We start from the raw sequence: 144,179 nt of genomic DNA, 5'->3' as shown, positions 1-144,179 counted from the left end.
AACAGAAATGTAATAATCATTGCACAGACAGACATTAGGCATTTTCTTTTGAAAAGCGGTTACCAGTGGTTACAGGCAGCCATGTTGGAAGAGAGACAGCTACACAAACATTCATGGTTAGAAGACATTTGCATTCTGTTGAAATGTATTTTGAAAATCACAAATCATTGTTTTCGTCTCTATTTTAGGTTAAGGTGGGATGTGAGGTCTCTCCGGGGAGGTTAAGGTTATGGTTTAGCTAAGGGTTAGGTTTCTAGCTAGCCTAGCTCAGTCCATATCCGCTTCTATTAATGTGTGCTAAGCTAGGCTAACTTGCAGATGGATATCTTTCTACTGAACGCACAGAGAGGAAATTGGTATCCATCTTCTTGTCTGACTCTGAAAAATTAAGTAATCGCATTTGCCATAATGTTGGCGTGTTCCTTTAACTCATTCGGATTATATCTCGGGTTAACTCGCCGACACTTGAGTGCCAAACCCGAGAAAAGTCGGGTTTTCATCGTTATTTCTTTTATTCTATATTTCCATTCATTATCCATCCAGGGAGCCTAGTGTTATCATAGGGAATGAGTCTGAGATCGCAAGAGTCCAATACCGCCACCTGGTAGGATGCGGCCGGTATTGCACATCCTTTGAAACTCTGTGTCTTGGGCTGTGCGTCGATTATATTGGTCCGGGCGGACTTTTCCATGTCGGGCAAGGGGAGCAGTTGTCCCGATCGGCTTGAGGAGCGTCAAATGCTCCAATCTTGCGTTGATCAAAGCATGCCTTCATTGCGATCCTAGCATATGTGTGTAACGCTAGTTCATAAAGTATTCCGTTGGTGACGATCAAAGCATAAAAAAAATTACCCTTCCCCACCCTTTCATGCATTCATGATGGAAAATAATACCTATGATATAGATTTGATTTGGGAATAATAGCGTGTACAGGCAAGAAACGGCAACGTTTATAGTAGAATTGACGTATAAGGCTATTACTCAGCCTTTCGGGAATGACCCCAGACCACACTATAACTATACTTATATTCACCACGGTATAACACAGAAATATATGGATGAAGAAATTAATTCTTTTTCACATATTGAACAATAGATAGGTGATGTCAAATGGGCCATAGTATTGTATCCATAGCTATAATATAGAATATAGTTATAGCTCTACAAACAAGGTGATGCACTCCTATCTTTTAAAGCATGGCAGTGCTAGAACGGGGCCCATCTAATCCCCGGCGGTCAATGAGTTAAGGTTTAGAAAGAGTTGGGTTTAGAAACAACTTTTTAGGTGAAAACTCAACGTAAATGCAGATGCCTTTTAACCAATGACCCAAACATTGCCGCGCAACAAGGCCTTTATTGTGTGTAGAGGAACCAGCCTGGTTCAATGTGACTGATCAGGTGGAGCCACAGATGACATCATGACACTCAAGACACGGGCGAGGGTGGCACTGGTGATAATGCCAGTGTCTCCTTTTTGTTCAAGGTCACTGCCTTTTTTATTAGGCCTAGTTGTTGGCTACAACGTTGCCACAGTAGGCATTAATCACTTAATAGTTCAAATGTCTGTGTCCCATTCCCGTTTGCACACGCAGATACACACACACGCACAGTGGGCCAGTGACTTTGGTGGTATGTGCTATTGCACAGATGTGTGTCCCGTTCCCGTTTGCACACCCACGACAGTACAAATATACATTTATTTAAAAAATAAAAACTCTGTTATATTTTCACTGTGCTCCTAAATATTTTCGTGTGCTCCTAAATTTCTTTGTGTGCTCCTGAATTCTTTCATTTAGGAGCACATGTGCTCCTTGGGAAAAAGGTTAGCGTAGAGCCCTGGGTGGCAGGTACCTTGCTGAGTGTGACGAAGCTGCATCCTGATGTCTTCAGTCTGGGTTCTCATCCACTGGACCTTCTGCTCATACTCAGCTAGCTGGGCCTGGAGCTGGGAACCACGCTCCACCTGGAGACAGCAGGGAGCAGGCACCACACTTTCACTGCAGCCCCACACTGGTCTCGAGTACTGAACATTCACTATAGGCTGACGACACAGAGTACCGATCCGATCCATCTTTTTTTTTTTAACTGAAGGACATACTTTTTGACAGACCATTTAGGGTCATTGAACAAACATTATTGAGATGTAATACATTTTCTTAAATTAGAGAGAACTAACACGCTTCTATGTGTTAGAAATGCAGCAAATCGAATCACTTTGCTTTGCTTTCTGGCACATGATTCTTGGTATACTGACCATATCAGTGTATGCCTTGTAATTTGGCTAATTTACTTAAACGCAATTAAAAACAACACAATTCTCTGTTGTGGGTGTGAACAGCTCAAACCAACACATTGATGGGCCCCTGAAAACGTTCTCTTTCTCTCTACATAAACACAGAGTACATGCAAACAGAGAGACTTGCAATATAACATCTTCTATCATGATATGGGTCATATCATCTCTATAATGGTATATATCACAATATGGTACCTTTTCTGTAAATTCGATTAAGAAATTGTCCTTACAAAAGAACCACATGCCTCACGACTGCTTTTTGATAATCATGTGAACTAATACAAATGAAAGGCACTTTCTCCTTTTATTTGGAAGTGTTAGTTATTCAAGCCCACGTTTAGAGAACGTAAAGCAGGGTCTGAATGACGTGAAATACAGCTGTATAGTAGTTATTCAGCTTTTTTCCCGAGTGGCGATAAAAACAATAGAGGAAAATCTCTATCGATAGAAACATTTCCATCATCATATTGCACAGCCCTATCAGGGGGGCTACACACACACACACACACACACACACACACACACACACACACACACACACACACACACACACACACACACACACACACACACACACACACACACACACACACACACACACACACACACACACACACACACACACACACACACACACACACACACACACACACACACACACACACACACACACACACACACACACACACACACACACACACACACACACACACACACGGACCATACACATTAACAGTGTGGTGAAGAAGGCACGACAACGCCTCTACTTCCTCAGGCGCCTAAGGAAGTTCCAAGTCAGCCAGAAGATCCTTAAGAACTTCTACTCATGTACAATAGAGAGCATCTTGACCGGCAACATCACCTCCTGGTTTGGGAATAGCACTGCAAAAGACCAAAGCAGACTACAAAGAGTGACACGTTCAGCCGAACGCACAATCGGAGGGGGGCTCCCCACCCTCCAGAACATTTACTACAAGCGTTGCAAGGGGAAGGCTAAGAGAATTATTAAGGACTCGAGCCACCCGAACAACTGCCTCTTTGAACTGCTGCCGTCAGGCAAGCGATACAGGAGTCTCGGGGCGAGCACAGAAAGACTCAGAAGTAGCTTCTATCCCCAGGCCATCAGGCTGCTAAACGAACAATGAATGAACACTACACAACAACAACCACCAAACACACATAGCACACACATCCACACGCACACACTCACTTTAAACAAACACACTGTAGCACCCACTACACACACTTTATAGCACACACCCACTTTAAACAAACACACTGTAGCACCCACTCCCCACACTTTATATTTATGGATGAAGGATTGCACTACAACTCGTACACCTTACTGTAAATTGTACCTAAAATTGTACCTCATCCCATTTCTGCTTTGCACTAGATAGTACTGTACATTAGTACACTGCATAGTTGTGTATTGTATATTATATGGTAACTCAGAACATTGTACATATGTCTATACCGAACAACTGTGATCTCATTTTCTTCTTCTAAATTCATGCTATATTATGTTATTATGTTATTTGATACTATCTTGTCTAGCACAGTCTCTGGAGCGTAACAGTAAGAAGCATTTTGTATGAAAGTATTCTGTACTTCTGTATGACAACTATTAAAGAACTTGAACTTGAACTTGAACACACACACACACAATTATCAATCGAGGGGATTTTCATTCAGTAATAGGCAAATTTTTTACCAAAGACACAAATAAAGACTAAATGTTTTTGTTTTCATTAATAATGGTCATCATTATGGCGTTCAATAATCTACTACTGGTACGTCTATTACTGGCCTTCATGGGCCCCTCAAGTGCTTGGGGCCCAGAAAGATTTCCTGTACCCCCCCCCCCCCCCCCCCCCTTAACAACAGGCCTGGGCTGGGTGTATGAGACACTGAGACAGATACTGTCAGAGAGAGAGAGCGAGATAGAGAGAGAGAGAGAGAGAGAGAGAGAGAGAGAGAGAGAGAGAGAGAGAGAGAGAGAAAGGCGAGAGAGAGAGAGAGAGAGAGAGAGAGAGAGAGAGAGAGAGAGAGAGAGAGAGAGAGAGAAAGGCGAGAGAGAGAGAGAGAGAGAGAGGCGAGATAGACGAGAAGAGAGGAATGAAAAGAATAAAGAGAGAAGAGATAGAAGAGAGAAGAGAAGAAAAAGAGAGGGGGGGAGAGGATAGAAACGAGAGAGGAGAGAGAGAAGAGAAAGAGAGAGAGAGAGAGAGAGAGAACATTGTTTCCCACAGTCTGTGAGAAGGTCTCGGTGGTGTTATAGCACTGACCTCACACTGGAGCCGAGCCTGCAGCACCTGTCTCTGGCCGTCTGTCTCCTCCTCCTCCAGCCTCCGGGAGCTCTGCAGCCTGCGTAGCTCTGTCTGCACGGCCAGCTGCTCCTTAGACGGCTTTCCCAAATCTGAGTGGGATCGTGGATTATTATCAGAGTCAGGAGAGAAGAAGTGGTTTCACACACACATCCAATCTCTCTCTCTCTTTCCAGGGGAGCTGGACGAAAGCCAGAGGCATCGTAAAAAAAAAAAAAAAAAGGAAGGAAGGAATGTCATCATGCAATTTTGCTGCTCTTAAAAATAAATTGTTTTAATATTAACCCTAAGGTTTTTTGGAATGTTTCTTTGAATTCTAAGGACTCTACAGCTTCCAATGGCCAGTTGCCATGGTAGCATCATTAGAATGTTCCGTTCTCAAGTTCTAATCGTGCACATCGGACCATACAACTGAAAGGGTTCAATACACTGAAAACAATGTTTCAACCAAACATGGTCGTTATCTTGTACTAAATAGAACGTGGGTCGTTATCAGTGTCTAAATCGAATCTAAAAAGGATTTTGAGGCATTATTGTAGATTTGCAATTGTGACTATATCAGGGCAATAATTCAATGTTGTCATCATCGACTTCCAGTGGGGTCATCCTATCACAATGAAATTATGCTAACAGCTGACCAGAAGTGAGTCTTGATTTTCTTTTCTAATTCAGTTCAATCATTTCTTTTGACTTGAGATTTTCTTGAGGGGCAACCCTTATGTACAGTGTCGTCGAGTATCACATAGTCATCAATAATAATCATCAATCACAAAGTGTACAGGGAAGAGGAAAAAGTTAACTCACAGACACTAGTGCACCTCATTCACACACTCACCATGATTCAGGAGCACAGAAGTCAAAGCCAGATCTACCAAGTTCAGTATAAACTCTTGAGAACTTTAAGTGTAAGATGTTAAGTGTAAGTCATTTGTTCATGTACCAAAGGGTCCAGAGGTCCATTGCAATAATGAGGTATGTCATTTGGACAATCTCCAATTATGGCTTCATATAGAAACAAAATGTCAGTGCAAATCTCATCTTTTCGCCAAAGATGCTCACCCAACCTTATTGTACAGGACACAATGGTGAGTATTATAACCATCACCGGTGATAAATATGATGGCTGAATGATATACAGAGTTTAAGGGCTTAAGAGTGGAAGCTGCCGCATGTCTATAAATCACATCTCCATAATCCAAAACAGACAGAAAAACTGCTTTGACAACTATTTTTCTGCTAATCATTGGGAAGCTAGCCCTGTTTCTGTACAAAAATCAAATGTTCTGCCGCAATTCACTGACAAGAACGTTCACTTTAAATATACATCTCATCAAGCCAAATACCAAGGTACTTGTATTCTGTGACTCTTTCGATGTCCCATTCACAGTAGACATACAAAGGTCACTGTAAACTATATACATGGCTCTAGAGAACAACTTGTGTGTGTCTTGTAAAACATTAACCTCTTAGCCTGCAAAAGCCCGCCGGCGGGACGTTTTTCAGAATTTTTGCAACTGCCACTTTGGCGACCCCTAGTGGCTCGGGTGTGCATATATTGTAATACAATATATATATCGAATTGAAGGCTTATTCGTTGCCTGTCGAAAGCGACAAAATCCGTTCAGCGGTTCTTGAGTTACATGCCGGTATTTGAGGCTTGTGCAAAGTACACGGTATTGCGCAAAATACCACTCCCGACTCAGGCTGCAGTAGTTCCGTCAATTATAGATCCGATCTCGAAAATGATTGTGGATCGTTGTAGCCAATGGGTGTGGCTTCCAATGATACCCCATGTGGGGATGTGTGAATCAGGGATCTAGGTGAACAACTAAATTCTTTAACAGGAAGCCAAATTAATTGAAGTTTGAGTTTTGAGTTTTTCTTTGTACACAGTTTACCAAAATCACTCCTAATCACACACTTCTGAATGGATCTTTATGAAATGTGGATATGTACTACATAAGGCTTCAGGCTATGGCTCCGTCTGGATTTGTAAGCCATACCACCTTCTGGGGAAATCCTACCTCTGGACTACTAACTACTACAGAAAAACTTGAGTAACAAGTTTTTCTACAACTCAAGTTCAGACCTATGTTACTCTATTACGTTAGCACTAAAAGTGAATTCTTTTTCTGGAATCAGAAACTTCAGAATGTCATCTTTCAAAAAAGACCAGGCTCATGCATGTGCTATAAGTATAAAGTACGTTGTTTTGGTTTGCAAAAAAAGTATGCAGTCCTCAAGTTCTAGTTCAAAAATTGCCACTTTTCTGCCCGCTTGATAAACGGGTTTAAAAGAGAGATTAGGGTGAGAGAAATAGCGTGAACCTCCGCACACGTTACGTTCCCCCAGTGAAACTCCTCGCTGTCAGGTGAAAAGAAGCGGCTGTGTGTCTAATACGCCCGTCGCTTATCAATGACTTGCTTGCAGTCAACATGTACGAAACGGATTGTTTTTTCATCAGTACATTTCCGTTTTATACCGTTTTGAATAAGAGTATAGTTTTGAAGATTTCTAGTGATTCCAGAAAAATCCACGATAATAGCTCTTTAGTGGAATACACAAAACACGTTGTCATTTTTCGGCCTAATTATGAATAGTTTTCAAATAAATGCTAGATTATCGATAGTATATGTGTACTTATGCACGCTAGAGAAGCGGGCTGAAAAATCGATTATCCATGACCTGGTCAGCGCTAACGTCATATACACACATAGGGGACACGTTGTGAACGCTGTGGAAAAAAAACTCTGATTAACCCAATACTGGTCAAATAGATTCCTTACCTCAGATCAGATGTTCTGCAAAAAGATTATTCCAATTCCTGATTGCCATTCCAAATATCGATCGCGTTTATTGATCCAACGTTAGACCTCGAAACAGATCATCCACGCTGCTTTTGCTTGCCTCAATGAATGCAATAGTGTCAGGTTACATGGCTCAGAAGTAAAATGTGGAATCCGGAGTTTTTTTTTCTCATGCATTTCCATTGACTCCAATCCAATGGGTGCAATACCATCAGGGAGACGATAGGGGGCGGTATTTGCCCTTTTCGAGGTCAGAGCCAGTCCCAATGATAACGTGAGGCTGGATGGATGAAAAATGAATGGATATCGCTAATAAAAGAAATAACGATTAAATAACGAGATTTCTCGTCATTGGCACTCAGCGCATGGCGGCCAACAACGAGATTTCTCGTTGCTGGCACCCAATGTGTTCATATAAATGGTAAATAAGATGAGGATTGATCAGAATTTATCTTTTTTGGCCACTTGGATATGCTCCAGCAACATGAATGATATGCTCCAGCAACATGAATGATATGCTTTGATAGTACTTCTGTGAGCTGGATGCAATCCTACCTGGAGGGGAGAGAACAGATGGTGGAGGTGAACGGTACACTGCACCCCCCCCCCCTCCCAGTGAGCTGTGGTGTTCCACAAGGAAGCATACTAGGACCTTTACTGTTCCTAATTTATGCAAATGACATGTCATCAGCTTGTGACTGCAACTTGTTCCTGTTTGCGGACGACTCTGCCGTGCTGGTCTCTGACAGGGACAAGTTGCAGGTTGAAAAAGCCCTCAGCTCTGAACTAGGTAGAATCTGCACCTGGCTCACTGATAACAAACTATCATTACACCTGGGTAAAACGGAATCCATTCTCTTTTAATCAAATAACAAACTCAGCAAGGCCAACAGCTTCTCTGTTACAGTGGGTGACAATATTGTCACAAGGAAAGATGAAATTACCTACCTGGGTTCCATCCTAGAGGCAAATCTTTCCTGTGACAAAATGACAATCAATGTAATAAAAAAATGTCAACCAACGAACAAGATTTTTGTACAGGATCTCCTCTCTGGTAAATAAGAATTGTGTAAATAATTGTGTAAATAAGAATAAGAAGACTCTAACAGGAGCACTCATTCAAGGTTTCCACGACTATGCTTGCACCTCATGGTACCAAAGCACCGCAAAGGCCCTAAAAACAAGGCTCCAAACATCACAAAACAAACTGGTCAGACTACAGCTTGACCTGACTCCTAGAACCCACCTCACCCCTGCCCATTTTGACAATCTAGGATGGCTTAGAGTAGACGGAGTACAGCAACTTGCAATGGGCCTGGTCTACAAGATACACTACACCACAAAGATACCCACATGTACCCGTCGAAATACTTCCTAAAGGTCAGTGAAGGTCACGACCACAACACCAGAGGGAGTTCCACAAATCACGTTCAACCGAGATTTGGCTCAAACAAGGGACTAAACACGTTTAGCAATTATGCCACAATAATGTGGAACGCCCTACCCACAGGTGTAAAGGAATGTGAATCCCTACCCTCCTTCAAAACCGCTCTCAAAGAGCACCTACGAGTGGCTGCAATTAGAAACTGGCCCCTGTCAATGGAGAAATCCGCCCCCACTCCCCTCTAATGTACAGTTTCTTCCCCTTCAGATTTATATTTGTTTATGATGTTCTCTCTTTCTTACACAGTACCATATACTTGTATGTCTTGTATGTCATAAATGTCTTGATGAATTGAAAATGGAGGACCCTTATGTAAACAAGAGGGACGTCTTTTTCTGGTCTTCATCCTCTTAGCAGTTGTGTTTATTGAGCTGTACTGTATTGTACCCATTCTGCAATCTGTTAATAAAGTTTTCAATCAATCAATCAATGCTCCAGCAACATGAACTATATGCTCCAGCAAAATGAATGATATGCAACTTGAACGATATGCTCCAGCAACATGAACAATATGCTCCAGCAACATGAACGATATATGCAACATGAACAATATGCTCCAGCAACATGAATGATGTGATATGCTCCAGCAACATGAACAATATGCTGCAGCAACATGAATGATATGATATGCTCCAGCAACATGAACGATATGCTCTTGCAACATGAACGGTATACTCCAGCAACATGAACGATATGCTCCAGCAACATGAATGATATGCTCCAGCAACATGAATGATATGCTCCAGCAACATGAATGATATGCTCCAGCAACATGAATGATATGCAACATGAACGATATGCTCCAGCAACATGAACGATATGCTCCAGCAATATGAACGATATGCTCCATCAACATGAACGATATGCTCCAGCAACTTGAACGATATGCTCCAGCAACATGAACGATATGCTCCAGCAACATGAACGATATGCTCCAGCAACATGAACGATATGCTCCATCAACATGAACGATATGCTCCAGCAACTTGAACGATATGCTCCAGCAACATGAACGATATGCTCCAGCAACATGAACGATATGCTCCATCAACATGAACGATATGCTCCAGCAACATGAACGATATGCTCCAGCAACATGAACAATATGCTCCAGCAACATGAACGATATGCTCCAGCAACATGAACGATATGCTCCAGCAACATGAACGATATGCTCCAGCAACATGAACGATATGCTCCAGCAACATGAACGATATGCTCCAGCAACATGAACGATATGCTCCAGCAACATGAACGATATGCTCCAGCAACTTGAACGATATGCTCCAGCAACATGAACGATATGCTCCAGCAACATGAACGATATGCTCCAGCAACTTGAACGATATGCTCCAGCAACATGAATGGCTGCATTTCTATATGTACAGTACACAGGGTATCTGCAGGTTTAGCCCAGTCAGATTTAAGGCTTTTTAAGACTTTTTAATGCCACTCAGAATTAAATTTAATACCAATTTCACGATAACAAAATGGCAAAAATCATGGGTACACTCATTCAAGGGTACTACGACTATGCGTGCACCTCATGGTACCAAAGCACCTCAAAGGCACTAAAAACAAGATTACAAACATCACAAAACAAACTGGTCAGACTACTGCTTAACCTCACTCCTAAAACCCACTTTACCCCTGCCCACATTCAAAACCGCTCTTAAAGAGCACCTACGGGAGGCTGCAATTCGAAACTGGCCACCGTAAATGTCCAACCCCCCCCCCCCCCCCTCCTCCTAATGTACAGTCTCATCCCCATCATATATATATAATATTTTCTGTTATGATCTCTGGGTAACAGTACTGTATATTATTTGCATATCGTATATGTCACAAATGTAACAGTACTACAGTATATACCTGTATGTCATGTATGTCCCTATGCCATAAATGTCATGTATGTTTTTACTGTATTTATTTCTGTATATTTTATTTCATTTTTATTCTATTTTACTCTACCTTATCCTAGGCAACTTGATTGATTTGTGTTATTATTCTAATTCGTGACCTGTCCTGTCTAAATGTTTAAATGTTGAGCGATTTGCAGTGTCAAATTTCCCACGGGATAATAAAAGTATTTCTATTCTATCTATTCTATGTTGTGTATGTCAATTTGAATTGAAAATGGGGGACCCTGATGTAAACAAGACAAACGTCTTTCTCTGGTCTGCATCCCCTTATTATTGTGTGTATTGAGCTGTACTGTATTGTACACATTCTGCAATCTGTTAAATAAAGTTTTCATTCATCCAGTTGTTTTGTTTTTGTAGTTTGGTTGAATGAATACTTTATTTAACAGATTTCAGAATGGGTACAATACAGTACAGCTCAATACACACAATAATAAGGGGATGCAGACCAGAGAAAGACGTTTGTCTTGTTTACATCAGGGTCCCCCATTTTCAATTCATAGTGACATTTATGACATGCACAACATACATGACATTTATGGCATAGGGATATACATGACATACAGGTATATATTACCATTACATTTGTGACATACATGATATGCAAATATACAGTACTGTTACCCATAGATCCTAACAGAGTCAGGGAACATCGCTTGAAACACCGCTCCTAGTCCCTCATTTCCATTGTAGGACTGATGCTTTGCGACCGTATTTAGAACCCACAGTACCTCAGCTTCAAGGGTTGGCGTGGAGCCGAACGTTACCCGGACAGGTGCAGATGTAATTGGTGGTAGACCTACCTGTCCCTGAGCAGTTGATGTGTACGGTGTCGGCGTCGAAAATAAATTTGATATTGAAGTTGTCTGCAGGCGGGTTTTTGTAGAGGTAACATGCTTAGCGCTGTGCATGTGTGACTCGACTGCTTTTATTCCCATCGTTCCCAGTTTAAAATCCTTTTTGAAGAGTTTGCAGCGGGCCTCGTACATGTCTTTCACTGGGACCAACCACGGTGCAATGCAAACAGAGGGTTTTCGAGCCATTTCTCATTACATTTGCACTTTCCCATGTTAAATTAACGAGTGCAAATAAATACAAATCAATTAAACTAAACTAAACGTCAGCGTTATCGCTACGGCTTGAATAACGTGTTACCTATGCTCCGGTGTTCTGAAATAGCTCCCGACGGCGACACACATTAAGGACCATAAATTGGTTCCGCCCCACTGTGTACCGTTTGCGTGAAAGAAAAAAAAAAAGCCTGACTTAATATCTCCCGTTAATAGTTTCCCCCCAGATTTCACAATGAAACATAAGATGACATGGCATGTTTTTAAGACCTCCGAAAGTCGGATTTAAGACATTTTAAGACAAATTAAGGCCTTAATAGTTGATAGTTGAATTTAAGACTTTTTAAGACTTTTTAAGGTCCCGCGGACACCCTGAGTACAACTCAAACTGCTTTACAATGAAATAACTGCATACATTTTTCAATATGGCGGCTCCCAGTGGGAATCAAACCCCTAACCCTGGCAGTGTCAGTGCCATGCTAAGAGCGCCAAGCAGTCTACCCATTGAGCTACACATGTCTTTGGCTGTATGTATTTGTACGACATGGTACTCTCTGGTATAGTGTGTTGAGAGCAGATGGTGCAGTGTAGCTACAGCCGGCTTTCACACTAACCCGACAGATAAGATGTTGAATGAATAAAAACAAAAATGGTGTTGATTGGTGCTCTAGAAGGGAGATATTAACATAAATGACTGGCCATGTGTGCAGAAACAAAGCGAGGGGTGCACTTTCACTTGAATCGCTCCAATTGACATCACTCTCTTCCCAAAGCTGGATGCCGCAACAATGAAGCTTCTACAAGGAAGAGGCTTTTGTCCAGCCGCATAGACATGGCTTATTAGTACGGCCAAATCACGTTCTACCAGACAAGCCAAATGTTGTTGGGCGACGGCACTTCCCTTTAATAAAGCCTACTGTTAGTGAACAGGGACAGAGACGCCCACTGATCCCCCGGCCTCCAACAGGAGGAGTATTGTGTCGCTCAGAGAGAGTTGGAGCGTTGGTTCTCTGGCATGGGTGAAGAGAGTCCTCTGTCCCTCCATACTGTGCTCCCTTCTCCCCTCACCACCCCGTCCCCTCCATCACCCTCCATTTTCTCTTCAATGAGATGTCTGCAGAGCTACAAACACAGCAGTACAGAGGCCCTGCATTGACAGGCGGGACACATCCAAAATGGGGGCACAGAAGTACAGAGCCAGAAACAGTTGGACAGACTGAACAAGACCGAAGACTTCACAGTACGATGCATCTTCAGACACAAGAAGGACTTAGTTACTTCCCCACCCCTGCCTGGGAGGTATTGGGGGCGTCTCCGGTCATCACTCCTCACCTGCACGGAGTAGCCGGTTCTCCTCCTGGGCCTCCTCCACCTGTTTCTTGAGGAGGCGCAGCTGTCCCTGCTGCTCCACCTTCTCTCTCCTCAGGCTGGGGTAGTCGCTCATCGCCTCCAGCCTCTCCCTCAGTAGCTCCCCCTGCTGGCCCAGGAGAGACGCCTGCTGCTGGGAGGTGTCCAGTTCAATCTACAGACAGACAACCACAGAGGAGGAGGAGGAGGAGGAGGAGCAGACATGGTTGAAATGGAGCCTGATCAATACTGTAGAATCCCAATATAAGTCTGAAATGAATCATTTAATGAACTATAGTAGGACAGATGACACTGCAGGGTGTCTGCTGTATTCATTTAGCGGTGGGCCACCGCAGGAATAGCATTTCGATTAGATTTAGAGATTCGATTAAAATGTATTGTCAGTATACTCACTGTTAGTTCCTAATTTAGAAATAAACCAGTTTCCGTCAGGTAATCAGGTAAGGCAATACCTTCTGTCTGGTTTTTCTTTATCTCCATTTCATGACAGACCAATGTAGCAGCCGTGCGCCGACGACGTTATCAAACGTACTGACGCTGTGGGGTGTCTGTTAAGTACAGCAGAGGAGGGAACTTTACCTGCAGCTGTCTCAGATCAGAACAGGCTTTACTGTGTTCCTCTATCCGAGTGTCGATTACAGCCACCTCCTTCTGTATGCGAGCAGTTTCCACTGAGGAGGGAAACAGGATGTAGAGATGAAACGGATGAAACGTTAAAATTCTTTGCAATACGCTGGCCAGAGAGACCTATCGAGGATAGCCCTACAACAGTAGAAAGTAGTAGAAAGCTATCCGGCTGCAAGCTAGCCTAGCTTAGCGCTAGTTAATGGAAGCAGATACGCACCACTAGCCTAGCTTAAAACGCCAGGGCCCTCATTTATCAACGTTGCGTACGCACAGATATGTGCGTAACCCCTGCGTACGATAATTTCTAAACAAAGTGTGGGACTTATCAAATTGAACTTGTGCTCGACTTTGTGCGTATATATACACACAGCTCGGAGCATGCGTAGCTGGCGCCCGGTGGTAGAATATTATTATTGCAGTCTGCAACGCGGAAAATAAGCTTCCGTGCATTACTTCCAACACTGGCGTGTTCAACTTCTGTATGCCCCGTAATTCATTATAGTTCATTGTAAAATAGCGACAGTAGTGTAATTATAACGGGGTCACGCGCGAACAAGCGGTTGGCTTGCTTGTTTGGCACGGGGGGGGCAGACGCAGAACACCCACCTCCAAACGCGATTAAATATTGTTTCAAATAAAAAGCGACATACTATTATTTTGTGTCATGTTTCCAAATAAGATTGGCGACAACGAAATGCTTTCTACTTCAATTTGTTGGTTAGAATAGATTACCTCGCTCCGTTGAAACTTCACTGAGACTAACAGTAAAAGACAGTATTTTCTTTTGTGCACTCCGCGCACAGACGTGGTAATAATAATAATAATAACAATAATAATAATAGCTTCATTTTATATAGCGCCTTTCAAGAGACCCATGCAAGGTCGCTTTACATAGATAGGGGGGGGGGGAAATAACAAAGTAATAAACATAGTGGACAGACTATGTAAATATGATGATGGGATTCAAGTTCGCGTTTTTATTGATCACATAGGCAGGCTATACATAGGCTACATGGCACGGTCCATCGTGATATTGTAGATGGATCGAGCAATAGACTGTTATTACTGTACCACCCATGTAGCTGTCAAAGCTCCATCACAAATGCAGTTATGTGAATAGAAAGGGATTCCACTCAGTGATGCGCATTTGCCTGATTCATGTCGTTGCTGCCGGGAGGAAAGGCATGCTGCATGTTTTCAATTCATTAAATAAAACGGATACTTTTTGCAAGGGTTTACTGACTGTCATACAAATAATCAACCAACTACATACTGTAACTTTTCAGTGCACGTTCTTATTTACATTGTGACAACAGCCTTGTGAGCTCCCGCACACAGACATGATGGAATTCAAGTTCATGTTTGTATTGATCACATAGGCAGGCTACACATGGCGTACAGGCTACATCATACATGGCAGTGAGATTCATTGTTCTTGTATATGCTCTCGTATTATTGTTTATATAGGCTACCCAATACTGACATCAAAATAGATTGTATGCCTCTAGAAATCATATGCAGCAGGTAGAAAATTGACGGAAAATCCGTCGCGATTTGGAATAAAATTGAGGAGAACTTTAATCCCTGGGTATTAATCGAACAAAACGGAAAAAAGGCAGTCATATTCCAGCACGGTCTTTATTAGTTAATATGGTCTTTAAGTTAATAGATATCATATCCGACATCACCGTCCGTGTACATGTCTGTCAGCCTGTCACGTATTTCTCCATAACACGCTTCCCTCGGCTTAGTCCACTTTTCCACATTTCATGGGGGTGTTCCATTACCGTATATATGGTTAATTACGGGCAGTGCTATATGCAAATACTTAAAGGATAACTCCACTTTTTTTTAAATTCGCTTATTTAACATCTTCCCTGGAGTTAGACAAGAAGATGCATACCTTTTTTGTCTCTGTGCGTGCATTTTAGCTTTGGGAATAGACGCTCCGTTAGCATAGCTTAGCTTCATCACTGGAAGTGGGGGAGGACAGTAGCCTTACAGTGCCTTACAGTGTATTGCAAGGTCTGACATTGACCAAACTTGATATGCATGACCTTGGTGGGCTCTAGGTCAACTCCTGAAAAGGGGGTCAATGTCAGACCTTGCAATCAAAAGTTAGGGGCGCACTGAAATTATGGCAAGGGTTATTAGCCCCCTAACTTTTGATTGCAAAGTCTGACATTGACCCCCTTTTCAGGAGTTGACCTAGAGCCCACCAAGGTCATGCATATCAAGTTTGGTCAATGTCAGACCTTGCAATACACTGTAAGGCACTGTAAGGCTACTGTCCTCCCCCACTTCCAGTGATGAAGCTAAGCTATGCTAACGGAGCGTCTATTCCCAAAGCTAAAATGCACGCACAGAGACAAAAAAGGTGTGTATCTTCTTGTCTAACTCCAGGGAAGATGTTAAATAAGCTAATTTAAAAAAAAAGTGGAGTTATCCTTTAAAATCGTGCACGAGCTGCAGCGTAGGATCAAAGTGATATTTCTCAAGACAGGTGTGCGTACGACCTGTGTACGCACGTGTGATACATCCAGTTTTTTTTTGTGCATACACACATTCTAAATTATGTGCTTAAGAACAAAGATAGAACACTTTCTAAGAATGGTTGATAAATGAGGGCCCAGGAGAGGTGTTTTTGGCCAACAGCTAGGCTAGCTGGTCCCTATCCATTTCCATTAATTTGTGCTAAGCTAGGTTAGCTTTCAACTAGGGCTGGGCGATATAACGATAACGATAAATATCGCGATATATTTTAATAATCGATATCGAATATCGAAATAAAAAAAAATCGAAAAATCGTTTTTTTTTTTTTTTTTTACCTGCAACAGGGCAGTTTTAAAACCAGAGACAGTGGACAGACTTGTCTTTCTTGCCTGCAACTTAAAGTAATGGCTTTGCTTGTCCAAATGACAATACTGACCAAATTCAGATTTATTTTTCTCTTGTCCATTTATTTTGTTTGCTTTCTAATTTAAAATACAGTTTGAAACCGTCTGTACACAGTAGGCTATGTGTGCTAGCAGAACTAGACTCCAGTCACGAGTCACGGTGCACATGTGCGGTGGTTTGTCCACCAAAAAAGCGCCAAAAGATCGAAAATAAACTAGCAGAGCCAGAACTGTTCAACTCCTCTGGAGCCACAGCCAGCAGAGAAGCCGGTTTACTTTAGCTTTTAAACCAGCTGCAGCCTGAGAACTGGAGTGTGAGGGGATGTAACACTAAAGATGGCGGCAATGACAAAGAATTGCTGCAAAATAAACATACATCTGTTGTTAAAAAAAAAAAAAAAAAAATGTATACTTATAACAATTCGATAATTATCGATATCGAGAAATAAAATAAAATTATCATATCGTTATCGCGATATGATTTTTTCCATATCGCCCAGCCCTACTTTCAACTGAACGCACAGAGAGGAAATTGGTATCGATCTTCTCGTCCGACTCTTGAGAAGACGGTAAGCACATTTCTCATAATGTTAGCATGTTCCTTTAAGTAAATGGGGAGTATCTTAAGATGAACATACACAAACCTTTGTTTCTGTTCTCGTTTTCTGTTAGTTTTTCTGTCCTCTTGATGACCTCCTCCTTCAACTCAAGCTTGCATCTGATGATTTGAAAGAAAACAGAGACAGAATTGTATTGGCTGAACCATGAGATGGAATATGGCTGAAAGCAACATGAAACATGATGTAATGTACATTATGAGGCCCTGAAGCAGAGCTAGTCTCTGGCTGGACATTTCAACCTCAAGGTAACCTGATCTACATGCAGACAGCTTGGTGACCATGGTAACTATGATCTGACATACTGTCTGATGCTTCCAGACAGCTTGGTGACCATGGTAACTATGATCTGACATACTGATGCTTCCAGACAGCTTGGTGACCATGGTAACTATGACCTGACATACTGATGCTTCCAGACAGCTTGGTGACCATGGTAACTATGACCTGACATACTGTCTGATGCTTCCAGACAGCTTGGTGACCATGGTAACTATGATCTGACATACTGATGCTTCCAGACAGCTTGGTGACCATGGTAACTATGACCTGACATACTGATGCTTCCAGACAGCTTGGTGACCATGGTAACTATGACCTGACATACTGGTGCTTCCAGACAGCTTGGTGACCATGGTAACTATGACCCGACATACTGGTGCTTCCAGACATCTTGGTGACCATGGTAACTATAACATAATGATACTTCCAGACAGTCTCATAGTAGACAATACTAGACATAACACTGTATATATGACTGAATACTTTAGTTGAATGTTGATGGGAGATGAAGAGTTATGGGAAGTTATTTAAACATAGTAAGCTTCCTCTCTAAGGCCTAATCACTCCTTCAAAGCCAATCTACTCCCAAGCCCATTTATTTAATTGTACTCAAGGCAAGACAAATATCCGTCTGTAACACAGCTGCCAGTTCAGCGGGAGTGCACAAACTCCCACCATGGATTCAGAAGCCAATCACTAGCCCTCACCGAATTAAACAGCTGGTAGCCTGTTTAGATGTAACAAGCAGTCAGAAGATCAGGAATCGTCTACTTTAGCACTACACAACAGTGACACCTACAGGTCAAAATGAGAATAGCCCTAAGAAAACTTAGCTTATGTGAACTGAAATTATTGTGAAAAAAAAGTTAAATAATTTCACTTCACAGCATCGGTGCCAGGGTTTCCGTTAGAAAAAATTGTTGCCGGCCTCAGTGTCGGGTCAAATGAGAGAAATTCCGGTCAGTTTATTGAGCTTAAAAACAATTGATAGGCATGCTATATAAAGAATGACATCCTCAAGGCATGTAGATTTATAATATTTTAACCTAAAACTAGGCTACTTTTGCGTATACAGTCATTATATTCCAAATAAAATAAGTCCAGAGACTCCGTGCTGCTGCCGACTTTAAATCAAATAGGTGTCTGTGGGCAGTCGCCCGACATTAATAAACAGCAGTCTGTTATAATCACATTTTTATGAGCTAACGAATTCCGTTATATTGGACATTTGTATTAATTATATCAAGCGAAGAACTGAGAAATTTGGCAGAGAGAGACGGCAACATTATCGTGGGTTTGCGTGACGACTCTCTCCACCTCCCAACGACTTATTTGCGAGAGTATGACGCTGCAGAGCAGCAGATTCAGCTGTTTTCAGGCTCTATCTGCGGACCGCTCAGCAGCGCCCCCCACCCAACAGCTGAATTGCCAATGGCTGAATTTGAGTACTGCACTGTGGTGTGCAGCTCCGGATCTGCAGCTGCATGCAGTCGCAAATCTAGCAGCAAGCTCCCGCTGACACCATTATTATACCTGCTTGGTGAAGCAACGATGAAACAAATGTAATGATTATTTCGTTCATCGCATAGGCTATTTAATTTTAGCCTATTTGAATACAATTCAAATAATCAAATCGTGCTTAGAGGGAATTATTTTCACCGGACATTATGACCGGAGAGATTAAATATGTCGGACTTTAACAGATTTTGCCGGTCAAATACCGGTAATTACCGGCTAACGGAAACGCTGAATTCGGTGCAACCTATGTTTATACACTGTGTCCATGGAAACTACAATGAACGGAGGTGTCCTCACGAATAAACAATGGATGGTCTATTTATTTTTCTGATAACTACATCACTGCATGACTCACAAATATTCAGACAAGCTTCATATTTGGTTATTTGTATGCATGCTATGTATGCATGCAATTCAAAGTCATTACTGCATGTTCTTTTAAACTAATTTGGTCGCTCGGGTCAATTTATGTTAAAGTAATAGGGCAGTTGGGGCAGAGCCGTTTTGTAGGCTGTGTGATGTACAGGCGTAGAGGCAGCTCTGCCTAGTAGTGTGGGAAGAACTTGAGGGGAAGGGTGAGAACATGTTTTGATTACATAAATGTTCAATTTAGTTCAAACAAATGCCTTTTTACTTTGTATTCAGTTGAATTTCTTTTTGAAAAAAGTCACTTGCTTGATTCAGCAGCTTACTACATATAACGTAAGCTTATCCTATAACTCTAGTTATATGAATACTGGCTGAGCGTCTCGCTCTGCCTTCTGAGATATCATTATCTCCAGCACCTACTGTGCCACGGAAACCAAAACACATGCACCCACTTGTACGTGACCACGCCACTCCCCTGCCTGCCCATATAACATAACGGAGTCCCGTCCACCCGCCCGTCCTAACGAAGGGGGGGAGGCAGTCAACTACAACCAAAAAAAGGGGGGGGGAACCAGGCACCTCCGAACGCACAGCGCAAGCGGGACCACGTGTGACACAGCACTCCGCGGTCCACACCCACACACTCCTGCTAGCCCACCTGATGGCGGGATGCAGGAGAGGTCCCGGACCTAGGGACTGCCAGTCATGTCCATGAGGTAAAACCTAACGAAAGGACTCGGGGAGGACCAGGAGGCCGCAGCACAGATGTCCTCCACCGAGGCCCCCCCAACAGGGCAGCAGAGGCCGCCACACCACGAGTGGAGTGCGCCCTGACGCCCCTGGGGGGAACCTGTCCAGCCAACGTGTAGCAAAGGGCAATGCCCTCGCACAACCAATGTGACAGGCGCTGCTTGGACAGCGCCTTACCCGCGTGAGGGCCACCGTAACAAACAAACAGTTGATCGGAAGCCCTGAGATCCTGCGTGCGACTAAAGTAAACCCTCAGTGCACGGACAGGACACGACAGGTGAAGGCTCGCCTCCAACCCACTAGCGTGAGGAGGATGAAACGCCTGAATCACAATATCCCTGGAGTGAAAAGAGCTCCGGATAGGTCTTTGGCACGAAGGCCAGATCAGGCCACAGAGTCGGCTGCTACCGGCCTGAATAGACAGGTACTTAGACCGCACCGAGAGAGCACACGGCTCACCCACGCATTTAGCGGAGGTGATGGCCCAAAAAAGGAATGTGGTCGTAAGACAGACGATCCAATGGCGCCTGCTCAAGAGGCTCAAACGGGGCCCCCCAACAGCCTTTCCACAACAGTTGGAGGTCCCGACTCGGAGACAGAACGTTCCACAGGCTTGAGACGCTGTGCGCCAAGCAAGAAACGTCCCACGAGAGGGTGGCTGAACAGTGTTCTGCCCTCAAAGCCCACATGACAAGAAGATTTTGCTGCGGCATATACCTTCACTGTCGAGGCCGACCGCCCATCCAGGATAGACTGGAGAAGGACAGAACCGAGTCCAGGGGGCATGACACCGGGTCCAAGCCCCCAACCTCACACCACTCTTGAACCATACGCCACTTCCCTGCGTAAGCCACGGTAGTGGACGGAGCGTGCGCATTAAGACGCATCCCCACCAGATTCACCCTTTCAGCAGCCTTCAGCGTGCCTGAGAGAGGGCCCGCGGTGACCACAGAACAGACCACGGCGGGGCCAGCAAGAGCTGTATCAGGGCCGGGAACCACACAGCCGTGCCCCGGCCCGACCAGGATCAAAGTCCCGCACTCCTGACGTACCCGCCCCAACAGCTGAGCTATCGGGTGTATGGGGGGGGGGGACGCGTACAGAATCCCGGGCGGCCACGGACCGAATCGGCCGCCGCCCGGTGGAGACGGGAGGAGCGTACTCCTCCCTGTCTGATGACATACGACGCCGACGTCGTGCTGTCCGTCCTGATCAGAACTTGCTCGCCCATCACATGATGGCCGAGCCGACCGAGGACTAGAACAGAAGCACTGCCTTCAATCCCAACACATTGATATGTAGTGCAGACCGGGCAGCATGGTCCTTGCCAGCTGCTCCCTACTGCGTCGGTCCGACACGTCCCCCCCATCGCGTGATGGAGGCACCGGTGAAGACCGTGATGTATGACAGCCTGCTGCCCATGGGGACCCCGCTGGTGGCAGCTTGAGCAGATGCCATAATACCGCGCAGGCGTATCACGGTCAGCGGCGTAACCGCCCTGCAAGGACGGAACCTCCCGAGCGCGCCGAGAATATCCTCTCGCCGCCGCTCTGAGAGGGATGCCCATATAGACCTTGAGCTTAGAAATAAGCCCAAGTACTCCACCCGTTGACTGGGAAGAGGAGCACTCTTGTTCCAGTCTACAGCAAAACCCAGACTGGTGAGGAATTCCACCACCAGCCTGGTATGAGACCTGGCGACGTCCTCCGACCGGCTGAGGAGCAGAATGTCGTTGAGATAGAAAATAACTCGTATCCCCTGACGACGTAGAGGCTCCAGCGCAGTCTCTACGCACTTGGTGAATGTGCGAGGGGCCAGAGAATAGCCGAACGGCAGCCTCTGGTATTCGTACGCTACACCCTGAAAGAGGAAGCAAAGGAATTTCCTGTGAGGAGGGAAGATCGGGATGTGAAAGTACGCATCCTTGAGGTCTATGGAGGTGAACCAGTCCCCCACTCTGACGGAGCTTATCAGGTGTTTGACGGTCAACATCCTGAACCGCCTCGTCACAATCAGCCGATTGAACGCAGACAGATCCAGAATAGGTCTGACACCTCCCGATTTCTTGGGCACCAGAAAATACTGGGAGTAAACGCCACACATCGCGTCCTCCTTTGGGACCACAACGATGGCTTGCTTCGCTAACAGAGATTGGATCTCGTCGGCCAGAGCCGTCACTGCTGCTCTGTCTGTACCAAACCTGAAAACGGAGGGTGGGGTTGCGCAAACTGCAATACAAGCCCCCACCTCAGCGTTCTCTCCATCCACCTCGACATACGGCACTGCTGTAGCCATATGTGATGATAATCCCAAAGCGCACCCGCCGCCATTTGCCGCTGGTCCGCCAGGAACCGTAGATAGGCGGCCCGGTCCCGGTTTTTTACAAGAAGCATGTTGCTGCTTTCTGTAGTTGGGTCCCAACTGCAAAATTACTGTATTACCCTGTATTATACACTTTTACTATCATGTAGACTATTCTGCTTTGTGTTTACATGTGATGTATTGTATACATGCATATTTATTATGTTCTTGTGTGATGTATCGCACATTTTATTGCTGTGTGATGTATTGCAAATGTTATTGCTGTCATCTTGGCCAGGTCTACCTTGCAAAGGAGATCTTGTATCTCAATGGGACTTCCTGGTTAAATAAAAAAAAAAAAAAAAAAAAAAAAATTTATTGCAGGCTTGGCGATTTGATAATTGCATCATTCCAAATCGCGATTTCGATTAAAAAACGATTAATCGTGCAGCCCTAGTTCCTACACACCGTAGCCCTGCAGTGATATTACTACCACCCAAATCACGCGCGCCTGCCGCGTCTATATTTATCACAGCCAAAGAGTGCAAGATCGCTTCCGCATACATCGCCATACGCCAGTACGGTAATGCGCATTTCCTTTTCCTTCGCCCAGGTGCTCGCCGCGCATGCGCATGAGGTCGCCGCTTGGTTCGACGCGGTTCAGACCCCCATTAATCACAGATGCCAGAACGCGCCATATTAAAGCCAAAGCCTTTGGTTCATATTAACGCTGGTCAATCACATATTAACACGGCATATTAGCACACATTAGAAGATGAAAGTCTTTCTCTGGTCTGCATCCCCTTAACAATTGTGTGTATTGAGCCGTACTGTATTGTACCCATTCTGCAATCTGTTAATAACATTTTCATTCAATCAATTTCATTCAATCAATTTTATGAATGCCCGAATAACGTTATGGCGTTGCGAGTGAAGTCGCGTCGCGATAAAACATACATGTATTCCATAATATGTAAAGTACAGTTGACAGCTGCGTTGTGTTAACGTTACAATGTACAGGGAAATAACATTATGGCGTGTTATGGCGTTATGTGGTCCTCGTTTGGATAATATGTAAAGTACAGTTGACAGCTGCGTTGTGTTAACGTTGCAATGTACAGGGAAATGCTGCGTTGTGTTAACGTTGCAATGTACAGGGAAATGCTGCGTTGTGTTAACGTTACAATGTACAGGGAAATAACATTATGGCGTGTTATGGCGTTATGTGGTCCTCGTATGGCGTTATGTGGTCCTCGTTTGGATAATATGTAAAGTACAGTTGACAGCTGCGTTGTGTTAACGTTGCAATGTACAGGGAAATAACGTTATCGCGTCGCGATAATATACATGTATTCCATTTGGGCGTCTGAGCGGGGGAAAAGAAAATGGGCATTTGGAGGGCGTTACCGGGGCCAATCAGGGCAAAATGCGGAAGCTAGACGGCGACGTTTTTTAGGGCGTGCTCATCTAATATAGCCGATCCCTCGGCCGCCAAGGCTGTCGGCCTTGCAATCACCTGTTTTCTTTGTGTCCAGGGTACCTCAGGCGGGGGAAACATGGCCGCTGGTTGAGGGCCTCGCCACAGTCGTTGGCGAGGCCGCGCCCTCACCTCTGGCTGCGTGGTGCGAGGCGGTGTGGGGCCTAGGTCAAATACCGCCCGCGCTCCTGCGGAAAGACCAAAGAGTCCCTCTGCGGAGAGGGGAGCCCTGAGGAGAAGAAGTCTTTTCTCCTCCTCAAAGGAAGACTGCTCCAACCAAAGATGCCTGTGAATAAGAGTTGACAGCATCCTGGTCCTCCCTGCGGTTATAGCTTGCGACTGAGTTAAAAGCTCTATAACCCCAAAAACACATGCGATGTTTTCAACGTCGGCTGGCCCTAAGGCCCCACTACCTGACACCATTGTGGACAGAAAAGCAGTCAACTGAGCAATGACACTGGTCGCCGCTAAATTCCGTCCTGCGGCGGTATAAACTTCATCAGCCCATACAGCCACCTGCCGGGCCGACTCGCCCTCTGGCGTCGGCTTCCGGGTGGGACACCGTTCAACCATGCCAGGGCAAAGGACCGATGCTACCTGGCTCTCAAGCCACGGCACACCTGCCTTGCGCCCTGTTGTCAGCCCATCCACCCGTAAAAGGGGTAAATAAGCCTCAGCAAAACCCCCCACATTAGACACCGATTGACCTTCAGCAATGAACCGGTTAAGAGGAGGGAAGAGTGGTGACAGCCCACGGCGGGGAACAAAGGAACAGTGACCCAGCATCGTAGCATTAGCATTAGCCGCGCGCTCCAGGATAGCTGGGAAAACATCCAATTCAGAGTCATGACGACCATGTTTACCCAAATATCCTGCCCCTCGCGCCAATACACAACTCGGCTGTCTCACGAGACAACGAGCAGTATCACAAATGCTAGCATTAATGCCTGGCAGCGCAGACCCTACCTGTGCGCGACGTAGCTCGACTGCTAGCCGTCGCGCGACGTCCCTCGATCCGCTGTCACGAGATGAGGGAACCCCAGGACAGGTCCGATGCACTGTTAGGATGTGCCGAGAAGATTCCAGGGGCTGGTGAACCTCCGGCAAAAACCCAACATTGTGTAATTTCTCCATGCATTTCATAACAACTAGTTCACGGAGTGCACTGCAACGTTCATGTTGGAAACAAAAAAAGAGGAAGGTAGAGTGTGACCATGTCCGGCGTCTTATAGCAGGACGCGGGGGCGTGGCCTGGTCACGTGCATGTGAGTGCAAATTGTTTGTTCGTGAGCACAGTAGGTGCTAGGAGATAAGAGTTATCTCATAATGGCAAAGAGCAAGACGCGATGGCCAGTATGATAATATAACCTCAGATCCTCTGTGGAAATACTGCACCTGGAGAGGTCATTCTGCTACATAGAACCTCAGATCCTCTGTGGAAATACTGCACCTGGAGAGGTCATTCTGCTACATAGAACCTCAGATCCTCTGTGGAAATACTGCACCTGGAGAGGTCATTCTGCTACATAGAACCTCAGATCCTCTGTGGAAATACTGCACCTGGAGAGGTCATTCTGCTACATAGAACCTCAGATCCTCTGTGGAAATACTGCACCTGGAGAGGTCATTCTGCTACATAGAACCTCAGATCCTCTGTGGAAATACTGCACCTGGAGAGTTCATTCTGTAGCTTCTGGTCATATGTGTCCTCCATCGTCTTCACAGCCAGCTCTCTCCTCCTCAGCAGCTCCTCTATGGACTTCACCTTCTCCTCATGGATTTTACACGTCCTGTCGTCAAGAAATACAGAGTATCACCATCTGTCCATAGAGGATTATCTTGCACACAAGGATTTCCTTTCCTTGCAAATACGTTTTTGACCGATGTGTTGGTAATATATAGGTGCAGAGGAAATATGTGTGTGGGGGGAATAGTTCTAAAGTGGATACTTTGACATTTTCACATTTGATTTGGTTATTTTTCATGCACCAGACAACTATCATATTGTGGGGGAAAGGGTTTCTACATTTGTCCTTTGAATTTCCATGGAATGTCTTGCTAGCACAGTTTAGCCCCTTTTCCACCACAGGGACTTTGCACAGGAACTAGGGACCTCTTGAGAAACTGTGTTTCCACCATGGGGACCAGGGTCTAAGCAGAAGTTCCAGGGCAATATTTTACTTGATTTTACCCCCCAAAACTTCCCTGCTCTGGGGGGGGGAGGACTTCTGAAGTGCAGGAACTTTGGGGGTGGTGAACATTCTGAATGGTCGAGTACTCGCAGCATTTAAAAGGATCCGCAGCACAAACCATTTTTTTTGTTAATTGAGCTATGCATTAAAAACATTCCCCCCCAGCGAATATTTTAGTTACATCAATATTGTGCTGTTAGAACAGTCCTAAATTTGTAGCTTAAGTATTTAATGGGACATTTAACATCCATTTCGCCAATGTCATCTGCTTTCAACCAGGAAATGAAATACATATAATTAATGATAAATCTAGTGATCTATGCACAAAAGCGATCATCCTTTCCAGCAAATCTCTTAGTTACAACAAGATTGTATACGTTTTTTGTTTGTTTGTTTTAGGTTTATCTTTTTTTATTGGAAGAATTAGTACATTTATACATTTCAGTTATCCAAATTATACAACTTCCATTTCCTTCCCCATTCCTATCCCCTAATCCCACCCATCCCACCCAGTGAGGGCGACGACAAACATACATGAAAAAAAAAAAAAAAAAAAAAAAAAAAGTAGAAATAAAAAATATAGATAATTAAACAAAAGGTACAGATGTGGCAGACCAAGCTACGCAAAAAAAAAAAAAAAAAAAGGAAAAAAAGGAAAATTAAAAGAAAGCAAAGGGGGGAAAATATATATATATATATATATAATAATATATAATATAAATGATACTCTCCATTTTGGTAGCGTGATTTCCAGATGGTGAAACAAATAAAATGGAAAGTAGATTTAACACCCTCAGCAGACCACCACAATGCCATCTCCCCAGCCATGCGTGGGCTAGCAGTGTCATGAAGGTAGATAGGGGGAGGAGGGGGGTCATGGGGTCCCAAGTTTGGGTGGAGTCATTTGGGTTTTGAAATGAAATAGGAAGGGCTGCCATGTTTTGTGGAAGATATCTGTGTGGCCTTGTGTTGTAAATCTGATTTTCTCTATATGTATAAGAGACATGACATCCCTCATCCAGTGTAAGTGTGAAGGGGGAGTGGCTGCCTTCCAGTTGAATAGGATGAGGCGTCTGGCAATGAGTGAGGCAAAGGCCATGGCATTGGATTGCCCAATAGATATTGCAGCGTTTTCCGGTGTTAAACCAAATAGTGCAATAAGAGGGCATGGGTCAATATTCATAAAAAAATATATCCGAGTAAGATTTAAAAATGGAAGTCCAGAAAGGGGCCAGTACTGGACAATGCCAAAACATATGAATAAGTGAGCCAGGGGCTTGGTGGCACCGGTCGCATGTGGGATCCATGCCTGGATTTATCTTCGCCAGTCTAGTCTTTGACCAATATAGACGGTGGAGGAGCTTGAACTGTATCAGTGAATGGCGGGCAGCCGGGCACAATGAGCGTTTTCCCATTCTTTGTCTGTAAATTGATGATTTAGATCGGACTCCCAGTTTTGTCTTATAGCCAATACCGAGGAGGGTAGGGATAGGGATATGATGTTATATAGTTTAGATATTGAGCCTTTGATTACAGCCTTCACCTCCAAGATGCGATCGATCAAAGTTTTTGGAGGTGTATGGGGGAACTGGTCAAATTTGCTCTTAACAAAATGCACGTATCTGTAGATATCTGAAAAAATTTGTTTTTGGTAAGTTAAACTTTAGGGACAGTTGTGTGAAAGACATAAATGAACCGTCTTGATACAAATCATAAATGTTCAGAATGCCATTCTTAGACCAGTTGCTGAAGGTTTCATCCACCATAGAGGGAGGGAAAAGGACGTTTGTGTGGACAGGTGACGACGGTGACATGGCGTGGAGACCAAAGTGTTTTCTGAACCGGGACCAGATCCGGAGGGAGTGTTGTACTAAGAGGTTGTTGGTGTACTGGGGCGGTTGTGACTGGGAGCGGAGAGCAAACTAAGGATTGTAAGGATGTTCTAGAACAAGATGCCCTTTCCATGTCCACCCATGCCGGTACCCGCCGACAGAGTCCGTAATGGGAATGACTCCAATAGAGAATGCTGTGAATATTTGCAGCTCAATAGTAGACCAAGAAATTGGGTAGTTGCGAAGCCTCCCTGCCGTTTTAGGCTTCTGGATTGTATAAGTTAAATAGGTGAAATGTTTGCAGGTTAAGTATTTAAAGATCACTATTGTCTATAACTAGGCCACTGTGGCACCGAGAAGATCAACAATCTACCATAAGCCCTGTTTGGAAACACTGGTCGTCTGGACTCCTGGGAGCTGCCTGTTGCACATTCCTGTTCAATGCCAGGACCAATATATGGCAACAATTTTATTCATTTAAACTGCATTTAAATGAATCTCTAATATATATATTTTTGTATCTACTTTTTCTCCCTTCCCCAATTTCGTATCGTCCAATTCTACCCTCCCCTGTCTCGAACGCTGTTAGGCCACGCCTCCCACAGGTCGGCTGCAATGTGGACGAAGCCAGCCTTGCATCACGTGTCCCCTCCGGTACTCGAGGAGGCAGCCGTCGCATCTTTTCACCTGCACAGCGCGATCTCTCAGCGGCGAGGGTCTGCGTGGGAGGGACACGCCGCCCCCCGTCGCTTCCTGATTCTACTGCGCAGGCGCACCAACCGACCTGTAGGAGTCGCTGTCCACAACGTCCGATCCCCACCCGCCAGCTTCCCACCCCCTAATACCGCCAATTGTATTAGTATGAACGACCAGCCAAGCTGGTAGCAACGCCGAGAGCTGGGCTCGAACCCAGCATCTCCTGCGTTGGTGGTGAGCGCCTTTCCCACTGCGCCACCTAGCCGCTCTAATCTCTGTAATATTCCATGTTTATTCTAGTGGATGGTATGAAATACTCTTACTTTTCAAAAGTCTCCAACCTGAACTTCAGTTCATTGTCTCTGTTGCGCACCGTTTCAATTTCCTTCAACAATGATTGTCTCTGCATAAAGACACCTTTTTCTTCAATCTGAAAGAGAGAGAATTACATTTAAATAAACTACTTTTTGGATACAACATTATACCAGTCAGGAACAATATCATCAACATTGGGATTCTGCCAATATGTGAATTTTATAATTGTATATCGTTTTATTTTTATTTACACAAGTTTTACTATACAAAAGTATTTTTTACCAAGACCATGAGTTATTGGTATATAATGTAAAAAAGTTAAGAAACTCTTTGCTCAGATAATGGTTTCATAAGCAAGAAACTCGCTTTGCATGAACATATTAAAACTGCATTCATCTCAAGTGTCTGGAAGTTGTTTCGTCAAATGGGGAAAAGGAAAAATTTAACTATACCTCTTGCTGTTTTTGTAAACGTTCAATGGCGTGTTTCTCCCTGCTGCTCAGCGCCTCCGCCTTCAGCTCATACGTCCTCTCCGTGTCCCGTCTCAGCCGCTCAAATTCTTTATGGGATTCAGTTTTTTCCTCCATCTTTACCCTGGCTATTTCCATATCTTTAAAATGCTGCATCTGTAAGAAACACATAGATACAACAACGGAGCATGAAAGCCTAAGCACAGATAATAACATGTTATATAATATATCCTATCTATGTCCTAGAATGGTGGTTCACAACAGGGGCGACCGTCCGTGTTCCCAAAAGGGGCCCTCGGGAACCCCACTGACCTCTGAGGTCAATTATTTAAAACATAAATGACAGAATACTTCAATCAAAAACTAAATAAATAAATAACACAAATCAGTTAATGATATGTATATACTAAATACAACAATAGCCTTTTACTTTCTGTAGATGTCACATCTACTCTCATGTTTGCTATGAATGGGGGGAAAATAAGGATGGATTTTTTTTCTTTGTAAATATTTGACGACTGACTACAACAGCAAAAGTACTTTCTGAAGCACTTTTATGCTTAATGAGGTCAAACGGAATGAGCTGGACTGACCGCACTAGAGTGTGTGGCAGGGTTTCCGTTAGAAAAAATTGTTGCCGGTCTCCGTGACCTGCAAGATTTCAATCTACCGGACAAATGAGATTAATTCCGGTCATAGTTTATTGAGCTTTAAAACAATTGAATAAAGAATGTCATCCTCAAGGCATGTAGATTTATAATATTATTACTTAAAACTATAGGCTACTTTTGCGTATACAGTCATTAATATATTCCAAATAAAATAAGTCCCTCGATACTCCGTGCTGCTGCTGACTTGAAATAAAATAGACCGCGTATGTGGGCAGTCGGTCCGACACTAAACAGCAGTCTGTTATAATCACATTTTTATGAGCTAACGAATTCCGTTATATTGGACATTTGTATTAATTATATCAAGCGAAGAACTGAGAAATTTTGCAGAGAGACGGCAACATTATCGTGGGTTTGCGTGATGTATATATCCACCTCCCAACGACTTGGTGCTGGTCATAATGTCCGGTGAAAACAACTCCCTCCAAGCACAACTTGACCACCCGAACCGTACCAAAACAGGCCAAAATTAAATAGCCCATGCGACGAACGATTCATTACATTCGTTTCATCGTTGCTCCACCAAGCAGCCGGTCCAACAATGAAAGCTGTTATCAGCGCGAGCCGGCCGCAGTTAGTTTGCAAGAAGCATCCAGCTGCAGACCCGCAGAGCAGCTTTCCAGGTCTGGGGACCGCACTGTGCCAGCAAAGCTGGTGGGTTCTGTGGGTCTGCAGCTGCATGCCTTCCGCAAATCCAGCAGCAAGCTCTCGCTGAGCGAAGCAACGACAACAAACGCAATGATTGTTTCGTTCATCGCATAGGCCACCCAACTCCAGCCCATCCAAATACAATTCAAATAATCAAACTGTGCCCAGAGGGAACTATTTTCACCGGACACTATGACCGGAGAGATTAAATATGTCGGACTTCAACAGATTTTGCCGGCCAAATACCGGTAATTACCGGCTAACGGAAACGCTGGTGTGTGGACGATGATGACAGGCCTGGAATAAAGGACCACCACTCTATGTCCTAGAACAGCTCTCTGGGACCAGCAAACTGTTCACCTTTTGTCTCAGGGACTGGCGAGCAATAATGTTACCTCCTTCAGGGACCACTTCAAATGAAACTAATTTTTTTTTAAACAATTTCAACGTTAGTTAACCAGGCCAGAGAACGCTCAGCATTATCCCAGAGCTGTTAACCAGGCCAGACACCCCTCAGCATCATCACACAGCTGTTAACCAGACCAGACACCGCTCAGCATCATCACACAGCTGTTAACCAGGCCAGACACCGCTCAGCATCATCCCACAGCTGTTAACCAGACCAGACACCGCTCAGCATCATCCCACAGCTGTTAACCAGGCCAGACACCGCTCAGCATCATCCCACAGCTCAGCGTTTCCGTTAGCCGGTAATTACCGGTATTTGGCCGGCAAAATCTGTTGAAGTCCGACATATTTAATCTCTCCGGTCATAGTGTCCGGTGAAAATAGTTCCCTCTGGGCACAGTTTGATTATTTGAATTGTATTTGGATGGGCTGGAGTTGGGTGGCCTATGCGATGAACGAAACAATCATTGCGTTTGTTGTCGTTGCTTCGCTCAGCGAGAGCTTGCTGCTGGATTTGCGGAAGGCATGCAGCTGCAGACCCACAGAACCCACCAGCTTTGCTGGCACAGTGCGGTCCCCAGACCTGGAAAGCTGCTCTGCGGGTCTGCAGCTGGATGCTTCTTGCAAACTAACTGCGGCCGGCTCGCGCTGATAACAGCTTTCATTGTTGGACCGGCTGCTTGGTGGAGCAACGATGAAACGAATGTAATGAATCGTTCGTCGCATGGGCTATTTAATTTTGGCCTGTTTTGGTACGGTTCGGGTGGTCAAGTTGTGCTTGGAGGAAGTTGTTTTCACCGGACATTATGACCAGCACCAAGTCGTTGGGAGGTGGATATATACATCACGCAAACCCACGATAATGTTGCCGTCTCTCTGCAAAATTTCTCAGTTCTTCGCTTGATATAATTAATACAAATGTCCAATATAACGGAATTCGTTAGCTCATAAAAATGTGATTATAACAGACTGCTGTTTAGTGTCGGACCGACTGCCCACATACGCGGTCTATTTTATTTCAAGTCAGCAGCAGCACGGAGTATCGAGGGACTTATTTTATTTGGAATATATTAATGACTGTATACGCAAAAGTAGCCTATAGTTTTAAGTAATAATATTATAAATCTACATGCCTTGAGGATGACATTCTTTATTCAATTGTTTTAAAGCTCAATAAACTATGACCGGAATTAATCTCATTTGTCCGGTAGATTGAAATCTTGCAGGTCACGGAGACCGGCAACAATTTTTTCTAACGGAAACCCTGCCACAGCTGTTAACCAGACCAGACACCGCTCAGCATCATCACACAGCTGTTAACCAGACCAGACACCGCTCAGCATCATCCCACAGCTGTTAACCAGACCAGAGACCGCTCAGCATCATCACACAGCTGTTAACCAGACCAGAGACCGCTCAGCATCATCATCCCACAGCTGTTAACCAGACCAGACACCGCTCAGCATCATCCCACAGCTGTTAACCAGACCAGACACCGCTCAGCATCATCCCACAGCTGTTAACCAGACCAGAGACCGCTCAGCATCATCCCACAGCTGTTAACCAGACCAGAGACCGCTCAGCATCATCCCACAGCTGTTAACCAGACCAGAGACCGCTCAGCATCATCATCCCACAGCTGTTAACCAGACCAGAGACCGCTCAGCATCATCCCACAGCTGTTAACAAGACCAGACACCGCTCAGCATCATCATCCCACAGCTGTTAACCAGACCAGAGACCGCTCAGCATCACAGCTGTTAACCAGACCAGAGACCGCTCAGCATCATCCCAGAGCTGTTAACCAGACCAGAGACCGCTCAGCATCACAGCTGTTAACCAGACCAGAGACCGCTCAGCATCACAGCTGTTAACCAGACCAGACACCGCTCAGCATCACAGCTGTTAACCAGACCAGACACCGCTCAGCATCATCACACAGCTGTTAACCAGGCCAGAGACCGCTCAGCATCATCATCCCACAGCTGTTAACCAGACCAGACACCGCTCAGCATCACAGCTGTTAACCAGACCAGAGACCGCTCAGCATCACAGCTGTTAACCAGACCAGACACCGCTCAGCATCACAGCTGTTAACCAGACCAGACACCGCTCAGCATCATCACACAGCTGTTAACCAGGCCAGAGACCGCTCAGCATCATCATCCCACAGCTGTTAACCAGACCAGACACCGCTCAGCATCACAGCTGTTAACCAGACCAGACACCGCTCAGCATCACAGCTGTTAACCAGACCAGACACCGCTCAGCATCATCCCACAGCTGTTAACCAGACCAGACACCGCTCAGCATCATCCCACAGCTGTTAACCAGACCAGAGACCCCTCAGCATCATCCCACAGCTGTTAACCAGACCAGAGACCGCTCAGCATCATCACACAGCTGTTAACCAGACCAGAGACCGCTCAGCATCATCCCACAGCTGTTAACCAGACCAGAGACCGCTCAGCATCATCCCACAGCTGTTAACCAGACCAGACACCGCTCAGCATTATCCCAGAGCTGTTAACCAGACCAGAGACCGCTCAGCATCATCACACAGCTGTTAACCAGACCAGAGACCGCTCAGCATCATCACACAGCTGTTAACCAGACCAGACACCGCTCAGCATCATCCCACAGCTGTTAACCAGGGCTGCACGATTTTGGGAAATAATCTAATTGCGATTATTCTGACAGATATTGCGATTGCGATTTGCGATGCGATTATAACATATTTAAAAGAAAATGTACAAGAAGAATGTTGCTGCTTTCTGTAGTCGGGTCCCAACTGCAAAATTACTGTATTACCCTGTATTATACACTTTTACTATCATGTAGACTATTCTGCTTTGTGTTTACATGTGATGTATTGTATACATGCACATTTATTATGTTCTTGTGTGATGTATCGCACATTTTATTGCTGTGTGATGTATTGCAAATGTTATTGCTGTCATCTTGGCCAGGTCTACCTTGCAAAGGAGATATTGTATCTCAATGGGACTTCCTGGTTAAAAAAAAAAAAAAAAAAAAATAATATATATATATATTTTTTTATTGCAGGCTTGGCGATTTGATAATTGCATCATTCCAAATCGCGATTTCGATTAAAAAACGATTAATCGTGCAGCCCTATTAACCAGGCCAGAGACCGCTCAGCATCATCCCACAGCTGTTAACCAGACCAGAGACCGCTCAGCATCATCCCACAGCTGTCACTGGTCCCCAGGCCTGAGTTTGAGAAATATTGTCCCACAGGTTATTCCATTCAAAGTATTTGCAGTAAAAAGAGACAAACCTTTGCATTCATTTCTGCCTGAACCTGTACTTCAATGTCCTTTCTGTATGCAGCAAGTTTAGTTTCATATGAAACCCACTTGTCCCCTCTGTTATGGCTCTCGTATTCCTGGTCAATCATCTTCATCTTGTCAACTGTGAAACAGAAAAATAGCTCAAACCAAGTCTATTCTTAAGAACCTTCAAAGTGTTCTACCAACAACATCCACAGATGTATGGTATCACTAACCAACTTTGAGAAAAAGGACAGTGCCTCGGTTTCACCTATTTATTTTGGCCATCAGCCTAGTTAGCCCTCATCAGAGCACGAGTAGACCAACACATTAGCACGTTTCGTTTGGTGAAACTGGGGCACTGTCCGTGTCCTCTTTCTCAAGGTTGGTGAGTGCTAACACACATCTTTGGGTGTTGTTTTTTGAAGTATATGTTTTTTTTGGTTTAGCACCACAGTAAGAGCTTATTTCTGGGAAGGCGTGTCCAACTACTCCACTGCAACCGTGTTCTCCTACAAATATTTGTGCTGGGACAATATGACAGCTGAGTAACTAATGCAAGTCATTAGGGAATTAAAACACTTTTTTCAAAATGACAAACAAGTCATTTTACAGTAGCAGTTGTATTACTTGTGAAAGTAAAGAAGTGGCTTGTGTGTGGGCGGCTACGTGGCGTAGTGGGCAAGGCGCTGGGCTGTTCGAGCCCAGCGCTCCACATTTGCTTTCAGTTTAGCTGGTCGTCCGCACTAATACACATTGGCCGTATTAGGGGGTGGGAAACTGATGGGTGGGGATCGGGCGTTGTGGACAGCGACTCCTACAGATCGGTTGGTGCGCCTGCGCAGTAGAATCAGGAAGTGTCGGGGGCAGCGTGAGCCTCCCACGCGCTACTCCTCGCCACTGAGAGATCGAGCTGCGCAGGTGAAAAGATGCGACTGCTGTTACCTCAAGTACCGGAGGGGACTTGTGCTATGTATGACTTAGTCCACATTGCAGCCGGCTTGTGGGAGGCAAGAAACAGCGTCCGTGACAGGGGAGGGTTGATTTGGATGATACGAAATTGGGATGGGAGAAAATATAGAAAAATGGGAGAAAAAGTGGATAAAAAAAAAAAAAAGTGGCTTGTGTGTGTGATTATTAGAGAATGTCAAGTTAGACCGCGCTCTCAAGATTCTACACTGGGTGCTGAAATCCCATTAAGTATTATATAAAAAAAGAAGCAGTGAAGCTAGACCAGCACTCTCAGGTTCAAGTATTTAATGGCAGCCTGAAACAAACATGTTTCGGAATTACATATTCCTTCTTCAGTGCAAGCTATAACACTGAAGAAGGAATATGTAATTCCGAAACATGTTTGTTTCAGGCTGCCATTAAATACTTGAACCTGAGAGTGCTGGTCTAGCTTCACTGCTTCTTGATTATTAGAGAAATCATCTCAGTCAGATGGGGTTAGAAAAAAAAAGTTTAAGTACCACAGCCTACATTACAGATACATAAAAGTAATTGAAGGTCATGAATAATGTGTAGTATAATGGGTCAATTTGAGAGAGTGTTTTATCTTACCAAGGGATTCTCTGTAACTTGCTGTGTTGGTGGTTTGAGTGTCGGCATCACAGCGCTGCCCATGGATATAATGATCTGTTAGTTCTGTTAGAAGTCTTATCAGGAAACCTGGAGGACAGAAGAAAAATAATTGTGTGCCAATGATCAGGCATAGGTGTAGGGTTGGGCAGTATACTGATATTTATCATTCATCCTCCATTTGGGTTATCGTATTGTGGGACATTTTCAATATTGTGAGCCGTGATGCACAATTTTGCCGTCTAAATGAATAATGAAAAGTAAATATCGAGTTAATATCAAGTAAGACTTCTCACAAAATGATATCTGAAGTATTTGACAATGTTAAATGAAAATGACTTGATATCACATTTCCAAGTACCCCACAGTCCAATATGATGGAGTAGATATTGGATTATATCACATGATTTTCCATACTAAGATATATATATATATTAGAGCTGGGCCGTTAACGGCGTTAACGTGCTGCGTTAACGCTATACTAGTATCGCGCAATAATATAATTAACGCATTAATCTAAAAAATTAAATAAAATAATTTTTTTTTTTTTACCTTTATTTACCCAGGGTAGGTTCGCTGAGCACAGATGCTCTTTTTCAGGAACGCCCTGCTTCACATTCACACAGTTCCATTCACACCTGGGAGCTGCCCAGTACAACCACAGTTGACACCATTGGCCACTGAGCAACTCCACTGGAGCAGTTGATTCAAGCCATCCCATGTCACATAGTTCAAGTTTGAAATGATTCTTTCTGTTTTGCTCCTGAGAGTGCTAGATACTGTACTGTACTGGTAATATTATTTATTTGTGTTAACTTCTGAATAAAACAACTTATTAAACACAAGTACATCTTATTGAACATTATTTTGATATTTCATTACCAATTATCATAGCAAAACAGCTTTTTCAAACAGTCTGTAATGCATTTTGGAAACGGGAGATGGGCTCATGGTGTAATGGGCCACCTGGCCTGAGAAACATAAGGAGGAAAGAAAAAGTAAGGACGTACTTCTGGTCATTATTTGGGTAGAACACACATATTTTGAATGCCTTCGGCAGGTTTTTTTTTTTTTTTTTTAGCCATTTTAATCTAGATTAATCTAGATTAAATCCAGGATTGCAAATAGATTAATCTAGATTAAAAAAATTAATCTATGCCCACCTCTAATATATATATATAAGTGTGTGTGATATATATTATATTAAAAAGAAAAACTCCTTTTGAATATAGTGATATTGCATTTGTTCTAGGGCTGGGGGAAATAAATCAATACGGCATAGTGTAGTGATATTTTGTATGCCGATATTAAGCTATATCGATACTCTGACACCAAGTATCGATATTTCTCAAATAAATAAATACAATTTAAAATAAATACATTTCTATTGCAGATGTTGACAGAGTTTTCCAATGTGGAGCATTTGCAGTTTTAAAAAGGTAATAAATTGCAATATCACAATATTATCGTATGCAGGGTTCCCACAGACATTGCAAAATGAAATTCAATGACTTTCAAGTACTTTCACAAGCACTATTTGTATAAGGATACAATTAACTTTTAACTGTTTTTTTATAGAAAAAAAATTTGATCCAATATTTATGGCTTAAAACCTATTTCCGACAATTAGTTACACTTTAAAATAAAAATAATGCAATTTCTTGATTCAGAACAATTTGATCATGGATGAACAAAACTTTCAATGCGAATGGTTGATTTGAATTTCAATGACTTTTTAAGCACCTTGTTAAAAAATTTGCTGTTTTCAGGCCTTGACTTTTTTAGTGTAAAAAAATCAAGAACTTTAAGCACTTCAAGGACCTTGTGCGAACCCTGCATATAGTGACTCTAGTATCATGATACTATAATATCGTGGGGCCTCTGGTGATTCCCACCCCTTATGTGTTCCATATCACCCAGCCCTATGTCAGTGACTGGTTGATTGCAATCGTTTGTAAAAGGAGAATACAGTGAATTTTTTTACCAGCTTGTTGACACCGTTATTGTTTTGTCTTTTTTTTTTTTTTTTTTATTGCAAAACAAAACTTATTAAAAGTCAGTACTCAACACACAATGTATAATGAAACTTTCAGTAAAGGTGGTTAAATATATGCAAGTACAGAAACAGGATAAAACAAAAATAGTCAATAATAACATTTTAACCGTATACAGTGTATATCCAGCGAAGTTACAATTATATAAATGTTAGTATATAATATACCCCTAATACCTATTTTCTAAAACCCTACACACATATGCTCCAGCTCAAACCCCCCCCTCCCGGACCCCCTCTTGGATAGTACCTCCATTATCCCTCACTCCTAACCAGACACTACCATTATAGGCTAGCTTTTATTCTCTCCACCACTTCTAACCACATTGACATTTTGGATTCATTGAGCCCCAGAATTCTTGCTGTAGATATTTCTTGATATATCACATCGAGATATGTAAGAAACCACACTTTCCGGCACATTTTTTCCGGTTGAAACCAACGTGATGCGATCAGTTTTTTAGCTACTGTGATACCCGATAAAACCAATCTTTTTAGTTGTGGATTCACTGCAAACTCAAAAACATCATTCAATAGCAATACCGCGGGGTGTACAGGTATATTCCAAAATACGAGTATTGATAATTGTTGGGACACATCTTTCCAGAATGCCTTAACTGGTGGGCAGTCCCAATACATGTGCATAAATGTTCCTTCGTCCCCATTTGTACATTGGGAGCATTTGGAGTCTTGTATAAGCCCCATTTTGCACAGCCTTATAGGAGTCAAGTATGTCCTGTGAATATAGTTCAGATTGATTTGTTGATGATCCGGGTTCCTTGATGTAAGTCGGACATTTGCCCAGGCTCCTTGCCAATCAAAGTCATTTTCCAGGTCTGGTATATCCCTCCTCCAGACATTGTCTAGTTGAAGGGTTTCATACGAGGACGTTAGTAATTGATAATAAAAACCTGATACAAAACCTCCCAATGTATCTCTTTCATAGAAAAATTTGTGGTATCTGTGGTGTTCAATTGGTATGAGTAATGGAACACCGTGAGATCTCATACAAAGTCGTAACTGTATGTAAAAAAGCCATGTGGACTCGGTGAGGTTAAACTTTATGCATATTTCGACATAACTACAGAGGCCCTTGTTATTAAAAATATCCCCTAATGAGTGTATGCCTCTCTCTTCCCATATAGGGAATCTTATAGGTCGTTTTCCCATTAAGAGAGCATTGTTATTGAATATGGGAGTGTGATTATGCCATACTTGAGGGTTAGGAAATTTCCTTTGTGTTTCCCGCCATGTCCTGATTGCATGGGTAATTATTGGGCCAAATTCTCGCTCACAATGCTTGATTGAAAGTTTAGTGTATGCTATGTCTTTCAATCTCTGTGGGGCTACTATGTTTTCTTCTAATTTTCTCCAAGATACCAAAGCCTCGGGGTCAAACCATATCTTCTTCAATGGTCTTAATGTGAAGGCATTAAAATATTGTAAAAAATCTGGGACTGCCATGCCACCGTCTGCTTTATTTCTCTGTGCGGTGGATCTTTTTATGCGAGGTGGTTTGTTATTCCAAATAAATTTGTATGTGGAGGTTTGTAATCTTTTCCAGTAGCCCTCTGGAGGAGGTAACGGAAGCATTGAGCTGAAGAAATTAATTCTTGGTAATACATCCATCTTAACTATTGATACCCTTGCCTGTACTGAGTTTTTAAGTTTTGCCCACCTGTCCAGGTCGTCTTTGATTTTGTTCTGTATTTTTGTGTAATTGTGCTTCACCGTTTGTCTTATGGTGGGAAATATTTCCACACCCAAGCATCTGAAATGTTTGACCATGGGTATCGCACCTGGGAGGGTTGTCTCTTTTTTTGCACTGGTGTTAAGAGGAAGAAAAGCCGACTTAGGCCAATTTATTTTAAATCCCGATAAATCACCAAAGTTCTCTATCAACTTGAGTATAAGCGGCAATGTGTTGTTAGGGTTTTGCATGAACAATATTACGTCGTCCGCATATAAACTAATTTTATGATGTGTGCCCTTGATTACTATTGGTTCTATGTGTTGGGATTGTCTTATAAATTGTGCTAAAGGTTCTAATGATAGATCGAATAGTCCGGGACTAAGAGGGCAACCTTGTCTGGCTGAGCGTGATACCGGAAAGATATCGGAGATGAATGTGCCTGTTGTAATCCTGGCCGATGGGTCCTTGTATAGTACTTTAATCATATCAATGAAACCTTTTCCTAACCCCATCCTTTCCAATACTGCCCATAGAAACGACCATTCCAACCTGTCAAATGCTTTCATAGCATCCAGGGATAGTATCGCCTTAGGTGTGATGTCCTCTTTGTCTGTATCTAGTACGTGCAGTATTCGCCTTATGTTATCATTGATCAGGCGACCTTTTATGAAGCCTGTTTGGTCCGGATGAACTAAAGACGTCATATGCTTTTGCAATCTGATGGCTAATATCTTAGAGTACAGTTTGACATCGGTTCCGAGGAGGCTTAAAGGACGGTAACTACCGCACTCAGTGGGGTCTTTGTCTTTTTTGTGAAGAACTGAAATGAGTGCGGTATTTTGGTGTTCAATGAAGCTTCCCTCTTTGACTGAGTATAAGATCATATTTAGTAATAAGGGTCCAAATATGTCCCAGCAAGAAATGTACATTTCTGATGGGATACCGTCAATTCCCGGAGCTTTGCCGTTTTTCATTCCGGATATGGCCTTCTTGAGTTCTTCTAATGTGATCGGTACTTCTAACTGTTTAGCGTCTTCCTCCGTAAGTTTAGGGAGAGTAATTTGATTAAGATATGTGTCTAATTTGTCTTGATCAAAGGTCGTTTCTGAGTTATATAAATCGGAGTAGAATTCTTTGAATGTATCGTTTATTATTTTGGGTTCTGTTACTAGAGCTTGTTGTTTCCTAATGGCAGTTATATCTGCAAATTTTGCATTAATTCTTAGTCGCATGGCTAATAGGTGACTAGGTTTAGAACCTTGGAAGTACTGCTGTTGTCTTGTGCTGCGTATTTGCAATTCCGATTTTTGTCTGTACATTGCTTTGATCTCTGTCTTTAGAATGTTAACTTGGTTATCTAGTCTAGTAGAGTTGTTGTATTTTAAAGAATTAAAAAGCGTTGAGTAAAGCGTTTCCATTTCAGACAGTTTTGTGTTTTGATTTATGCGCAATATGGAGGTAAATCTATCCGAGAAATCCTTGATCATATTCTTTACCGACATCCATAATATTCTGGGATCTTGCACCGAGTTAGCATTATCCCGTAGGAATACTGTGAGAGCTTCTTTAATTTGTGTAATGAATTCCTTGTTGTTAAGCAGCATCGAATTAAAACGCCATCTTGGGGCCCGGGCAGATAGTGTACCAAATGTTGCTTTCAGGATTAAGTAGCAGTGATCTGATAGCGCATTGGGTGTCATTTCCACTTCATATTTATCAAATATTCTCGGGGATGCAAAGACGTAATCAATTCTGGATAGTGTGTTGTGTCTCGCCGAACGACAGGAGTACTTGCGGGTCATGGGGTTAAGTGAACGCCATAAATCAGTTACTCCTGTTGATTTCGACCAATCTTTTAATGCTTTAGATGAATTCTTTTGTTCGCTGGAGAAGGAAAGGTAAGTTTTGTCCATCCTTGGGTTCCAAATGGCATTAAAATCCGCACCTATTATATATGAGTACTCGGGATGGTTTAACATTTCTCCTGTTAGTGAAGTGAAGAAACCCACTTCGTACAAATTCGGGGCATATACCGCTGCCAATGCAATTTTCCTGTTATTGTGTATAATCCTAGCTATAGTTATGCGCCCCTCAGCATCCGACCATACCCCTTTCAATTCGATATTTAATTTGCGTCTGACGACTATGGCTACCCCTCTAGTTCTCGTAGCAAAAGAAGAGTGACTAATATTATGGTATATGTTATCCGCTAACGTATTTATGTCTCCCTCTAAAATGTGCGTTTCGCTTAATAGAGCCACGTCCACATGTTCTTTTTTCATCAGTGTGAGCACGCTTTTGCGCTTGTGTTGTTTGTTTATCCCACCGGTGTTCCATACCATTATATTCAAACTAGCCATAGTCTATGCATGTTTTCGTGTAGTTTTTGGTAATGCTTCTGGAGTATGAAGCTACAATAGATGTACATCCAATTAATGAGGTCCCGTTGAGAGCTGAGCTTAAAAACATATATATATACAAATAAAAATCCCCTATTTTCCCCTCACCCAGAAAGTCGAACATGCCTGTGTTCCAAGAACACATCCTCCGCGATTGACTTTCTCCCATGGTCCACCGGATTGCCCAAACTGAGCATTGTAATCCTAATTTTCCTATGCTAATTGCCATAGGATCTAACATTTCCATTCTATTGCAATAGAATGTCGCTTTTGGTCTTGCACCTTCCCTTACTGTAATGAAGTATTGTGATAAATAACATAAAAATAAAAATAAAAAATAAAATAAAAAAAGAGAATAAACTTTTATCGACATATTCCTTTAAACCCTCCACTAACGTGTGGGGGAAAAAAAGGAAAAGATTGTAGAGCAATATTGACACCTTAATGTGAAGAACATTGGAAAAGAATAATGTAAGTTAAAATATATTTAAAAAATATAGAGTAATATTGACACCTTAATGTGAAGAACATTGGAAAAGAACAATGTAAGTTAAAATATATTTAAAAAATATAGAGTAATGAGAAGAAAAAATTAAATAAAATAAAAATCAATGGAAAGATATAGATAAGGAATAAGAGATAAATAATTATCAACGTGGAGAAGCCACTAGAACCGATTTAACTGATTAGATAAGATAGAAAAGCAGCGCCTTTTAGCGCTTCAATGTGCCTTTAATGGAGTGATTACTTAAATTGTTAGAATAACCTTGCTGTGTTCATACGTTTATGTGTGGTTAATTTTTAACGTATTATTAAGGACTGATTGAACTTCATTTAATTTATTATCTGCTACGTGTATACACACCGAATGTTATTGTTAGAGTTGTATGCTTCGTTGTCATGGTGCCTTATATTCTAGAAGGTTGTAGAATATACTAGTGCCTAGACTTTTTTACTTTCCAGAATGATCTAAGAGACCCAGGGCATTTGAGCGATAAACCCAGAATATTCCAGATAGATCTTTTTGCAATGATATTTATTTGTCCCCTCAGAGACCAGAGACTGAAATTATAATGTATTATGAATCGTATTATACACAGTACACTTTGTTATAGACGGCTTGCATATCGTTTGCTACTTTGATGAACACAACAAAGTCATTCCAACACTGGTGGAATGACTTTATTGATGAACACAATAAAGTCATTCCAACACTGGTATATATTGAGAGAGAGGCTTAACTGTTTCCGGCATTTTCGTCATGCTTTGGGTTATTTGCTCCATTTTGATTCAGGAAATCCTCAGCTTCAATAGGTGTATATGGACCTGACCTGCGGCCGTTATTGCCCAAGAATGATAACAGCGCCGGATATGATAGCCTTGGCTTGTAGCCGGCTTTGTACAGCTTTTGCATCACATCTTTGTATGGTAGACGTCGGATGATGGCCTCTTTGCTCAAATCTTCGTAGATAAATATTGGTTTATCACCATACTTCAGCTTCCCACGTTGGTTGCGAGCATATTTGATGATGTCATCCCTTGTTGTAGTTTTCCGCAGAGTGACAATGATGACTCTCGGCCCGTTGATACTTTGCCCCTGGGAACCGATTCTGTAAACTTGTTCCACTTCTGGCACTTTGTTTGGATCAGTGTTATCCAAAATCGTTGATAACACTATTGGAAAGTTGGTATCTTCGCAGTTCACTGCTTCATCAAGCCCCACAATGCGGATGTTATTCCGCCTGTGGTAACGTTGGGTTTCTAGTTGCCTCTCCATCGCTTCTTTTTTAAGCTCTTTTATTTCTCTCCGGAGTTCTTCTTTCACTTTTTCCATATCTTCTCCCATCTCTGTCATGCTACCTTCGTTCGCCTTGACTGCATGTGTAATTTCTTTCACCGTGTTCTCCACTGTCGTGATTCGCAAGGACTGATCGGCGATCGCTCTCATAACCTGTTCGAATTTAGTATCGATGTGTTCAACGTGTGCTTTGAAAGCTACCATCTGTTCTTTATCAGCGACCATCAGTTCTTTTATCAGGATAGTCAGAGAGTTGAAGTCGGGTGGAGTGGTGGTGTTGAAGTCGAGTGGAGTGGTAGTACTGCTTTCTTCAGTTAGCGGCATAGATGCAGTGACGTTGGAATCCATATATCTGGCTGCTCTCGCTTTCACGGAGCTTGATTCTGTACCTTCTGTTATGTTGGTCTCTATTAACTCTCTTTCGGGGACCGTAATCGATGATCCCGGTAAATTGTCCTCTTCCTTCTCCTCCTCGGAGCTTGTCGCCGTCGGCTCAGAACCAGCGACGGTTAGGACGTGTCTTCCTCGTTTTGTTACGTCCTGCGCCGTTGAAGTTGCCGTAGTTATTTTCTCTGTCGTCTTTCTACCTCTAACCATTTTGTCTTTTGATATGGTTAGTAGAGGGTCTTAACAATACATACGATGTGGTCTATTCTCTTTCTTTACTGTCCAAATAATGTTTTTAAACGAAATTAGCGTTGGTGGGAGCGGAGCAATTGCAAAATGCGTGCACTACATGTTGTGCTAAAACCGGAAGTCTATTGTTTTGTCTTTTAAATGTTTTGTCCTACGATTGTGTCAAAATAAAGTATTCAATCAATCAATGCTTACCTTTTTTATCCTTCTGTTTGTTTGAAGTCTGTGAAAATGGCAAATGACAATAATAATCAGCACAGTAACAGACTTATTCTTCTCCATTTTGTCGATTAAAAATCATATTCTAAATGATGTTACATTACCAGGGATCTGTAAAGTGTTGAATGTGGACTGATTTTCATAAGTTGGAGAAGGTCTTCGGTTGTAAAAACCTGCCAAGATCGATTAGAGGATATCAGTTACAAACCAGGGGTACAACGGTAGACGTTTAACAGTCTCTCCTGTATTTCACATTTGAGTTTATCCTAGTAATCTGCAGAAAGTTTCATACAGTGCTCTTGTATCGAGCTTGGTAAGCAGACGTCAAATTCCCGGGGGCAATCCGTAGAGGACCTTTTCGCATGGGTGTGTGTGTTGACAGGTGGATTTTGGGGTTAAAAGTAGAAAAGAAAATATCTAATTGTGCTTAATTGACATTGCAATTGCGATATTATTCACGATGATTTATGCGTTATCAGTCTCATTTTCATTGAAAAACACTCAAAATGATCACGGTGTGATTTTTGTGAGGATCTGTGCCTTAAGATCTTTAAAGGGGTCATGTACTGCTATTCCTAGCACTATTTGGGCAACTTTACACAATTCCTGTTAGTCTATTGAAGACATCTGTAAGGTTTTTTTTCAAAAAAATGCATTGTTTTATATTTCTAATCAAGTACTCAAAACCATCATTTTCCAGCTTCAAGATTTCAGGCTGTTATGGCCTGGCTCCGCCCATAAGCACTTTGAGTGACAGTCAGTCCACACAGTCTGCGACTGGTAGACAGAGAGAGATAGAGAGAGGGGGGGGGGGGTGCGAGAGAGAGAGAAAAGAAAAAAAAGACAGGCCGTCTCTTCCTTTCGTTTTTTCTCTCCCTGCGGCAGCTTGTGGAGGGGGGGGGGGGGTGAGAGAGAGAGAGAGAGAGAAAAAAGACAGGCCAAAAGACAGGCCGTCTCTTCCTTTCGTTTTTTCTCTCCCTGCGGCAGCTTGTGGCAGCCTCCCTTCCCCCCCCCCCCCCCCCCCCCCCAAGTGCTCCCTCCCTCTCTCTCTCTCCGTCTCCCTCTCTCTCCCTCCAGAGTATGCAGAGGTGTCAGGTTTCACTGCCTCGCAGTATGAGGAAGTAGATTGTGGGCGGGCATTAGCTACAACCACAGAGCCAATCACATCACTGTCTTCTACCCAGAGCCTGAATGACGTGACTCAGGCCTTCAAATCAGGATGGACTAATTTACTGGAGCAGGAAATTATCTGAGCTGAATCAGAGCAATCCGCCAATATGGTATTTAGACACTAAAACACATTGATACTAACTCCTATTACTATAATACAATGCTAGAGACTGAAAAATGACATTTATAGTACATGTCCCATTTAAGTCTATAGTATAGGATTTGTAGGTCAGAAGTCGCTGCAGCACCACAATACTTCATTTAGAATATTTTTTTTTTACAGATTTGACTGATTTGGTTAGCGCACTTGGCTCATATTGCAATTTCAATAAAATGTTGATTAATTGTGCAGCCCTACTTAAAAGTTCATCTGGAGGTCTTGAAAAGCTGCCACAGAAAATGTCATGACCATCATGGCAGAAACCTAAGCACTTCTTTTTCTCCCATAATTTCTCCAATCGGGTGCAATGTGATGGGGTGGCTTTTCACGTCCCTACCTCTGGTTGTTCATTTTTTATTGGGGATATGATTTATCCACCCTGCTGGTAGTCGTTCATTCTTGCATCGAATTAAACACCTGAATTTCTCAAAATCATCAGCAGCGTCTGCCTGCTAGCTTGTGCCTCCTCTCTCCAAGAAGCTACTGCAAGCTGTGTTGTTGGCTGCAGTTCGAGTACAGTCTGGCACTTTCATTTGTGTTTTGGGAGAGGTAAGCACCCAGTAACAAGAATGATGACAAAACATCAGCCTACAACTTGTGTTCTGTTCTGCTGGTTTTACCTACTTAGCCTACTGTGAAATTAGTTAATTAATCTAAATGCTTACATTTAGATTAAATGCTTTATACATGGAAACCTTATTCTTACATATTGTATTCAGTATTACTTTACTGTCCCACAAAATCAGCATGCTGTCCTGCATTTGGTCACCCTACAAGATGAAAAGGGAGCAGCTAAATCCTCCATTTGAAAGTAAAACCTGTTGAGAATACTTTCATTTAATCTCTTTGCAAGTGCTTGAAGGCAAATCACTTGATTTAGAGAAATTAAAATAAACAAAAGTAAAGCAAAAACTACTTTCTGTTGCATCGTTTTATGAAATAATATAATTGTTTTTGACCTACATTCAAATTAAATGTAATGCCCCCCACACACACACAAATCACACCCTGATTAGAATATAAGTGGTTGTCCAATGAGGGGGGCCGGCTTCCATGGCAACCCATAGCAACGGTCTAATTTCCCGAGACCGGCAGGGTTTCACTGCACCTGTGCTCACCTTGTCCTTAGCCAGGCCACATTCAGGGTGGAACACTGACAGGGTATACTCATAGCCAGATGTTTGCAGGTAATCAGCCACCAGGCTATTGGAGGCCGAGACCAACAGAGAGTGTGTTTTCACTGAGACCAGCCTGGGAAAGGTTTCTCCTCCACTCAAAACCGGATGCTTTAACTCCTGGATCAGCTGGTTACGAAGCTGTGTCTGTATAGATGTAAACAGAACACTAAGTCAGGAGACTCTAATGGTGGGGGGAGTGCAGGTAAAATGAGAAAACGAGAGATGGATCATACAAATAAATAGGAGTGATGAGCCAAATAAACGGGGGGGGGGGGGGTCACACATCCCTGCCAAATCCATCGTGAAAAAGATAACCAACTTTGTACGGAAGGCAGTAGGCTTAGGCGAAGAAGATCAACAAACACATTTGGAATTAGGGCTGTCTTAAATACTTCGCAGCTTAGTTCGATGGGCATGGGATTCGAATATGAAAACAAAATTCGATTATTAAAAAAATAATAATATATATATATTTTTTAATCAACTCTGCCTCTCTGTACCCAAAGAAAGTAACGTTATAGCAAGCTAGCGAAGCAAGCTAGTCAGAAGTAAGTACTAACGTTACTGGCTCTTTTCGGCCAGCCATTAGACTAACGTTACAATATAAACTTACCACTCGGAAACGATTTGCAAGCCTCGCTGTTGCAACTCAACTTCTTCTTCCGAAACATAGTCTGGGTCGCTCTCTGGATCCCAAATATACGGTACCGGTACAGCCATCTTGTTTACTATAAACTGTTTTCTATTCACCTGGAAGGATGGGGACATGCAGTATGGGCGGAGCTATTTGTAGAGCCATATGAAATCCGTTTTATTATTTTCCAAATTCCATTTTATTTTTTCCCAAATTCCATTTTTTCCGTTTTAATATTTCAGAATTCTGTATTTTGCCTTTTATGCTCATTTTACCATCAGAAATAGTGTCTAATAAGTGGGAATGAATAAATGTCCACAATTGAATAAGATATAACAGTCCATTTAATGTTTTTAAGTGCTGCAACTCAGAAATACAGTTCAATTTTACACTATATTTTTCAATTAATATTGTGACAAAATAAAAATACATATTTCAAGTGTAAACAAAAGATACAGCTAGCTACTACTGACATTATCACAATGACAATGTCAGTAACCTAGCTATATCTATTATATTGTGATGAAATATAGTAATGCATAATTTAGGCACCTTTAGTTTAGTTTATTTCGTTTATAAAGGACAGTGTATAATGGCAATCGTTTGCATTAAACAAATGGATGGGTGCACTAGATTTAGCAAGAAGCTATCATTTCCATCTATAGTCCTATGTACTGTAACGTTTCATAGCTATTTAAGTTTATTTAGATTATAAAGGGCAGTGTATAATGACAATCGTTTGCATTAAACAAATGGATGAGTGCACTAGATTTAGCAAGAAGCTATCATTTCCATCTATAGTCCTATGTACTGTAACGTTTCATAGCTATTTAAGTTTATTTAGATTATAAAGGGCAGTGTATAATGACAATCGTTTGCATTAAACAAATGGATGGGTGCACTAGATTTAGCAAGAAGCTATCATTTCCATCTATAGTCCTATGTAATGTAACGTTTCATAGCTATTTAAGTTTATTTAGATTATAAAGGGCAGTGTATAATGACAATCGTTTGCATTAAACAAATGGATGGGTGCACCAGATTTAGCTAGAACTTCTAGAAGCTATCATTTCCATAGATAGTCCTATAACGTTACATAGCTATTTAAGTGTATTTAGTTTATAAAGGGCAGTGTATAATGACAATCGTTTGCATTAAACAAATGGATGGGTGCACTAGATTTAGCTAGAAGCTAAACGTCCTAACGTTATAGCTATTTAATCACAATAGTGTCGCAAGTGTTTTTGCGGGTCCAGTCCACGGAACGTTGACAGAATTAGCAAAACACCTTATCACCGGAGGCATAAAAGTCATTAGGATACTGTTCTGCTCTGAATTGAGGGCTTATTGTGGAATTGTTTAGCTTCTTGACGATGTTAACACCGAAGCAGCCAGACGCTTGAGCACCGCGGCTGTGTTGTGTGTAACACGCTGTAGCGTCCCCGCCTCCCCGGTCGCGTGTGCACCAAACGTTCCACCCAAAAACGAAATTTCAGTCCAGATTAGGCCAAATTCTGCAATATTCCACGTTTTGAAGTTGATTCCATTTTTATTGGTTAATTCCGCGATTCCGTCCGCGATTCCGTGAACGCGGATTTCATATGGCTCTATATTTGGTGGGTGGCTGTCACTCAAAGCATTCTGCTAGTATGGGTGGAGCCAAGCCAATATCAGGCTGATATGTTGGGGGTGGGAAATTATGCTTTTGAGTACTTGATAAGAAATATAAAACAATGATTTTTTTTTGGAATAAACTTTACAGATGTCTTCCATAGACTCACAGGAATTGTGTAAAGTTGCCCAAATAGCAATGCATGTCCCCTTTAACTACAACAAGCAACCCCACCTACCCAACCCCCCACCCCACCAGCCAACCTCCTCCAATGTACAGTTTTTTCATCAAATGTATAAATCAAATCAAATCAAATTTATTTGTAAGGCCCGACAACACACGTTAATGTCCCCATGGGCCGAACACGTCTTCTTTAAACAAGTCAAGAAGAAACATAACAATAAGTCAAGAACAAAACAAGAACACCATAAGGTCCAACAAATTTTTAATAAATGCAAATAAATAAATAAATGAATGCAAGCACTCCCAGACATACCTCACGCGAAGGTAAGGAAAAACTCACTAAAACCTAACAATAGAGGAAAAATTCTCCACAGGCAGTGTGGAGGAGAGAAACCTTAGAAGGGCCATTCAAGGGGGGATCTCCCTTCTTAGATGTCGCGATAGTAGTGTTGCAGACTAACAGTTGGTAAGCATGCACTCAAGTGTGTAGTGAAACACAGATGAGTGCATGCAATAGCAACTGAACATTTTGAAAAATTAAAGATAGAGCCGATAGCGATAGCAACTGAACATTTTGAGAGATTAAAGATAGAGCTGATAGCGAATCTATTTGAGGCACAGGGGCGACGCAAAGAGGGTCACATCCTCCCCGTCTTATACTCTCTTTTTTAGACTCTTTTTGTACTGTATGTAAATCTGGTATGTCATAAATGTATAAATGTAGCGGTACTGTCTATCTGTATGTCATATGTTATGATGAATTGAAAATGGGGGACCCTGATGTAAACAAGACGAAAGTCTTTCTCTGGTCTGCATCCCCTTAACAATTGTGTGTATTGAGCTGTACTGTACCCATTCTGCAATCTGTTAATAAAGTTTTCAATCAATCAATGAATCAATCAATGCTGTTTGTTATTTAAGATGAGGTCGGACTTGGCACCGACAGATTTGTGTTCATTGTGCTGCTTTTATAAAGCCTCAAATGACGGCTTACAATATTTCATGAAAGCAAAGTGTTTTGTTTGTCTAAGATTTAAAAAGGTTTAAACTTTACAGCACTGACAAAGTTGAACAAAGTGCTGTACAGGTCCCACAACAACAACAACAAAATACAATTTTTTTGTATCTCGAAGCTTCGAATCTCGGCCACGAAGCTTCGAATTCCAAAAAAAAATCGAATGATTGATTGAAAACTTTATTAACATATTGCAGAATGGGTACAGTACAGTACAATACATACAATTGTTAAGGGGATGCAGACCTGGGGCCCTATTCCCCGTACCTGGTTCAACTAAGTCGATCAAAAGTCCCATTATCCAGATTAAATTAACCCGATGTTTGAATCCAGGCTTTCCCTGTTCCTCGAAGGTGGATTCAGTCTCGTTAATTCGAACCAGACTTGATACTCAGGATAATTGCACGCGGCCGCCTCTCCTGAAAAGACAGCAGGTGTAGATCGCAGAAATCCTGATTTTCCAACGGCATTGATTGATTGATTGATTTAAAACTTTATTAACAAGATTGCAGAATGGGTACAATACAGTACGGCTCAATAGCCTCGCCGAGAAGTTAAATGCATAATCTATAGGCTAATTTTAAATCCCTCATTACCCCCAATCAATCAGATTATATTTCTTTAAATGTGCCTGCTGGCAGTAGGCCTAATGGAATGAATAATCAAATGAGATGTTGCTAGCGAAAATAATTAGTTCAACTCTTTCAGAATAAGGATAAAAACAAGCCCAAATAATATATCTAATTGATACGAATTATATTATGAGGATATCTGTACTGTATGTGCTTAGGTATTATGTACTATATAAATACATGGTTCCCAAAGAGAGGCTTGGAGGGAGGCTTGCAGTTACACTATTTAATCAGGTTTTAATCTGTTTTGGACATCATCCATACATGCATTGAATTGATTAACCAAAGGTTTATACCAGTGACACCTCATGTTCATCATCAGATAACAGTGCTTGAAAAGATAAATGCATTTTCACAAATTCATTAATCAAAAACGTCAAAGGCTCATTCAATTTATCAAGTCACGTCATGTCATCAAATCCATCAAACAGCACATCTCCTCATATATTTTAAACCCAGTTACAATATCACAATAACGCGTGACAGTGACAGTGATACAATTAAACAATCCACAGATTCAGATTCCTCATAATTCATATCCACAATCCACGCATAGACGCGCCAATGTATGCTTGAAATACACAGCGAAGAATATTAAACGAATCAGAGCCAAACGCCCGATTCATAAAAAATATCCCCGCGGGATTCACATTTGCAATGCGCCGTTATTAAAATAACCACATGCAGTGTATCGCTACTCCGAGCGCCGTATCCGTATAAATATGATGTGCATTATTTAGGACAAAGTAAATCTATAGGCTGAATGTGATTTATTATCAGCATCTTAGGTATATTATTTTACATTTCAAAAGCCCCCTCTAGAAGAACGAAGCACAAAAACATAATTCGGAATGGTATAATGGGATCTAGACTGTGAGAATTATTTCAGGAAGCGAGCTGCATTTCTTTGCGAGGGTGTGGCCATGCAGGTTATCCAGCTAACTGAACTAAACTCTGCCCTCGACCAGGTTCAAACTTTCTGATCTGTTGCCATAGCGACTTAGACAATCCGACGTCGGGGAACGGAAATGTCTGGCTTAAGTCAAGCTATGCTGAAAATTATCCGGCTAACTCAGTTAGCCAGGTACGAGGAACAGGGCCCAAGAGAAAGACTTTCGTCTTGTTTACATCAGGGTCCCCCCCCCTAGCCCCTTACGTGACTGCAGTCACGTAAGGGGCTAGGTCCCCCCGAAGGTCAGCCCTATTTGGAATACTTACTTTGAGAGTGTCAAGCACCCCTCTGTTCTTGAAAGTTTGATAAAGCCTCTTCCGCAGTTCATCTGGGGACAATGCTTCCTCCTTGGCTGTGGACATGGTAGCTTAGGTCTGTCTGTCTCTAGGTCCTACAACAGGTAAGATACAAAACAGCAAACATCAACACAGTTAACGTTACATGGGGACTGCGGTTAGCTTGTTGTCGGGGAAGAAATACGTTCTCAGCAAGTCTTTCAAGTAGTTCATTTGAGTGGGTCTGGGTCTAATAGCTAAACAACGTTACACCTCAACAAAAATAAACGAATAGTTGAGCGGGTATACATTAGTTTATTTACCAGCCTAGCAACGAGAAAGCGTCCTTTCCATCTCAAGTCAAGCCCCGCCTCCCTTCCCTCAGTTTTTAAAATCCGACCAACTGACGTTTTGTTTCGGGAAGGCACACAGTTATGACGTTGACATTAAAATTAGTTAATTTTTTATTATTATTAAATAACATAAATACATACAAATAAAGGCATTGTGAATTGATCAAATAATAGTTTAAGCTACAATTTACTCGTAATTATTTACACTATAATTGTTTTATTTTTTACAAATAATGTTGGACACGCGTTCACGTCGTCATCAACTTGCGACCGCACTTACCGGAAGAACATTTGACAGGTAAACAACGGCATCTTCTATCAAAAAAGGCTGGCTAGCTAGTTTCAGGTTATTTTCAATGTTCTCAGGGATTGTATTTATATTTTAGGTAATTGTACGTTCATTTCTTATAACATGTTTCAATAGGCATAACTGAAAAATGTAGCTACGCTTCAGCCTGCATGCCAGTGTGGCTGGCTAGTACTGGCTAGACGCTAGACGTATCCTGTCAGTCAGTTTATATGTTAATATTAATTCATCTCTTTGATTGCATTTTAGGTCAGCTACTATTTTCTGGGAGTGAAATATGTCTGGAAGTTATTATTTTGTCATGGTTGGTCATCATGACAATCCTGTATTTGAAATGGAGTTCTTACCTACTGGTAAAGCTGAGTCGAAGGTAAGTGGCTTTTGTTATTTTGTCCAATAGAAGTAACTGCCGTTCTCTAACAGGTGAAATCCTACTACCTGTTGGCTACCCTGCATGTACTTTATAGTTCAGGAAGCTCCATGGACTGAGAAGCAGGCTTGAATGGATAGTTTGAGTGATTCTTTTTAACTGTTATGTTGTATGCTGATCAACAACACTATCCAGTGGACTATAACATTATTAAGATCAGTGTGTGGCATGTGTTCAAACGACAATGTATTTGTGAATAATGTTTCCCAGGGAGACCTTTTTTAAAATTCGATGTCTTTCTTCACGTTTTGATATCTTACCAGGATGACCACCGTCACCTGAACCAGTTCATTGCACACGCAGCCTTGGACCTGGTGGATGAGAACATGTGGCTCTCCAACAACATGTACCTGAAGACCGTGGACAAGTTCAACGAGTGGTTTGTTTCTGCCTTCGTCACCGCGGGTCATATCCTTCTTACCACCCGAGGCTCTCCGGGGACAGACGTTCAGTAAACTACTGAAGTTCAGCGAGACGACGTGGAACACCACTCAATAGAGACCTTGCACGGAATGTCTGTGTAGTTCTCTTACATTTAGTCATTTAGCTGATGCTTTTATCCAAAGCGACTTACAAGTTCTGTACGACAAGTCATCAGGAAGGGCACAACTCTATCAGCTGAATAACAATGTTCATCAAAGTGTTGAGTGCTAGAGTGTAGGTTAGTATATTAGGACAAGTGCATGACAGTAAGGTTAGTTAGGGTTAGATATTATTATTATTTTTTCAGATAATGGTTGACTAAGTGCGTCTTTAGTCGACAGTGAAAGATTGGACAGGTTTCGGCTGTCCTAACTGTGGTGGGCAGTTCGTTCCACCATTGTGGGGCAAGGACTGAGAAAATGCGGCTTCTCCTTGATGACCCTCCCGGAGCTCGGGTAGGAGTGGGTCTGAGACGGCCAGAAGAAGCAGAGCGTAGGGGTCTTGAGGGTGTGTAGTTAGAGACCATTGACCGGAGGTAGGCGGGAGCGGTTCCCTTTGCCGCACGGTATGCCAGGTCGAGGGCCTTGAAGCGGATTTGTGAGGCAATGGGGAGCCATTCTTCCAGTATGGCTGCCTGTAACCAATGGCAACCACATTCACAAAGAGGTTACCTAATTGCTGTGCAGTGGTAGAGTAGGTAGAACACTGGAAAAGCATGACATTACTGTTCCACTATGACCTGTTTACAAGATCCAGTAATAATACACCAAATCATTGTTTTTGTTTATATATTTCTTATATATCAACACATAGCAACCACTGTCTCTTCCAATACCATGTACAAAACAATGGTTGCTATGTTACAGGTAGCCATGTTGGAAGACAGAGAACTATACAAACATTACGTGCAAGGCCTCTGCTTAGCCATTTTAGAGATTCATATATGTTATATGATCTTATGAGCCTTTGACAGTCTAATCGGTATCTGTAAACGCACTACTCTCCCAAAGATACAAACTGGAGAACTCTTAATCTGTTCTGCCAACTGTTTTAGAGCGTGAAGCTGATCTCTTGACCATGAGAAACCTGCTATTTGAACTCATACAATTTTGTTCTGTATTTCAACATCCAAGTTTTATATTATAGTAGAAATATGATATGATGATTCAATATGATTTCTGACATATTACTCACGGCTCTTGGTATCTGGTTTTACTATTGGGGAAATTCTCCTGATACCAATACCCTATTATAGCCTAGTATCTGCCTGGTATCTGTGTATCCCTGCAGAAAATGCACCATTACCTCAGGACATCATCCTGAGTACCATTGGCATATTCACCAAGCCATTCTCTGTGCGCCATATTAAGCTGTATATCGTTGTTAGATCATGGATTAGGGGGAAAAGACAAACTCTTCTGTCTTGGCTCTTATCTATAGGAGACGGTAGTGAATATTCACTAATACAGACTAAACTAATTGAAAATGAAAATGTCAAGACAGTAATACGACTGTTGGATCAGTGATTCTCAACCTGGGGGTCAGGGTCCCCCATAGGATTGCGAGATCACTTTGGGGGGCTGTGAAAAGATATACAAATGCATAATCATGTTTATATTCTTTGGTACACAGATGTTTTCTTGTGCAATAATGAATATTTGAAGTCCCTCCAATGAATAACCAAGTTAAATGGAAACTAATAATGATTCTTTGCTGTCGAAATGCATCATTCCGTCTATGCTTGACCATGTTGAGGAAGGAGGGGGGGTCATGCATCATAAAGGTTGAGAATCACAGTTAGTGTCACCATTCATTTAGCATTTAATGTTTGCAGGCAGTGTAGTCAATCTTAAAGGATTTTCATAGTTGGTCATAATTTTCCTTAACCGTCTTGATTCACATATGAGATTCATCATGCTGCACGATGTCCGACAGGAAGATGGAATCAAAAACTTCTTTAATGACGTGTATGATTTATACATTAAGGTGAGTTTTCCTTCTTAACACATTGACCGCCGGGCATTGTGCCCATCTTATACCACTTTCTGCCACCGTTAAAAGCCTATGGAGATGTTTACCTTCGTTGCAGGGCTATAACTTTTTTAATTGTATTGCTATATTGACATTACTATGGCCCATTCAACATCGATTATCTATCGTTCAGGATGTGGGAACGTTATACTTTTTCATTCTAATACCTTCTAGAATATAAGTATGTTTTTAATCTTTTCTGCTGTAATTCCAAAAACAGTAGTTATAGGCCCTGACGCATATGATAGATTATCGATTGGCGTTTCTTTCCCATACACGCTATATTAAAAAATTCAAATGTATATGATCGGTATACATTATGCTTCATCATGCGTGGAGGAAGGGGGGGGGGGGGGGGGTCGTTTATAATTCCTTGATCATCAGTAACGGCTTTATGTAGTATGGGTGGATATATTGATCAGATGGTTTGCAAACAAGGAAATGCATCGGGTTGAAAATAACGTTACTGTTCTCTTACCGTGGGCCGATGAGACTGGTGGTGAGTGAAAGATCCCAATTATTTTGACGCCGATCGCCTATATCTATTTCCGGTTTGTATGGCGCAATAAACGCCGAAATCATATAGATTATTGCGTTATGGCAGCGATCCAAATGTACTATAGTGTTTGTCAGGAGTCCCGTAGCGAGATGTGACTGCCGGAGGAATTTCCTCGATGCACCGATGACAACATCCGGTTTTGGCGAGAGTGTAACTCGCCCGACCATCCACCAGGCGGCGGTATTGAGCCGTTGCGGTCCCATTTAGGGTCCAGCTGCAGCACCGGGGGTGGGTGGATGAATTATGAATGCCATGGCGAAAAAATGAAATATTTATCTAAACCACTGTACAGCGGTCAACGCATGGCGGGCAATAACGCTGGAAAGCGTTTTTGGCGACCAATGTGTTAAAGGGGCCATGCTAACATTATGTGAAATGTGCTTACCGTCTTCTCCAGAGTCCAGGATAGGTGTTTTGTGAGGGTTGATTTATCCCTCAACATCTTTCTTTACTTCCAACCATCCGCTCTTTTCCAGTTTGCAATGAATCCTTTCTATGAAACCAACGCTCCAATCCGTTCAACTGCATTCGATAGAAAGGTCCAGTTCCTTGGCAAGAAACACCTCCTGAGCTGAGGCTGAGGAAACATCCCAAGTGATTCCTGACTTTTATTATTTTCTTTATTCTGTTGTGTGCAACTTGTTTTATGTGCACTTTGTCTCCTGATGAATTGAAAATGGGGGACCCTGATGTAAACAAGACGAAAGTCTTTCTCTGGTCTGCATCCCCTTAACAATTGTGTGTATTGAGCTGTACTGTATTGTACCCATTCTGCAATCTGTTAATAAAGTTTTCAATCAATCAATCAATCAAGTCTCAAACACCTGTGTAATATAGTTCTGCGTTAACATTATCTTGATTATTACTTTCAAACCTTCCAAATGTATAATACGGCTCCTGTAATTATGGAAAATGTATCATCAGTTACAAGCAGAGTCTGTAATTCTGTGTGTTGTTATTTGGTTACTAATTTGACCCTAGAGTCCCACTAAATTACAGAGGTATTAGTTTGATCAGTACAGTTTATAAATTATACTCAAGTGTTCTTAATAATAGATTAAATAAATACTTAGAATATAATGAAATGTTGGTGGATGAGCAGAATGGGTTTAGGGCTAAGAGAGCTTGTATTGATCATGTTTTTGTTTTATCATCGGTGGTGAGAGCCAGATTGGACGAGGGCAAGAATACATTTGTTTGTTTTGTTGACTTTAAAAAAGCCTTTGACTGGATTAATAGAGAGCTTTTGGACTATAAATTAATCTGTTCTGGTATTGATGGACTATTTTATAAGGCTATCAAAAGCCTGTATAAGGCCCCATCTGCCTGTCTGCAGCTGAATGATGTTAGGACCGGCTGGTTCCCCACACCATTCGGTGTAAAACAGGGAGATGTGCTTTCTCCTACTTTATTCGCCCTTTATGTTAATGACCTGGCGCAAGAAATCAAGCAAGCCAATCTTGGTATTCCAATAGATAATATAATCCTAAGTATTTTATTGTACGCTGATGATATTGTTTTGTTTGCAGAAAATGAAGCAAATTTACAAAACATGTTGAATATTATGAGTTCTTGGTGCATGAAATGGAGACTTGCGATTAACAGTGAAAAAACACAGATTATGCACTTTAGGAAAAAACACGAACAGCAGAGTAGTCATAAGTTTCAATTTGGACCAACGCCCCTGATTTACACACATTCTTATAAATATCTTGGTTTCACCTTTAATGAGTACATGTGCTTCATAGAAGGAAGGAAAATAATGTCTGAGTCAGCAGGAAGGGCGCTAGGGGGCGTGTTGAGTAAAATGAAAGTGTGCACTGACCTTGGGTTTTCAACATATACACAATTATTTGATTCAATGGTGGGTTCTGTTTTGTTTTATGCTGCTGGAGTATGGGGTTTTGATGATGCTCCTGAATGTAATGTGATCCAGAACCGGGCCATAAGATACTTTTTAGGAGTCCATAAATACACACCAAAAGGGGCTATAGAAGGGGACATGGGGTGGGATTCTTGCTTGGTCAAGCAAAAAGGTGAAATGGTGAGGTTATGGAACCGCCTGGTCCAGCTGCCAAATGGCAGGGTGACTAAAAAGATTTTTAATTGGGACAGAGCACACGGTCATCCCTGGTCAAGAGAGATGTCTATGATTTTTTCTTCTACTGACTTGAGTATGATTTTTATGAACAATTTGCAGTGTAAGGTTCACATAATTAAAACAAAATTATCAACAATCCATCAGGATAAGTGTAAGGTGGAGATTTTGAAAAAACCTAAACATATATTGCAATTAAAAATGAGTATTTTACTGAACCTTATGTAATGTTAAACTTAAAGAGAAGACGGAGGTCTCTGTGTGCCCAGTTGAGGTCTGGCACCCTGCCATTGGCTGTGGAAGTGGGTAGATTCCAGGGTAAACCTGAGGAGGAGCGGTTGTGTGTTCTGTGTGATCTGGGAGTGGTGGAGGATGAATATCATTTGTTTTTTATTGCCCTTTGTACACCACTTTGAGGAGGGCTTTATTTGAAAAAATTCAAATTGTAAACCCAGATTTGTTTTGGCAGTCTGAGAGCTGTATGTTGAGTTGTTTTTTTGTGGAGGACATCTTCGGTTTTGCAGGATTTTTGGAGAAGGCATGGCACCTGAGACAAAACACACTGTATCCTATATAATTGTATTTGAATTCACCTTGTTTTTCTGTTTATTTACATTGAGTACAGCTTGTGTTATATTACGTTTTATTGTATTTTCTTGTATTTTTCTTTTTTTTGTGGCCATCTTGGTCTATGTCATTTGTTAAGTAATTGGTAAAGTATATTATTATTATATACTTATTGTTATGTGTCTTGTAAGCCCATATGGGCTGGGCATACATCTGTATGTAAGACACGAAAAAAAAAAAAATCAAATAATAAAAAAAAAAAAACTAAAGCCAACACTGTAATCTTTTCGATCCTATTTCTTGAATGAGCTTGGTAATATACAAATATGTCAGATTTTGTGTGTGAAGGATTCTTGATTGCTGGAACATTTTGGGGTTGTACAAAAATTCTGGTCATTCCAAGTATGCTTTGCTGATGGAACAAAATTTATAACAATGGGCTGCTGTCCTCCAGTCATGTGTCTTGATTCAGATTCAGACAACTTTATTGATCCCGCGTGGGGCAATTCATATTTGTAGCTTCATGAGTAACAAAAACAACAAAAACAAAACATCACAATGACAGCACGGTAACAACAGCATTCCATGCAATACACAATCCAGTAAAAGTAAAACCAGACAACTAAGTGTAAAAGGCTACTTGAAATGACTACTGTATGTGTTTAAAAGTCTGATAGCCGAGGGTACAAAAGATTTGGCGTAACGGTTGGTCCTACTTGGTGGAACGTCATAACGGCGGCCAGAAGGCAACAGCGAAAACCGCTGAGACAGCATGGAGATGTTGATTTGTGACGCTCGTCCCCTTCTTGACCACCTGGCCCGTCCAGAGAACATGGGTCTCTCTGTTTTACTCCAATTATTTTGGAGCACACTTTCACAATATACTGTAGGCTGTTCCTATCTTTAATAGATAGGCCACTGAACCAGCAGATAAAAGAAAAAGTTAAGAGGCTTTCAATAAAAGAAAAGTGCTCAGGATCTTCGCACTAACATTAAAAGAGTTCAGCTTTCTCAGCAGGTAGATCCTCTGCTGACCTTTTTTGACAATGGACTACTCTGTATTTAATTTGAACTTCAGTTTACAATCAAACACAGTTCCCAGGTGTACGATTCAACAATCTGGACGTCCTCGTTGTGAATTACACTAGCTACATTGGCTTGATGATCAGAGTTGTGTCTGAAGTAAATTATCATGTCCTTAGTCTTAGAGACATTGAGGTCCAAGTAATTCTCATCACACCATTTCACAAAGTCGTGAAGTACAGGTCCATGATCAGTCTCGGAGCGCTGCAGTAGGGATACAAGAACAGTTTCATCTGAAAACTTAACCAGATGCCTCTGGTCGTGAAGCGATCTGCAGCTGTCCGTATACATAATAAATAAGAGGGGAGACAAAACGCAAAAAAAATGTATCCACTTTTTCTCTTGTTTTTCTGTGTTTTTCTCCCATCCCAATTTTAGTTGTTATGCCAATTCCCCCCTCTCCTTCCTGGTCGTTTCTTGCATGTGCCCCCCACTGGTCGGTCTAGGGAGCCCTGAAGTCTATCAGATGCTTCCTCCGAGACATAGGAGACAGCCAGCAGCATCTTTTCACCTGCCAGCGCGGACTCTCATTGGTGAGGTGTAACGTGTGGGAGGTCACACTACCCTCACCATCTCCCTCCCTTGCTGTGCACTGCAGGCGCCCTGACCGACCTGTAGGAGTCGCTGTTTACAATTACCAGAATACCACCCCACCGGCTTCCCTCCCGCTGACTTTGCCAATTGAGCCAGTATGACGGCCGGCCAAGCCGGAGGCAACGCTGACAGCCGGATTCGATACCAGTGTCTCTTGCGTTGGTGATGAGCGCTTAGTCCGCTGCGCCACCCAGCCGCCTGACAAAAAGCAACCTTGACATAAGGTGAACATTTCCTTTTTTTTCTTATATATCTTTTATTGGTGAAACATAGGTGGTACAGAGAAGCAAAGGTTGATTATCAATATTTAACATATCACCATGATTCTGATGTTAAACATTTCCAAGGACCTACTAACATGTTGGGAGTTTTAGCTATTCAGACAATGTCTAGAAAATGCCAAAGATGCTCGTCTAATGAGCTTGATTCAAACCTCATGACGGTTAAACTGTAACATATCAATGCAATTGTCAGTGCTGAATTCTTATTCAAGCAAGTATTTTTTTTATTATTATTATCTTTCCCCCCCTCCTTTTTCCGTTTTTCTCCCATCCCAATGTTAGTCGTTATGCCAATTCCCAATGCCCTCCCTGGTCGTTGCGCACTTACCCCCCCCCCCCTTACCGTCGGTCTGGGAGGGTGGAGACTATCACATGCTTCCTCCGACACGTGTAGCCAGCCCACCGCTTCTTTTCACCTGGCAGCGCGGACTCTCACTGGGGGAGTGTAACGTGTGGAAGGATCACACTCCCTCGCTGTGCAGGCGCTCCGACCGAACTGTAGGAGTCACTGTTTACAACGACCAGGACCCACCCCACCGGCTTTCCCACCCGCTGACACTGCCAATTGTGTCAGTATGGGCGGCCGACCAAGCCGGAGGCACCACAGCCGGATTCGATCCCACTGTCTCTGCGGTGGTAGACAGACGCTTAGTCCGCTGTGCTACCCGGCCGCCCTCAACAAGTATTTTGTTTAGTTAATATCTTTAAGTTTTGATGATTGAAAAAGAAAATATTTTAAGAATCCTTCATTTGGAGGTTTTATTCACTCATTTCAAATCAATACAGAAGTAGAAGTGGAATTGAAAACAAGTGTTGGTATTGAAACACTGCTGATGTTTCAACCACTTAGATCTATTCTTATATGGAAGAAAAAGGACCATCACCCCCCCCCCATTATACTGTATATCTTCACAACATTATCCTCCATCTTGAGCATATTGTTGATTGATGGGATTTCATTTCTCATAAAGGTACTACTACAAACTCAGGATGCACTGATACCTACACTGGTATCTGAAATCGGTGCAATACCAGTATCTGAGAACGTCCCCGATACTAAAATCTGATGACAAGAAAATGATCTAACATACAAAAAAAGCAAAGAGACTTGAATTATTTGGGGGGACAATTTTGACGTGCATGTTAGATATCTCTATTCAATTGTAATCATTTTTATCCAATGTCCCCAAGCTCACGGTCCAAGTCTATACTGTTCAGTAAAAGCAATTGATTGATTGAAAACTTTATTAACAGATTGCAGAATGGGTACAATACAGTACAGCTCAATACACACAATTGTTAAGGGGATGCAGACCAGAGAAAGACTTCCGTCTTGTTTACACCAGGGTCCCCCCCATGGATCGGATCGGTACTCTGTATCAACTAGGGATGTCCGATATTATCGGCATTAAAATGTGATATCGGAAAATATCGGGTTTCAAAAAAAAATAAAAAATACATTTCTAACCTTTATTTACCCAGGCAAGCAAGTAAGAACAAATTCTGATTATATTTATTGTCAAAAGTATGCATAATGTTGTGTTAATTCCACAACAAGAGATATGTAATGTTAATTACCTGAAATTATAAAAAATGTTGGGGGGGGGGGAAACCCTGCATATCGGTATCAGAAATTAAGAGTTGGACAATATCGGTAAATGAGCCAATATCAAGCATCCCTAGTATCAACCCATGCTGAAGGTTTAAGACTTGGAATCAGTATTGGCAATGAGTTGCCAATCGGGCCATCCATGCATGTTAATTTTGCTTCAATGCTCATTTCATAGGGATCCCTTAGTGCGCCCAGCTCAAAATCCCATTCACTGTGGAGAAAAACAGAAATATACTACCAAGGTCAAACGGTGCAATAATCATGAGGAAAAACCCTTCTAACTCCTAAATAAAGCAGTGACTTGACTATATTATATTAGCCTATATATCAGATGATGTCAACTGAGACACATTGAGGCTCACACAGCAAGTCACACAGAACTAGAGGTGCACCCATGCCTCTTTTTGCTGACCCAGAACAAGTAGGCAGGCCTACTTTTGTTTTTGAGTACCAAAATGACTATTTTGCTCTGAATTTTCGAGTGACACTATATTCTGTGGGAAAGCATTCTTATAGTTGAATTACTAATATTTAATTAAATCCCAACCTCCCAGTGTAGCTTCTAATGTAACTGATAGATGAACATAATTTGATTACATCATCAAATAACATTGTGCTAGTACTTATTCCTTGGTATCTGTAGCCTTCGTCGATATGGAGTACAAGCGATTTAGCCTTATTGGGCCGATACTCAATATGGGTATTGGTGCACCTCTACACTAAATGCAAGGGTCTGAATATTGATCATGGGTTGTTCACAAACATTTCAAAGCAGAGTTACATGGTCAGGGATTAAAGCAAAAAAAAATCTCCTGACTGAACTTTTTTTCTGGCCAAGTCATATTCTCATTTTAACCTCTACTGTATTTTTTTTTTAATAGCGTTAGCGTTTTAAGGGAGCCTACTTGTAGAGCGAGCCTACTGTCCTGACTGTGACTATAGAGACCCTACTGTTGTGTGCTGGAGAGCGTGAATGCAAGTCTTGTGGCTAGCTTCTGATTGATGGCGAGCTAGCACCCCTCCCCACTTTGAACCATGAACTAAATGGCTTGTTATCATACAAACAAGGGACTAAACACGTTTCGCAATTATGCCACAACAACAATGGACAGTCTCCTCCCCACCGTTTGTATATATTTATTTACCACCCACTCACTCACCCCCTCCTAATGTACAGTCTCCTCCTCATCATATGTATATATTTACTGTTAGGATCTCTGGGTAACAGTACTGTATATTTGCATATCGTATATGTGACAAATGTAACAGTACTATTACTATATACCTGTAAGGCATGTATGTCCCTATGTCATAAATGTCATGATGTCATGTGTATGTTGTGTATGTCATAAATGTCACTATGAATTGAAAATGGGGGACCCTGATGATGTAAACAAGACAAACGCCTTTCTCTGGTCTACATCCCCTTAACAATTGTGTGTATTGCTACTGGATTTACAAGATCCAGAGTGAATGAATGAATGAAAACTTTATTTAATACACAAGACCCTCTTCTTGGGACCAAGTAAGGTTTTGTCGATAATCCAATGTATAGTTACAACACCCCCCCCAACCACCTCCAATGTACAGTTTCTTCGTCAAATGTATATACTCTTTTTAGACTATTTTTGTATCACAAACAAACAATAGGCTACTGTATTTGTAAATCTGGTATGTCATAAATGTATAGATGTAGCAGTATTGTCTATCTGTATGTCATGTGTGTCATATATGTTATGATGAACTGAAAATGGGGGACCCTGATGTAAACAAGACGAAAGTCTTTCTCTGGTCTGCATCCCCTTAACAATTGTGTGTATTGAGCTGTACTGTACCCATTCTGCAATCTGTTAATAACAATCAATCAATATTTAACAGATTGGAGAATGGGTACAATACAGTACAGCTCAATACACACAATTGTTAAGGGGATGCAGACCAGAGAAAGACGTTCGTCTTGTTTACATCAGGGTCCCCCGTTTTCAATTCATAGTGACATACATGACATACAGGTATATAGTAATGTTACATTTGTGACATATATGATATGCAAATATACAGTACTGTTACCCAGAGATCTCCCGGACAAATGGGAGAAAGACGTTTATTGAGCTTAAAAACAATTGATACCGCAAATAACGTTCTGATTAACAAAGTCATTAGTTTTGTGGCATTAACGTTATCTAGATTTATCAACATTCATACATTTATCAGAAAGCGAGCGGCGCAAGCACACACACGAAACACCACCAACAACAACAACAACGACAACAACACACTGCTTGTCGCGTAAATAACGTTCTGATTAACAAAAGGCATTCGTTTTGTGGCATTCACGTTACCTAGATTTATCAATAGCAATAGTAATATATATGTTTCTTTAGACTAGAATAAGTCAAATGAACTTACGGTCTCGTAAAAAGTTGCCGCATGGTGTTGATGAGTCAAGTTTACTCGCGAGTAGAGCTAGACGCTAGAGAGTCTCAAAATGGGCGCTTCCCATTGGTGCTGAGCACAGCGGAGGCGGGTGAAAGGGCTGTAAACTCAGAACAATCTCGCCTTCTGGTTGGTTGCATTTGCCTGAGAATTTGCCGATTGCTCGCAAATGACTGTTTGGTGCGGCCGCGGTAGGGGAAAAAAGGATATTTGACGCCTCTGATTGGCTCAGGTTAAAATCCGTCACGACTCCAAATCAAATGGACGGATATCCGTCCCAAGACGGAACGCTTTAATGCCTGTACATGGTTCTTCAGTGCAAAAGGTTGTTGTAATTAGACCATGATGGGGTTTTAATCTCACGTAGCCATACCGCCAAAGTCTCACAAGAGTTGAGAGAAAGAGTTAAGTCATTTCTGTTTCTATTGTTTACCCCAGTGGGAATGAGTTCAACTATTAGCATTAAAAAAAAGTTCAACAGTATAACAATGACACCATGACACGAGTAGCATGATTCGTTTTAAATGAGATGTGGATACAATGTAATTAGTACAGCATTAGGCCTCCAGTGTCATCACACAGGCATTACCTTTTTTTTTTTTTTTTTTTCACAAGGCACTTGTCACAATGTGAGGATAAATGTTCTGTAGCAGCCACTCCAGCGTGGTAAGACATATTAATCATTGAAACCAATGGGTATAGCTAACTGCAGCATAGTCCATACTAGCTTAATTAAAGGAGCCATGAAAACATGTATTTATGGTAGCTGAAAACCAAAACGGATGTTTTTGTCCCATATTATGACAAGGAGAAAAAGTAACCTACCAAAATGCTAAATGTTGTAGGTATGACTAAGCCCTGGTGTTATGAGCAGCAGGCGGCAGTGGAGCGAGGCTTTCTGTGGAGGTTAACCGTGTCTGTAGGGATGAGGTGGTCCGTCCTGTCCTCCGTAGCCAACACTCTCCTCACCGCCTCCTCGAAGGCCGCCGCCACGTTGGTGGCGTCCTTCGCGCTGGTCTCATAGTACGGGGAGTCTCCGTTATCCCGGCACCACCGCTGGGCCTCCTCCGTAGTCACCTGCCTCTCCCTCACGTCCACCTTGTTGCCCAGCACCACAAACGGGAACTTCTCTGGCTCCTTGACGTCGGCATAGTAGGCAAACTCCTTCTTCCAGTTGCCCATGTTGAGGAAGCTCTGGCCGTCGTCCACGCTGAACGTGAGCAGGCAGCAGTCGGAGCCGCGGTAGAAGGGGGTCCGCAGGCTGCGGAAGCGCTCCTGGCCCGCCGTGTCCCAGATCTGCAGGGTGACCAGGCGGCCGTCCACCTCCAGGTCCTTGTTGAGGAACTCCACGCCGATGGTGTGGAAGAGGTGCGTGTCGAACTTGTTGGCAACGTAGCGGTTCATGAGGGAGCTCTTGCCCACGCCTCCATCGCCCAGCAGGATGACTTTCAGCAGGGAGGTCTTGGCTGCCATGGCTGCCACTCACACATCCACTCTTCCTTCCTCAACACCCACTGTGTTAGGCAACAACCTGGTGATTAAGAGAGGCGATGTGTGCGTTACTCGTTTACTTAACCTCACCCATTTTAGGAACGTAGCGGATGCTCTTGTTCATAATCTGAGCCACTTAAAATAAGTGAAACTTCTTCAACATGAGTTGAAATTCTGAACACGGCAAGTAAGACACAATGAGGAGTACTGACACTGATAAGTGTCCAGAAAGCAGCCTATGAATTAAGTAGCTACAAATAAAAGCTTACAAATGATAAAGAGGAACAAACTAACCAAGCAGTTTTTTCACAAACAACTGAAACAATAGTCCTCCTGTGTTTCAGACGGGTTTGTAGGTTATTTATGGCGATGGGCAAACCGGTGCAGTAGAAACACTGTCAGACTGTACAAATCTATCTGTGGTGGGTTTGTATGATGATATGGTAGGCTGCCAGCCACTGAGCCACACATACATCTATAATGGTAAACAGAAGACTGCAGCTAACAGAATTCCAGCAACATATGACAAACATATGGTGAGGATTGGGATCTTGTATGTGTGTGTAACAGAGAGAGAGAGCGCAAACTAACTTGTCAGCTTATTTCTTGACTTACCTGTGTTTAATTAATGTCTCCTCCTATCATGTGCTGCTGTTGCTATGGCCTCTTTGTTCACAGGCGTCTCTGCTTCATGTTGAGTCAGTGCTGTGACGTAAAAACAACTGACAACATAAATAAACACCGAGTTAACTTCGCAGTTACTTGTAAACTGTTGGTCAATGAGGCCCTTTAGCCCCCCCTTCAGTTCCTGTGACAATACCTGACCTATTTTAGCCAAGAGTATATTGTGACTTGTTGACATTTCCCCAAAGGGATTAATAAAGGAATATTTACACTTGACATAACATTATAAAGACCGTGAAAGGCAGTTAATGCAAGTTGCTAGATTTAACATTATTAGCTAACAGCTAACTTAACTGATGGCAAAACAAATGGGAACCAACGGAACAACACCGCTAGCTAATGTTAGCCTGCTAAGCTGTGTGTTCACAGTAACGTACCTGGGTCGGTCTGTACTGCTGTCTGTACAGCTGTTTTAGTTGATAAAAAGGTCACGAAATAACCAAATTATTGGTCGCTCCCAACGTTGGGTCAAAATATGTCGTTAATGTTGGCTAGTGGACTGTCCTCTGAGTCTAAGTTAGATAGCTAACGTTAGCTTGACAGGCAGCTTGAAGGTGATCATGTGATCGGGTCAAAACAAACAACAGGTACAGTATGTGATTCTTCTTCTTTTTATTTGATTGGCGGTTGGCAACCAACTTAAGATGCATTACCGCCACCTACCGGACTGTGTGGAACGCTTGATTGACAGGGACTATCTGTTTATGTATGGATACAGGAGTTTTACTGCTCATGACCAACTTGGACAGCATGAGTGTATTATAAGACAATCTATCTTCAACGTTAGGCCAAGAGAGGCGCCCGGCGGGCATGCATATACGGCTCGCATTAGACCTTGGTCAGCAGCCCATATAGTACCAACCGTGCTGCCCTGTTCTGGGCAACCTGGAGCTTACAGAGGTCACCGCTGGCAGTGCCACATCGCAGAGCGATGGTCAAGTCAAGATGACATGTAACTACCCGTCCAGTTCTATTCATATCTATGTTCTGAAGGTATTTACAGAAGGGTTTGTTGATATTGCATTCATACCCTGATTTATATCACATTTTATTCCTAAAACATGGCGAAATATGGAATTTTACCATAAAAATGGACTGAATGGAGTATTTTCTGATTTATGGAGTGATAAAAAGAGATATCCAAAATCCCCTCTGTAATAACCTTTGGCTCTAATATGTCAACAAAATGAAACTATAATTTTGAAAATGGCTTTATCCAATGTTCAGTGTAAAAATTTGCATATTTAAACATACAATTTCAGAAAACTTGTAATACAAAAAGTGTCTTAATATAAGTAATCAACTGGGGAAGTTTCATTGTGATATCTATTAGTTAAATGGTTTACCCTATTCACCTGTAGTGTCTCGCCTTATATGGATATTCACGTTAAATTGTTTATCATATTGTTTAGAAACTTGTAAAGGGAAAAAAACAAATTAAACAAAATGGATTTGAGAACTACATTGCTGCCTCCTGGCCGTGAATGAAACATGAAGAACGAAAACTGTGAAATATGAATAATCATGTGTTTTTAATAAGAAGAGGATCTTGAACAGTTTATTGTGCAAACAAAGCAGTGCCAATTTATTCATTCACATTTCCATCTCTTCACAGGGTAGTGTGTATATGATGCTCCGAAGGGAGCATTTAAGAAGGGGACATGTCTATAAATGGGGTTTGGTTCCTTCTATTAGGTGAAGAGGTTGTAGAAACTGTTCACCGTCCCTTCCGGCGTCTCCTCCAAAGCTACGCCCTCGCAGAAAGGCGGCAGGGTGAGGAGGAAACTGTGATACTTAACCCCAGTATCGGTGTTCAAGTTGCTGTGTGAGAGAGAGAGATACATGATATCGTTACCATTGGGGCAGACAGTACAACCCGTTTCTCCTGGACTGAATGTATTACAGCAGCCCAGCAGATCCTGGAACCAAGTTCCAATAATATTATTAGTGATAAATTATAATAATAAATACCAACCCAATAGTGACTGCATTTCCTTCATAGATATTATAGAGTGTGCTGAGAGGCAAGCATCCCACGCTTACAGACATGGAATAAGTATAGCTGAAACAACACGACAAAGAACCAAAAACACATTTATTATCACTCTCTTTTTTTGTCTGTTGGTATCCGAAACCTCCAGACAAAGAATCATAGTTGTCGATTAATTGTATTGCTTCATTTGTTTTTAAAGCAGTTAACATACCGACACAGTATATTAAATTCAAAGTGATTAAGTTCACTCTTTAAAGGGGAACTCCAACATTTTGGGAAATTAGCTTATTTAACATCTTCCCTGGAGTTAGACAAGAAGATACATACCTTTTTTGTCTCTGTGCGTGCATTTTAGCTTTGGGAATAGACGCTCCGTTAGCATAGCTTAGCTTCATCACTGGAAGTGAGGCAGGGCTGTAGCCTTACAGTGCCTTACAGTGTATTGCAAGGTCTGACATTGACCAAACTTGATATGCATGACCTTGGTGGGCTCTAGGTCAACTCCTGAAAAGGGGGTCAATGTCAGACTTTGCAATCAAAAGTTAGGGGGCTAATAACCCTTGCCATAATTTCAGTGTGCCCCCTAACTTTTGATTGCAAGGTCTGACATTGACCCCCTTTTCAGGAGTTGACCTAGAGCCCACCAAGGTCATGCATATCAAGTTTGGTCAATGTCAGACCTTGCAATACACTGTAAGGCACTGTAAGGCTACAGCCCTGCCTCACTTCCAGTGATGAAGCTAAGCTATGCTAACGGAGCGTCTATTCCCAAAGCTAAAATGCACGCACAGAGACAAAAAAGGTATGTATCTTCTTGTCTAACTCCAGGGAAGATGTTAAATAAGCTAATTTCCCAAAATGTTGGAGTTCCCCTTTAACTATGAATAAAACACAATATTCAAACGTACTGCCCTTTGATGAATGTTACTCACCTGAATGGAACAATGTGCCTCGTCTTACCGTTTGCCTCTGGAACTGCGCCCGTCGTCCATATGGTGAGTTTAAGCCCGTCCTCTGCAACGGTTGGACTCCCTAAATTAATTTCGACAAACATATTGGCGTCGGACGGAATCTCCAGAGGTTGCAGGCCCGACTGGAGAGATTTCTTCGCACAGGTCAGGTTATGGCCGTCGATCACATAGAAAACACCCTGCAGTGCCGGGGCATAAGAGGACAGAATTTCTGAGCAACACAAATATAATAATTCGATCATACAGCACAAGTACAACAAAAAGAGTCCAACTAGAGACTAGTGCGAATGTAAAAGTAAAGCGCAGAGTAATATACAGGTGATTAAACTGGGTATAATATTTATAAATTAGTACTACTGATTAATTAATTAATTAGGTATGTACAGAGATATACACATTTTATATATACATAAGCGTTTTTATTTATATATATTTAAGCATTACCTCTTTGAAAAACATCAGCACATCGAAAGTTTCCAAACTCTGTGTAGAGTTGTAGCCGGTTGAGAATAGAATAGATCTGAGCCTGAGCTTCTTGGCCACATTATCGTAGTTGTAATTACCAGCTGTATTTTTCCCAGTCCTCAAGTTTAACTGATTCATTGAAACACAAGGGAGGGAATTTGATAAAAGAATTACAAACAAATAAAAAAAAGTTTAAGATCAAGACTGTCAATATCTGGTTTGGAATAGGGAAACTCACCACTGACAATATTCCTTTCATACTGGGTGAATCTAAAAGAAAAGATACATCTTTTTCAAAGCTGAATACCATAGCTAGGTTAATCAATCGACATTGGTATATACAAGATACAGCAAACTAAGCATTACAAATTACAGTTGAAACCAAACATCCTTACGGCAAGGCTGGTGGTCTTCTGCAAGGGTGGTGGCACCCAGGGGCGGACCTTCCTACAGGCGATATAGGCAGTCGCCTAGAGCGCCACCCAGAGGGGGGCGCCAAAAAATATATATATATATTTTTCTTTTTTTAAATTTTTTATTAAATTTTTTTTTCTCTGTGCAGTTTTGGCGCCCCCCTCTATATCTGCAACCATTATTTGTACATAAAAAAATTCTAACATAAGGGAAAATGAGCCAAAAATCTAAAACGGTCGGTCGGTCTGAGCCTCAGCTTTAGGTGTTCACAGTCAGAACATGCTAGAGCGCTGTGCATTGATGGGTATCGGTCAAGTGTTTATAGAATTGAGCGTTGAGGAAAGAAAGACTAACGTTAGAGAACTATGAAGAGGCAAAAGCCATAAAAAAAAAATTACAAAAAAAAAAAATTACAAAAAAATTTGCGGCGCAGTGGTGAATCTCGCCTAGGGCGCCAAATGTGCTAGGTCCGCCCCTGGTGGCACCCATACATATGAAGATGAAGGTGGCGACAGCATGCGTACATCTTTCTTGAGTGGAGATGATCACTATTCAGAGAACACAATTAAGAGTTGACAACTGAAAGAGAATGCAGACCGGTATGTTACACTGATATTTATACATTCCAGAACAGCTGACATCACATGACAAAATGACCCAAATCATACGATCTTACATCATCATGACCTGGCTTAAATGTTCTACGATGTCATCATGTCCTCCTGTCCTGCAGGTGGCGTGTCAGCGAGCCCCAACGCAAACATGTAGATTTCATAGATCAGTGTTTCCCAGCCTTGGGGACAGGACCGGGAGCCCATGTACTGTATCTTGATATCACACTCCTACGCAGAGCTGTCTGCATGCCTGTACGTTAAGTCTGCTGAACACATTCAAACATTTGTACCAAATCGGGACATCCGCGACCAAATTAGTTCGAAAGAAAATGCAGCCTATAACTTTGAATTGGGTGTTTACAGTGTCACTAATAACCAAAAAATTAAGCTTGTCTGAACATGTGTGAGTTATGCAGTGATGTGGTTATCAGGAAAGTAAACAGATAAATAGTGCTTTGTACTTTTTTTTAGTTAAGTATTGTGTGATTTTGTGTGAAGGGCGGACTAGCAAAGTAAGATTTTCATTGTACGGAAAACTGTCTATTTAACCCTTTAACATTTGGTAGTGTGGTAGTGAAAGGGTTAACTGTGCACATGACAATAATTTTTTTTTATCCACTTTTTCTCCTTATTTTCTATTTTTCTCCCATCCCAATTTCGTGTTTCCAATTCTCCCCTCCCGTCTTGAACGTTGCTCGCATATGCCCCCCACTGGTCGGTTGTAGGGAGGATAGAAGCCTTGCATCACGTGTCCCCTCCAGTACACGAGGAGGCAGCCAGTCACATCTTTTCACCTGCCAGCGCGGACTCTCATTGGCGAGGTGTAACGTGTGGGAGGCTCACACTACCCCCGCTATTTCCTGTCTCTGCTGTGCAGGCGTCCCCCAACCGACCTGTAGGAGTCGCTGTCCACAACGTCCAGATTACCACCCATCGACTACCACCCGCTGACTCTGCCAATTGAGCCAGTATGACGACCGGCCCAAGCCGGAGGCAATGCTGACACCCGGATTCGAGACTGGAGTCTCTTGCATTGGTGACGAGCGCAATCTCTGCTGCGCCACCCAGCCGCCGACAATAAACAATCTTGAATCTTTTCTACGTAAGGAAACCATACCTTGATGGCTGTGTTCATTGTCGTTTCCATGGGCACAGTGAATAAACAAGGTTGCACAAAAGCAGGCTAAAATATATAGGGGGAACAATAATATAATATAATTTATTCAATATGTTAAGGGAAAAGTAAAGGTAGCACCAGTTAGTTTACTTCCTGTTTGGGCAGAGATGTTTGACAGTGGAACGTTGTCTCTGCGTAGGAGAATGTCTCTTGACATGAAGAGGGGGTCCATAGAAGAAAGATCCTATTTAAACATAAATTACTAGTATCAGATTGTCATATTGAAACAAGAAGCTACTCTCAATAGCTTCTGGACTACAGAGAAGCCACTGAGAGCCATACAGCCAACAGCTGTCATTGAGGAAAGGCTGCAGGAATATGGAGCATTATCAGTGAACAGGACTGACATCACAAATGGAATGGGTGAAAGGAGTTGAAAGAGGAATTACAACACAGTAGACAAAAAAAAAAGAACATTTAAATGTAATACAATATGAAAGCATAATTTACAGCAGTTATGCATTGTTACTTTCGATCAAACCTTCAAAAAAAGACCTATTAATGAATTTAATATTCATCATATTTCCACGGCTCATTGGCCACGATCGTCATTTAATGATAATCACCTGCTATCTGATTACAATCGCCTGTTGTTTAATCCCCAGGTGTCTGCGATCGAATACTACGAATAGAGTTTTTGATTTCGTATACATTTCATTACATGGCTTACCTAATTTTCACTTAACTTCAGCAATGTACTGTGTCATACATACACACAAACAAAGGCTAGACACAATACTGTTTCTGTAGACATAATTGATAGATAAGAATTGGCATTTCCACACAAACCTGAGATCTTATAGTTAGCTGAGTCATATGAGCACACTTTAAAACTGCTCTGTCGTTTTCAAATCGACATAAAAGAGCAGCATGTTATGAATTTGCATGCACAATTTCCTCCTAGGCCTCCCTCAAATTATATTTGTAACTGTATTCTATTTAACACATTCCTGTATAAAAATATATGTCACTTTCATACAGATGGTATCAAAGAGTGTTAAAGATGTAAGATAAGGTACTCCAGACTGTTCTAAAATTCTGGACCCATAGTTGAATGGACATCAGGTGTAAAAGTCCACTCACATGTTTGATACCCTCTGACACAGCCTGTTACAATGTCCTTATAAAGATGTATTCAAAAGAGATTCCACTGGGGTTATCTTTTGTAGTGACGTGGATGAACTGTGGCCGAAAAGCGAATATTAATGCATGCTTCACAAAATATCAGTTTCTGCAAATCAAGAAATGTGATGATCTCCACGGGGTAAATTAAAGGACATGTCTCTTAGGCCACAGTGGAGACACTTAGAAGATTGGTCCACCATCCTCTTGACAGGATCCTGAGGTCAGCACCACGTTGTCTAGACCGATCTCTCCTCCGACGCCTCTGCCACGCTCAGCCTCGAAGATAATCTATAGGGGACGTTACGCAGTGTTATTGTACATTATGTGGTGAACCTTGTTTGCTTGATCAGAGCAAAAGGAGCAATGTGGGACTCATATTCTAAACATAGTGTGAGGTAAAGTTAATCTAAACAGCACCCGTGATGGTTGTGTCAGTGAGATTGACTATATTAGCAGGAACGGCTTTCTTATAATTCTGTACATATTAAATTAATATGTTTGGCCTACAGTCTCAATGAAGCCTGTGTCTAGCGTTGACTCTCTTGTACTATCATGTACTTTTACCATCTGAGTCAGTTAAAATGTAGCCTATATCTAGATTAGATTAGATTCAAAATGTATTATCGTACAGCACAAGTACAGTACAAATAAAATAAGTTGACCAGAGTGCAAGGTAACAGTAAAGTGCAGAACAATATACAGGACAGGTGTGTAATATACAGTTACAGTTAAATGGAATATACTGTATATAACAAAGCTGTTGAGTAAATATGTTAATCTGATGTATGTTTCAAGTTCAAGTTTCTTTATTAGTTGGCATACAGAAGTACAGAATACTTTTATATAAAATGCTTCATTCTGTTTTGCTCCAGAGATTGTGCTAGATAAAAATAGATAAGTATAAGATAAGTATAGTAAGTATAAAATAGAAGTCAAGTACGTAGACAAAATTGTTCAATATATACAATGTACAATGCAGAGTAGAAAAGTAACTGAGTTACAATACAATATACTATACTATACAGTACAATGCAGAAATGGGATGAGGTACAATTACAATTTACAGTAAGGTGTAATGAGGTATGGGTTTTAGTGCAAATTCTTTACCAATAAATATAAAGTGTGTTTAGGTGTTCTAAAGTGGGTTTGGTATCCGTAATCGTACAGGCTCGTAATCGTATCTCCATGCAGATATGTTGCACATTGGTCAGATACAGACCTTGAGTAGAAAGCTGGGAAAACCCTGAAGGACAGATCAGTTTGTTTGCAAAAGCTAAATACTGAATGGAGCAACACTGCAGTAAAGTAAACAGGACACTCACTTTAGAAACTTAGAGCAGATACTAAAACAGATTGTGGAACCACTTTGGATTGGTTCTGTCGGCCTGACCGCGATATATGGTGATTGATAAGTTAGGTTGCCATGGAACCATACTGGGAAGAGCAGGGTTACAGAGACTGGGAGGGGTTTATGACCAAGCTTCAAACGATAATCTAATGAACAGACGCACTGCTAGAAGACATGTAGAGTTTCCCTCCTTTTTGAGAGACAGAGAGTAGTTTGATTACAAGCAATATCTAGTTAAAATTAAGCAATAACAAAAGCTAACAAAATGTAAGACAGGTGGCTTGTCCATCTGAATAAAAGGATATCAAACACTTGGTTTATATTATAACTGGAATTATTGAGCAGATCGTTTGGTATCGTTTGATTCAGTGGATAAGAGGGGCTGAAACTTGGGGAGCTCCCGTAGCTCACCGCATATCTCGGCGCTATTTCTGCGTCGGGGAAAACCGTGCTCGTCACGGATCTGGGGGACACGAGTTCGATTCCCGGACCCGCCGTCATTTCTCAGAATGTCTTCCCCTGCTCTACATCCCATTTCAACCTGTTTCTGTCGGTCATGCTTGACCAGAAAAGCGATAAACGCTAAAAAATAAAGTAAAAAAAAAAAAAGAGGGGCTGAAACTTTACTTCAGCACTGGGACATAAGGTCCAAATATGCTGTTATAGTCCAACTTCTGAAACGAGTGTATTTTAATCAATCAAAGACCTTGTGTGACAAACACAGTTGCATTTACGAAGAGGGAGGCTTCCTCCTCTGGTGCACATTCCAACAAGGGCTTCAGAATAACTGGTTGGCTGGATAATATTCTTTAACCTAGCTTTTAGCTCAAATCAAACAGTACAAATATTAAGTAAAGAATCTATATCTTTGTCTTTAAGAGGTAGATACTGATCGCCTAACTCTAATTTGGAAAACATTAATCTAAAAGGTTTAATTGGAAGAAAACTATTTTCTTAGAACTAACAGAGGGAGGATCGTCTTCCTGACTCACAAGCCAGACACAGCCTCAGGATTGTTTTTGATTGGCTGAGGGTGTGTGTCCTTCTTGATGAGGGAGGCGGGCCTGGACGGTTTAAATGTCTGTGCCCGGGGGGCGTCTATATTAATCACAGCCGAAGAGTGCAAGAGCGCTTCCACATTTTGCCCTGATTGGCCCCGGTAACGCCCTCCAAATGCCCATTTTCTTTTCCCCCGCTCAGACGCCGAAATGGAATACATGTATATTATCGCGACGCGATTTACTCGCAACGCCATAACGTTATTTCCCTGTACATTGCAACGTTAACACAACGCAGCTGTCAACTGTACTTTACATATTATCCAAACGAGGACCACATAACGCCATAACACGCCATAATGTTATTTCCCTGTACATTGTAACGTTAACACAACGTTCACAGCTGTCAACTGTACTTTACATATTATGGAATACATGTATATTATCGCGACGCGATTCACTCGCAACGCCATAAGTAACGTTATTCGGGCATTCATAAAATTGATTGAATGAAATTGATTGAATGAAAATGTTATTAACAGATTGCAGAATGGGTACAATACAGTACGGCTCAATACACATAATTAACCAGCGAAAGAATGCACGTTTATAGCGAGAGATGATAAACGTAAAAAGAAAAAAAATTGAAGCGATTCGAACTTGTGACCAACCGCACCGCAGGCTCCACAGCACGGCGGCGTACCAGTTGAGCTAAGCGTCAAATGGAAAAAGATCGGGGATTACGGCTACATAATGCCGCAAGCTCTGCCGCTCCGCTACGCGGCAGAGCTTCACTCTGCCGCTGACGAACCAAAGGCTTATGGCGCGTTTTGTGATTGACCAGCGTTAATATGAACCAAATATGGCGCGTTCTGGCATCTGTGATTAATGGGGGTCTGAACCGCGTCGAACCAAGCGGCACCTCATGCGCATGCGCGGCGAGCACCTGGGCAAAGGAAAAGGAAATGCGCATTACCGTACTGGCGTATGGCGAAGAATGCGGAAGCGCTCTTTCACTCTTCGGCTGTGATTAATATAGACGCGCCCGGGGGAACACACACACACACACAACAGACAAGGCAGATGAGGCCAGATGGAGATGATGAAGATGAAGATGACGAGGAGAAATGACCAAAATCGAACACAGGATGAAGGCCCTCTGCTCTGCGATGTCAATGATGACTATGCAAAATGCCAAACAAAGACCAAACCTGCTGAAATAATGATTTTGTAAACAACCATCCAGAGAGAGTGTGTATTATGATATTTCAGAGAGCTTCAAAGACGACCACCTTCAGGGACTCTTTTTAAATAAAAGCTCTATAGTATACCACTCCAACTGGCTTGTGTGGACTCCAAATTCTTCTGCACTACACCTGCACCAGACCGGTGGTCGAACCAGACACGTAGCCACAGAAGAAGCAGAGTACTAACCCAGAATATACGACATGGGTAAAGTGGGTGCTGCAGTGAGTTGTTTGTTTAAAGTGAGTGTGTGCGTGTGGATGTGTGTGCTGTGAGTTAGGCTTGGGCGGTATGACGGTATTACGGTATACCAGGGTATTTAGAAATCCCGACGGTATTGAAAATCAATACCGTCAAAATCACAAATGCGTTTCAGTTTCTATTACACTGAAACTGAGTTTTGACAGGGACGGTGTAACTGAGGGGTACAATTCCCTGACTGTATTAATCAAGTATTGGTATCATTAAACCATTACCGTCTTATGTACATTACTGGCCATACTGTACACAAGTATATCAGATGAGAACACTTCCACAATGAAACGGTTTCCACACAAATACTCGTTTAGAATATTTATTACAGCAAAGGATATTATAACAATACTTTAATTGCGCTTATAAGGCAAATAGAATGTGCATAGGCAAGTCAATACTGAATATTAGTAATTATATCTATGGTACTCTGGGAAGGGGGTGTACTACCGGTTGTAAGCCAGCAGGGGGGGGCAATGCTCTATACAAAGTCAATGGGTCCACGGAGGCGATCTTACTCCCTGGAGCAGCGGATGAAAACGGCAGCTGTGATCCTAGGGTGCGCGCCGCACAGGTGAAGCCGTGGAGTCTCTGCTCCAACAGAGACCGGCTTGAGTGATGTCCTCACGGGCATGTGTAGATCCCACAGCGGTTCTCTGCTCCAGCAGCCACAGTCAAAGCAATGAAGAATAATAATCCTGCCGGAAAGGCTCTGCTGGCGTCGGGGAGATCCTCCGGTGCGCGGTAGTTCACAGTTGAACTTGACGTTACTACTATCCTATTTGCACGCGGCTATAAGTGCTCTATGTAGACGCACAATTACTCACTTCGCGTGGTCTTTGACTCGTAATGAAGGCTTTTTACTAGCAAAGAGCGAACGATACGTTGAACAAACGTAGTAGGATAACACGACTCTATTTGAGGCAATACGAGCCCTACTCTACCGCACGTTGCATAGTGGGATGAGGCGTCGCTTGGATAACTGGAGCTGAATGAGACTGAACGGGACAAGGGACTTCACGTGTTCGCCTGCGCCATATTTATATGCACGGGGGATAATCAAGTGCCAGCCTGCTCACTGTCTCGTAGCCTTGGGCAGAAGCGGGCATGCACAGACATGTTATGTCGGTAGCTTTCAAGTCAGCTCTAGGGGGTAAGTCACTGGCGCCTGGTGGCACGCCATCCAATAGGAGAATGAATATTATGGTCTGTAGGCTAAAGGGATATTCCGTGTATATGTACAAAGAATATACAAGGGATATCAAACGATATACAAATAGTATGCAATATATATCAATCAATAAATACATATATTCGGTTTAATCTGACCCTTTGTAACAGCCGCCCCCTAATTAGTCCCACCTAATTAGCTAAGCAGAGACAGATTAACCGCACTGTCCACTACTCAATGTCTGTTGTGAGGGGTCGGTCAGTTCACAAAGTCAGGGGTCATGGTCGTCATTAAGCGAGTCGGGGAGCCTTGGCGACTCTATCAGCCTCGCCACGGGTCGGTTCTAGGTCCGCCCTTGGCCGAGCACTTCTACCACTCTGACCTTTCCGTCGGCACCAGTGGTCACTTTGCTTACGCGGCCGGCCGGCCACGCAGCTCGGGGTAGTGACTGGTCTATGGTCATGACGACTGGACGGGATGAAGGGAGGCTTAGGAGGGAGCGGGCCTGAGACTGCTTTGATCTGTGCTTGGCTGTGCTTTCTCCTCCTCCGTCTGTTTCTCTTGTTTGCTCTGTACCCCATCTGAGGAGGGGCCGGTCCCGGCCGCCCCGTCAAGGAGTCGCTTGGGGTGCTGGGTTCGAGGTCAGCCACGTCTGGAGCGCAGCTGAGGGGGGTGGAGTTCCGAACTCCCTCTGGTGCCCACGGTTCTCTCACGGGCCTCTCGCTTAATGTCAATAGCCTCTGCTGTACGGGGGAGAGGCCGGTGTCGCTCGCCTCTGTGTGTAGGCAGCGTGTAGACGTGGGTTGACTGTCAAGTCCGTAGAGGGGGCCCTGGAGCGTCCATCCCAGTCGGGTCTGAACCGCGACTGGGCATCCTTTGGGTCTGACGTGGGCCGCCTCAATTGGGAGAATGAGGTCCGCGTGGTCGGAGCCGATGAGCAGGGTCGGTGTGGCGCCGTCGATAAGCGGTATAGGTAGTTGACGTAGGTGCACATACTTAGCCATCAGCTGTGGGATGGGGTAGGTGTACTGAGACAGGCCTATGTCGTGGCTGGTGAAGACGTTAGTTATACTATACTGCTTCTCGGGCTGGTCCACCGCTGCTATCTTGAAGGAGACCTTTTCACCCTTTATGGTCTTCTGGTCCCTTCTGATGGTGCGTATGGTCATGGTATCTTTGACACCTCGCAGGCCCAGCTGGGCTGCTGCGGAAGCGAGGAGGAGAGTCTTTTCAGACCCATCGTCCAGGACAGCGTAAGTGTCCAGGACCTTGTCCTCGTAGCTCAGGAGCACTCTGACCACTTTGAGGAGCACTCGGGGGGTCCCGCTATGCTGGTCAATGTGGAGCACTCCTGTTGGTCGGTTGTCTTGGACCTTCTGGTGGGCTCCGCACCGTGCTGCGCGGTAAGCGGCGCCCGCCTGGGCCGCCCCTGCGTGGTAAGCGGCGCCCGCCTGGGCCGCCTCACGCCACTGGTCCACTTGGACGGGGTTCAGTGTCTTATATTCGGCGCACTGTGCCAGCCAGTGTCCGCCATCGCAGTAGGTACAGTAGGGAGCGGTCTGGTGGCTCTTTGGTGCTGGTGCCACCGCCTCGGCATGGTACATTACCGCGACGGGCCCACTCTGTTGTCCTGGCTGACGCCTGTTGATGTCATGCAGGACCTCCAGGTGGGTGCCACCGCACCTGCTGCACTTCTTCTTCAAGCGGCACTCAGCTGCTAGGTGGCTGCGCGCGCAGCGGAAGCAGCGGCGGTGGTCCTTGACCCATTGACTCACATCATCCGTGGTCAGCTTCTTGAAATCTTCGCACTGATACAGCCGATGTTCTCCCTCACAGTACTGGCACTCAATCTTCCACTGGTCCTCTTTCGTCGAGGGGGTGTTGTGGTTCTTGTGTGGTACTGATTCGGCTTGGTGCATAACGGTCACCAACCGGCGGTTATCCGTTTGTCCCCGAGGTCCGAGTCTTGGGCTTGGTCCACTCCATACGAACGTGTCGAGTCGTAGGCTACTGACCTCCCTGGCGAGGAAATCAGATAGGTCTAGGAGGGATGCCTCTGGACCGTTGGGGTCGCGGTAGTCTCTCTGCCGCCTGAAGCGCTCTTGTCGGGCGGGAGGGAGCTTCTCTAATATCCTCTCTACGTTAGAGTTAGCGTACAGTTCGTAGATACCCTTTTCCTTTTGGGACCCCAGCATCCCTACCAGGGACTCTACCTTGATAGACAGGTCATCTAATGCTCTGTTGTCTCTGGCTGGGGGGAGACGGTCAATGTCTCTTATCTCCTGTATCACGTAGTCCCATACGCGTCCATACCGTTGGTCGAGTGCTGCTAGAGCCGCTGTGTATGGGGTAGTAGAGTTGGCATAGGCCAGCGCTATATTGTGCGCTCGGGGCACCTTGAGGTGCTTCAATAGGGTAGCATACTTGTGGCGTTCATCAGCTACGTCAACCATCATTGTCTCTAGGCACATCCGTAGCTCCGTGTACTGTGCTCGGTTCTCTTGGGTGAAGTCTGGAAACGTCGGTGCGCCAAGGTACGATGCCATGGATGACTGGCACATCGGTGAGCGTTGGGGAAGAGGCCTCCTAGGCGAGTCTCCCCGTGCGTGTCGTCTTGGGCTGGTACTTGGTGGGTACCGAAGGTCGGGTACCCAGGTGCTGTCCCTCGGGGCTGGCGGTGCGTCAAACTCACCCGTGAGTTGAGTCGGGGGTTTGTAGCGCAGGGCCTCGGGGCTAACTTCTGGGCTGTACTGGACCTCCTGGTCCAGAGTACGTTGCTGCTGGTCGGGGCTGTACTGGGCCTCCTGGGCCAGAGTACGTTGCTGCTGGTCTGCTTGACATTCCTCCTCTTCCTCCTCCTCTCCCTCTGCTAGGACCTGGAGTCTTCTGTTCAGTCTCTCGGCGTGGTCCGGTTCTTCCCGGTTGCTGGGTCTCGTATGGACCGGCCGGGGAGGGGGTTCGGAGACGTGGACAGGATCCTCCTGTTGGCGGGGTCCCGGGTCGCTTCGTCGGGTAGGGGAATGTGTCCTAGACCCATGTCTTGACGATCTCTGAGAGCTCCGTGCGGAGTGAGGGGGTGTCGCCATGGCAACCAGTTTGTCCATCAGCTCCGCCTGTAGCCGGTCGCGCTCTGCCTCGCGCTGGGCATGGGCTGCGTCGCGCGCTGCTTCGCGCTGGGCATTGGCGGCGTCGCGCTGCGCATTGGCGCTGGCCTGGGCGGCGTCGCGCTGTGCGTTGGCGGCGTCGCGCTGGGCATTGGCGCTGGCATGGGCGGCGTGGAGCTGTGCATTTGCGACGTCGCGCTGTGCATTGGCGGCGGCGTGCTGTGCATTGGCGGCGGCATGCTGTGCATCGGCGCGGCTTCTCTCAATGTTCTCTTCTGTCTGGAGGCGTCTGGTCTCCAGTCTTATGCGGTCGTCTTCACTCCTTTGTTGCGCCTGGAAGCGCTCTCGCTCGCCTGCAAAATGTTCGCGCTCGCGCGTCTGTTGCGCTTGAAGTCGATCGCGTTCGGTGGAGGCTGCCAGGGTGGCGATGAGTGCTTGCGCCAGCATCTTGTCCGCCGCGCTGGGGGAAGACGCCGTTCGGGGCGATCGGCTCCCGGCAGTACTTGTTGGAGATCCGTTCTCCTGTTGCGTACCGAGGAGATCCATCTCCTGGGTGCGCGTCTCTTCTTGTGGTGGGTCGGGTTCCATCCCGGGAGGGCTTTCTTTATCCTGGAGCTCTCCGGGGACTACCTTGTCGACGTTGTCTGGGGATAAAGTCGTTTCAGTTCCCTCCTGGTCCCCACCGTGAGCTTGGTCAGTTACATTAGAACCCACCAGGGCCTCTGTGGTCGGGGTATCCTGGTTGATAGGGTCGGACATAATTTTACTATCCGCTTTAGTTATTTTATCCGTATTTAATTTCCCTTTAAAGCTAGGTATTGGACTGACAGCGTATGCCTCTAGATAGGGAGGTGGCTGCCGTCTGCGCTGCGGGCGATCTAGCCCAGGAGAACCGTTTGTGGAGTGTTCGTCATCGGCCATGTCAATATTAATATTATATCAATATTACGCTAATTCTTTTTTTGTATTTTATTTTTTTATAATTTTTTAAACAAACATATAAACAAACATGACAACACACGATAAGATATACAAGCATTAATTGTCAGGGCACATCCAATGAGATCACCTTTTGGTTAGTTGTTTTATATAAGATATACCCATAATACCTGTTATCTAAAAAAAAAAACCCTACACACATATGCTCAGCTCGAACCCCCCCCTCCCGGACCCCACCTTGAGAAGTACCTCCACTATCCCTCGCACCTAACCAGACACTACCATTATAAGCTAGCTTTTATTCTCTCCACCACTTCTAACCACATTGACATTTTGGATTCATTGAGACCCAGAATTCTTGCTGTAGATATTTCATGGTAAATTACATCGAGATATGTAAGAAACCAAACTTTACGGCACATTTTTTCCGGTTGAAACCAGCGTGATGCGATCAGCTTTTTGGCTACTGTGATACCCGATAAAACCAATCTCTTTAGCTGTGGATTCACTGCAAACTCAAAAACATCATTCAACAGCAATACCGAGGGGTGTACAGGTATATTCCAAGATACGAGTTTTGATATTTGTTGGGTCACATCTTTCCAGAATGCCTTAACTGGTGAGCAGTCCCAATACATGTGCATAAATGTCCCTTCGTCCCCATTTGTACATTGGGTGCATTTGGAATCTTGTTTGAGCCCCATTCGGCACAGTCTTATAGGAGTCAAATATGTCCTGTGAATATAGTTAAGATTGATTTGTTGATGATCCGGGTTCCTTGATGTAAGTCGGACATTTGCCCAGGCTCCTTGCCAATCAAAGTCATTTTCCAGGTCTGGTATATCCCTCCTCCAGACAGAGTCAAGTTGGAGGGTTTCATACGAGGACGTTAGTAATTGATGATAAAATTCTGAAACAAAACCTCTCGATGTCTCTCTTGAGTAGAAGAATTTGTGGTATCTGTGGTGTTCAATTGGTCTGTCTAATGGAACACCGTGAGACTTCAAACATAGCTCTAACTGTTTGTGAAAAAGCCATGTGGACTTGGTGAGATACATTTTTTTGCGTATTTCTTTATCACTACAAAAACCCTGTTTGTTAAAAACATCCCCTAATGAGTGTATGCCTTGCTCTTCCCATATAGGGAATCTTATAGGTCGTTTTCCAATTAAGAGAGCATTGTTATTGAATAAGGGAGTATGATTGTGCCATTCTTGTGGGTTAGGATTTTTTTTTTGTGATTCACGCCATATCCGGATCGCATGAGTAATTATGGGGCCAAATTTTCGTTCACAGTGCTTGATTGGTAGTTTAGTGTATGCTATGTCCTTCAGTCTATGTGGGGCTACTATGTTTTCTTCTATTTTTCTCCAAGATGCTAATGCTTGGGAGTCAAACCATGTTGTCAATGGACTTAATGAGTACGCCTTAAAATATAGGAAAAAATCTGGAAATGCCATGCCACCATCTGCTTTATTTCTCTGTGCGGTGGATCTTTTTATACGTGGTGGTTTGTTATTCCAAATAAATTTGTATGTGGAGGAGTGTAATCTTTTCCAGTAACCCTCTGGAGGGGGTAACGGTAGCATTGAACAGAATAAGTTGATTTTAGGTAGTACATCCATCTTAACTATTGATATCCGTGCTTGTACTGTGTTCTTAAGTTTTGCCCATCTATCAAGGTCGTCTTTGATTTTGTTTTGGATTTTTGTGTAGTTGTGCTTCACCGTTTGTCTTATGGTAGGGAATATTTCCACTCCCAAGCATCTGAAATGTTTTACCATCGGTATCTGTCCTGGGAGGGTTGTATCTTTTTTTGCAGGGGTGTTAAGTGGAAGGAAAGCCGACTTCGGCCAATTTATCTTAAATCCCGATAAATCACCAAAGTCCTCAATCAACTTGAGCAGATGAGGCAATGTGGTGTTGGGGTTTTTCATGAACAATATTACATCGTCCGCATATAAACAAATTTTTTGTTGTGTGCCCTTGATTACGATAGGTTCTATGGATTGGGATTGTCTTATATATTGTGCTAAAGGCTCTAATGATAGATTGAACAGTCCGGGACTAAGAGGACAACCCTGTCTGGCAGAGCGTGATACCGGAAATATTTCAGAGATGATTGTGCCTGTTGTAATCATGGCCGATGGGTCTTTGTATAATACTTTAATCATATCGATGAATCCTTTTCCTAACCCCATCCTTTCTAGCACTGCCCACAGATACGACCATTCCAGCCTATCAAAGGCCTTCATAGCATCCAGGGACAGCATCGCCTTAGGTATGGTGTCCTCCTTGTCGGCATCAAGTACGTGCAGTATACGTCTTATGTTCTCAGTGATCAGGCGGCCTCCTATGAAGCCAGTTTGGTCCGGGTGAACTAAAGACGTCATATGCTTTTGTAATCTGATGGCTAATACCTTAGAGTACAGTTTGATATCTGTTCCGAGGAGGCTTACAGGTCTATAACTACCGCACTCGTTGGGGTCTTTGTCTTTTTTAAGGAGGACTGTTATGAGTGCAATATTGTCAATTTTATGGAAGTTCCCCTCCTTGACTGAGTATAAGATCATATTTAGTAATAAGGGGCCAATTATGTCCCAACAAGAAAGGTACATTTCTGATGGGAAACCGTCTCTTCCTGGAGCCTTACCACTTTTCATTGCGGTTATGGCCTTCTTGAGTTCCTCTAGTGTGATCGGTATTTCTAACTGTTTAGTGTCATCCTCTGAAAGTTTAGGGAGAATAATTTGATTAAGAAATGTGTCAATTTTGTTTTGATCGAAGGTCATTTCTGATTTATATAAGTCGGAGTAGAATACTTTGAATGTATCGTTTATTTTTACAGGATCTGTTACAAGTACTTGTTGTGCTCTAATGGTAGTTATATCTGCAAATGTTGCATTAATTCTTAATCGCATGGCTAATAGGTGGCTGGGTTTGGAACCATGGGAGTACTGCTGTTGTCTTGTGCTGCGTATTTGTATTTCCGATTGTTGTCTGTATATGGCATTGATCTCTATTTTTAGTACGTTAACTTGATTTTCTAGTCGAGTTGAGTTGTTGTATTTCAGAGAATTAAATAACGTTGAGTAAAGCGTTTCCAGCTCATCCAGTTTTGTGCTTTGATTCTTGCGCATTTTGGAGGAAAAGCTATCCGTGAAGTCTTTGATCATTCCCTTTACCGACATCCATATTATTCTGGGGTCTTGCACCGAGTTTGCATTCTCCCGTTGGAATACTATAAGAGCTTCTTTGAGTTGTGTAATGAATTCCTTGTTGTTAAGCAGCAACGAGTTAAATCGCCATCTTGGGGCTCGGGAGGATAGTATACCAAATGTACCTTTAAGGAGTAAATAACAGTGATCTGATAGTGCGTTGGGTATCATTTCCACTTCATAATTATCAAATAGTCTCTGTGATGCAAAGACATAATCTATTCTGGATAGTGTCTTATGTCTCGCAGATCGACAAGAGTACTTTCGGGTCGTGGGATTAAGTAACCGCCATAAGTCCTTTACACCTGTAATCTTTGACCAATCCTTTAATGCCTTCGATGAATTCTTTTGTTCGCTGGAAAAGGCGAGGTAAGATTTGTCTATCCTTGGGTTCCAGATGGCATTAAAATCCGCTCCTATTATAAATGAGTAATCGGGAATGTCTAACATTGCATTGGTTAGTGTAGTGAAGAAATCTTCTTCGTACAAATTTGGGGCGTATACCGCTATCAACGCTATTTTCCTGTTCTTATGTTCAATCTTAGCTATAGTTATCCGACCTTCTACATCAGACCATACTCCCTTTAGTACAATATTCAACTTACGTTTAACGACTATTGCTACACCCCGAGTTCTCGTACCAATAGAGGAGTGACTGATATTATGGTATATGTTGTCCGCTAATTTACCTATGTCTTTCCCTAGAATGTGTGTTTCGCTTAGCAGAGCAATGTCCACATGTTCTTTTTTCATCAGTGTGAGCACGCTTTTGCGTTTGAGTTGGTTATTTATTCCCCCGGTGTTCCATATCATTATATTCAAACTAGCCATAGTCTATACATGTTGCATTGTAATTTTTGGTAATGCTTCTAGAGTGCGAGGCAATAATAGATATACATCCCACTAGTGAGGTCCCGTTGAGAGCCGAGCTTAAAAACATACATATATACAAATAAAAATCCCCTACCCTTCCCTCCCACCGAGAGTCGTACAGGATTGTGTTCCATGAACACAACCTTTGCGTATGACTCTCTCCCTTGCACCACCGGATATCCCAGAATGATCCAATTATCCTTAACATTCCTATGTATACCATAGGATCTAACACTCTAAATTCTACCATAAGTAGAATGTCGACTGTGGCTTGGCCACTTACCCGTAAAAAATAAATAAATAAAAATTTAAATGAGATAAACTAAAAATAAAGACCAAAAATAAGCTTCAATTGTCATGCCCTAATCACTACATTTTATATGAACTTGTAATTTATAGTAATTTATAGTAACCCATGAATAATATGAAGGTATTGAACTGAAGAGAGAGCCTCAATAAATCAGAGAGAGCGGATGAAAAAGAAAAAAAAAAACAAGTAAAAGGAAGAGAACATTAACTTAGATCTTAAAAGAGCATTGCTATGCTTAAACATCTAAAGTATTAATTGGAGAAGTAGTGAAATTATTTCCCATTAATAAAAAACAGTTTTTAAATACGTATATGCAGCATTTCCCCTGACCGGGGTGGGCGATGATCGTTGTGTAGAGTGATCTTCAGCCGGCCGGCTATGATGGCTCTGTGGTTCTGCATCTAGATAGCTGTTGATTATTCCCCCGAGGGGCTTCTGGTAGAATGAATGACCACGTATTGCTGATATTCCAGAATGCTCCATATATCAAAGAATGCTTCGATGTTCTAGATTATTCCAATATTTCATTTTTACATTGTCTGAATGTTCCAGTATGTTCTGGAGTGTTCCAATCTTAAATCCAATATGTCCGCAATAATATAAACACGTCGGGGAAAGCATTCAAAAACTCTGAGCACGTAGGTCTCTCTGTCCCAAATCCTCGGTTATTAAAGGTTGTACTATATGGTGACCTTGCATAACTGAGATTTAAAAGGCCATTTATACACTATTCTGCGTTTTGTTCAGACAGGAATTTGGCTGCATCTTCAGGCGAGTTGAGGAGAACCTTTGCTCCTTGTTTGTCGACGACGCAAAGTATTGCAGGGTATATTAGTAGGGGTCTGTATTTCCCCAGGTATAGTTGAGACATCACCGTCTTGAACTTGGCACGCAGTTCCACTACATCACGACAATAATCTTCAAAGCAGTGTATTGGTACCTCCATGTATTTCAGATTGCCTTTCATCCTGCGAGTTTCACGCATAATAATTTCTTTTATTCTGACTTGGCGCAGTATAACTAATATCACTCTGGGCTTAGCGTTATTGCCAATGGAGCGGGGACCCAATCTGAAGCACTGATCCACCTCCGGTATTTTAGGAAGGATTCCTGTTCCCAAGATTTTCTGTAATTCTGTGGCAAACTCTTCAGGGTTTTCACATCTCACTGATTCGTCCAGACCGACAATACGAATATTCAGCTTGCGTTTTTGATATTCCATCTTGAATATTTTGGCTTTCTGTTCTTTATTGATTCGTGTGAGCTCCAACGTTATTTCGCTGAGCTCCGTCTTGATTTCATTGTAGTTCCCCTTCATCTCAGCAGTTAGGTTAACTTTGTTAGCCTCTACTTCATTGTAGATGCGAGTGAAATTGATTTCGTGGGCTTCCACTACTTTCTCCAGAGCCTCGGTGCGTTTATTCTGTGCGTCGGCGTCCGCTCTCAGCGCATCAATTTTGCCTTCAATAGATTCTTTAATAGCATCTACTTTTTGAGTTATTATCTTCTCCGACAGTTGTGATTGGTGGATCATTTCCTTCATTATTGTCTTCCCCATTTCCTCCATTTTCCGGATGATATGTTCGGTATCTGCGGAGGTGTTTGATGGGGATGAACTTGAAGCGGCCGCTGTCAAGTCAATATTTCCTGCTGTCCGCTGTACGAATCCTGGGTCCCGCGGCGGGACCTCTTCGACTGGTTTTGGTTTCGCTGGGTCTTTCTTTGGTGACATCTCGATTCTTTTGGTCAATATAGTTAGTTGATAGTCTCAGTTGATATATGCGTCAAGTTTTAAACGCATTAATATTTTAAAAATATGTTTTTAAAACGAAAAAAAAAATAACGGGTGAGCAGCTGTGTCACATGCGACCTACTCCATTCTAACGCTAAACCGGAAGTCCGATTACGCTAATTCTTATCTCCGGCTCGAAGGACCAATTGTAACTGAGGGGTACAATTCCCTGACTGTATTAATCAAGTATTGGTATCATTAAACCATTACCGTCTTATGTACATTACTGGCCATACTGTACACAAGTATATCAGATGAGAACACTTCCACAATGAAACGGTTTCCACACAAATACTTGTTTAGAATATTTATTACAGCAAAGGATATTATAACAATACTTTAATTGCGCTTATAAGGCAAATAGAATGTGCATAGGCAAGTCAATACTGAATATTAGTAATTATATCTATGGTACTCTGGGAAGGGGGTGTACTACCGGTTGTAAGCCAGCAGGGGGGGGCAATGCTCTATACAAAGTCAATGGGTCCACGGAGGCGATCTTACTCCCTGGAGCAGCGGATGAAAACGGCAGCTGTGATCCTAGGGTGCGCGCCGCACAGGTGAAGCCGTGGAGTCTCTGCTCCAACAGAGACCGGCTCGAGTGATGTCCTCACGGGCATGTGTAGATCCCACAGCAGTGGGTGTAGACGGTTCTCTGCTCCAGCAGCCACAGTCAAAGCAATGAAGAATAATAATCCTGCCGGAAAGGCTCTGCTGGCGTCGGGGAGATCCTCCGGTGCGCGGTAGTTCACAGTTGAACTTGACGTTACTACTATCCTATTTGCACGCGGCTATAAGTGCTCTATGTAGACGCACAATTACTCACTTCACGTGGTCTTTGACTCGTAATGAAGGCTTTTACTAGCAAAGAGCGAACGATACGTTGAACAAACGTAGTAGGATAACACGACTCTATTTGAGGCAATACGAGCCCTACTCTACCGCACGTTGCATAGTGGGATGAGGCGTCGCTTGGATAACTGGAGCTGAACGAGACTGAACGGGACAAGGGACTTCACGTGTTCGCCTGCGCCATATTTATATGCACGGGGGATAATCAAGTGCCAGCCTGCTCACTGTCTCGTAGCCTTGGGCAGAAGCGGGCATGCACAGACATGTTATGTCGGTAGCTTTCAAGTCAGCTCTAGGGGGTAAGTCACTGGCGCCTGGTGGCACGCCATCCAATAGGAGAATGAATATTATGGTCTGTAGGCTAAAGGGATATTCCGTGTATATGTACAAAGAATATACAAGGGATATCAAACGATATACAAATATTATGCAATATATATCAATCAATAAATACATATATTCGGTTTAATCTGACCCTTTGTAACAGACGGCATTGGTTGTAGTGCACACACAGCACGCTCCAGCAGAGGGCGAGACCAGTCCTCACTAGTGGAGCGAGCACACACAGAGCTGGTTGTCTACACGCAATCGATAGGGGAAAACCCGCTTCAGTGGTGGAAATTAAATGAGACACACTTACCGTTGCTGGTGCTGCGGGCTAACTGGCTACCGTTCTGAGAGCTAACGTTACTAGTACTAGGGTGCTGCAGGCTAACTGGCTACCGTTCTGAGAGCTAACGTTACTAGTACTAGGATGCTGCAGGCTTCTGGCTACCGGTCTGAGAGCTAACGATAGTAGCACTAGGATGCTGCAGGCTTCTGGCTACCGTTCTGAGAGCTAACGATAGTAGCACTAGGATGCTGCAGGCTTCTGGCTACCGGTCTGAGAGCTAACGATAGTAGCACTAGGATGCTGCAGGCTTCTGGCTACCGGTCTGAGAGCTAACAATAGTAGCACTAGGATGCTGCGGGCTAACTGGCTACCGTTCTGTCCGACCCTATGTCCGACCCTATCAACCAGGATACCCCGACCACAGAGGCCCTAGTGGGTTCTAATGTAACTGACCAAGCTCACGGTGGGGACCAGGAGGGAACTGACACGACTATATCCCCCGACAACGCCGACGAGGTAGTCCCCGGAGCGCTCCAGGATAAAGAAAGCCCTCCCGGGATGGAACCCGACCCACCACAAGAAGAGACGCGCACCCAGGGGATGGATCTCCTCGGTACGCAACAGGAGAACGGATCTCCAACAAGTACTGCCGGGAGCCGATCGCCCCGAACGGCGTCTTCCCCCAGCGAGGCGGACAAGATGCTGGCGCAAGCACTCATCGCCACCCTGGCAGCCTCCACCGAACGCGATCGACTTCAAGCGCAACAGACGTGCGAGCGCGAACATTTGGCAGGCGAGCGAGAGCGCTTCCAGGCGCAACAAAGGAGTGAAGACGACCGAATAAGACTGGAGACCAGACGCCTCCAGACAGAAGAGAACATTGAGAGAAGCCGTGCCGACGTCGCAAATGCACAGCTCCACGCTGCCCATGCCAGCGGCAATGCCCAGCGCGACGTCGCCAACGCACAGCGCGACGCTGCCCAGGCCAGCGCCAATGCGCAGTGCGACATCGCCAATGCCCAGCGCGAAGCCGCGCGCGACACAGCCCATGCCCGGCGCGAGGCAGAGCGCGACCGGCTGCAGGCGGAGCTGATGGACAAACTGGTTGCCATGGCGACACCCCCTCACTCCGCACGGAGCTCTCAGAGATCGTCAAGACATGGGTCTAGGACACATTCCCCTACCCGACGAAGCAACCCGGGACCCCGCCAACAGGAGGATCCTGTCCACGTCTCGGAACCCCCTCCCCGGCCGGTCCATACGAGACCTAGCAACCGGGAAGAACCGGACCACGCCGAGAGACTGAACAGAAGACTCCAGGTCCTAGCAGAGGGAGAGGAGGAGGAGGAGGAGGAGTGTCAAGCCGACCAGCAGCAATGTGCTCTGGCCCAGGAGGCCCAGTACAGCCCCGACCAGCAGCAACATACTCAGGACCAGGAAGTCCAGTACAGCCCAGAAGTCAGCCCCGAGGCCCTGCGCTACAAACCCCCGACTCAACTCACGGGTGAGTTTGACGCACCGTCAGCCCCGAGGAACAGCACCTGGGTACCCAACCTTCGGTACCCACCAAGTACCAGCCCAAGACGACACGCAAGAGGAGACTCGCCTAGGAGGCCTCTCCCCCAACGCTCACCGATGTGCCAGTCATCCATGACATCATACATTGGCACACCGACGTTTCAAGACTTCACCCATGAGAATCGAGCACAGTATACGGAGCTCCGGATGTGCTTAGAGACAATGATGGTGGATGTCGCTGATGAACGCCACAAGTATGCAATATTACTGCAGCACCTGAAAGTGCCCCGAGCGCACAATATAGCGCTAGCCTATGCCACCTCTACGACCCCATACACCGCGGCTCTAGCAGCGCTGGACCAGAGATATGGACGTATATGGGATTACGTAATAGAAGAGATAAGGCATATTGACCGCTTACCCCCAGCAACAGACAATCGCTCACTAGACGACCTGTCTATAAAAGTACAGTCCCTGGTAGGGATGCTGGGAGCGCAACAAGAAAAGGGTATGCACGAGCTATACGCCAACTCTAACGTCGAGAGGATTTTAGAGAAGCTGCCGCCCGCCAGACAGGAGCGCTTCAGGCGGCAAAGAGACCACCGTGATCCTAACGGTCCAGAACCATCCCTCCTAGACTTGGCCGACTTCCTGGCGAGAGAAGTCAGCAGCCTACGATTGGATACGTTCGTGCGGAGCACACCAAGCTCCAGAGAGGGACCTAGGAGAGTAAACGATGGCCGAAGATCGGTGACTGTTATGCACCAAGCCGAATCAGTACCGCAGCACCAGAACCACAACACCCCCTCGAAAGAGGACCAGTGGAAGATTGAGTGCCAGTACTGTGAGGGAGAACATCGGCTCTATCAGTGCGAAGATTTCAAGAAGCTGACCACGGATGATGTGAGCCAGTGGGTCAAGGACCACCGCCGCTGCTTCCGCTGCGCGCGCAGCCACCTAGCAGCTGAGTGCCGCTTGAAAAAGAAGTGCAGCAGGTGCGGTGGCACCCACCTGGAGGTCCTGCATGACATCAACAGGCGTCAGCCAGGACAACAGAGTGGGCCCGTCGCGGTAATGTACCATGCCGAGGCGGTGGCACCAGAACCAAAGTTCCACCAGACCGCTCCCTGGTGTCCCGACTGCTACGGCAGACACTGGGAGTCAAGGTGCGACTCGTACCATATAGAGTCTACGTCACCACCCACAGGAGTGCTCCACATTGACCAGCACAGCGGGACCCCCCGTGTGCTCCTCAAAGTGGTCAGAGTGCTCCTGAGCCACGAGGACAAGGTCCTGGACACTTACGCCGTCCTGGACGATGGGTCCGAAAAGACTCTCCTCCTCGCTTCCGCAGCAGCCCAGTTGGGCCTGCGGGGTGTCAAAGATACAATGACCATACGCACCATCAGAAGGGACCAGAAGACCATAAAGGGTGAAAAGGTCTCCTTCGAGATAGCAGCGGTGGACCAGCCCGAGAAGCATTATAGTATAAGCAACGTCTTCACCAGCCACGACATAGGCCTGTCTCAGTACACCTACCCCATCCCACAGCTGATGGAGAAGTATGTGCACCTACGTCAACTACCTATACCGCTTATCGACGGCGCCACACCGACCCTGCTCATCGGCTCCGACCACGCGGACCTCATTCTCCCCATTGAGGCGGCCCACGTCGGACCCAAAGGATGCCCGGTCGCGGTTCAGACCCGACTGGGATGGACGCTCCAAGGCCCCCTCTACGGACTTGACAGTCAACCCACGTCTACAAGCTGCCTACACACAGAGGCGAGCGACACCGGCCTCTCCCCCGTACAGCAGAGGCTATTGACATTAAGCGAGGGGCCCGTGAGAGAACCGTGGGTACCAGAGGGAGTTCGGAACCCCACCCCCCTCAGCTGCGCTCCAGACGTAGCTGACCTCGAACCCAGCACCCCAAGCGACTCCTTGACGGGGCGGTCGGGACCGGCCCCTCCTCAGATGGGGTACAGAGCAAACAAGAGAAACAGACGGAGGAGGAGAAAGCACAGCCAAGCACAGATCAAAGCAGTCTCAGGCCCGCTTCCTCCTAAGCCCCCCTTCATCCCGTCCAGTCGTCATGACCATAGACCAGTCACTACCCCGAGCTGCGTGGCCGGCCGGCCGCGTAAGCAGAGTGACCACTGGTGCCGACGGAAAGGTCAGAGTGGCAGAAGTGACCAGCCAAGGGCGGACCTACAACCGACCCCAGCGAGGCTGATAGAGTCACCAAGGCTCCCCGACTCGCCTAATGACGACCATGACCCATGACTTTGTGAACTGACCGACCCCTCACAACGGACATTGAGTAGTGGACAGTGCGGTTAATCTGTCTCTGCTTAGCTAATTAGGTGGGACTAATTAGGGGGCGGCTGTTACAAAGGGTCAGATTAAACCGAATATATATATTTATTGCCTGAGATCCCATGTATAATATTTGTATATCGTTTGATATCCCTTGTATATTCTTTGTACATATACACGGAATATCCCTTTACCTGGTACAGGACAGACCATAATATTCGTTCTCCTATTGGAAGCGATCCCCTAGGCGCCAGTGACTTACCCCCTAGACCCGACGAACATGTCCCAACTAGCCCCGGTTCCGCGTAGGAATACGGCTACCGAAATACGAATGGCACTATTTGTCCACCGTACGTATAAATATGACCATCGAATACAGAACTTCCCTTTCAGTTCGCCTTCAGTCTCGTTCAGTTCAGCTACCAAGTAAAGCCTCACCCACTACGCAACGTGTGGTGCAGAGTAGGGCTCGTATTGCCTCAAATAGAGTCGTGTTATTCTACTACGTTTGTTTAACGTATCGTTCGCTACTTACTAGTAAAGGCCTTCATTACGAGTCAAAGACCACGTGAAGTGAGTAATTGTGCGTCTACATAGAGCACTTATTGCCGCGTGCTAATAGTATAGTAACGTCAAGTTCAACTGTGCACTACTGCGCACCGGAGGATACCTACACCGGACCAGCAGAGCCACTTTCCGGCAAGGATTATTATTCTTCATTCTTCACCAAGCTGCTGGAGCAGAGAACCGCCTACCCCGCTGCTACTGTGGGATCTACACATGTTCGTGAGGGCATCACTCGAGCCCGTCTCTGTCGTACCAGAGGCTCCACGGCTTTCACCTGCACAGCGCACACCCTGGGACCAGGCTGCCTTTCCCCGCTGCTCCAGGGAGTAAGATCGCCTCCGTGGACCCTTGACTTTCATAGAGCATTGCCTCCCCCTGCTGGCTTACAACCGGTAGTACACCCCCCTTCCCAGAATATCCCTAGATCTAATTCCTAATATTCAGTATTGACTTGCCTACGCACATTCTTTGCCTTATAAGCGCAACTAAGTAATGTAATGTAATACTATTTGATGTAATAAATATTCTAAACGAGTATTTGTGTGGAAACCGTTTCATTGTGGAAGTGTTGTCATCATAATATACTTGTGTACAGTAAGGCCAGTAATGTACACACACGGTAGTAGTTTAATGATACTAATACTTGATTAATACAGTCAGGGAATTGTACCCCTCAGTTACACGGGGTATTATGCAGCAAGGTATGACGGTATGAAAAAAATGGGATCATCCCTATGTTCCCCGGGTCCTATGTTCCCCGGGTTCTATGTTCCCTGCTTTGATTGATTAATAGATTGAACATTTTATACATTTTTATTATTTGATTAATTATTAATGTCTGCCTCGTTTCGAACGGTTAAGCTTAGGCCCTCTTTCGAACTGGTTAAGGTTAGAGTTTGGAATCAGGGCTGGTGGTCTAAAATCTTCAATCAATCAAAGCGGGGAACATAGAACCCGGGGAACATAGGACCCGGGGAACATAGACATGCTCCCAAAAAAATGATACCGCCCAAGCCTACTGTGAGTGTATTTGATGCTTGTTACATAGTGTTATTGTCATTTAGCATTCTGATGGCCTGAGGATAGACGCTTCTTCTTAGTCTCTCTGTGCTTGCCATGAGACTCCGGTATCGCTTGCATGACCGCAGCAGTTCAAAGAGGCAGTTGTTTGGGTGGCTGGAGTCTTTGATTATTCTCTTAGCCTTACCCATGCACCGCTTGTTGTAAATGTCTTGGAGAGTGGGAAGCCCCCCTCCAATTGTGCGTTCGGCTGAACGGGCCACTCTCTGTAGTCTGCTACGATCTTGTGCGGTGCTGTTCCCAAACCAGGAGGTGATATTGCCAGTCAGGATGCTCTCTATTGTGCATGAGTAGAAGTTCTTAAGGATCTTCTGACTGACTTGGAACTTCCTTAGGCGTAAGAGGCGTTGCCGTGCCTTCTTCACAACACTGTCAATGTGTGTGGTCCATGTCAAGTCCTCGGATATGTGGACTCCGAGGTACTTGAAACTGTTCACTCTCTCAAACGGTGCCCCGTCGATGCTGAGTGGGCTGTAGTCCCTGACCCCCGACCTCCTGAAGTCCACAATCATCTCTTTTGTTTTGCTGACGTTCAGGGAGAGGCAGTTCTCCTGACACCACTGCGACAGATTCTTTACCTCTTCCAGGTAGGCCCTCTCGTCGTTGGCGGAGATCAGGCCCACCACTACTGTGTCGTCAGCAAATTTGATGATTGTGTTGTTGTTCCACTGTGCCACACAGTCGTGTGTGTACAGCGAGTAGAGGAGGGGACTCAGAACACAGCCCTGGGGGGCCCCTATGTTGAGCGTGATGGATGAGGAGGTGCAGTTGCCTGCTCTCACCACCTGGGGTCTACCCATTATTATGTACAGTGATACAAATATAAATATGCTATGGTAGTAAGCCATACTGGCCAGCGGTATAACTAATAAGAGTAGGTATATGGGATATATAATGATATAGATATAGTATATACAGTGTATACAGTGCACAGAGTGGGTACAGTATGTCAGGACATTAAGATTCCTTCTACATTCACTCCACCCAGTGAAAAGGTGATTCTATGAGTGAGTGACTTGTGGGCCAATATGGAAGAAATCAATTGCATGATAATCACAAGGGTTTTTTCTTGATATTGTAGCGACCCTGGGATTTGGGTCGGTTGACCAGCCGAGCTGTCACTCTGCCCGGGGCTGGCGGCGACGCTATTGGTCGCGCCAGCCGCGGGTTGACAGAGTCGAGAATGCACAGGCTGACCTGGGGAGGCTATAAGATGGTGGAGGCATGGGAAGTAGTAGGGATGAGTCGCTTGTACCGAAGCTATACCTGATGCTTGAATAAAGAAGTACAGTGAGGACTAACAACCTGCCTCGAGAGTCGTACAGTATATAACGTTTACAATTTCAAAACATTACACTGGTGTCAGAAGTAAAGTGGGGAGAGAAGAACGGAGAGGACGTTTCGCTCGGCGTCGGAGGGGATTCGCCGGAGGTGTGCTAGCTTAGCATAGCCTAGCTTAGCTGCAGTTACTTGGCTTGCTAGGCGCAGCGGCATGGACGTCTCCGCGATGGATCGAAAGAGGACTGAGAGAAAGAAGAAGACGGAGAAGATTGGCCGGAGGAAAGTCGACAGAAGTGTGCTAGCTTAGCGAAGTCTAGCTTAGCTGCAGTTAGCGGCTAGCTAGGCGCAGGGGCGTGGATATCGCCGGCAGGGCGAAAGAGGATGGAGAGGAAGAAGGAACGTGCGGGTGGTCAAGAGACATGGACAAGGACGTTAAGAGCCATGAGGAGGCGAGAGGGTTCCACGGAGGCTTCGCAAGGTGCCATTTCCCGCCGGACGGGGGTCAGAGTTGACCCGGGAGGTGAGCAAAGATGGCGGCGCCCATGGCACATGGCGGGCTCGACGGCGTGGACGACCGGAAGATCTGGGGAGCCGCTGCGGGGGTTGGCCGAGGACATTGGTGGCCTGGCCCGGCGGGCATGAGGACATGTGCCGAGTGTGCGGAGCCATGGTCGAATGGAACTCTCTGCAATGCATTGGTAGAGCCATGATGGAAATGGAACTCTCTGACGGTGTACTGTGAACTGTGTACGGGGTACTGTGAACTGTGTACGGGGTACTGTGAACTGTGGGTACTGGGTACTGTGAACTGTGTACGGGGTACTGTGAACTGTGGGTCGGTGTACTGTTTGTGGATTTAGCTACTGTGTTTAGCGGGTATTGGGGTGGGGCTAGCAGTTAGCGTAGCGTCGCCCCGGTGGTTAGGTGTAGCCACCAGCAGCGTCGTGTAGCTAGCTGCGCATAGCATTGTGTGGGGTGGGAAGCAAGACGTCTCTGTTATTGGGGAGGGCGTCTCTCTGTCGGTCTGGGAACAGGAGGACGCGAGCAACCTGGAACCAATGGGATTTGGTGGTTGTCGTCTCTTGGGGCCTGACAGAGAGGGTTGCAGCCGGTAACCAACAGAGCACGACGGGGCTAGCAGTGAGCGTGGCATCGTAACCGGTGGTTAGGTATAGCCACCGGAAGCGTCGCGTGGCTAGCTGCTGGCCTAGCATTGTTGGGGGGGTTAATTTTGTGGACCGGGGGTGGTTTTGGTTCGTCCCTCGGGGCGAGGGACTTTGTTGTGGGGGGGGTAACGTAGCGACCCTGGGATTTGGGTCGGTTGGTCAGCCGAGCTGCCACTCTGCACTCCGCCATCCCGGGGATGACGCTATTGGTCGCGCCAGCCGCGGGTTGACAGAGTCGAGAGTGCACAGGCTGACCTAGGGAGGCTATAAGAGGGTGGAGCACCTGGGGTGCGGCCTCTTGAGGCATGGGAAGTAGTAGGGATGAGTCGCTTGTACCGAAGCTATACCTGATGCTTGAATAAAGAAGTAAAGTGAGAACTAACAACCTGCCTCGAGTCATATATCGTTTACAATTTCAAAACGTTACAATTATGAACAATATGGCAATGTGTGTTACCAATACCATAAAACCAAAACTGCAAATTTTCAAATGACACTCCCGCAAATACCTCCAGTTAATGTTTTGTGATCTCAACATCACACAATAGGATTGTAGTGGAAGAGGACACGTGGTCATATTGAGTTATTATCGCCCGGGGGGCCTACTTACGGACAGCGGTGCTGCCTCCTTCCAGGCCACGGTGAGGAGCTCCGTCTGCCACTCCTGGCCCCGGCTGTGGCCCTGCTCCCATATCGGGTACGCGTTGTTGTCCAGCAGCACCCTGAGTGCACCCACGCGTCTGCCCATCACGCGGTAGTCAAAGGTCAGACAGAAGCTTCCCTGCTGGGCCCGGTCGCTGAGCAGCAACTTCAGCTTGGCCTTCTCTTTCTGGTTCCCCAGGAGGCCGCTCATGGCCATGTAGTATTCAGCCCCTGAAACAACAGCAGAGAGGGCTCAGGGTTTATAGAGAATCATAAAAAAAAGATATGCCACATTTATTGATGTTTGTCGACTTGCACACTGAATATAATCGTTTAAATCATACTTTCTGGACACAACAGGAATTCAAATCTGTCAATTGACCTATCTCAAGTGCTGCCCTCTTTTCTAGATCCTCCAAGCATAACTGTTGTGAATGGAGGATCAGGAAAAGAGGCCAGGGCTTGAGATCAATTGCGTGAAATCATTTCACATTTTTTTTTTTTTTTTTTTTGATCTTTTTTCCCCCTCCATTTTCCTCCGATTTTCTCCCATCCCAATGTTAGTCGTTATGACGATTCCCAATCCCCTTCCTGGTCGCTGCGCACTTACCCCCTACACCCACAGTCAGATCATCTGGGAGAGTGGAGGCTATCACGTGCTTCCTCCGACACACGTCCAGCCAATCAACCGCTTCTTTTCACCTGGCAGCGCGGATATTCTCCGAGAGGGCGTAGTGTGTGGAAGGATCACACTATCCCACTCAGGTCCCATCCGCGCTTAGCAGGCGCCCCGACCGAACTGTAGGAGTCGCTGTTTACAACGACGCGGACCCACCCCGCCAGCTTCTCCCACCCTCTAATACAGCCAATTGTATTAGTGTGAACGGCCAGCCAAGCTGGTGACAACCCCGGAGCTGTGAGTTGGATTCGAACAGGCGAACACAGCTCCGGGGTTGGTGACGAACGCAATATCCGCTACGCCACCTAACCGCCCAATCATTTCACATTTCAATACAAACTTTTCAAAGTTTGTTGAAAGAATTTCTTTGTTTGTTTTGAAACGAATGGATCGATGTACACAAAATATGGTCATGGACAGAGAGAGAGAGAGAGACATTTTGGCTCTAGCCATGGACATAAAATTGCATTGAAACAGGCAAAATAAATAATTTTCTTCTGCAGTATACTTGTCTTAACACTTTCTCTGCCACGCTTATATCCATCAATGTTTGATCTCTGCCACCACTTTAAGTCTATGGAGATGTTCACCTTCTTTGCAGGGCTATAACTTTTTAAATTGTATTGCTAAATTGACATTACTATGGCCCATTCAACATCGATTATCTATCGTTCAGGATGTAGGAACGTTTTACTTTTTCATTCACACATTCATACGAAAATACTGTCTAGAGTATAAATATGTTTTAATTGTTTTCTGCAGTATTTCCCAGAACGTGAGATATAGGCACAAATGCATATATTAGATCATCAAATGCAGTTTGTTGCCGATCCACGCTATATAAAAAATGTCAACTGTACATGGTCCTAAACGTTATGATGACTGATCATGCACGGGTGAACGGAGGGGGGGGGGGGTCGTTTATAATTCCGTGATAGTCGTTAAATGCTTCATGTAGTATGGGTGATATATAGATCAGAGCAGTTTGTATGGTTAATAATAAAGAAAAACGCTGAAACTCACGGCAGCTTCCTCGTAGCATTGGGCGATGAGAGTGGAGCAAACAGATCCCAGTTATGTGATGTGGATCGAGGCGATCCAGTTCCGGTTTGTATAATACTAATATACGCCCAAATCATGTGGATTATTGAGTTATGGCAACGATCCATATCCACGGTGTGTGTCTTGAGTCCTGCGACGATAAACGAGTGGCCGGACGGAATTAAGGGGACGGACCGAGCAACAAAGGGGATATCCGGTTTGGCAACTTGCCGATCAGCCACCAGGTGGCAGTATTGAAGCGTTGCAGAGTTGTGCTGAGTCCCGCAGCATCAGACAATCCTCCGTGAGTGAAATATGAATACCATGGCGAAAATATGAAATATGATCAGAATAACGTCGTACGCCGTGATCTGGCAGAATTCGCATGAACTTGAAACCCGTCTTAAGCCGTTTCCGGCGGGGAATGTGAAAGGAAAACGCCAACATTTTGGCAAATTAGCTTATTTGCCATCTTCCCTGGAGTTAGACAAGAAGATACATACCCTTTTCTTATCTGTGCGTGCATTAGGCTTAGGGAACAGCCGCTCCGTTAGCGTAGCTTAGCTTCATCACTGGAAGTGGGTCAGACCTGTACCCTGACGTTCCCTACAGTGCCCTACAGTCACGAAATACACTCCAAAACTTTCCTGTAAACATGTTGTGACCTGTGTATTTACCACGTGGAGAAATAAAAAATAATTGAATTCAACAATTACGTTTTCTAAGCAAATATACTCTGAACAATTTTTTGCCAAACCACTCCTCTCGGGGCGCAGTCAGTGATTTCACGCAACGCAGTGATACATTCTCATTTCATTCAAAGGATCCGAACCGATTGAAGTTTATGGATACCATGACTTAAAATCCTCTTACCTTGACGATTAAAAGCCTCCCCAATTTAGAAAACAGTATTCCCATGGCTGGTGTTGATATGCGCCTACTGTAGCTAACGAAAACCAACAACCGGGCACTCAAGCAGATAACGAGGGTAAAAAGAGCGATGTCTATAGCAGCGGAAATACGTTTATTTTGTACATTATATAACGTTAACGCGAACCTAAACTAACTTTAGGTTAGTTGTAACGTTAGTTTAGGTTCGTGTTAACGTTAGATAATGTACAAAATAAACGTATTTCCGCTGCTATAGACGTTGCTCTTTTATTTTGGAACTCCCCGACCGGAAGTTATTACCCTCGTTATCTGCTTGAGTGCCCGGTTGTTGGTTTTCGTTAGCTACAGTAGCAGCATATCAACACCAGCCATGGGAATACTGTTTTCTAAATTGGGGAGGCTTTTAATCGTCAAGGTAAGAGGATTTTAAGTCATGGTATCCATAAACTTCAATCGGTTCGGATCCTTTGAATGAAATGAGAATGTAAACAAACACGGCGTCACGTTAGTAAGTATCACTGCGTTGCGTGAAATCACTGACTGCCCCCGAGAGGAGTGGTTCGGCAAAAAATAGTTCAGAGTATATTTGCTTAGAAAACGTAATTGTCGAATTCAATTATTTTTCATTTCTCCACATGGTAAATACACAGGTCACAACATGTTTACAGGAACGTTTTGTTTTGTTGTATTTGGAGTGTATTTCGTGACTGTAGGGCACTGTAGGGAACGTCAGGGTACAGGTCTGACCCACTTCCAGTGATGAAGCTAAGCTACGCTAACGGAGCGGCTGTTCCCTAAGCCTAATGCACGCACAGAGAAGAAAAGGGTATGTATCTTCTTGTCTAACTCCAGGGAAGATGGCAAATAAGCTAATTTCCCAAAATGTTGGCGTTTTCCTTTAAAGCGGAATGCCACCCATTTTAAGAATTCACACATGTTCTTCCTTTGCCCTAGGACAGTTGTCAGTATTTGTGAACACGCACCACACGCTACAAATCAGAGAGAGAGAGAGAACCTTCCAAACTGTGGTGTAAAATCTGGGGGTTGCTCCAAAGACAATGAATGGGTGACCCATGATTGGGTGAGCACTTACATCCTTTAAATCTTGGTCCTTCAGACCTTCTAGCAATGCTACAATATACACCTAATTTGGACGTAAGATCTAACGCAAACATTGTATTACCTCATAAAATCAGAACCCCATTCATAGTCTACAGAGCAGCACCAGATTTGACCTCCCAGTGACATCACCGATTGGAGGGTTCTCTCTCTCTGCCTTCTAGCTTTAGGAGAGAGTGGCGCGTGCTCACAAATACTGACCGAGCTGTCCTGGGGCAGGGGGGGGGACATAATGTGAATTCTTAAAATGGGTGGCAGTCCCCCTTTAACCCTTTCCTCACCATTGTCGTGATAGGCAACACTCCAGTCCATCTGGTCGTCCTTGTCTTGTACCCACTCACACGCTCCTTGGTCGAAGTTACAATCCATTATGAACTCTGAAAGATAAAAAAAATTATATATAATAATAATAAAATGGTCAAGTAACTCAGGAAATCAAGGAAACAGTGATTATAATGTGTTGATGGAGATGATGCAGATGTGATTGATATTACCTTCCTGAACTGGTGCCAGTTCGATCTCTTTGACCTCTGTAGCAGGGCCAAATACTGATTCAAAATCCTCAGAAACTGTTGAGACATAGAGAAGGGGGGGGTTATAGACAATTAGGGATTATCAAATATAATGTCATGTAAATGGCTCTCTGTTGCTTAATCTAACTAAAATGGATGGAATCTCCGTCTGTTCTTTGATTTTCTCGAGATTTTAATCCAATTGACTTCACACTCGGCGGTGGTGTGGAGTCCCGAGGACCCGCAAGTGTGAAGGTGATCGGATGAGCTGTTCTGGAGAAACGCTGCAGCGATACCGGGGTCAGTTCTGCTTGGCCCATTTGTGCACGTTTTGAACTGGCACTGCACTGATGAGTTGGATGCCTGCCGCTCTGAGCACAAAGACTAGCACTGCCTGTGTTAGGGGTTTGAATCTCACTGAGGCGCACCCATACTGAAAAAAAACGATGCAGTCATTCCGTTGTAAAGCACTGTTTGGCCTAGTAGCCAACTAGAACATCACTATATATACTGTAGCACTATATATTATTATGTTGTTGTTATTTTCTTCTGTTTTTAGCTTCTGTGCCCCCAACACATGGATTACATCTTGCAACGTACCTTAAAGCTTGTTCATTAATTCATTCAAATAATAGTAATTATGAGAGACACAAGACAAATTATCATGGTGAAGCTACACTAAAATGCTTGCTTAATGTGACTCAATCAAAACACATTATCATGGTGAAGCTATACCAAACGTTTGCTTAATCTGGCTCTTATCAAAACACATTATCAGCCCAGAAAAATTCCTCAGAAAATATGTGACCCTAAAAGGATCCCTTTGAAACAATGCAGCGGTTTAGATTTCCCCCGTATAAAACAAAGGCCAGAAAAAAGCGGGGCTTTTCACCTGCAGGTGTAGACCTGCCCTGCTGTCATTCATCTCAAGAGACGGTGCATTTCAACCTTTTGGGATGTAGTAACCCAAGCATTTTAAAGCCCTTGCAACAACCCCCCCCCCCCCCCCACCTATGGTGAGTGGCCCTAGACAGCCAGATGTAGCAGCGAGCGGCTGGGGCTTTATTGAACCTGCTCGGTCGTAGTGGGCCAGAGTTTTTGAGAGGGCCGCGGGGCTGATGACAGACCCCCCCCCCCCCCCCCCCCCCCCTCTGAGAGTCAAGTCTGTTTGCACAACAGCTGTTCCGTGGAAAGTGGAGATAATAAAAGGCTTGGAGCCTTCCCTCTCTTCCCTCCCTTCCTAGGGGTTGGGGGAGTGCAGGGCCCAGGCGGGAGAAAGCTGTGCCCCCGGGGCGCTCACATGTCGACGGAGTAAAATTCCTCCCTGGAGCTGACGGATGTGTCTCGTTGGGGCCTGTCTCCTCTTGCCACCTCTCACCGAGACCCGGTGGGGCTGGTTGTTTCCATAAAGACTCGAGACTGGCGGTGAAAGGCAGGCTCGCTTAGGGGGGCATCTCAACAGAGAGATGTCCCGTCACTCCACCCGGTTCGGTGCCAGTGCCCTTATTATGGGATTTGTTATGACAGAAAGTCTTCACTACAATGTTTCTATATTCACTTACTATATCCCCAATGTCCAAGACTTCTGATATATTTTTTTAACTGTAATTGTAAATGACATTGAAAATGCATTGTGAAAATGTCATAAATATAATATATATGACGCATATTATGTGCATCAATCAGGGTAAGAAATGTACTTTTTTCAACGGGGCATGTTCACCATTCTATGAGGCAATTTGATCAAATGGACTGCATTTGGAATGCATTTATTTAATAACTTCACCGGCGATAATGTGTTTTTATAGAGCCACATTAATTAAGCAAGCATGTGGTATTGTGGTATAGCTTCAGTGATAATGTGTTTTGATAGAGCCACATTAATTAAGCAAGCATGTGGTATTGTGGTATAGCTTCAGTGATAATGTGTTTTGATAGAGCCACATTAATTAAGCAAGCATGTGGTATAGCTTCACCATGATAATGTGTTTTGATAGAGCCACATTAATTAAGCAAGCATGTGGTATAGCTTCACCATGATAATGTGTTTTGATAGAGCCACATTAATTAAGCAAGCATGTGGTATAGCTTCATCTAACCCCTTGTTATGAGACAAGCTCACATTGATTTAAAGACGCAGTAAGCTAAGTAAGTCATTTGAAATGAGGACTGTGCGTGAGGAGGACATAACCACTAAATGACGTGCGTCGTGCTTATTCCACATAATTGCATGTGGTTGAGTCTACACGGTCCTCATTGCAGGCCCTATCATGTAGAGTAGACTGACTCAACCACTAAATTATGCACTTAGTCCACATAATTGCATATGGCTCAGTGAGCAATCCAGGGCATTTCATTTAACATTGAGGGGCATTTTTGGCCCAAGCAACCAATTCCATTTTCTACTCTGGCATTGATGGGAAAATCCAAATTGGTGATAGAAGTTGACACTATGCTTTACAAACGAATCTGAATCTGAATTATGGAAAATGGGCTTACCGTCTTCTGTGGAGTTAGATAAGATAGATACCAATTTCCTCTCTGCAAGCTATCTTAGCCTAGCACAAATGAATGTAAGCCAACAGCTTAGGCTAGTAGACCGTATCCGCTTCCATTCATCCATTCATCCATCCATCCATCCATCCATTCATTCATTCATTGTGCTTGCAGCCGGATAGCTTTCTACTGAACGCACAGAGAGGAAATAATCGGTATCTATCTTCTTTGAGTGAGTGGAGATGGGGGATGGGTTGCTATTTCTAGCCACACAAGAGGTCTGGAGATATTCACAGAATAATATTGACTAATCTACAACCCACACATCACACAGTTCAATACCACACTGAGGGGATATTTTGCCCAGAGGTTGTTGTTTGACGGCATCACATGATCTACCTTTAGTCTTGCAGTCATGCTGCCCCAGAGTAGGTAAAGGTTAGACATGTATGTGACAGTTTGAGTGATAGATCCAGTTCCCTTTCCCATGCCCGGCGGTTAGCTCTCCCTGTGTGGTATCGCTTCCCCAATGGTCAGCAATTGCTTTTCGGCAGCTGTTCTTTTGTCCTCAAGGCCCCAAGGCCTTATACTCTCCCAGCAAAGGAAAATGACAGGGATGAGGCAGAATTTTGCCGTTTGAACAGGGGAGGAAGACAATAATAAACAACATAATGATGCCATTATTTGATTAGATTGTCTCTGTGAATGAATGAATTCACCTAAATGAAAATGCAAAAAATCTATTTTGCACTTTGAACCACTTTGCGTTTGCTGCCAAGGTTTCCCGTACTAACAACTATTCCTTACCCACTGTTAGATAATTTGACACCTTGGTAACATGTACTGCATTCCTCATTAGTCATTATAGTTACTTAATCATTATCAGTATACCTGTTAAAGCAAAGTGTTTATGGGATACTAGAGAACTGAAATCAAATGTTATTGTAGTGACATTAGACATATCCCACCCAGAGACTCGCAGGTCTCCGGGAGAGCCCATGGAGAGCATGAAGCAACAGGCCCCCCTTCTCTCCGGTCTGGCGCTTAAAGCCGACCTGGCCTGGTGGTCGAATGGTAATCCCCAAACTGACGCCATGATCTGACTAGCACTTCTCAGCAGCGTTGGCGTCTCATAGAACCACGTCCTGACACAAACTTGCAAAACTGGAAAGATAGCTAGCTAGCACTCTCTCCGAAAAGGAATTAACTTTGTCTTTATTCAGCGGTCAATGTGTTGTTTTGGCGGGGCCGTGCAACGGGAATTTGCATCTAGAAATACATCAATAGACATTTTCCTAAGAGGGTACTTTCTGGATGTCAACTGCTGAATACAGACACTGTGATTCATTACTCAGAGTGCTGGCAATTTTTCCAAAGATAGCGGCGCATTAAGCCCTCGCCTTTGTCCAGCCTCTGCTTTTATACTTATAGATGTGGCCAACCACAGATTTTTTTACGTCAGATATATCCATCTCGAAAGCTGCCACGACTCAGCAGTTCATGTTAACCTACGTCATATTGATAATGACATCTAATTATCTAAATGAGATATTTTGTGCAGAGGGCAGATGGCCCCCGCAGACCCTTCCAAGCACAGCCGAGAAACTTGAAGCCTGAGAAATGTGCAGTCAGGTCTGGTGCCTGCGGGGCTTAGACTAGCCCTCATAAATTCTCTGTGATTGGAGACATCTGTGAGAGGTGTCCCGGGAGGGAGGGAGGATGTAGGACTGTTACAAACACGAGGAGACCGGAGAGCAAACAGATGGACCGACATGTCAGTAGGTCACCGCTCAAATGCACCTTTGAGCCTTTTAGCTCACTATGTTTGTAAAAGCTTCACTTCTGTTTCACTCTCTTTCGTTGTCAAGGCGACTCCCTTGGAAAATGTGCATGACAAAAGATGAACGCAAATGCATTGCGAATTGATAATTATACTGTGCAGATACATAAGTACTGTGTGTGTGTGTGTGTGTGTGTGTGTGTGTGTGTGTGTGTGTGTGTGTGTGTGTGTGTGTGTGTGTGTGTGTGTGCGTGCGTGTGTGCGTGTGTGTGTGTGTGTGTGTGTGTGTGTGTGTGTGTGTGTGTGTGTGTGTGTGTGTGTGTGTGTGTGTGAGCCCCATTGGATCACTCAATGTTTGTTTGATCAGATTTGGGGACCACCCAGGGAGCCAATACATGTGGATTACAGCGAAGGGAATGAAGAGGAAGGAGGCTTACTGAAAACATCTCCCCTTGGATTGAGCTGGTTGTCTTCCTCTACCTCCTCCTCCTCCTCCTCTTCCTCAGGATACTCCCCACGGGGGAACTCCACTTGCTCCTCCCTCTCCCGGCTGCCAACGTAGACCTCTCCATCATAGTCAAAAGGTTGCTTGGGAGGCTCCGTCGCCACAGGTTCAGGGATGACATTTCTGATCTGTTCGTTATCCTGCTTCCCTCCCAGAATCCTGGGCCTCACTGGGGAGTCTGGGATGGCTGCAGGAAGTCAGGAAGAGGAAACAGGTTAGGGGGATTCTGGGATTACAATCACGAGCAGGAAAACTGCATTACCAGAGATTCAGAAGTTGGTTTGTTTGGGGAAGCATTTACTAAAAATATCATCATACATTTTGCAGCAGCAAATGCTTTCATTTGATTTACTTACCTGGTTGTGGATCAAGTAAATTACCATACTATTCTCGCCCCTGGTTATGGATAAAGGAAGATAAAGTACTTTTCCATCCGAGCAACAACTGGCGAACGAACAAAGGCGACAGGAGACAGACGGGAATATGGAACTCCATGCAGTCGCAACATGACAGCTGGATTCTGTTTACAGTAACTTAAATGCACAGGAAACATATACATAAACGGTCCACATTGCATGCTGAGAGAGTTCTGTTTCCATGTTAAGCTCTATGTGGTGTGAATATACACTACTGCCAGCATTGAGCCAAAGGAGAGGGGTAGGGGGGGGGGGGTGAAAAAGCACAAAATGACAGAGAGGTGAAGGGTGTGTGTGTGTGGGGGGGGGGGGGTGCTGGGGGAGAGGGCGGGTGCGGTGCGAGGTGCAAAAAGAAGAAGCTGAGTTTTGCATTCCATACGATCTCACCATTGAGGGAATCATCTGCACTGCCTTTGTCTCCATCCCACACGCTCTGATAAAATGGCTTAACTACAAAACATAAAGGCATCTTCGTTTACTCAGTGACACTCCGCCATCTTTATCATGTTACTGTAGCTATGACCAGGACACAGAGCTTTTGACGGTGGGCCACAGTGCTAGCTTGGGTGGGGGCGAAGAATTTCACCAGAGATTTTCAGACAGTAATTCACTGGTGTATTTTATATGAAAACGTGGGGTGGCCTTCTTTAACTGAGAGAAGGGGCTTGCATTGCATTTTATTTATCTATACGGCTCTGCTTATGAAACTTCCCTGTTATCTCTGCTCTTAGATTGCTTTTAAAGAAAGCACATATGGTACTAGGTCACAGGATTACTTAGCTTTAGACACACCACATGTAAAAAAAAAAAATATATATATATATATATATATATATATATATATATATATATATATATATATATATATATATATATATATATATATATATATATATATATATATATAAAAAAAAACAGAGCTTGGTTTTAAAGAAAAACTTGAAATTAGAACAATTCGTTCCGTTAGAAGATTTTTGAAGTATTGAACTCTAGAGATGTGAGATGTTTCTTGTACATGTCTCCTTTGATCTACATGTTTGTTTGTTGTTCGACTGCTGTGTGGTAATCTTTGACTGAACTGTACTCGTTTGTCTGATGTGTTTTTATATGTCTATTGTACACAGGTCTCTCTTGAAAAAGAGATCTCGGTCTTAATGAGACTACCTCTCGTCTAAATAAAGGACAAATTAATATAATAGGTTGACTATATTTGTGAGAGTAGCTATAGTAGGACTGACAGTCCAAGCCACAGCCAGTGTGTTTGCCAGCATTTCTGTGGTGGCGACTAGTTTCAACGGAAAAATAAATAAAGTAGAGTCACACAACTGTAGCATTATTTTCAGATTGTGCAGACACAATGTTTTGACCGGAGGTCTGTTGTGCAGATCTGCTTTTGTTTTTCTCAGTTGAATCTTATGTGTGTGTAGCTCTGCACTAATGTTCATTTTAATGGTGGAGTAGTCTTATGTCTCCATCAGAAATAGAGGAAGCTCAGTATCAGCTTGCAGGCCTGGTGCAGTGCGCCAAAGGGTTCCCACAGACTCCCAGAGGCATAGGTAACTTCAAGCATGGATTTTTCAATAAATCATAAAATATATCGCATGGCCTCTGATTGGGTGGGTACTTTTCGACGAGGAACACGTGGTGGTGTTCGTTTTTTGATGCAACCCCGGCTGAATACCACTTGGCAAGCCACAAATATGTGATTGGTTATTAATAAGATTCAGGCACCCTGAGATTTTGGAGCAGCTGATTACAGGGTCTGGGAGAGTCACAGAGGAGACCATTATGTTTCCTCACACCATTTGATTTATTGGTATCTGAGAAATCACAAATAATTACCAAACATTTGTCTAATATTGCCTATACCCCACCGTTAAGCCCTGAGCCACCAGGCACCACCTGCTCTGTCTGGGGTCTGATTCATGGAGCACAACCACCAGACCTGCGTTTCCTCTGTCCTTCAGGGGGCCGGCTCTGTTGCAATGGCAGATATTTACACAGGTGTGATTTCAATCTGTGGTTCTCTCTCTTGCAAACATCTGTAAAGAGCAGAGGGGTCTGAAAACAGGAAGCTGGCCTTTGGCAGCACTGCTGATGCTTGGCAGCGTTGCTGACGCTCGCTGGTGTTTTAAGAGCCCAGGTGAAATGACTGTAAAAGAGCTAATGGCAGACGGACTCTGCTATAGATATACCCTCATTATCATATGGATAGAAAAAAATCCTCAGATGTTATGAGCTACTGAAATCTATTGTGACTGCATACATTTCTGAAAATATTATTTAACCACCTTCTGCATAGATCAAAACTATAGGGATGCACCAGTACCGGTACTGCTATCAGATATCAGCCCTACGTGCACCAGGCTAAAATGGGGATGGGACATTTCTCTTTTTTTTGGTCTAATGACCTCAACCTATTGTTCTAGACCTATATAGTTGCATACAAGTAACGCATCATTGGCTGATACTTAGTTTAGTAGTTCTATGGGTGCATCCCTGATAGAAAGCATTCTGTGATAATGTTTTGATGATTATGAGCGACGGGGATCTCTGGTCTCACCTGAGCACTCGAAGCCGTTGCCTCTGAAGCCAGCCTTACACTTGCACTTGTAGGAACCTTGAGTGTTCACACAGGCTGCGTGGTGGCTGCACTTGTGGGTGGCGGCAGCACATTCATCAAGGTCTGAAATAACAACAACAACAACAACAACAACAACAACAACAACATTTTTGTATCGTATCGTATCTTAAAGGGGAACTCCACTTTTTTTGGAAATTAGCTTATTTAGCATCTTCCCTGGAGTTAGACAAGAAGATGCATACCTTTTTTGTCTCTGTGCGTGCATTTTAGCTTTGGGAATAGACGCTCCGTTAGCATAGCTTAGCTTCATCACTGGAAGTGAGGCAGGACAGTAGCCTTACAGTGCCTTACAGTGTATTGCAAGGTCTGACAATGACCAAACTTGATATGCATGACCTTGGTGGGCTCTAGGTCAACTCCTGAAAAGGGGGTCAATGTCAGACCTTGCAATCAAAAGTTAGGGGCGCACTGAAATTATGGCAAGGGTTATTAGCCCCCTAACTTTTGATTGCGGAGCGTCTATTCGGAGCGTCTATTCCCAAAGCTAAAATGCACGCACAGAGACAAAAAAGGTATGCATCTTCTTGTCTAACTCCAGGGAAGATGTTAAATAAGCTAATTTCCAAAAAAAGTGGAGTTCCCCTTTAAATTGTAAGAACAGCTTCCACATATTTGTGTAAAATAAACATGTTATGTTATTAGGTAGTGTCGTGTGTAGACCCATTGACCATATTCACATGGTGGCCATTTTGCTTATGTCATGCTCATGATGGGACAAGGGGAACATGGTGGAAAGGAATCCCATCCTGAGCATGACATATAGGAGCAAAATGGCCGCTGTGTGAATAGGGTCGATTTGGTATACCCTGAAAGATATATTCTACTTAAATAAATCACGTAAAAAAAAATGTAATCATATAAAACCTGGTTTGGATTAAAACATATGCTTCCACTGTTCATGACTTACCTACACAGTCATATTTGCCATCAATATATTTCAGGTCAAAGCCATTCTGACACTTGCAGTAGTAGCTGCCAAAGGTGTTGACACACTGCCTGTTGTACGGGCAGAGGTTCTTCCCTGTTACACATTCATCAATATCTGGGAAAGATGCAGACAGAAAATTAACCAATAAAGGGCATTTTTATAAATCTGGCAGAGAATAGTTGGACAGAATAGGTGGATTGAGGAGTAACAGAATACCTGGCCCTGGGTTACAATAATCATCATTACAAAAAATAATATTACAATGATCTGTTGCTGTTCCTGCGGGGGAAATCCAATGTTCAGATTATAGATAATATGGGGGGGGGGGGGGGGGGGGGGTTATTACTTGTTTTATGCAGCCAGATATTGTATGAGGAGTCAATTAAATAGGCATTTAATGAATGCCATTTTACACATATTGAACTAATGGTTAAATGGCTGAAATAATAATGGCTGATGGTCATAATAATGCTATTCAATTCACAGTCTGTAGATTATTTTAATAAAGTGATTTTATGGATTTGGGACTGGATTTGGGAGAAGGTCATTCAAAAGGAACCAAATTTTTTTTTTATTGGATTCTATTATATGTTGTACCACTGTATTGCACATCGTCGCGGGCAAGACCACCCGCATTTCATTGTATACTTGTATGCCGTGACAATTAAAACTCTTGACTTGACTTGATTACCTTACAGTACACTACCTAACAGATGGGGCTGCTATTAGGCTCGCAAGAGAAGAGGGCAGGGTTTGAGATCAAGGTCAATTGCGGTTGGCTTATATATAATCACTCGAGTACTTGATTAGTAACAGATCACCTGAAGAGGAAAAAAAACCTGAACCTTCTCTAAATCTGTAATCTTATACACCCCACATTCTCAAATTCAAATTCCAATTCACATTCTTATACTCCAAAAAAGGGCCATAAGGATAGTTCACATTGCAGGTTATCGTGATCACACTAACATATTGTTTCTGGAGTCAAAGACATTGAAGTTAAATGATCTTGTGGAATTTAAAACGGCACAATTAATGTATAAAGCAAAAAGTCATGCACTTCCAAGAAACATTCAAGAATTGTTCTTTGATAGGGAGGGGGGTTATAATCTGAGGGGAGAACACAATTTAAAGGTGCTAAACGTACGCACTACCATGAGAAAACACTGCATCTCAATATGTGGAGTGAAACTGTGGAACAGTCTAAATGTGGTGCTAAAGCAATGTCCAAACATGAGACAATTCAAACTGATGTATAAGGAAATTATGTTCACAAGGTACAGGGATGAAGAAGGGACTTGATATTCACGGGTGTTTACATTTTTATTTTGTTTTCTATTTTATTTTATTTTATACATATATAGTTTTTTGTTTTGCATATATATATATATATATATTTTTTTTCTTTTCTTTTCTTTTTTATGTTTAAAATAGTACACTCATTTGAGTAGTGGAAAAGGGGTAGGATTAAATAAGTGTATACTTCTTCCTACTCCTTTTCGAACATGCAGATTGAGTTGTTTTTTCTTTTTTGTTATTGTTTGTTGTATTCATTGCATGTTCGAAATAAAGACTTCAAATCAAATCAAAATCAAATCAAAGTTGTAGTACTGATCTAGAGTCAGCTTCAGTCTATTAGTTTGAATAAGGTCATGAAGACAAACTCAAGTCTATTAGTTTGAACAACAAGGTCATGTGTTCTGACCCCAGATCAGCATTCCCCTACCCTGGGAAGCTTTGAAATACGAGCCCTGCTGGGAGATTAGCTACTGCCTTGGTAGCAGCTAATGGGGATCTGAATAAACAATGCGGCTGATTGCAGGTGGTTGCACTGGTTAGTTGAGTGGTGCTCACCCACGCAGCTCCTCTCGTCGGCCCCAAGCTGCAGCCCTGCAGACGGGCAGAGACATCGAATCTCCCCCAGGACCTCCTCACAGCCATACTGGCAGTGGGCAAGAGAGCATGTCCTAGAGTCTACACACAGAAACACACACATACAGACAGGCACACACACAAGTTTCAAGTTTCTTTAATAGTTGTCATACAGAAGTACAGAATACTTTCATACAAAATGCTTCTTACTGTTACGCTCCAGAGACTGTGCTAGACAAGATAGTATCAAATAACATAGTATAGCATGTAATTTAGAAGAAGAAAATGAGGTCACAGTGTTCGGTATAGACATATGTACAATGTTCTGAGTTACCATATAATATACAATACTATGCAGTGTACTAATGTACAGTACTATATAGTGCAAAGCAGAAATGGGATGAGGTACAATTTAGGTACAATTTACAGTAAGGTGTACGAGTTGTAGTGCAATCCTTCATCAATAAATATAAAGTGTGGGGAGTGGGTGCTACAGTGTGTTTGTTTAAAGTGGGTGTGTGCTATATGTATGTGACAAATAATCATACATCATCATACATCATACATACATACATACATAGTACATACATACATCATACATGTGGCACATATTTATGTATTCATATACAAGTGCATTTACACACACATACACACATTCAAGATTCAAGAGGTTTATTTGTCACATACATACCAGGGGGCATACAGTGAGATGCGGGGTGGCCATGCCCACTTCGATTGTGCAATAATACAATAGTAAATAAAATAAGTAGAAGATAATAAAATTGACATAAAATAGACATGATAAAATATAGACACAAAGTCCTGAGATAAATGCAATACAATGTTAGCTACGAATTAAAGGCACTGGGTCCTATGTACACACTACTATACAATATACAGTTTTACTCTATATCCCTATACTTGCTATTACTAAATTATACTATACAAGAACCACAACAGTTATTTCCTTAAAGATGCACACACACACACACACACACACACACACGCACGCACAAACACACACACAAACAGAAACAAAGAGTTATGAAGACTGATACCACAGTGTGAGTGTAGTGGAAAGCTACTGTAGTGGACTCACTGGCACAGGAGCCGTCGGGCATCAGGGTGTATCCGTTAAGGCAGTAGCACATGTAGCTGCCGTAGGTGTTCATACAGCGGTGCTCGCAGGGCCGTGGCTTCAGACCGCACTCGTTCAGATCTACAAACCAGGAGGTAATGTGTGTGTTAGCCTGGATTCAGTTCACTGAGTTGCTGCCTGTCGCCGGCGTGGCCTTATTAGCTGCGACCAGCAGCTTTATAGGTCACTTTGTCGGTTGATTGGTCAGTCGATTGGTCGGTCCACTAAAATGTCCCCAACCTCTAGACATAGAGGTTGTGTGTGTGTGTTAGGGATGGGTACCAAATCAGGTAAGGGTATACCGACCGAATCACGTCGGTACTACCGAGTACCGATTCACGTGAGATCCGCGCCGGTGCCATATTTCGGTATTTTTTTTAAGTCCGATGACGTCAACGTTTCGTTTACCGCAAAACGAAACCTATGAAGTGCGCCTCACGTCAACGTTCTCACGCACAATACACGCTTACCTAGGATTTGACTTGATTCAACAACAAAGCAGTCAGGGCAATGGCAAGCCAAAAACGGTCGCAAGTGTTGTTAGACTTTACAAAGCTAGATGCAGACAACGCTCGCTGCAATATTATATATTATATATATATATTAACAAATTGTTCTAAATAAATAATAATGATAATAAAAAAAAATTATCTACTTTTTCTCCTCCTATTTTTCTGTATTTTTCTCCCATTCCAATTTAGTCGTTATCCCCCCTCCCCTTCCTGGTTGTTGCGCACATTTGCCCCCCACTTGCCGGTCTAGGGAGCCCTGAAGTCTATCAGATGCTTCCTCCGATACATAGGAGACAGCCAGCAGCCTCTTTTCACCTGACAGCGAGGACTCTCACTGGGGAAGTGTAACGCGTGGGAGGATCACACTACCTTCCCCAGTTCCCTCCCTCGCTGTGCAGGCGCCCTGACCGACCTGTAGGAGTCGCTGTTTACAACGACCAGGACCCACCCCACCGGCTTTCCACCCGCTGACACAGCCAATTGTGTCAGTATGGACGACCGACCAAGCCGGAGGTATCGCGGCAGCCGGATTCGATCCCACTGTCTCTGCGGTGGTAGACAGACGCTTAGTCCGCTGCGTTACCCGGACGCCCAATAATAAATTATTTGAAGTTTGGATTTTTTTTCTTACAACATAGGTAGATAACATTTTTAGAGACTAAAGTACCGAAAAAAGGTACCATGCGCATGCGCATAATGTTCCCTCGCATACGCACAGACTACATTTACATTTACATTTAGTCATTTAGCTGACGCTTTTATCCAAAGCGACTTACAAGTTCTGTACGACAAGCCATCAGGAAGGGCACAACTCTATCAGCTGAGCAACAATGTTCATCAAAGTGTTGAGTGCTACAGTGTAGGTTAGTTTATTAGGACAAGTGCATGACAGTACGGTTAGTTAGGGTTAGATTTTTTTATTTTTATTTATTTTTTATTTTTTTAATTCAGATAATGGTTGAAGAAGTGCGTCTTTAGTCGACGGCGAAAGATTGGACGTGATTCGGCTGTCCTAACTGGGGTGGGTAGTTCATTCCACCATTGTGGGGCAAGGACTGAGAATAGGCGACTTCTCTTTGATGACCCTCCCGGAGCTTGGATAGGAGTAGGTCTGAGGCGGCCAGAAGATGCAGAGCGTAGGGGTCTTGAGGGTGTGTAGTTAGAGACCATTGACCGGAGGTAGGCGGGAGCGGTTCCCTTTGCCGCACGGTATGCTAGGTCGAGGGCCTTGAAGCGGATTCGTGCAGCAATGGGGAGCCAGTGCAGGTCCCTAAGAAGTGGGGTGACATGGGCCGACTTCGGTAGGTTTGAGATCAGGCGGGCCGCTGCGTTCTGAATGAGTTGAAGAGGCTTAGTGGCAGTGGCCGGGAGGCCAGCGAGCAGTGCATTGCAGTAGTCGAGGCGGGAGATGACTGTTGATTGGACGAGGAGTTGGGTGGCTTCTTTTGTCAGGAAGGGGCGTATCCTTCTGACGTTGCTCAGGAGGAATCGGCAGGTTCTGGTCGTCGCTGCGATGTGAGCAGAGAAGTTCAACTGGTCGTCGAGGACAACACCAAGGAGTCCAGTCCCACCCCCAACTGTGACATCATAATGTTCTGGAATCTTCACAGTGGCCAGCAAACTATTCTGGAATTGGTGTTGTTACTGCACGAATGGCCCAGCACTCCTCCTTATGCAAAACACTGCCACCTAAAGGCTTAGAGAGCACTTGACTTTCTAGACAAAGCGGTTTCAACATTAGGATGAGACGTTTCCATTCAATAGCTACCACAACAAAATGCACTTTCTAAAATGGAACTGGGAAATGCTTTGGTTAGGGTTGCCATCTGGGTAATCTTTATACTAGTTTGTGTTCATTCAATACAGATTCATACCACAACTTGATAGCACTTTCTATGACATGGTAAAAGACAATTGCTAAAGTTGAAGTGTGACTCGTATAGCTTACTGACAGACTGGAAAATAAATGATTGAAATAGAAAACAGCTGGATTACTTTGTCACAGCCAACATTACCCCAAAGAGAAGAACTTGTGAAAAGTGGAGTCAAATGATGCTTCATTCAAGGTGATCCTGATATTTTCACCAACAGCCATTATTAATCCTGAAGTCTTCCGATGTGCTAAAGTCAGCAAAACTACCCCAACAAGAAGACTAAAGACAATGCCTAATTGCCTCTACGAATGGAATGTAACACATTTCATTCACAAGTTTTGCGTGAATGTATCTGAGAACGTATTTGAACACACTTGACGACCTGAGCTATTGTTATGCAAAGTAGCCATGTGGGTTGAACGATGGTCTCAGACCAGGCTGCAGAAACAAATTAGTGGGGGGGCATAAAATGTTCTCGGGGGGGCACAATGGTTTTTCAACACAGGTTCCCTTTTATACGTTTCAGCTGGGACAGCGGCGCTGTGGCTTACTTGGCGCTGCCCACGGTGCTGAACTAAACAGCAGAGAGGCCATTGAAAAATCTAATTTCTCTCTATCTTAAGAACTTTCACTTATACAAAAACAGACTGAACGGATATATGTAACAGACCTGCTGGGGCAGCGGACTGAGAGCAGGGGACACAAACAGGCTGGATAAGATGGTCAAGAAGGCCAGTAGCGTGGTTGGGGTGGAGCTGGACTCTAGCGAGGGTGGCGGAGAGGAGGAACCTTGCTAAGCTCCAGGCCATCAGGGAAAACCCCTCCCACCCACTATACACAGACTTGGCTGACAGGAGGAGCATGTTATAGGCTCACACTACCTAAATGCAGCACTGAACGGCACAGGAAGTCCTTCATTCCGACAGCCATCAGACTATACAATGCATCACTGTGCCTCACTGCATCACTGAGCACAAAGTGACAATTACCATCTTCCTGGACTCTTACTTTTTAAACAGCACTGTGCATTATTACACCTACTGTAGACTTCAGTATATTTTTACTGTATTTATTTACTGTATCTTTTATTCAATTTTTATTCTATTTCATTTTATTCTATTCTTAGGCCATTTGTTTTGTTATTCTTATTTGTGACTTGTTCTGTCTAAATGTTGAGTGATTTGCAGTGTCAAATTTCCCTCAGGATAATACATTTCTATTCTATTCTATTCTATATCTATGAAAAGTCTCCATTTATTCAACACTTCTGAATTCACTGACAAACTGAACTGAACTGACAAAAATAAGGTGCATAAAAAAGCAAACAAAATTCCTCCACAGGCTACTCACCATCATAAGTAGAGAGGCAAGCGGTGTTTGGGGCAGGCATGCGTTGCTCTTGGGACGGGGTTGCACTCCGTGCAGGGTAAGATTTGAGCCAAAGCGCGTGCACGCACACAGGAATGCGCGGCACTCGCCAACTCGCTATAAGTACCCACCTGGGCTACTTTGCATATCAATAGCGCCGGTCGTCAGGTGTGTTAAATACGTTCTCAGATACATTCACACCTAACTTGTTGTGAATGATATATGTTACATTCCATTCGTAGAGGCAATTAGGCACTGTCTGTAGTCTGTGCTCAAGCGAGGGGACATTTATGCGTATGCACGGGGGCGCACGTGCACGTGGCGCCATTAGGTGCGTGCAACCCCAGTTGATATCAGGAACGCACGCCTGGTTTGGGGACAGAGTGAAATCTTCTTAAAACACTGCCCCTCCACTCATTCCTGAACTTTTTTGGTAAGTCCTTCTCAAATGCCAACTGAATTAAATTGGCCTTAGTTGCGTCGATGAAGCATACTAAGGCGATGTTCTGTAAAGACGTTCTTGAGGGTAGAAAACGAATTCTCACAGAGTGCCGTGCTAGCTTCAGTAGTGTTGTTGTTGACATCAGTGCCCACTAGGGCTGTCCCCGACTAAGGATTTGGATAGTTGACTTTGATTGACAAAAAAAAAAAAAAAAAAAATTTTTACTAGGGTGGGCACAGCTGACTCAGTGGGCGGGCCCGGCCCCCTAATGCCCGCCCATGGCGCCGGGAGCAGAGCACCGTTCAACCCAAACCTGTGAATGTGATTGCCATGAATTGTTATGCTTATGCAGGGTAGCCAGTTACACGCGACGAGTCGAGTTCAGCACGTTCTTGAGTGCACGCGCATGCACAAAAGCTGGTTGCCCAGCATGCAACCCCGTCCCATGAGCAACGCACCTCTGGGTACCGGTTCAAATGTGAAAGGTACCCAACCCTAGTGTGTGTGTGTGTTCATGTCAATTGGCTAAAAGGGGGCGTGGTGATGGGAGTGGCCTATCGCAAAAAAGTTGCAGCTATTGCGAATTCGTGCTTGTATGAAGATGTACTGTCTGTAACCCAGGAAATATCAAAACTGTAAAATCCCTGTGAGTCTTTCACCTTTACCATATCTTGCTTTGGCATGGATTGATTGTTTCGATTGCTAGCATGGCTAACAAATGCAAATATATTGTAGTCTGCCCCGTTGTCCTGACCAGGATTACGTTCCTTTCTGCCCCACGGTGATGCGTCTGACGTATACAGCAAACAGGTCTATTCTATAATACTGAAACTCAGTTCTCAAAATTCTAATCTCACACACAAGCTTGATAACAATATGGGTTACAATATGACATAAAGTCTCTAATTTCCTCAACTCAGTGGCAAATAATGAAATATGGAACCGCTAACTAACGGCAATTGAATTGGCTTTGACAGTGAGTTACTACAAATAAAAACATTGATCTTCAAAAAAAACATTTTCCTTGACTGACTTTTTTCATTCTTGCATGCAGCCTTACGGTGATCGTTGTTTGTAAATGTTGGTGTAAAGTAGGTTGTGAAATTCACCTCTAAAGCTTTACATTTTAGTAAATGGTTTTCCTGACCTTCTATACGCTGACCCCCGTTACTCACCTCAATGGCGTCGTGTCTCTCCTGAACTCTGACCCCCGCCCGGCCACTAACCTTGATTGCACGTCTTTCCGGTGTATCCGGGGAAGCATTTGCATTTGTTGGGGCCGACACACTCCCCGTGCTTGCAGCCGTGCTCGCACAGAGCTGGGGAAGAGTTTAGGGGGGGAAGAGGAAACACCACCAGCAGCGGTGGTCGGGGAGAGAGAAGGGGGTTAGAGGTTCACAGACGGCAAATCAAACCGCAAGTTTCAAATACACATGCCAGCCCCCCCCCCCCCCCCCCCCCCCCCCCCACCCCACCACAGTCTGATATATAATTCAGTCCACATTTCTGGGGTAGGAAAACATCCATCAGCACGACGAGAAGAATAACAAAAATTGAGAAGCGTTGCATTGCGGAGGTGGTTTAGACTCTCAGGCTTGATAACAGTTCACTCATTGAAAACATTTGTGTTTTTGAAACTGTATTGAAAGAATATTGCCAGATCACTGATCATTAAATGATCACAAAACAGCCTCGGGAGTTTCGGAAGGAGAGTTCTTTCCTTATATTTGATCGTTTATATTTATCTCTTTATTGTATTGTATGTATGTATCTGGGCGCCGAAGAAACATTCTGTACTTGTATATAACGTGACAAATAAAGACTTTTACTTTGACTTTGTCGTCAAACAAATCAAATGGCTCTATGAGGTCTTCTAAAGGGTTTTATTCACACAAAAAAACCATAGATATGCACAAAGATCCATAGATAAAGATGAGATGTGTACGTGTGTGTAGTGAGTTTTACCTTCATGCCAGGAATCATTTCTAAGAGTAGCGTGTGTACATGTCTTTCCAACATGGTGGATGTCGTGTGTTCTTACCCTCACACTGTCCTTTGCTGTTCTTCTTCCAGCCGTAGCAGCACTCGAGCCTCCTGCCATAGCGGCAGACACCCGCCTGGCTCCCAGTGGGAACTTGTCTATAGTGCCTTTGGACAAGAAGAACATGACATAATGCCAGTCAGAGGATGCTTTTATCCATTGTGCCTTGGAGTACTAGGAGTGCATACATGTTGTTTTTAAATGTTAATTATGTTTAGGGCAAGAAATAATACACTGCCAGAAAAACTACAAAATCTTTTTCATTTAGAAAGTGAGTTTAGTAGGAGAAAATACAATTTTAAACATCAGTTTGCACGTACCACACTTAAACAGATGTGTCCTTCAGTTATTGGTGTAAAGTTATGGAATTCTCTCCATAGCGAGCTTAAGGGATGTAACAGTGTTTATCAATTCAAAAAAATTTATAAAAAAAAAATATTTAGTCAGTATGAAAATCAAAATGTGATCTGAATAGTGAGATATTTTTTTTCTTCTCTTCTCTTTCTTTTCTTCTTTATTCTTTATCATTATTATTATTATTTAAAATGTTCTTGTTTAACTGTGGATTGTGTTTCTTTTATAATGGTATAAATGATTATTTGTGTAAATAAGGTTATACGCCGACCATTAAGAAAATACATGTTAGTTTAGGAATAAGGGGCAGGTAATTATAAGATTTATTCTTCTTCCTGCTCCTTTTGTCCATGGAATGGCTATTTATGATTTTTTAATGAAGAAACTATGATTGTATTATTCCATGTGGCAAATAAAACTCTGAACTGAACTGAAACTGAAATGCGGTTGGTTAGCCCTAGGGGTAATGCATGACATTTTCAAATACAGTTGTTGGCCCTAGAGAGAATACATGAAGTCTTTAAATATGTCTGTTGGCTCTATAGTCTAGAGGGACTACATGCCGTTTTTAAAAACAGTTGTTGGCATACATGTCGTTTTTAAATATGGTTGTTGGCACTAGAGGGACACACTACATGTCGTTTATAAGTATGGCTGATAGCCCTAGAATTAATGCATGTTGTTTTTAAATACGGTTGTTGGCCCTAGAGGGACTACATGTGTTTATAAATACAGTTGTTGGCTCTAGACGGACTACATGTAGTTTATAAATACAGTTGTTGGCTCTAGACGGACTACATGTAGTTTATAAATACGGTTGTTGGCCCTAGAGGGGATACATGTAGTTTATAAATACGGTTGTTGGCCCTAGAGGGGATACATGTAGTTTATAAATACAGTTGTTGGCCCTAGAGGGGAGACATGTAGTTTATAAATACGGTTGTTGGCCCTAGAGGGGATACATGTAGTTTATAAATACAGTTGTTGGCTCTAGAGGGGATACATGTAGTTTATAAATACGGTTGTTGGCCCTAGAGGGGATACATGTAGTTTATAAATACAGTTGTTGGCCCTAGAGGGGATACATGTAGTTTATAAATACAGTTGTTGGCCCTAGAGGGGATACATGTAGTTTATAAATACGGTTGTTGGCCCTAGAGGGGATACATGTAGTTTATAAATACAGTTGTTGGCCCTAGAGGGGATACATGTAGTTTATAAATACGGTTGTTGGCCCTAGAGGGGATACATGTAGTTTATAAATACGGTTGTTGGCCCTAGAGGGGATACATGTAGTTTATAAATACGGTTGTTGGCCCTAGAGGGGATACATGTAGTTTATAAATACGGTTGTTGGCCCTAGAGGGGATACATGTAGTTTATAAATACAGTTGTTGGCCCTAGAGGGGATACATGTAGTTTATAAATACGGTTGTTGGCCCTAGAGGGACTACATGTGTTTATAAATACAGTTGTTGGCTCTAGACGGACTACATGTAGTTTATAAATACAGTTGTTGGCTCTAGACGGACTACATGTAGTTTATAAATACGGTTGTTGGCCCTAGAGGGGATACATGTAGTTTATAAATACGGTTGTTGGCCCTAGAGGGGATACATGTAGTTTATAAATACAGTTGTTGGCCCTAGAGGGGATACATGTAGTTTATAAATACGGTTGTTGGCCCTAGAGGGGATACATGTAGTTTATAAATACAGTTGTTGGCTCTAGAGGGGATACATGTAGTTTATAAATACGGTTGTTGGCCCTAGAGGGGATACATGTAGTTTATAAATACAGTTGTTGGCCCTAGAGGGGATACATGTAGTTTATAAATACAGTTGTTGGCCCTAGAGGGGATACATGTAGTTTATAAATACGGTTGTTGGCCCTAGAGGGGATACATGTAGTTTATAAATACAGTTGTTGGCCCTAGAGGGGATACATGTAGTTTATAAATACGGTTGTTGGCCCTAGAGGGGATACATGTAGTTTATAAATACGGTTGTTGGCCCTAGAGGGGATACATGTAGTTTATAAATACGGTTGTTGGCCCTAGAGGGGATACATGTAGTTTATAAATACGGTTGTTGGCCCTAGAGGGGATACATGTAGTTTATAAATACAGTTGTTGGCCCTAGAGGGGATACATGTAGTTTATAAATACAGTTGTTGGCCCTAGAGGGGATACATGTAGTTTATAAATACAGTTGTTGGCCCTAGAGGGGATACATGTAGTTTATAAATACAGTTGTTGGCCCTAGAGGGGATACATGTAGTTTATAAATACAGGTGTTGGCCCTAGAGGGGATACATGTAGTTTATAAATACGGTTGTTGGCCCTAGAGGGGATACATGTAGTTTATAAATACAGTTGTTGGCCCTAGAGGGGATACATGTAGTTTATAAATACAGTTGTTGGCCCTAGAGGGGATACATGTAGTTTATAAATACAGTTGTTGGCCCTAGAGGGGATACATGTAGTTTATAAATACAGTTGTTGGCCCTAGAGGGGATACATGTAGTTTATAAATACGGTTGTTGGCCCTAGAGGGGATACATGTAGTTTATAAATACAGTTGTTGGCCCTAGAGGGGATACATGTAGTTTATAAATACGGTTGTTGGCCCTAGAGGGGATACATGTAGTTTATAAATACAGTTGTTGGCCCTAGAGGGGATACATGTAGTTTATAAATACGGTTGCTGGCTCTAGAGGGGATACATGTAGTTTATAAATACGGTTGTTGGCCCTAGAGGGGATACATGTAGTTTATAAATACGGTTGGTGGCTCTAGAGGGGATACATGTAGTTTATAAATACAGTTGTTGGCCCTAGAGGGGGTACATGTAGTTTATAAATACAGTTGTTGGCCCTAGAGGGGATACATGTAGTTTATAAATACGGTTGTTGGCACTAGAGGGGATACATGTAGTTTATAAATACGGTTGGTGGCCCTAGAGGGGATACATGTAGTTTATAAATACAGTTGGTGGCCCTAGAGGGGATACATGTAGTTTATAAATACAGTTGTTGGCCCTAGAGGGGATACATGTAGTTTATAAATACAGTTGTTGGCTCTAGAGGGGATACATGTAGTTTATAAATACGGTTGTTGGCCCTAGAGGGGATACATGTAGTTTATAAATACGGTTGTTGGCCCTAGAGGGGATACATGTAGTTTATAAATACAGTTGTTGGCCCTAGAGGGGATACATGTAGTTTATAAATACAGTTGTTGGCCCTAGAGGGGATACATGTAGTTTATAAATACAGTTGTTGGCCCTAGAGGGGATACATGTAGTTTATAAATACAGTTGGTGGCCCTAGAGGGGATACATGTAGTTTATAAATACAGTTGTTGGCCCTAGAGGGGATACATGTAGTTTATAAATACGGTTGTTGGCCCTAGAGGGGATACATGTAGTTTATAAATACGGTTGTTGGCCCTAGAGGGGATACATGTAGTTTATAAATACAGTTGTTGGCCCTAGAGGAGATACATGTAGTTTATAAATACAGTTGTTGGCCCTAGAGGGGATACATGTAGTTTATAAATACAGTTGTTGGCCCTAGAGGGGATACATGTAGTTTATAAATACAGTTGTTGGCTCTAGAGGGGATACATGTAGTTTATAAATACAGTTGTTGGCCCTAGAGGGGATACATGTAGTTTATAAATACGGTTGTTGGCCCTAGAGGGGATACATGTAGTTTATAAATACAGTTGTTGGCCCTAGAGGGGATACATGTAGTTTATAAATACAGTTGTTGGCCCTAGAGGGGATACATGTAGTTTATAAATACAGTTGTTGGCCCTAGAGGGGATACATGTAGTTTATAAATACAGTTGTTGGCCCTAGAGGGGATACATGTAGTTTATAAATACAGTTGTTGGCCCTAGAGGGGATACATGTAGTTTATAAATACAGTTGTTGGCCCTAGAGGGGATACATGTAGTTTATAAATACAGTTGGTGGCCCTAGAGGGGATACATGTAGTTTATAAATACAGTTGTTGGCCCTAGAGGGGATACATGTAGTTTATAAATACGGTTGTTGGCCCTAGAGGGGATACATGTAGTTTATAAATACAGTTGTTGGCCCTAGAGGGGATACATGTAGTTTATAAATACAGTTGTTGGCCCTAGAGGGGATACATGTAGTTTATAAATACAGTTGTTGGCCCTAGAGGGGATACATGTAGTTTATAAATACAGTTGTTGGCCCTAGAGGGGATACATGTAGTTTATAAATACGGTTGTTGGCCCTAGAGGGGATACATGTAGTTTATAAATACGGTTGTTGGCCCTAGAGGGGATACATGTAGTTTATAAATACAGTTGTTGGCCCTAGAGGGGATACATGTAGTTTATAAATACAGTTGTTGGCCCTAGAGGGGATACATGTAGTTTATAAATACGGTTGTTGGCCCTAGAGGGGATACATGTAGTTTATAAATACGGTTGTTGGCCCTAGAGGGGATACATGTAGTTTATAAATACGGTTGTTGGCCCTAGAGGGGATACATGTAGTTTATAAATACAGTTGTTGGCCCTAGAGGGGATACATGTAGTTTATAAATACAGTTGTTGGCCCTAGAGGGGATACATGTAGTTTATAAATACAGTTGTTGGCTCTAGAGGGGATACATGTAGTTTATAAATACAGTTGTTGGCTCTAGAGGGGATACATGTAGTTTATAAATACGGTTGTTGGCCCTAGAGGGGATACATGTAGTTTATAAATACAGTTGTTGGCCCTAGAGGGGATACATGTAGTTTATAAATACGGTTGTTGGCCATAGAGGGGATACATGTAGTTTATAAATACAGTTGTTGGCCCTAGAGGGGATACATGTAGTTTATAAATACAGTTGTTGGCCCTAGAGGGGATACATGTAGTTTATAAATACAGTTGTTGGCTCTAGAGGGGATACATGTAGTTTATAAATACAGTTGTTGGCCCTAGAGGAGATACATGTAGTTTATAAATACGGTTGTTGGCCCTAGAGGGGATACATGTAGTTTATAAATACAGTTGTTGGCCCTAGAGGGGATACATGTAGTTTATAAATACAGTTGGTGGCTCTAGAGGGGATACATGTAGTTTATAAATACGGTTGTTGGCCCTAGAGGGGATACATGTAGTTTATAAATACAGTTGTTGGCCCTAGAGGGGATACATGTAGTTTATAAATACAGTTGTTGGCCCTAGAGGGGATACATGTAGTTTATAAATACAGTTGTTGGCCCTAGAGGGGATACATGTAGTTTATAAATACGGTTGGTGGCCCTAGAGGGGATACATGTAGTTTATAAATACAGTTGTTGGCCCTAGAGGGGATACATGTAGTTTATAAATACAGTTGGTGGCCCTAGAGGGGATACATGTAGTTTATAAATACAGTTGTTGGCCCTAGAGGGGATACATGTAGTTTATAAATACAGTTGTTGGCCCTAGAGGGGATACATGTAGTTTATAAATACAGTTGTTGGCCCTAGAGGGGATACATGTAGTTTATAAATACGGTTGTTGGCCCTAGAGGGGATACATGTAGTTTATAAATACGGTTGTTGGCCCTAGACGGGACTACATGTAGTTTATAAATACAGTTGTTGGCCCTAGAGGGGATACATGTAGTTTATAAATACAGTTGTTGGCTCTAGAGGGGATACATGTAGTTTATAAATACAGTTGTTGGCCCTAGAGGGGATACATGTAGTTTATAAATACAGTTGTTGGCCCTAGAGGGGATACATGTAGTTTATAAATACGGTTGTTGGCCCTAGAGGGGATACATGTAGTTTATAAATACGGTTGTTGGCCCTAGAGGGGATACATGTAGTTTATAAATACGGTTGTTGGCCCTAGACGGGACTACATGTAGTTTATAAATACAGTTGTTGGCCCTAGAGGGGATACATGTAGTTTATAAATACAGTTGTTGGCCCTAGAGGGGATACATGTAGTTTATAAATACAGTTGTTGGCCCTAGAGGGGATACATGTAGTTTATAAATACGGTTGTTGGCCCTAGAGGGGATACATGTAGTTTATAAATACAGTTGTTGGCTCTAGAGGGGATACATGTAGTTTATAAATACGGTTGTTGGCCCTAGAGGGGATACATGTAGTTTATAAATACGGTTGTTGGCCCTAGAGGGGATACATGTAGTTTATAAATACAGTTGTTGGCTCTAGAGGGGATACATGTAGTTTATAAATACAGTTGTTGGCTCTAGAGGGGATACATGTAGTTTATAAATACAGTTGTTGGCTCTAGAGGGGATACATGTAGTTTATAAATACAGTTGTTGGCCCTAGAGGGGATACATGTAGTTTATAAATACAGTTGTTGGCCCTAGAGGGGATACATGTAGTTTATAAATACAGTTGTTGGCCCTAGAGGGGATACATGTAGTTTATAAATACAGTTGTTGGCCCTAGAGGGGATACATGTAGTTTATAAATACGGTTGTTGGCCCTAGAGGGGATACATGTAGTTTATAAATACGGTTGGTTGGCCCTAGAGGGGATACATGTAGTTTATAAATACAGTTGTTGGCCCTAGAGGGGATACATGTAGTTTATAAATACAGTTGTTGGCCCTAGAGGGGATACATGTAGTTTATAAATACGGTTGTTGGCTCTAGAGGGAATCAAACCTCTGACCATGGCTGCACTGTAATGGAACCCTGAATCTTAGTGTAAGAGTTGACAATGCTTGAATTAATAGAAAATGTGTTATTGGTTTAAGTTTGATCTGTTTGGTAACTGGTACAAGCAGACATTAAATGTAAGAGGAAATAAATGTTCTACTCACTTATTTCAGTTTGAGCAATGTTAATTGATATGAATAATGTTGATTAGAGAAAGAAGCAAGGTTAGAATAATCCTCTCTGGTTGGAAATAAGCATATGTGGTGATGACGTTGAAATTTGATTGCTCTGTCCTGTTCTACTCAACTTTAACCAAACTCTAGTAATTATCTATTGGTAATGCCTGGGAGAGATTTATTTTTGTAGACTGAGATAGTACCAAACTATATACACATTGAGCTACACAGAGAATGGAACCCTTAACCCAGGCAGTGTTAGTGCCATGCTATAAGATAAGATATTCCTTTATTGATCCCCTTGGGGAAATTCAGGCGCCATAGCAGCAATGGGGGTAAGTACAGTTATGGGCAGGATAATAGAAATCAAATAGAATTAATACATTTATAAAAATGTAATCTGAATTGAAAATATGAGAAAATTAAGGTGCAGATGAGGGTCTGTATGCCTTATCGGTTATACTACTGTATATGTTCCAATAAATATAGGTGTTACGACCCTGGCTCATGGGTACGCAACCTATGTGTAATCAACACCAAAACCCTGTGCTCTAACTCAAAAATGCTACTAAACCAAGGAACTACTAATATAACTATAAACTAATGTACTGGTAACCCAACGGACAAGGACTGTAAGAACCTGACAGCTCTCTCTCTAGGTGTGTTACTGGGTCTGCCTTTGAAGCTCCCCAGCAGGTAACCAATCAGCACTAATTGGCTAATTGGCAGCCCTCACCTGCATGCCCTGGTGACACAGGAGTGACCAGGCCTCTAGTACATAACAATAGGCAATAGAAAATGTAATCTGAATATATACATTGTAGTCCGTGCAGGGTTTAGTGGTTAGAGTCAGACATCCCATTGATCTACACAGATAATGGAACCCCTAACCCTGGCAGTGATAGTACCACGCTATCAGATTGAGCTACACAGGAAATGGAACCCTAACCTTGGCGGTGTTGATTGATTGAAAACTTTATTAACAGATTGCAGAATGGGCACAATACAGTACAGCTCAATAAAAACAATTGTTAAGGGGATACAGACCAGAGAAAGACTTTCGTCTTGTTTACATCAGGGTCCCCCGTTTTCAATTCATCAAGACATTTATGACATACATGACATACAGATATACAGTACTGTTTCATCCAGACATTTATGACATACCAGATATACAAATATACAGTACTGAGGAAGAGATCATAAAGAATATATATACATTCAAGGGGGAAGACACTGTACATTGGAGGGGGTTGGGTGGGTAGGGGGGGGGGGTTGTATTTCAACATGTACATGGGTATCTTAGTGTTAGTACCTGCCTATTAGCCTGAAGTACTTCTTAGCCCAGGTTAGTCCACAATGTCCCAATGTTGGTTGTCAGAATGTGAAAGTGGGCCGCTGGAGACAAAAGAGGGAGGCTGAGTCTAACGGGAGGGAGGCTGAGTCTAACGACGACATAACCCCACCAGGCTATAAGAGGGAGGCTAGGGCTGAGTCTAACGATGACATAACCCCACCAGGCTATAAGAGGGAGGCTGAGTCTAACGATGACATAACCCCACCAGGCTATAAGAGAGAGGCTAGGGCTGAGTCTAACGATGACATAACCCCACCAGGCTATAAGAGGGAGGCTAGGGCTGAGTCTAACGATGACATAACCCCACCAGGCTATAAGAGAGAGGCTAGGGCTGAGTCTAACGATGACATAACCCCACCAGGCTATAAGAGGGAGGCTAGGGCTGAGTCTAACGATGACATAACCCCACCAGGCTATAAGAGGGAGGCTGAGTCTAACGATGACATAACCCCACCAGGCTATAAGAGGGAGGCTGAGTCTAACGATGACATAACCCCACCAGGCTATAAGAGAGAGGCTGAGTCTAATGATGACATAACCCCACCAGGCTATAAGAGAGAGGCTGAGTCTAACGATGACATAACCCCACCAGGCTATAAGAGAGAGGCTGAGTCTAACGATGACATAACCCCACCAGGCTATAAGAGAGAGGCTGAGTCTAACATAAGAGAGAGGCTGAGTCTAACGATGACATAACCCCACCAGGCTATAAGAGGGAGGCTGAGTCTAACGATGACATAACCCCACCAGGCTATAAGAGAGAGGCTGAGTCTAACGATGACATAACCCCACCAGGCTATAAGAGAGAGGCTAGGACTGAGTCTAACGATGACATAACCCCACCAGGCTATAAGAGAGAGGCTGAGTCTAACGATGACATAACCCTGCCAGCTAAGAGGGAGGCTAGGACTGAGTCTAACGATGACATAACCCCACCAGGCTATAAGAGGGAGGCTGAGTCTAACGATGACATAACCCTGCCAGCTAAGAGGGAGGCTAGGACTGAGTCTAACGATGACATAACCCCACCAACGCTATAAGAGGGAGGCTAGGACTGAGTGTAACTACTACATAACCCCACCAGGCTATTTCTCAAAATCCTTAATTTTCATCCATGTTTCCAATAGACTTCTATTAATGCCTAGACACACTGGAACATCACATTATGGCTGGTATAAGGAAAAACACATCAAATGTAGTTATTTATAATGAAGCATCATAGATGACTGAAATCCCCAGGCCATCAGGCTGCTAAACGAACAATGAACACTACACAACAACAACCACCAAACGCACATAGCACACACATCCACACGCACACACTCACTTTAAACAAACACACTGTAGCACCCACTCCACACACTTTATAGCACACACCCACTTTAAACAAACACACTGTAGCACCCACTCCCCACACTTTATATTTATTGATGAAGGATTGCACTACAACTCGTACACCTTACTGTAAATTGTACCTAAATTGTACCTCATCCCATTTCTGCTTTGCACTATATAGTACTGTACATTAGTACACTGCATAGTATTGTATATTATATGGTAACTCAGAACATTGTACATATGTCTATACCGAACACTGTGACCTCATTTTCTTCTTCTAAATTACATGCTATACTATGTTGTTTGATACTATCTTGTCTAGCACAGTCTCTGGAGCGTAACAGTAAGAAGCATTTTGTATGAAAGTATTCTGTACTTCTGTATGACAACTATTAAAGAAACTTGAAACTTGAACTTACTACAGTGTTTACTGCATACAGTACACCAGGTTTGCAGCAAGTGTTGTTCTGGGGGAGTTGCTTGCAATCGATTCCAAATGCATCCATTATATTCTCATTTAACTCTCCTGCAAGCCCTTCAGTCATCTACATCTAATTGTGGACCTAATGGCTCTGGTGTAGAAGGCAGACAACCTAAATACAGTTTTCCATCACCATCCGGCTCTCTGGGGAGAAACACGGAGCGCTCCCCATGGAGCTGGAGTTAGAAGACAGGATATAGGTTACAGATGGAGAAGAGTGTGTACTTGTCAAGTGTTTGTTTTTCTTTAAAGAGAGTGGGAAGTCCATTCTCTTCTGCATGTTTTTCCTCTTTTGAGCAGGGGAAAGGTTTGATTGATTGATTGAAAACTTTATTAACAGATTGCAGAATGGGTACAATACAGTACGGCTCAATACACACAATTGTTAAGGGGATGCAGACCAGAGAAAGACTTTTGTCTTCTTTACATCAGGGTCCCCCATTTTCAATTCATCAGGACATTTATGACATACACGACATACAGATATATAGTACTGTTACATCCAGACATTTATGACATACAAGATATACAAATATACAGTACTGTTTATTTACAGACAGCGTTTCTAAAAGAGAATATATACATTTGAGGGGGAGGAAACTGTACATTGGGGGGGGGGTTTGGACACTTACCAGGGCCAGTTTCGAATTGCAGCCTAGGTGCTCTTTTAGAGCGGTTTTGAAGGTGGGTAGGGATTCACATTATTTTACGGCTGAGGGTAGGGGGCGTTCCACATTGTTGTGGCATAATTGCGAAACGTGTTTAGTCCCTTGTTTGAGCCGCATCTGGTTAAGAGGGACACGTTGTAGGGAGACACAGGAGAGACGAGTCGAGAGAGTGGCTTGATTTGATCCTAGACCAACAAGGTCTCATAACCCCCATACTGCCATCTCTGGCCACTAATTACCGTAGAAGCTTCTTTGAAAGTGCTGCACACTGATACCTTGAGCATGGACTTACTTCCTCTTTCCTTGATCCCCATATGACTGTGCTTACAGTAAAGTCATGCCCAATGGCTCCCTGTAGGCTAGGCAGCAATAACCTATAGAGACAGATTCCATTCCACACGTGTATTTTTAAACCGTAAATTAGATTAAGATGTTGATGTGTGACTTCCTTCTGGGCTTGACTTTTGGGGACCTTCGGGGACCATGCAACTGGAGCTCTGGAAAAGTGAATATCTGGGGAAGCCTTCACTGGATCGCATGGCCATCCAAAACCAGACCTATAACTACTCGAAGCGAGCAGGCTAAACTTCTAAAGCGTTCCCTCAGAGGCTAAACTTCTAAAGCGTTCCCTCAGAGGCTAAACTTCTAAAGCGTTCCCTCAGAGGCTAAACTTCTAAAGCGTTCCCTCAGAGGCTAAACTTCTAAAGCGTTCCCTCAGAGGCTAAACTTCTAAAGCGTTCCCTCAGAGGCTAAACTTCTAAAGCGTTCCCTCAGTGCCAAACTCCAATATCCCAGATGTTTACGATCCGGGCATCAGAGGGACGTCACTAAAAGCAGGCCAGGCTCCAGGGTGACTGCAGGAATCTGAGACTTGATAGAAATCAACCAGAATAGCCCACACAGGAGAGAGAGGGATAGAGAGAGGGATTGCTAAGTGTGACAGGTGTGTTTCCATGCTACATTTAGCTGACACAGTGTCATACCTAGCATAGCATAGTCCGCTCCCGAGACAGAAGCGGGGTGACAGGGCATGTATTCCGTCAAAACAACGGTTTCCCTGCTCGTAAAACCGTTTAACCACATATGTCCTCCGCAAAAGGTGGTTTGTGTTGCTTATTAACTGTGTGAATAACCTGGGGGTACTGTGGGAGAGAGTTTAAAATGATAGATATTCCTCATACTGTGAGGAAATAAGTGATAGAGGCCTTGCACGGAATGTTTGTGTAGTTCACTGTCTTCCAACGTGGCTACCTGTAACATAGCACCCGTTGTTTTGTACATGGTTGCTATTTGCAAAACAACTGGTTGCCATGTGTTGATTTATGAGAAATATATCAACACAAATGTAATACATTGGTGTTTTAATACTGGATCACAGTGGAACAGTAAGTTCATGGTTTTCCAGTGTTTTACCTGCTCTACCACTACTACTCTACCACTGCACAGAAATTAGGCATTTTCTTTCAAAAGTGGTTACCAATGGTTACAGGCAGGCGGCAGCCATGTTGGAAGAAAGATAACAACAACAAAAAACGTTCCATGCATGGCTTCTATTGTGCACATTATACCTTGAACAAATGATCACTTTTGGCAGCTGTTACTTCTGCTTGGCAATGCCCCTGGCATTACTATGGGGGTGTCAGGGATCTTGACTGAACAAATGATACACAACAGTAAATACTGTACTTTACACCTGTTGCAGGAATGAAAACATTTAATTTCTCAAGGGTACAGAATATATATACATATATATATATTTATGTGCAGTGTAAACGCTGCTAGCTGCTGTATTTGGTAGAGGAGACCCATGTTATTTATCACACACAGCCCCTGCCAAATCAACATTGGTAACAGGAGTCCTTACCTGTGTGTGTTCTCACTGCCGGTGCAGAGGTGAGCGAGGAAGAGCAGAACACCGATCCAGGTTAACGGCTGCATGTCTGTGTCCGTCTGTCTGTCCCTGGGTGCTCCCTGCTGCGTCTCAGTGCTTCACTTTGCTCTGCCGGTGTATTGGAACTATTCCTCCTGGGGGGTTCCTCTCATTAATTTACCCAGTGCAGGGATCCCAGGAGCGAGCTGAGCTGAGCTGAACTGAGCTGAGCTGAACTGAGCTGAGCTGAGCTGAACTGAGTTTAGCTGAACTGAACTGAGATGAGCTGAGTTGAGGTAGTCTTCACACAAGCCAAGCTTCGCTTTATCTGGTCTCCCCATACAAACTCACTCTTTTTCTCAATGAAGTGTCATAGCTCAGGAAATCTCTCTCTCTCTCTCTCTCTCTCTCTCTCTCTCTCTCTCTCTCTCTCTCTCTCTCTCTCTCTCTCTCTCTCTCTCTCTCTCTCTCTCTCTCTCTCTCTCTCTCTCTCTCTCTTGACAGCAGGGGCTGCAATCTGTGACCATACTATGTTTCCGCTTTCCTCTCTCTCTCTCTCTCTCTCTCTCTCTCTCTCTCTCTCTCTCTCTCTCTCTCTCTCTCTCTCTCTCTCTCTCTCTCTCCTCTCTCTCTCTCTCTCTCTCTCTCTCTCTCTCTCTCTCTCTCTCTCTCTCTCTCTCTCTCTCTCTCTCTCTCTCTCTCTCTCTCTCTCTCACTCTCCCTCCCTCTCTCTCTCTCTCGCTCTCTCTTGGAAATTCCAGAGGTGGGTCTTGTCGCTGAGTGAGAGGACACCGCAGAGTGTGAGTAGGGTTAAGTTGTGAGGTGGTGGTGGTGGTGGTGGGTGGGGGGGGGGGGGGTTGTAGGCAGGGGGTGGGGAGCATGCCGACTCCCGAGGGCTTCTTCACACATCTCCGCTCTCTGAAACCCAACCCGGCAGCACTGTATGAATTCTCTTCCAGCCGATCACTAGCAGGGATAAACCAGGCTCAGATGTCAAATTACAGGAGGTCGTTGAACCTCCACCACACTTGTGTCGCTCATACTTTTCTTTAAAGGGGGTATTCCACTGAAATTATCTTTTAGATTGTAGTAGACATTTTCTTAAAATTTGTCAGAAGATTTTCTTTCTTTCTTTTCTGTTATTCTTCTTTTTTTTTATTGAACTCTGAGTAGTTATGAGCTCTAAAGTTTGAAAATGCATCCTATGACATTATCTAATTGCACCGCCTGAGATGGTTGATTAAATTCTTTGCCTATATGCACATCTGGAATTACAGAGAGAGAAAAGAAGGGAGAAGAAGAAGAAGCAACATGTGCTGATGTGTGATGTACTGCAGGTACAGGAAAGGAATGTGACTGGTCATATAATTTAGTTCAACCATTTGATGATGTCATTTTCCTCACTCGCAAGCACTCGTAACTCAAAACAAGAAGAACAGATATTTTTGGGAAATTGAATTACAACCTAGAAGTGAATTTTGGTGCAATTACCCCTTTATGACATATGTCTATGAAGTATGATATCTGGGAAGTCTCGAGAGAAACAGTTATACCAGTGCAGTCTCTGTTAACAGAATTCGGCTATAGGGCGACATAATGTGGTCAAGAGGCATGGTTTCTATCTTGAGCCCTTAATCGGCGTGGTTTATTATTCACATGGCAGAGCAGTTACAATACAGGTATTCTCTCACTGAGAGACAAGGGGAAGAGAAAGAAGTGGGAGGAGACATAGCTATTTATACTCGCCACCTGGTAGTACTCCTGAGTGTCTCCGCCTAGGGCGCCCCCTAGTGGAAACAGTTATATATGCAGATAGACAGTTACTAGTGTAAACAGTTATATATGCAGTTAGACAGTTACTAACAATCCTACACAGAACCTCTGCCTTCAACAGTCTCTATAGTCTGAGTACAGTGAGATTATTGAGTTTTTTTTGTTTTTGGCTCTGTTCTCCTGCATGTTGTATTTGAAATGGAACAATGACTATATCAGCCTCAGGAGGTGAACGGTGCAGGAATTGTAGCCTTTTCATGCACAGTCCTCCTCGTTTTCGGGAAACAAAAGTATAGTTGGATAAATTAACTGCACTACCTATAAACGTTTTGGGGGGAATTGGCCGTATTCACAAGGTGGCCCTTTTACTCTTGCTCAGGTTGGGATTCCTTTCAAGGTCCTGCATATTTTTCAGATAAATTCTATGGGACCCGACAGAACAATCTCTGCTTGCAATGTACCCAGCAGCCACAATGTAAACCACAGCACTGATGAAGAACATTCACGCTCATCGTGGGCCTCTTACAGAATGTGAACTATACCTTTTGGGTAAAATGTGTCTTTCTTGGCATGACATGGAATTGACACAGATGTGTTGCTTTGTGCCTCAAGTGCCCTTTTTCCCCCCTCCTCCAGCGCTGGACATTGTCCTTGTGACTCATTAGCTGGATGAGCTAATTGTGGAGCTCAGACGTGCTCAGGCCTGTCATCATGCAGCTGCAGCTCCTCTTTGATCCTCGTAGCACATAAAGCCACGCTCCTTCTCACACATGCTAATTTCAAGTTCAGCCGTAAAAAGTGCCCTAATGAGTTTCCAAATGTTCAAAGTGCACTCTGCAACAACATCTGGTCCGGCTCTCCTGTGTGTAGCCTACCCTCTAAGCAGGACAGGTGATGTTGCTGTGGGAACTCCAGTCTGTGTGTGTTATTTTACCCCACAGGTCAGTTTGAACAGGGTCACCATACTATTTGTGGCATTTCTGACTTTGTTTTTAAGGCTGCAGTAGGCAACTAAACTCAAGAGTGCAGTTTACCTGCCCAACAGAAATAGAGCAAGCTCTGCATCAGTGTTCAAGCCCATGCAACATGCGCTACAAAGGTTTTCCCCAGACTCCCAGAGGCACTGCTGAATCAAAGAAAAATCATAAAAAAAATAATACATTTCCTAGCCTCTGGTCGGCAGGTGGTCTATGGTGGTCTTAGTTTTCAGATGTGACCCTGGGAAACACCACTTGGCAGATCCAAAAACATCTGATTGGCCAAAAACAACAGCTCCCTGCATGAATAACCAATCAGATGTTTTTGGCCCCTGCCAAGTGGTGTTCCCAGGGTCGCAAAACCACCTGCTGATCAGTGGCTGGGAAATATTTTCTATATCAATATCTATATATCTAATATATCTATATATCTAATATATATATATATATATTTTTTTTTTTTTTTTGTATTCAGCTTAGCTAAAGCGGGCCATTCGGAACCTTTTCAAGGCTGGTTACTATGAACACACAAATCCATTGTTTATAAAGTCTCATATTATGAAATTTAATGATTTGGTTTACTATAAAAATATGCAAATAATGTACAGAGCTAAAGCAAAGTTACTCCCAGGTGGGGTGCAACGGTTCTTTTCAACACATGAAAGAAAATATGATTTGAGAGATATTTGTAAATTTACTGTTCAGAAAGCTAAGAAAGGGATTAAAAGGAGGTGTATTTCTATTATTGGGGTTAACTTGTGGAACAATGCGGATATACAGTTAAGAATGAGTAATTCGATTTTGGTTTTTAAGAAAAAGGTTTGTAAAGCAATTTTTGAAAAATACAAGGGTGAATAACACTGTTTTGTTTTCTTTTTTTCTTTTAGAATACTGTTTTGGAATCTAAATTGTTGTATTTTTTTTTTTTTAATGCTAAATTTTGAAAAACTACAAGGGTGAAAAACACTGTTTTGCTTGCTTGCTTTTTTCTTTTCTTTATAATACTGTTTTGGAGTAAAAAAAAAAAAAAAAAAAATTTGGTAAGAATATAGGACAGGCACATATAAGCACTATGCTTCAGTCTGTACCTTTTTCAGTCACTGTAAATAATCAAATATTGATAAATGATGATGTATATTGTACTTTTTTTTTATGACTGAAAAAAATAAACTACTACTACTACACACAGTGCTGAGCTGCCCCAGTTTTACGACGGTATGGCACTTGAATGTGGCCCTTAAGAGCCACGCATACACAAACACAAACACACACACAAATAAAAGGGCCACTGTGCTCCCTCAGAGGAAGTTGAATTGTTTTGCACACAAAGGAAGTTATATAACTTATACAAATAAACAGTTCCTTTCGCTTAGATTAGCTCCCCCCCCCCCCCCCCCTGAAACATACATTCCCTGTAAAAACCCACTCAGGCTTAGGGGGTTTGACTCCCAGTTGAGACCACCCATTCTAGAAATGGTATTTTTGGGTGTATCGGATACAAGTTTCTGTGAAATGTGTAAATCGGGTGATGTTAGAATATCTTCTGTTTATTGATTAGTTGACCCGAACGTCTCACCTCACACCTATCGCAATGCTTCCTTTCTTTGTTTTTATTTGATTTTTTTCTTTAATTTACTCATTCAGTGTGTGACCTCGGGGTGAGTTCCACTGGTCTTTCATCGTGTCAATAGGAGCTGCAGTACAGTATCAATTACACCCTCCCCCCCCCCCCCCCCCAAGCCAGTGATTTATGGAGGCGTACGCCGCACCTCGCTCTAACCCCTTTGTACGCCGGTTACATCCGGAGCCCCGCCTTCAAAAGGGTTCATACCTCAAAGCCTGATCATCTGAGAGCTGTGATGGAAGTGACTTTCAGATGATGAGCAGAAGAGCCTGTAGTTAGGTGCTGTAGAGTTCAGCTGCAGGGTGATTATTCTGCCAGATATGCAGAAGGCTGTTCCACTTTACCATACCACACACACGTCAAGGAGGGAGGACAGAGTAGTCAGAGATATAAAACAGAATTACCATTCTGGGATGGAACCATTATGGCAGCCATCTTACCTGGTAGAGTTCTAAATCTGCATGGATTGAAGTCGGTGAGAAAAGTAGCATGTATGGTGCTTTTATTTCTCCTTGCAACATAAACCCTTCATTAACTGTTATAATGCATTGCATTGTATTTGTAACTAAGGTGTCTATAATAGTTGGACAAATCTGACTGGAATACATTTTCTATAGATGGGTTAACATGGAAGTACTACTTTAATGTATCTTGTGCCACAATAACCTTTTTTCTTTGTGTAATGGCTGTGGTCCATGACTTACTTTCTTAGGTAAACACAATAGTATACTATTTGGTTTGTCCCTACTAGTTATCAAATTAGCTAATAGTGGCCAAGATAATGATGACCTGGAGATTAACTGGTAGAAGGGAAATATTTCCAATTGTAACTCCCAGCTGTATTTTCATTGTTTTAGTTTAAAGTAATAATGTCAAACATTTTCATATCAATACAGTACATGTCTATTTTGTCACCCTCTATTGCCAACTGATATAACTCAATATTGATTCTACTTAGGAAGGAATATCTTATCTTATCTTATCTTATATAATATCATAAGGGAATATTTTATTTCATCTATAACCAGTGCATGCATGTTATTGTTACATCTTCTGTTCTAAACACTGGTGTCTGGCAGCACATTCCCCAGAAAATCATCCAGCACACAGGAAGATATATGTTTTCCATCACTAGCTGCAACAGCAGTATATTTGGAATGAATAGAAGACCAACTCAGTCAGTTGTTAGCATGGATTTTCAAGATGGAACGTGATTCAGTACAGTGCAATGATCCCTTATCACCAATAGAAGTCGCCAAAACAAACAAAATGAGGATCTTGAGGATTACCACTTTATATCAAGCATTCTATTGCTGATGAAACAATACTGGTTGTTATGGAGATTGATTATTTATGAATAGTTTGCTCAGGTATGGCTGTATTTGTATCCCACTCCATCAATGGCAATGTCTTCCTCTAGTTTTATTTCTATGGGAGTAAATAATTGAGAATCGGTTTTCTCAATCTTGAGGTTATAGAACTAACTCCTTGGATAATCTGTAAAGCAAATTAGTCAAAAGTGTAACCCTATACCACAAACTATTTGTATAATCTATCTATGTTGGTAAACACAATAATGTATCAGTATGTAAACACATTTACAATATATGGTCAAAATAATAATAATAATAATAATACTTTTTTATTTATTGGCCCTTTAGAATTACTAATCAGACTCAAGACATTATGGTGAAATAAAAATAATATATATAACATTTTTGGACTGCTAAATAAAAGGGTCTCTGACAGCTTCCTCTGGCTGGCTCAAAGCTAAAGAGTAAATTTGTATGAATGAATTGCATGTCTTGCAAACCCTGTTATTAAAAGTATCTAGCAGTGGCGGCCGGCCGATAGTGGGCGCTAGAGCGCCACCCTCCCTGGTTAAAAGAGAGAAGAAGAAGAATATATTTTTTTATTTTTATTTTTTAGCCCTAGAAATAAAATAAACATGTTTAAAATGAATAATATTTACTCATTTTAAGTATGTTTGTGTTTCCAATGCACAATATAACGTTAATATATCAAATATAAATAATAGTTTTTCATTCACAGGAAGTCACTAGTAACTACCTCTCAGGCCGGGGCGAGACATATCGCGCACAGCAGGGCGTGCACTGGTTTCATCGCTGTATCCTCGCAGCCAATCAAATAGGTCAACGCACGTAACGCACTGTGCGTTGAAATATGATGTAATATGATGGAAGCCGGGCGCGTTTTCAAGCGATTTATATCATCTAAGCAAGCAGCGTCTATACTTTCCGTAGCCGCATTTCTCGGAGACGTTCTAGCCGCATTTCTCGGAGACGCTCTCTGATTGGCCGACACCAGTTTCTACACTGGTTAGTTACTCTTCGAAGTTGGTTAAGGTTAGACAAGTTCTTTCGACGGTTAAGCTTAGGCACTCTTTCAAAGTTGGTTAAGGTTAGAGTTTGTCTTAGAGCAGGGCGATAGAACGCCAGGTAGTTTGCAGGCTGTTCGATGCGGAAATGGGCAAAGACACAGCTCGTCGTCACAGTACTTGTGTTGTGGTGCCAGCCTAACCTGGCTAACAAGAAGCTATTTGGCTAGCTGGATGCAGTCTGGACAGTGGATATACATTAGGGTGACCAAACGTCCTCTTTTGCCCGGACATGTCCTCTTTTCACGCCCTGTCCGGGCCGTCCGGGGGGGGTTTATAAATTCATGATAATGTCCGGCTTTCACGGACCGTTTGCATATACTTAAAATTGACTGGCGCATTGCACAGAATACTACGGTAATCTGTTGCGTGTGTGACGTAATCCCTGAGAAGCTTTGTGGGCGGCTCTACAACTACGCTCACAAACAGAGGAAGAGAAAGGATACACGCAGAGGGGACAGAGCGCACCGCAGCTCACGTTCACAATGCCAAAGAATGTACTGGAAAACAGAGGATGCTGTAAAGTAAATGCAGCGGAGGGAGGGTGCGTTTGCATTTCATACTCTGAAACATCACACACATTTCTCCTGCTTATCACAATCTATGGATTGCACAAGTGCCTTGCTAAAAAAGGCATTTCCAGACTCTGACACTGCCAAAAAGTTCAGTAGTGCACGCACTAAATCCGAAGCCAATTGTTATAGCGCCCCACTGACTCGATTGATGTCGCACATGAAGCACTCAAATCAAACCACGGAGCAGTGAAAATATTCCCAATCATAATACAGTACTTTGACTGGAAGAGGGGTGGGCATGCAAACAAAATGAATCAAGGTTAAATACATCAAATGAGACAGCAGAAACCATTGCACAATATCTCATTGAAACATGGCAAGAAAAAAACGATTTGTCTGAAAAATATATTTGTTAACTGGATTTTCTATTTTCTATTATTTCATATATTTTGTTATTTATTTTTGTCCAGTAAGACTTGAAAAGAGAGCTATTATTTTGTTACAGGATGATTTTTAAGTTATTATTGTGCCATTGAGATTTATCTAGGCATAATCAAGCATGCTGATTGTCGAGTAACTTTGGTTTGGTGTGTCTTTGGTTATAGAGAGATATTGTTGTGTTATATACAGTAAAATAATACTTGTATATCCATAGAGAGGAGGCATACTTTAAATATATTAAAACAATAATGCATCTTTTTTTTGTATTTTATTTTTTTATTATTTTTTAAACAAACACATAAACAAACATGACAACACACAATAGGATATACAAATACACATATGCTCCAGCTCGTACCCCCCTCTCCCGGACCCCCCATTGGATAATCCAACCATTATAATTTGTTCCTAACCAGACACTACCATTATATGCTGGCTTTTATTCTCTCCACCACTTCTAACCACATTGCCATTTTGGATTCATTGAGACCCAAAATTCTAGCTGTTGATATTTCTTGATAAATCACATCGAGATATGTAAGAATCCAGACCTTACGGCACATTTTTTCCGGTTGAAACCATCGTGATGCTATCAGCTTTTTAGCCACTGTGATACCGGATAAAACCAATCTCTTTAGCTGTGGAGGTACTGCATGCTCAAAGACATCATTCAGCAGTAATACAGAGGGGTGTACAGGTATATCCAGAGTTAAGAGATTTGACAATTGCTGGGTCACTTCTTTCCAAAATATCTTAACTGGTGGGCAGTCCCAGTACATGTGCATAAATGTCCCTTCATCCCCATTTGTACATAAGGAGCATTTGGAGTCTTGTTTAAGACCCATTTTGTTCAGTCTTATAGGAGTTAAGTATGTCCTGTGAATATAGTTAAGATTGATTTGTTGATGGTCCGGGTTCCTTGATGCAAGGCGTACATTTGCCCAGGCTTCTTGCCAGTCAAAGTCTATCTCCAGGTCTGGTATATCCCTCCTCCAGACTAAGTCTAGATGTAGGGTTTCATACGAGGCCGTTAGTAATTGATGATAAAAATCTGAAACAAAACCTCTCGATGTCTCTCTTTCATAGAAGAATTTGTGGTATCTGTGGTGTACAATTGGTATCTTTAATGGAACACCGTGAGCCTTCAAACATGCCAATAACTGTGCGTAAAAATAATATGAGGACTTGGTGAGATTAAATTTTTTGCATATCTCATCAAAACTACAAAAACCCTGTTTGTTGAAAACGTCTCCTAATGTGTGTATCCCTTGCTTTTCCCATCTAGGGAATGTTATAGGTTGTTTTCCAATCAAGAGTGCATTGTTATTGAATAAGGGAGTATGATTATGCCATTTATGTGGGATAGAGTCTTTTTTTTGTGTTTCACGCCATATCCGGATTGCATGAGTGATTATGGGGCCAAATTTCCGTTCACATTGCTTAATTGATAATTTGGTGTATTCTATGCCCTTCAGCCTATGTGGAGCTACTATATTTTCTTCTAAAT

The 144,179-nt window shown here is 43.2% G+C and overlaps 4 protein-coding genes across 6 annotated transcripts in view; 1 reads left to right on the top strand and 3 right to left on the bottom strand.

Annotated features, from left to right (window-relative positions):
- The window catches only part of ofd1 (OFD1 centriole and centriolar satellite protein), a 58,940-nt gene extending 13,972 nt beyond the window's left edge, over positions 1–44,968 (bottom strand). Inside the window, exons 1-11 of the mRNA XM_084311578.1 lie at positions 44,952–44,968; positions 36,160–36,267; positions 34,605–34,738; positions 29,559–29,732; positions 29,115–29,221; positions 25,742–25,861; positions 17,402–17,475; positions 13,813–13,904; positions 13,198–13,387; positions 4,584–4,714; positions 1,851–1,962 (exon numbers count right to left, since the gene is read on the bottom strand). Of these exons, the coding sequence (XP_084167704.1) occupies positions 1,851–1,962; positions 4,584–4,714; positions 13,198–13,387; positions 13,813–13,904; positions 17,402–17,475; positions 25,742–25,861; positions 29,115–29,221; positions 29,559–29,732; positions 34,605–34,730 (1,126 nt within the window). The 5' untranslated portion in view covers positions 34,731–34,738; positions 36,160–36,267; positions 44,952–44,968. The remainder of the gene's footprint in view (positions 1–1,850; positions 1,963–4,583; positions 4,715–13,197; positions 13,388–13,812; positions 13,905–17,401; positions 17,476–25,741; positions 25,862–29,114; positions 29,222–29,558; positions 29,733–34,604; positions 34,739–36,159; positions 36,268–44,951) is intronic.
- An 8,478-nt stretch (positions 44,969–53,446) lies between these two features.
- trappc2 (trafficking protein particle complex subunit 2) lies at positions 53,447–59,818 on the top strand. The gene is made up of 5 exons (XM_084311587.1): positions 53,447–53,525; positions 53,696–53,816; positions 54,140–54,327; positions 56,207–56,285; positions 57,366–59,818. The coding sequence occupies exons 2-5, from the start codon at positions 53,724–53,726 to the stop codon at positions 57,462–57,464; spliced, it is 459 nt and encodes a 152-aa protein (XP_084167713.1). The 5' UTR covers positions 53,447–53,525; positions 53,696–53,723; the 3' UTR covers positions 57,465–59,818.
- A 5,276-nt stretch (positions 59,819–65,094) lies between these two features.
- Positions 65,095–68,321, bottom strand: rab9a (RAB9A, member RAS oncogene family). 2 transcript variants are annotated; one of them, XM_084311585.1, is made up of 3 exons: positions 68,113–68,321; positions 67,667–67,773; positions 65,095–67,091 (listed from the first exon to the last, which is right to left on the bottom strand). In XM_084311585.1, exon 3 carries the CDS (start codon positions 67,031–67,033, stop codon positions 66,425–66,427), a length of 609 nt encoding a protein of 202 aa, XP_084167711.1. In that variant the 5' UTR covers positions 67,034–67,091; positions 67,667–67,773; positions 68,113–68,321; the 3' UTR covers positions 65,095–66,424. The 2 variants fall into 2 exon arrangements, with proteins under 2 accessions (XP_084167711.1, XP_084167712.1); XM_084311586.1 differs by having other exon boundaries at positions 67,667–67,756.
- A 5,261-nt stretch (positions 68,322–73,582) lies between these two features.
- Positions 73,583–135,334, bottom strand: egfl6 (EGF-like-domain, multiple 6). Of its 2 annotated transcripts, XM_084311579.1 has the most exons (13): positions 134,939–135,334; positions 122,041–122,147; positions 121,226–121,318; positions 115,765–115,884; positions 114,648–114,767; positions 112,773–112,907; positions 111,785–111,907; positions 109,609–109,671; positions 108,738–108,992; positions 104,007–104,081; positions 103,794–103,889; positions 99,751–100,013; positions 73,583–74,782 (listed from the first exon to the last, which is right to left on the bottom strand). In XM_084311579.1, exons 1-13 carry the CDS (start codon positions 135,010–135,012, stop codon positions 74,675–74,677), a joined length of 1,632 nt encoding a protein of 543 aa, XP_084167705.1. In that variant the 5' UTR covers positions 135,013–135,334; the 3' UTR covers positions 73,583–74,674. The 2 variants fall into 2 exon arrangements, with proteins under 2 accessions (XP_084167705.1, XP_084167706.1); XM_084311580.1 differs by lacking the exon at positions 109,609–109,671.
- Between the last annotated feature and the right edge of the window lie 8,845 nt (positions 135,335–144,179).

The sequence above is a fragment of the Notolepis coatsorum genome, assembly GCF_963971535.1.
Source record: "Notolepis coatsorum genome assembly, chromosome: 3".
In the NCBI taxonomy this organism is placed as follows: Eukaryota; Metazoa; Chordata; class Actinopteri; order Aulopiformes; family Paralepididae; genus Notolepis; species Notolepis coatsorum.
This window is presented reverse-complemented; position numbering and strand designations above follow the sequence as displayed.

Coding starts and splice junctions, on each gene's coding strand:
- trappc2 (XM_084311587.1), top strand. CDS start 53,724: ATGTCTGGAAGTTATTATTTTGTCATGGTTGGTCATCATGACAATCCT. Junction 54,328..56,206: donor TCTCCGGGGACAGACGTTCA/GTAAACTACTGA, acceptor TTCACATATGAG/ATTCATCATGCTGCACGATG. Junction 56,286..57,365: donor TGTATGATTTATACATTAAG/GTGAGTTTTCCT, acceptor GCTCTTTTCCAG/TTTGCAATGAATCCTTTCTA.
- rab9a (XM_084311585.1), bottom strand. CDS start 67,033: ATGGCAGCCAAGACCTCCCTGCTGAAAGTCATCCTGCTGGGCGATGGA.
- egfl6 (XM_084311579.1), bottom strand. CDS start 135,012: ATGCAGCCGTTAACCTGGATCGGTGTTCTGCTCTTCCTCGCTCACCTC. Junction 114,768..115,764: donor GCCCGACGGCTCCTGTGCCA/GTGAGTCCACTA, acceptor TTCTGTGTGTAG/ACTCTAGGACATGCTCTCTT. Junction 104,082..108,737: donor TCCAAGGGGAGATGTTTTCA/GTAAGCCTCCTT, acceptor ATGTCTCAACAG/TTTCTGAGGATTTTGAATCA.